The sequence below is a fragment of the Excalfactoria chinensis genome, chromosome 2 (assembly GCF_039878825.1).
Source record: "Excalfactoria chinensis isolate bCotChi1 chromosome 2, bCotChi1.hap2, whole genome shotgun sequence".
Classification (NCBI taxonomy): Eukaryota; Metazoa; Chordata; class Aves; order Galliformes; family Phasianidae; genus Excalfactoria; species Excalfactoria chinensis.
In genome coordinates, this window is record NC_092826.1 from 77507671 (window position 1) to 77650786 (window position 143116).

General features: G+C 41.9%; 7 protein-coding genes and 1 long non-coding RNA gene across 9 annotated transcripts; 6 read left to right on the forward strand and 2 right to left on the reverse strand.

The window, feature by feature from the left end:
• The first annotated feature begins 7716 nt into the window (after positions 1–7716).
• LOC140247732 (ovalbumin-related protein Y-like) lies at positions 7717–11159 on the forward strand. Its single transcript, XM_072327609.1, is given in 10 exon segments — positions 7717–7884; positions 8414–8464; positions 8824–8921; positions 8923–8950; positions 9770–9839; positions 9842–9886; positions 10104–10246; positions 10328–10483; positions 10762–10951; positions 10954–11159. Coding segments are annotated over 10 exon segments (1155 nt in total).
• Positions 11160–21904: 10745 nt separating this feature from the next.
• On the forward strand, positions 21905–28498 carry LOC140247726 (ovalbumin). The gene is made up of 8 exons (XM_072327603.1): positions 21905–21947; positions 23631–23815; positions 24067–24117; positions 24697–24825; positions 25235–25352; positions 26493–26635; positions 26977–27132; positions 27450–28498. The coding sequence occupies exons 2-8, from the start codon at positions 23648–23650 to the stop codon at positions 27843–27845; spliced, it is 1161 nt and encodes a 386-aa protein (XP_072183704.1). The 5' UTR covers positions 21905–21947; positions 23631–23647; the 3' UTR covers positions 27846–28498.
• Positions 27739–68166, reverse strand: LOC140247734 (uncharacterized). The gene is made up of 3 exons (XR_011902758.1): positions 68047–68166; positions 49630–49739; positions 27739–27840 (listed from the first exon to the last, which is right to left on the reverse strand). It is a non-coding gene; the product is annotated as an uncharacterized lncRNA (long non-coding RNA).
• On the forward strand, positions 37302–45212 carry LOC140247724 (serpin B10-like). The gene is made up of 8 exons (XM_072327601.1): positions 37302–37349; positions 38798–38975; positions 40098–40211; positions 42006–42140; positions 42549–42666; positions 43034–43176; positions 43714–43869; positions 44634–45212. The coding sequence occupies exons 2-8, from the start codon at positions 38808–38810 to the stop codon at positions 45036–45038; spliced, it is 1239 nt and encodes a 412-aa protein (XP_072183702.1). The 5' UTR covers positions 37302–37349; positions 38798–38807; the 3' UTR covers positions 45039–45212.
• Positions 47788–53477, forward strand: LOC140247725 (heterochromatin-associated protein MENT). The gene is made up of 9 exons (XM_072327602.1): positions 47788–47800; positions 48387–48429; positions 49088–49264; positions 49649–49726; positions 50115–50252; positions 51114–51231; positions 51595–51737; positions 52563–52730; positions 53064–53477. The coding sequence occupies exons 3-9, from the start codon at positions 49097–49099 to the stop codon at positions 53475–53477; spliced, it is 1227 nt and encodes a 408-aa protein (XP_072183703.1). The 5' UTR covers positions 47788–47800; positions 48387–48429; positions 49088–49096.
• A 198-nt stretch (positions 68167–68364) lies between the features above and the next one.
• LOC140247727 (serpin B6-like) lies at positions 68365–78535 on the forward strand. Of its 2 annotated transcripts, none has more exons than XM_072327605.1 (8): positions 68365–69781; positions 70015–70115; positions 70704–70881; positions 72115–72252; positions 73487–73604; positions 73835–73977; positions 76208–76375; positions 77296–78535. In XM_072327605.1, the coding sequence occupies exons 3-8, from the start codon at positions 70714–70716 to the stop codon at positions 77698–77700; spliced, it is 1140 nt and encodes a 379-aa protein (XP_072183706.1). In that variant the 5' UTR covers positions 68365–69781; positions 70015–70115; positions 70704–70713; the 3' UTR covers positions 77701–78535. The 2 variants fall into 2 exon arrangements, with proteins under 2 accessions (XP_072183706.1, XP_072183705.1); XM_072327604.1 differs by having other exon boundaries at positions 68365–69117.
• Positions 78536–79451: 916 nt separating this feature from the next.
• On the forward strand, positions 79452–86516 carry LOC140247728 (leukocyte elastase inhibitor-like). The gene is made up of 7 exons (XM_072327606.1): positions 79452–79947; positions 80074–80249; positions 81990–82127; positions 82578–82695; positions 83706–83848; positions 84417–84584; positions 84946–86516. The coding sequence occupies exons 2-7, from the start codon at positions 80082–80084 to the stop codon at positions 85345–85347; spliced, it is 1137 nt and encodes a 378-aa protein (XP_072183707.1). The 5' UTR covers positions 79452–79947; positions 80074–80081; the 3' UTR covers positions 85348–86516.
• An 8770-nt stretch (positions 86517–95286) lies between these two features.
• Positions 95287–117018, reverse strand: WRNIP1 (WRN helicase interacting protein 1). Its single transcript, XM_072328808.1, has 7 exons — positions 116424–117018; positions 108443–108634; positions 107126–107370; positions 98728–98957; positions 97412–97567; positions 96524–96603; positions 95287–96073 (listed from the first exon to the last, which is right to left on the reverse strand). The coding sequence occupies exons 1-7, from the start codon at positions 116931–116933 to the stop codon at positions 95798–95800; spliced, it is 1689 nt and encodes a 562-aa protein (XP_072184909.1). The 5' UTR covers positions 116934–117018; the 3' UTR covers positions 95287–95797.
• Positions 117019–143116: the final 26098 nt, after the last annotated feature.

The following is a 143116-nucleotide window of genomic DNA, read 5'->3' on the forward strand; positions in this document are numbered from 1 at the left end:
TCTTCAAAGCCCTAAAGTCTCCCTTTCACTCCAGAGAAGGGAAATAGACTCAGTTTTGCATAGGTGCAGTTATGCCTTTTCTCAGGGTGCAGATTCAAAGCCTGAACCATGGAGATCCAGATGATTCTTATGATCCAGAACTCAGTGAGATCCACTGGGCAAAAGAACTGTCTAAATTTTTGTTTAAAACTTTGGAAGACACTTCAAATTTGAGAACATTCTGATACACCTTTTTGGTGAAAAATCCTGATAGTGTTGTAAAATACTTTTAAGAAATAGATTAGAATTCTGTTTTTTTTTTTTTTTCTGTCTTCTCTTCATATATATAGATTGTCAACTGCAAATACGGATCTACCGGCTTAATATTATATTCTGTTTTCCTTCTAATCACCCATTAATGATTTAGATGCATACAATTGATTTTGTTTTGGCTAACATAATAAATGAAAACAACAAACACTTGTCATGTGAATTATATTAGCTTTCTGAACCACACACTCTTAAAAATATCTTTACATTTTAACAACTGTGAGTAAAATGTGATTTAGCACGAAAAATGTATTCTTAGAATGAATAAAGCATGCAGACATGAAGTTTTTCAGGCATCTATGACATTTTTAGGAGTACCTGTTTTCAAGAACTTTGCCAAAGACCTACAACCAGACTTTGATTCTTCCTGTATTTCAGATGACAAGAAGTAGCACAATAAAATACAAACTATCCCTATGCATTTTTCTGTGCCATTCCATCAGGTATTAAAGATGACCTGGCATTTTTTTATGGTAAATGTTTCAAGGAACAGCTATTCTAACAGTTTTACCCTTTTATACAGAAGCTAAGATTCATAGAGGCTGTAAAAGACCCCAGGGGATCATCTAGTCCAACTCCAGATGATTTCATCATTTTAGATGATGAAATAAACTGAAAATCATATAACTTGAAAGGCATAAGAAAGGTTAAGTAGATCAATAGCTACTAGGCAAAGCATTTCCCTGACCAGAGTCTTGAGAGGAGGAACTCTAATGTTAACATTTCCCATTTCCACATTAGTGTTACCACTTCAGTGTCAATGATAAAAGGTGATCTGTAGAGTAAAAACAGCTGGTGCTGCAGGTCTAACATCCACATTTTTTTGTATATTTGTATATTTTTTGTATATTTTGTGTATTATCAGGATACTCAGCTGTTTTTCAATGGTAAAACCAAACATAAGAACACTTTCAAGACAAGAGAAATATCAGCATCTCAAGGTTTACCATCAGTAGTTCATTCACCTTTTGCATCTCCTATGTCCATAGAATCATAGAATCGTGGAACTGTTCAGGTTGGAGAAGACCTTAAGGATCATCAAGTCCAGCCGCAACCTAACCATACTACCCCAACAACCCTCTGCTAAATCAGAAGCAGTTGATCCAGTCTGATTAATTTAAAAGCCAGTTCACTTAAACAATATGAAGACTTGAGAAAGATTACATTTGCAAGTTGCCCTTTTATGATTATTAGTCTGGAAAGTGCTTGAAGTACAAAGATATGCTTCAATGACCTGAAAAACAGCAGAGGTCAAGATGGAGAAATGGGAAAAAAAGCAAAGGTTTCTTGCTTACAAGCAAATATAAAGCTTCCCCTTTCTCAAAAAGGAAAAAGAGTGGAAACTCAGTGATACTGAACAAAAATTGCAACAAAATACTGATGGTGGAGCCCTGGCCACCACTGACCAGACAGGGGGCAGAACAAACAAAAGTCTGGATAAAAGTGTTCACCATGAAGGGGGTAGTAGGCCTGGTGGGTGGGATGATGAGCAAAATAAATACATTTTTAAAACCTTCCTGTGGCTCCAGACAATTTTAGCCCAAGCCTACGAAAGGCTACTGGCATTTTTATTTTCTGGACTATTATGACCCCATTTCTTTGACGGACTGCTGTGCAGCAACTGACAGAAAGTTTAGTGGGTAAGTCATGGAGACAAAATGTCCAGCATAGACCAAAGCAAAAACATAATGTTCAGATGAGTGATCAATTGGCTGACAGGTTGGGCTCAAAGGATTCTAGTTAATGGGGTTACATCAGGCTGGCCGGTAGTCACTAGTGGGGTTCTGCAGGGCTCAATTTTAGGGCCACTTCTCTTCAGCGTTTTCATCAATGACTTGGATATAGGACTTGAAGGCATACTAAGCAAGTTCATGGATGACACAAATTGGGAAGTGCCATTGGCTCCTTTGTGGGTAAAGAGGCCTTACAGAAAGACCCTGACCAATCAGTGAGCTTGGCAATCACCAACTGCATGAAGTTTAACAAGAGCGGGTGCCATATGCTGTACCTGGGATGGGGCAGCCTTGACTGTGTGTATAGACTGGAGGACAAGAGGCTGAGAGCAGTCCTGCCCAAAAGGATCTGGGGTTCTGGCTGACAGCAAGTAGTACATGAGCCAGCAGCATGCCCTGGCAGCCCAAGGGCCAGCTGTACCCTGGGATGCACCAGGCCCAGAACTGCCACCGGGTGAGAGGAGAGGCTGTCCCATTGTGCTCTGTGCTGTGTGGCTGTACCTTCAGCACTGCATGCAGGGGTAAGCTTCACAATGTAAGAAGAACATAAAGCTATTAGAGAGCATCCAAAGAAGGGCTGAGAAGACGGTGAAGGGTCTGGAGAGCAAGGTGTGTGAGGAGCAGCTGAGGTTCCTGGGTTTGCTCAGCTCAGAGCAGAGGAGCTGAGGGGAGGCCTCATGGCAGCTGCAGCTTCATTTCTGTTCAGAATGGCACAGCACTGCTGCAGAAAGGTGTCTGGTACGCTGTGAGCTTCTGTCTGAAAAAGCCTGACCAGACACTGATTTGTTTTGGACTAAGGGAGCAACATAATCCCAGAGAACAACTGAGTGGGAAATCACCACTGATAACTACTGCATCAAGTTCTGCAACAGCAACGAAGAAATCACTAGCAGTCATTGTGGGCAAGACAAACACTAAATGATCAATTAGCTCCTTGCTACTAGAAAAACAGTGGAAACATAAATGAGAACAAAATCTCCTGTTGTGCATAGAATGAATGATAGAACGAGCAACTTTGTTCTATGAGCTGACCTGGACTTCATATTCTTTTGGAAAGGATCAGATGTCAAAGAGCCTGTTAGTTTAGGGACTAGCCCACAGTGAAATACCTGGTAGAGCAAAGAGCAGCTAAGCCTTAGCTGACCTCTTTCTTGGGACAAGCATTGTCAACAAAAGGACATGTCACAGCAACACATCCTTTTGTGTTTGTGCAGCATTACGCAGCCGTGCTGGACAGCGTAATCCATCAGCTAGCCCAGAAAGCATTTCACCTACAGGAAGGCTTGCTTAATCTTGCTAGACTTCACATCAGATCTAAACTAATTACTAACAGCATTAGTGCTCTGAATTAGCTGTTATGGCACAATTGTAGTATCTTTGTAGATCCTGAGTTATAGGCTGTCTATGGTGACCCAAACACATGATTCAGGCAGATGGTACACAAATGCCCAGGGGGCTCTTCTATAGCAAGCTGCAGCATGCTGCTAGACAGTTTGATAGTAAAAAGATTTAAGGCACACTCAAAAGGTACATGTGACACAGTACAACTTATTGAATAACCCTTTGACTTTTGAGTTGTCAGATATACAACAAGAGACCACTGCCGTGTGTATTAAAACCTGTCTGAACAGAAAACAAGCTGATTGCCAGCCTTAAGAAAGAAAGGGAGAAGGGGCAGCAGCCACAGAAACATCTCGCAGTGTGGGGAGTGATCTAAATTGTGTGATTAAAGATATTCACCATGAATAGACACATTCAGTCACTTGATATGTCTTTCCACCAGCACAGATATCATCTTCAGCAAAATGGAACTCACATCAGCGGTGACTAATTTAAGTACTGTTCAAGCAAGAGAATAGCTCACTCCCTTTATAATAGGTTATACGTGATGGGCTACCAATATGATTTAAGGGCTAATGATCTTTACTCAAAAGTATTGCTGCTGCATAGCAATGTCTGCACCAGACTGGACTGGGCTATAGATGATACCATGAAACATAATAGTTGTACTTAAGCATATCAGAAAGACAGAGATCTTCGTTACTAGTATTGCTTTAGCATCTTCAGCTGAACAAGACTAATGAGGACTCTATTAGGCAGAAATATATGGACTATTCAGAGGCTTTCCACTTGCGCAGACAACTAAAAGGGTTAAGGAGTCCAACCTCTTTTCTCCAAAAAGCGTAATTTGTTCTAGATAATTTCAGAGGCATTTTGTCTATTGACTTTGGAGTTCTGTCTTAAAATCACAGCCTACTGAGAGGTCAAAGTAGCTTGTTTGTTGCCCTTTCTTTTATTTCAATGGATTTATGCGATCGCTTTATGCTTGCTATTGTATATTATGACTGTCCTGCAGACCATGAATGTGTCACCTGATGTGCCACGAAGTTACTCGTGGACGATCTGTAAGAATGTTCTTTGAATGTGCAAAAGACACATTTCGAACCTCACATCTGGTGCTCTGACCTGTTCGAAAAGAACAACTCAAATCAACATCCAAAATTGTAGCAGTGGATTCGAACACTTTTCTTGTAGCTTCTAACTGGATTCTGAATATCCTAATATCTGAATTTAAAAAGCAACACAAGTCTCTTCTCTGCTCAACCTCTTTTGCCACAAGAATCTTTCTTCAGTTCTGCATTTTTTTGTTTATTTATCTTTTAAAATACAGACGTTCTGAATATTGCTTTCAAAACTGATTTGGATTCATACAATATGCTTATTGACAGTCTTCTACTGACAATCTGCAAAGACCCTGTTGGCACACAAGTGTCCTGAGTTAGACTGCTCTAGCAATGTTAGACTGCTCTGCAAAATGTTTTACGCAATTCAGGTTGTAAGTGGCACCAGGCAGAAGAACTAAACAATTACATATAAGTTTTCACTGCAGGTGTCCCTATTCATTGCAGAGGAGTTGGACTTGATGGTCTTTAAGGGTCCTTTCCAACTCAAATGACTCTTTGATTCTGTGACTTTATGAAAAGTTGCAGTAAGTACAGGGTTGGTATAGCACAGCAAGCAGTCCTGCATGTACTGCATTTTTTATGTTCTCAAAATGGTGACTGCTGGAGGGATCTGGGTTGTCAGTACTCACTATGGAAGTAAAAAAGGGAAATTAACTTTCCATTCCTTAGAGACACTGTGCATAACTTAATATCACACATTTTTTGCTTTGTTTTCACTATCTATGCCACACTATTTGCTTCTGTACTCAAATCATACTTAGTATTTAAATCTCAAAAAAAAAAAAAAAAGCTTTTATCATTTTTGTTTCAGTCTTTTCAGTATGCTCCATCTTTTTCTCCGAGGTGCCACATGACATCCTTCATTCTGGAACTTCCATTTCTTTCCCTCTTTCATTCTCTCTTTCTTTACCTTTTTCTTTTTCTCTTTTTTCTTTTTTTTTCTTCCCCTTTATCTTTCCTTTTTTTTCCCTTATCTCTTTCTTCCCCCTTTCCCTTTCCCTTTCCCTTTCCTTTCCTTTCCTTTCCTTTCCTTTCCTTTCCTTTCCTTTCCTTTCCTTTCCTTTCCTTTCCTTTCCTTTCCTTTCCTTTCCTTTCCTTTCCTTTCCTTTCCTTTCCTTTCCTTTCCTTTCCTTTCCTTGCCTTGCCTTGCCTTGCCTTGCCTTGCCTTGCCTTCCTGCCTTCCTGCCTCCTGCCTTCTTTCCTGCCTTCCTGCCTTCCTGCTTTCTTGTGAATAATGGACTTCAACCAAGTAAAAGTGTGTTTCTGACACTGAGTTCCATCCATCATTTGGTTTGGTAAACACAGAACAGGCAGCATGGGGCGTGTCATGACATTACACAGGATATATTTCAAGGAGTTCTGCAAGGCTGTACCATGTACAGCTGAGAAGCTGTACTCTTATCATCACAAGTGAAGCTGATAAGGTAAGAATTTCTTCTGGTTATGATTCATGTTCTAACCCCTCCCCCCCCCCCCCCCTTTTTTTTTTAAATGATTATAAAACTTACAACAATATTGATGGAACTTCATGTTTGTGGTTTGTGATCATCAAGAACAGTCAAGAAACAAATGATTAAAGGATGACTTCTTTAAAAATCCATTCTCACCTTTACACGTGTGTTCTGCATCACTGTACTGTTTCACAGCATGCCATGTATGAAGTAAAGCTTTGTGTACTAATTCTTTAACACTGAAAAGCTGGTGCTGTGCTAAGACGGCCTTTCTTCCTTTTTCCTTGATCCCTTTTGTTCCTGATTTAGAACTTATATACAGCACTGAATTCATTTAAATTCAAGAGGATGTAGTTTAAGCTCAGTTGCATGGCTCACCTGAATGAAATTAAAGAATGCAGCATGGTCTGGTGACAACAACATACTGCAAATTAATTTCTATGTATTCTAAAACAAGCAAACAAACAAACAAAAAAATACACACACATACGCATAAAGCATTTGCTTCAACAGTATGTTTTTTCAACAAGATCATAGATGGAGCTTAAAGCTTTGTGGAAGCAGTAAATAATCCAAAAGCTTGACATACATCATCTACATATGTGAGTCAATTAAGAGAGAGATGGAACACATGAATGTTCTGATTACACACAATGAAACATTTGGCAGAATATCTTGGATTTCCCCTGTGCTTGGGAAATTCCACCCTAGGAAGATTCTCTCTGCTTGTGACAAAATGGGAAGACATAGATGGTATAAGCACTTGGCTTTACAGCACTGTGTTGTCTATTCTATGTCATCTTTTCTACTAAAGAGCTTCTTTTTCATTCACTGTTAAATAAAATGCTACGTGCTAAAACTATAGGGAAAATTGCACAAGAATGTCAGGAAAAAAAAAAAGGCAGAAAAAAAATGTATAAATACTGAAGATGTGAAGTATCTGCAAATGAAACAAGACTAAACAATCTCTGCTTTATTAAAAGGTGGATTTTATGATAAAGGTGCCAATAAAATTAAAGACCAGTCTTTGAAAAGTGAAGCATAACTAAGTCAACCAAGAATGGAACATGTACTAGTTAACTGGCATTTGTCATAAAGCAGATGAGTTTGGTAAATCTTTATCTTTTTCTATCACAGTGCTTCCATTTCCCTAATCTATTTTTAAGAAGGAGGTAATGATGAGGTTTGAGACCCCTGATAAAGTGGTTGGTATAAGAACCCAGCTTCCATATACATGAAGGTGAAGTACTTCCAGAAAAAAACTTGTGGTGTTTTTCCAGACCTACCCACTGTATATTGTCAGTAACTGTAGTTTGCATCACAGAGGGCTGATCTGCTAACTGGTTTTAAAAGTGATGTTGACAACTATAGTGAAGAACCTGGTCTGGAGTTGCAGATGGATGAAGACCGAGAACAAATCAGTGTGTTTTCTATACAAGATGAGAAATGATTGTCAATGAGCTTCTTTCAAGGCAAGTCTTTGCAATATTTTCAACACAGTGCACGTGTACAGAGGATAACTCAAGTTTCAAATAAAACAGTCACCAGCCTACACATAACTGGTAGCTACACAGGGTTTTGATTGCTCACAAATCCAAGAACACAACTGCCTTTTAAATCCACACTACTGAATTCTATTTACTGAAATGTGAATACTGAAATACTTTGTGCATGTGTACAAAGATTCAAGTGCACTGACTTATCCTTGCAATACAACTAATACATTTTATGTTTGCTTTAGACAGCACTGATTTCAGAATGGATTCCATCAGTGTAACAAATACAAAATTTTGTTTCGATGTTTTCAACAAGATGAAAGATCATCATGTCAATGAGAACATCTTGTATTCCCCTCTGAGCCTTCTTACAGCCCTGGCCATGGTCTTTTTGGGGGCAAGAGGTAACACAGAATCTCAGATGAAGAAGGTAAGTTACTTACATTGGTGTAAAGTGGACAGTGGACTCTACTTCCTCTTGTTATTCCTTCTAAGCAATAACATAGTATCTACTCAAGAGGCACTCACGTTTCAATTCACCAGGTGGATAATGAGACAGGGAATTGTATTATTCTTTTCTAAATTCTGACATCTTCCAGATAATATGATCATATTTTTTCCATACTTTTTATTTTTGTATTAAAAAGATAAAACTCTGGAGGAAGGTAAGAGAGAGAATATTATCCACAGTGCATAATATGCAACTAAGTTAACTAACTGGAAAAAATATAATCTAAGCAAATAGTGCTACTTCCAGTTTCTCAGAACGTGATGTGAAGTATGAACCAGCTGCAAGCTCACTTATAGCCTTTTAGTTCATCTATTCTAGCATTTGTTGTGTGTTTTTTTGTTTCTGTTTTTGAGCCAACAGCTCTACCCCAAACACCACATGTAAATTTTAAATGCATAACATTTTTGGTAATGCTTGTGTTTTTTCTCACTGGCATTTTCTCTTGCAGGCTCTTCATTTTGATAGCATTACAGGAGCTGGAAGCACCACTGACTCTCAGGTAAAGATATAACTTCTCTCCATTTGTTCCTATTTTCTCTTCAGGACAAAACTAGAACTACTCTGCCTCTGCTCCAAGCAGTTTCAGAGTGTCAAACGTGATGGCAATGCTCTCAAACCAAGCACATATGTGGAGGATATAAAGAGGATAGAGGATATAACTCACGCTTGTTTAAAGCCGGGGAAACTGACTTGGAGATAGGTTTATTTGCCTGTTTAATGCACCATTATCAGCCCAGGTCTGTGGGTGAATTCCACCATGGCCTGACTTACTGATGGGGACAGCCCTTTGGGGTCTGATTTTCTGGATAAGGAGGAACTAACATGACATATCATCTTGTTTTCTTGTCATCACCTCAGTGTGGCTCTTCTGAACACATCCACAATTTGTTCAAGGAGTTCCTCTCAGAAATCACCAGGCCAAATGCTACATACTCACTCAAGATTGCTGACAAACTGTGTTGACAAAACATTCACAGTTCTTCCGGTGAGTTGAAGTGTGACTTTAACTCAGTGAGACTGCCCACTGGGCTTGACTGGGACTCAGCACTACTGTGAGCCACAGTTGGAATTGGTTTGGGCCACAGAATGAATCCAAACCTTTCTGTGGCTTTTAGGGGTCAGGAAATAGCATAGAGGCTCTGGAGATACCAAGACCCATCTGGATGCTTTCCTGAGCAACCTGTAGGGGCTTTGACTACATGACATCCAGAGATCTCTTCCAGTCCCTGTGATTCTGTGGCTCTCTAATATATGCCCATGCAGCAATAGCTAGAGGGAACAATCAAAATTGCTGTTCATTCACTAAAAATTGTCTTTTAATGAAAAAAGGTGATTTGTAAGGGAGGAAAATGACTTGAAAGCATGAGGACTGAAACTGATAAAAATATTTTGTTCCTCTTTTTTTTAAAGCTAGACACAAAATATCTCACTTAAAGAAAGTTTTGATTTTGAAATTAAAAGTAGGAATGCAGGAATACAGAATTCAAAAGAGATGGTGGGCATGAAGATGAGTATTTTCTGTCCTTAATTATGTTTGCAGAGCAGAAGGTTTTATGGTAAAATAAAGAAAGTATTTCAGAATTTTAACATAGAATCCTATCTAAAGACAAAAGGGTCAAATCTAAATATGTGAAGTAGCCTTGTCTAGCTTTAAGATTCAGTTGCAGCAAGAGAGCTGTTTGACTTGTTCAAGCATAGGGATAGAAGCTTCTTTTAACCATCACTCTCCATTTCATTAATTTTGCATTCCAAATTCTTCTATTTGAAAGTTCTGAACAGTCAAACACAATTCTTCTGCTTATAGGAATATTTAAATTGTGCAAGGAAGTTCTATACAGGAGGAGTGGAAGAAGTTAACTTCAAAACAGCTGCAGAAAAGCAAGGCAGCTCATAAACTCCTGGGTTGAAAAAGAGACAAATGGTAAGAAGTAAAAAAATAGCTGATATTTTCTCCTACCTACTGTAATCTATACCCTTGTCTTCCTCTCCTCAAAATGAAAAGGCACATCAAGGAACAGCACTTGATTATTGCTATGAAAGCAAACCCCTGCAAAACTCAACATGCCCTTTATTGCAGACATTCATGCTAACCAGTCAGGCTGTGTCTTAGCACTCACTGCTTTGCTTCCCTTTCATAGGACAGATCAAAGACTTGCTTGTATCAAGCTCCATCAATTTTGGTACAATTATGGTCTTTATTAACACCATTTACTTCAAAGGGATATGGAAGACAGCATTTAATAAAGAAGACACTCGGGAAATGCCCTTCAGCATGACAAAGGTAGGGACATGGGCACAACTACTGGAATAATTCAAGAAAAGCTGCTCCCTGATCACATTGCATCATGCTTCTGCTTTGCAGCAAGAAAGCAAACCTGTACAAATGATGTGTCTGAACAATACTTTTAATGTGGTTGTGCTGTCTGAGGAGAAAATGAAGATCCTGGAGCTCCCATAAGCTGGTGGAGAGATGAGCATGTTGGTTCTGTTGCCTGATGAGGTTTCTGGCCTGGAGCAGGTATGGCCCTGTCAGGGAAAGGCAACCAGTTCTGAGTTCAGTGAGAGCTGGCTGCCTTTGGCTGTCCTCTCACCCCCTGGCTGTGCTGATAGAGACAAATGATATGTAGGCTATAGTTAGGAGGAAGCATAAAGGATAAACAAATAGATATCAGTTTAAGTGTCACTTCTGTTGTGCACACAAATAAATGAAAAGAATAGTAACAAGTGGTATTAATGCAGTTGTTATGGCCACTGTACTCTTGCCTTATGTGTTTCAGTCTCTCCTTCTCTTTGCAGATTGAGAAGACAATTAACTTCGAAAAACTCAGAGAGTGGACTAGTGCCAATGCAATGGAAAAGAAGAGCATGCAAGTGTACCTGCCCCGAATAAAGACTGAGGAAAAATATAACCTCACATCTGTCTTAATGGCCTTGGGAATGACCGACCTGTTCAGCCATTCAGCCAATCTGACTGGCATCTCTTCAGTAACCTGATGATATCTGATGCTGTCCATGGGGCATTCATGGAAGTCAATGAAGAGGGCACTGAGGTGGCAGGTTCAACAGGGGCAATTGGAAACATCAAGCATTCCCTTGAGTTAGAAGTGTTTAGGGCTGACCATCCATTCCTCTTCTTGATCAGATACAACCCAGCCAATGTTATTCTATTCTTTGGTAGATATTGGTCTCCCTAAAAATAGAAAGAGTTGGAAATAATGCTTACCTTCCCCTCAGAAATCAAACCTCTTTACTGTAGCATTGTAGCATAATCTCAATTCAATATTTTATCCAAGTGGAAAGCCTTTAATTTCTAGGGAGATATTCTTGAAGAAGCATGTGAAATTTCAGATCCTTATGTGCAGGAATTCATTGTCAGCTTCAGTCAGGACTCATATCCAAGGTGAATATGATCCCAGTGTTCTTGAATAACTTGTGAAACAGGGCCAGTGCTTTGTTGTTGGTTTTGTTCCATGTGTGTATGTGAAATCCTGCCATTATTATTGAGAATCTGGTTTCTCTCTAGGAGTTCTCTGAAATAAACACAGCTTTCAGGAAAATCCTGGTCCTTTCCATTGAATTGGCTGGGCAGGCATCTTTGAACTGAAGCCTGGACAACTTGCAGATGAAATTTCAAACTTCAGCAGACCATTTGTCTTCCAGTGAACCATTTGGACTTACTTGTGTTGCAAATACTTTAAGGCTGTGTAACATTTATTTTTTCTGAGGGAGCATACAGAAAGTCTACCATTTCTTCTTAAATCATCTCCAAACAGAACATCTTCCCGACTGATATTAGTTTCCCATTTTCATCCCAGTGACATATCACTGATTTTGTGAATGTTAATTAATGGTCTTTCTATTTATTCTAATAAAAGCTTCGCAAACAAAACTTGTCATTATCTATGCTGGGTTACTGTACTACACAACCTAAAAAATATGATATAGTGGGTAATAATTACTGATAGAATTGATCAAGCTGGTATGTTGATCCTATTTTCAAAACCAGAATGTACCCATATATGAGGTCACTAGATATTTTAAGATATAAAAAAACAACAAAAACTGGGTTTAATCAAGGTAATATATATAGAATATACAGCCTATATTCTCCCATTGAGCTTCTCCCCATATAGCATAGGAAATAACAAAATTCTTTGAATTTACTGCAGTTCCAGAGAGCTTTTACTGAAATCCTCTAAGGGTCCTCAGTAAACATATCAAGGTGATGCCTACAAGATAGAACTTTAAAAATAAAAGTATTAAAAGGTACATTGCTTCAGCTTTCTCACACTGACAAGAATCACATGAAGAAACTTCCTATTGCCTCATGTGATATTCCTCTAGAGATGTCGCATGCTGTTTCAGTTTTTAGAGGAAAGATTCTTTAGGTTGTATTTTATCCAATTATAATGCTTACCAGTGTTAATGACAGAGTTTTCTGCCGGGACATATGTGCAGAATTGCAAATTACAGTATTAATACTGAAAAAGTACTTCAGAGCTGCCTCAAACATGTGCCATGTTAGCATTAACTGTAACTTGAAATGATGGCATTAGTAGCACTGAAGCGCATTTCATCCCCATTAAAAATGGGATAAATGCAATTACTGGTCTTCCCAAGAGGGTCAGAAAGGATTAGCTACAGTTTGTACAAGGATTCAAGTGAAAAAAAATATTTCAAGAACTATGACATTTCAAGTTTTACTGTGTACATTATGTTATTTCCCTCTTAGAGTTGAAAGCAGTCAATACAGTTTTGCTGCAACTAAAACCAAGCAAACTAACAAACAACAAAGGAAAAAAGGAAGGACTGGTAAAATATTGTCCTGAGCAGCAGAGTGTGTAAGGTTACTAAGTAGTTACAATATTGTTATGGAATTGAAATATGCAGGTATGTCACTCTTCACTTTCTAGGTACAAAAACAGTAAAAGTACCCGCATTTACTATGGAGGTATTTAATATATAGTGTGAACTAAAAAAAAAAAAACCAACAGCAATTCAATTGTTTGATCTTTTTAAAGCAAAAGATGAAGAAAATCAAGGCAGAAATAATAAATGAATTCCAAGAACTATACACAAGAGGGTATTCAAGGCACAGAGTCCACCTAATGTCTTAACTGTGAAATGGCAGCATTTGACTTGTTTTTAAAAGGCCATTAGGTGTCACTAAGGATAAAAAGTGATGTTTATCAGCTTTCAGAAAGAGGAGGGCATTACAAAAATGCCTATGGGCTCTGAAGCCCAGCAAGGGATAACAGAAATGAATCCCAAGTCCAGGTATTGTCCAAAAGTCCTTTTTATTCCCTGACACCATGACTGAAGTTGTGTCAAGATATTGCCTTCTGTCTGTTTACCTCACCTCATATTCTCCCAGTGCTGTGCTCTTAGAGATGCATTACTGCTAGTGGTCTGTGGAATGAAATAGCCAGGTGCAGTCACACTCTTGAATGCCTCACGAGAGGTGCTCTCTGGACTAAGTGTACCTTCCCTTCTCACATCACTTGAAGAAGGGACCATCACAGAACCATCTGGAGACCATCTGCATCTATTCTGCACTTCTCCTCATATTTGACTACCTTCTTTTAAGCAAACCAAATCTATGGCAGAAGTTACAAGACTCCCCATGTGGTGTCATAGTTACCAGAGGAAGAACACTCAAGAGAATATCCTAGTCCAGAGCTGCTCCGGGCTCTCAAAACTTACTTGGGAAAGCACAGTTTGTTGAACTAGACTTCGGTGTTTTTTTCCAACCTTTATGAGTCTATGAAATATTGATTGGATGTGGAGCAGTGGTTCACTTTGGTGTTTCCCGTGGCTCACGATCTAAGATTCTTCAGTCCGGAAAACAAACTGCAGAGATGATTGCTGAGGAACAGCAAGTGTCAATCTGCTCAGCAAGGGAAGCAGACTGAGGGCAAGGGAAGGAGACCGTGACAGTAAGGCTAGAAGGGCCCAACAAGGGATTAAATGCCTAATTTCCCAATATTACAGCCATGGTTCAGCAATTTCCAGAGAAATACGTAGTGATGAGGTAGGCCAAAAATCAAACCAGAAGATTAAGCCCATGTATATGGCCCCAGAATGGCAACATGTAATGATGCCTCTGGCACATTCTTTATCTTGAAGAGCGTGGATCCACATAAATACATTCTTGCTCAACAGTGTTGCTTACTTCTACAAATGTTCTAACAAAACATGTAGATTGCAATGCCAGTGAACCTCTGGATGGATGGGTTCTATACAATCTGCCATGACTAAAGCTCTGTCCAAAACTGCACAACTTAGGATTCCTAGCTTCTGAAGGGATGTGAAATTATCTGTGCTATCTCATTTTCTCTTCTTGTGTTAGCTCCAGTAAACTGTATTTTAACCAATACCTTACGGTTTCTGAGTGTCTTCTTTACTGATAGCCAAAGGAAGTCTTATGCATTACGGGGTTCTCCAGCACAGTGAGGTTCTTGGCCTGGTGCAGGCAGGCAAAGTAGCTTGGGCAAGGGTCACAATCAAGGTACTTAGTACTTTGGGGGGATAGTACCTATCCCCCCAAGTGAGGGGATGCTAAAATCTTACATGATTTTGAAAGGAAAGTGCACAAAACTGTGGAAGAGATATCCACTGACAAATAATAAATGTATAGAAAATGAAATTAGCTATAGAAGTCATGGAACAGGAAATAGTGTTAGAACTCTGAGGACAAGAGTAAGCTTTAACAGTAATGACAAGCCTCACTGGAGGAGCTCTCTCACTGTTCTCATGGGCCCAGGAGTCTGTACTGGAAACAGGCACAGTTTGGTGATCTTTGTCCGACAAAGCCCTGAACTGCCCAGGGTCAGCTGCAGGTGTCTCCGTAATGGATGTAAACAACTCATTGTGCACCAGATTTTCAGCTAATAAGAAAAGCAAGTGGTACCTCTGCTCCAGCATAGAATCATAGAATTGCTCAGGTTGGAAAAGACCTTAAAGATCATTGAGTCTAACCATACTACCCTAACTAACAACCCTCCACTAAATCATGCCCTTGAGCACCACATCCAAACAGTTTTTAAACACATCCAGGGACGGTGACTCAACCACTTCCCCAGGGAGCCTATTCCAGCGCTTAACAACGCCTTCTGTAAAGAAGTTTTTCCTGATATCAAACCTAAACTTACCCTGGTGCAACTTAAGGCCAACTTTAATCAAAAGTGTAGCAGCATTGCAATGTAGCAAATGTAATTAAGACAAGGTGGTAGCTGCTAGGGACAGAGGACATGCAAGTAGACCCAAAAAATAAAGACTTTAGAAACACAAAAAGGGGACATGAGCGGTATGTTTGGAGAAACAAAGCAGAGGAGATATTTGGAAGGGGATGTTGGTAACACAGGGAAAGACACACTCTTGGGAGGAGGTGCTCCATGCCAGAGGATATACCTCTAAGGCACTGCAGCCATGGGCAACCAACACAGGCCAGCATCATCCTGGTGAGATTGCATCCCGCAGGCAGCTAACACTGGAGTAGGGAGAGCCAGGAAGAACTGCAGCCCAGGGAGCACACTAAAGCAGAAGAATCTAGTAAGCAGCAACCACTGGCAGACAGAAATGATTATATAGATTATATACTTACACCAGCCTCTTACACTGCCTACTGCATCACTGAAAGGACTGGGAAGAGACTGCAACTAGGAAGCTGAAACTAGGAGGAAGAGAAGGAGAAGTGATTAACTGAAGCTGACTAGGGAAAAGGGGGGTTAAAGGTTTAAGCATTCCATATATTCCATAGTTTGCTTCATTGTTTTTTGTTAATTTCTGAATCAGCAATTTTTATGTTAATTAGCAACAAATTACATAACACTCCCCAAGACAAGACTGTTGCCTACAACAGAAGCCCAGTTCAGCTGAGCCTTAATCTTTCAGTCCCCCACTAAGGCACATCTGTATGTGTGTCTCTCTCCAGGCCTGCTCACAATTGACCTCAGACCCAAACTTTTGCTGAATCTCCAGTACTACCTCTTTTGCTCCTAACTAGGTAACAAAGCCCTGAGTTCTTTGCTTTAAGCAAAGCCTTCAAGTGCCATGACCAACCTCACCTGGAGCCGTAACCTACTCCAATGGATCCACATTCTACATTTAGGTCAGTCCTGAACCTTTACTTCTTTCCTATGCTATGTTAGATGTACTAGCATGGTGTGTACTAGTCTCCATTTCAAACACAGCTGTGCCCATACCTGGCCAAGGACTCCTAGTGTGACCTGGGCTGTGCCCTGCTGCTAAGTGACCTGCTGGGTGATTGCTGGACCTGATCCTAATCCTGACCTAAGAAATGATTTCTTGGCTTGACTATGGATGTGCCCCATGGTATAATACTTTCTAATGATTTGAACTCTTGTTTGCAGCTGTGGAAATCCCTAGGGAGCCCAGCCTCTGGCCACCCAGAACACTGTCACTACCAAACTGCCTGAGGAACTCACCTTGCTCTGGGTTCTGATCTCTGGACAGTACTCACCCTTTACTCAGACCAGGCTCCTGATTAAGCCCCTTTCCACTCTGCCAGGCTCTCCTCTCCATCTCTAGAAGGGCTCTTCACGATAGTGTGACTCCCTCCTTACATCAGGGCCACTTGTTACATGTTCCTTTTCTGTCTTCTGTCCCTGCCTTGGCACACTACCATCCACAACCACCGCATCTCTCTAAAGTAAGCTTCTCCTGAGCCCAGGTCTCTGTAAGAAGAAAGGATGCACTTTGCTCAGAAAGGTGGGAGGCTGCTTCTGAGCTCTAAGGGCACTGACCTTCCATGAGGTATCCCATACCCAGGAGCCTGCTAGAACCATCAACTCCTGCTGGAATGAGGCCATAGCAAGACCAGCATCTACCCCCTGCAGCCCTGCCCTGCCCAGATATTGGAAATGCTGATCTCAGCTTGCAGACTTGCTTCCCAGCTTGACCTCAGCCCTGCCCTGTCTCTATGGACCCACCTGGTCAGCAAGTTTTCGGTACAGCACAAGCTTCAAGGGTGGTCTTTATCCACATAATAGCTGGCATCAGAAAGTGGGCCTGTGCTGTGCCAAGCATAGAGTTTGGGTTCCAGTCCTGTTCTGCATGGCACATATGGCTGAGCAGCAGGGTAATCTCTGCATTCCAATTGGAAGGCAGGGGCCTGTAGGCAGCTCCCACATGGCATGGGTGACTGTACCACCCATGTCCTCATCTGTACTCTAAAGTGAAACATCATGTTTTCATGCAAATATCACAGAATCACAGAATCGTAGGGGTTGGAAGGGACCTCTAGAGATCATCGAGTCCAACCCCCCTGCCAAAGCAGGTCACACAGGTAGGAGTCCAAGTGGGACTTCAATATCTCCAGAGAAGGAGACTTCACAACCCCCTGGGCAGCCTGTTCCAGTGCTCCGTCACCCTCACTGTAAAGAAGTTCTTTCACACATTTGTGCAGAACTTCCTATGCTCCAGCTTATGTCCATTACCCCTAGTCCTGTCTCCACATACCACTGAAAAGAGACTGGCCTTGCCACTATGGCCCCCACACCTCAGATATTTATAAACCTGGATTAGATCCCCTCTCAGTCATCTTTTCTCAAGGCTAAACAGACCCAGCTTGCTTAGCCTTTCTTCATAGGGGAGATGCTCCATATATCCTTTTGTTTGACAATAGAAATGAACAGAACTGTTTTTTTTTCCTAAGAAATTTCTGCAAGAGCTCTGAAGAATACAGTGCCCGTGAACTTCTAGCTCCATGGATGGAGTTTCATCACATATCATGCCTTGACTGGAAGTTTGTCTGACACTGAACAGCTAGAGGTTCCCTGAGGGAATCTAAGATTACTGATACTACTCTCTCTTAATGTTAGGCACAACAAATGGTACATTAAGCAATAGATACAGAGTCTTAGTGCCTTTCTTACAAGCATCACAGTGAACAAATGCACTAGTGATCTACCTTTTCAATAACTACAGAGAATTGTAATCTCTTGGGTTCTCCTCCTTCCCCTTTCTGAAAACGTGTCCCTTTTTTTTTGTAATCAGAAACCTTCCTCAACCACCCTGACTATTCTTTGGACACTGTTTTGTTCTTCCTCCTAAATAGGCTTTATTTTCCTAAGTGAAAGGCTTTACATGTAGGTGAGGCTACAACTCATTCAGTAACAATGAGGAAGGCTGTCAGATTTTGAGGAAAATTCTCCCACCCAACCTTTTACTAGCCAGTAGGATGTAATCATTGAACGTCATGCCATGAAAACCACACCAACATCAAATCAAATATCCACAGGAAGGTTTACGAAATCATCAACTGTACAATAAAGGCTAAATCAAATTAAAGTGAATGTGAGGTCTGATACAAGATATCCTAATGAGAATTAAGAGCAAAGATGAATCGTTTTTTTCACAGTCTTGTCATAGTCTGTCGAAGACCAAGGCAGCAGAGCAGGCAATGATATTAGTCTCTTCAGAATGGCACAGCACTGCTTCAGAAAGATGCCAGGTGGACTATGAACTCACATCCAAAGGAGCTTGACCAGTCACCTGAGTTTCTTCAAACAGGGGAAATAACACAATGCAATAAAACAGCTGAGAGAGAAACCATCATTGATGGCTACAGCACCAAGGTATGCAATGGCAACCCATTAGACATTCATCTGTAACCTAAGCAAAATAATTTCTCTCTCCATGAACAACTGCTTCTTTCCCTCAGGAAAAGGCAATTTCCACACTTACAATGTGCAACAAAGACAAACAGAGAACAATTACTGTGCTCCTTCCAGATGTCAAAATTGAGGAGAACAAAATCTCAAGTTCTGAGTAGGTTTTAGTGATTGGATAGGAGGCTTTGACCTGTGAGCTCACCTGGACTTCATATCCTTTTGGATAAAAAGTGCTTTTATTACTTTCAGGTCTCCTAGACTTTATTCATGAGACTGTTGGTTTAGGGACAGGCCCACAATGAAATGCCTGGCATAGGAAAGGGCAGAAGAGCCTTAGCTGACCTTTTCTTTGGACAAGCATTGTCAAACAACGTGTGACAAAACTATTTGTACTTCTTTGCACAGCTGCGCTGGGCAGGGCAATCCATTGCCACCTATCCCAGGTAGCCTTCCAACTGCAAGAAGGTTGTTGCTTGCTCTCTCTAAGTCAAAACAACTATGCAGGTATGCTGACAGCCTGATCTGATCAAGACCTCATTGGTTCACGTTCAATTCTGGTTGCTTGCAGTTGGCCTTCCACTGGTAAAGAGAGTAGGATATCTTTCTTATCTAACAGAGAAGCAGAAATTCTCATCCTCCACACCTTATCTTCATTGTTTCAAACCACCAACTACTTCTTGTAGAGAAAAAAACGGCTTTTACAAGACTCATAAAACAAAGCTCTGCAAGTCAAATAGAAAACTGTTCTGTAGGTCTGGAATAAGGACACAGTGTGGAAGTCAAATAGAGCAGCTTTAAAAAAAACCTTTGGAATCATTCTTGTATTTGCAGCACAATACTATGACAGTGATAACTGACATAGCTGCATCGATTTCCTTGATATTTTGTATGTCTTAAAGTACAGGACACAAGTGAAAAGATGGACATATGACCCAGGTCTGGACAGGTATGTGGTCCATGTATGATAAAAGAGACTAAGGGAAGGAGAATTGAGACTGTCTAAGAAGGGCTTCAGGGATGTTCTGAAGGCAGATCTGACTAAATCAGATATACTGTCCAAGTCTCTTATGCAGTAACGGAAGACTGATATTGGAGAAATACAAAGAAACTGCCATGAACTCGAAGTGACCCTGAACAGAAAAGGAATAAGGAGTTAAAATAATGGCAGATAACTGAGGTTCATGTGATATACCATCGACTTCTGGGTTCTGTTTGCAGAGGCCATTCCTGAAGACCTTCACTACCATAACTCATAGTGTAAATCCACTACAACTTGCTGAGCTACAGAAATGAAATGGAAACCCTCTCTGCTATGGGATACAAAAGAGGGAATGTGGCATTCAGTGCTCTGACTCACTGGTACACCCAACCACTGGGTGAGAAACAGCCTGTTGTTATTCACTACTCTTAAGACAGATCATGGTGAATTGTTAATAAAAGTATTTCTTCATAACATCCAAAGGTGGAAATACACTAAATTATATTTTTTATTTATTAATTATACAAGCTTAACTATATATGGCATGATTGCTTTGAAAAAACCTTGTCCTTCCTGACCAGATCTGCTGTTTGCTGAGACAAAATGGCTGACAGTTTCAACCATGGTGGATACCTTCAACTGTTTCTATAGCATTAAGACAGAAGTTATTCTGGATCTTGTCTGTCAAGTCAGACTTGATACCTTCAAGTATTTGGAAGTGTGTTTTTCATGGTGGATGTCATCTCTAGAACTTCCCTGTCTAAGCAGTTCCTTGGCTTAGCAAGAGTCAAAACCGTCTCTCTTTTCCATGTTATTTCACCAGGATAAGTGTGATAGGACTAAAGGTCTGCAAATTCCAATTATATATGAAGTATATCTATGCAAAGATTATTAGTGTTTGATTGACACCGGATGATGGAGAAGTACATCTGAAGAGACTTATTCCCAGTCTCCTTTTTCTTTCTACAGACTAATATATATTTCATAGATAGAGATAACATCTACTGAGAAGCAGCACATCTATCATCACAAAAAGCAGGAAAGATTTTCAGACTATCTTAGTGGCTGAAATAGAAGCAGCAGACGTGATTAAAAACAAAATGAAACAAACAAACAAAAAAATCAGCTGATGCCTGTGGTGTAGACGTTCAGCAAAAAAAAGATACTATTTCCACTACCATCTTGTCTTGCTTTAGTCCTCAGACTTGGCAAGGAGAATGTCGATTTCTACAGTATATTTATTTTCACAAAAGGAAAGAGAGAAACAAAAAGAAAATGACGCTGACTAATCTTCAGCTAGTGATATAGGAAAGTAATTCATCTGCGTAACAGAGACTGCAGCAATGTATGTCCTGAAGAATTATGTTGTACTTTTTTTCCCCATTTTCAAATCAAACAGTGTTTTACAGAGGTCAGAATGGTTTCTTTACTGTTTGTCAATTCTATTATTTCAATACAGAACAATAGCTTCTATAACTGAAATATATTTGCTATTGTATATTATGATTGTCCCTCGAACCATGAACAGTCCTCCAGCTGAATTTCACAATTCCTCTGTCATCTGCCAGGCCATTAAGTTGGAAGATCATGGAAGATCTCTGCGGAACATTGCAAGTTCATACCATAAACACATTCAGAATTGAGTATTATTTTGCTTTGAATGGAGCTATGTTTTGCAGTTCCCTCAGAATAAAAGCTTGTTATAAAGTGTTTACACCAATCAAAAGACATATTTAAATATTCCAGCTATAGAAAGAAAGTGTGTCTGCTCTTCACTCTCATCTCAATTGGTTTCTTCACGTGCATGCTTCTTTATTTCCCCTATTTTGTCAAGAAAATAATAGGTCAAGTCCTGTTCACACTTATCTCCTGTCAGGCATGGCTCAGATGCATGTTGTACACTCAAGAAGGATCAACTGAAACAGACTTCTGGTCTGTTACTACAACCATAGTAATAAACAGACTAACTAATAATTGCTAATTATGTTTTACATCCCTAGAGTCTCACATTTTTCTGTTTTAAGATCTTGTTATCTGGTTGTAACTGAAGCTCAGTGGAACATGAGCACTATTTCTCAGTCTTTTCTCCCATCCAGCAATCCTGATGGATTAGCAGAACTGGCAGAAAACACTTTGTTACCCAGAATTAAAAACTAATATTTGCTCTCCCTTCAATCCAAAATGGATCTATTGAAACTAAAATCTGACCCAATCCCATTAAATTATTTCTATGGCATCAAAGGTCAAACTTCTGAAGGGAACCAACCTGTGGGTGGGTCCCAATTCAGGCTATATATTCCGCAGGGCTCAGCCAGTCTCTGTACATACAGCTGGAAAGCTGTATTGCCTTTACTGCTCAGGCTCAAAAGGTAAGCAACACTCTAAAATGACCTTTTCTCTATCTTAGTTCTTGCTTGTGCCTAAACTTATAAAAATGAATAATTATTGCGCTATGTGTTGTACCTCTAAGGATGAAGTATCTGCATAATACTCTCTATAAAAACTTCTCGCCTGTGTATGGATTTTGCACTATTTTATTATGCATAAAAGCTTTTTGCTTGTTGTCAGGAGGTTTATTCTTTGTGCTTAAAGTATGTTTTAATTTCAGAACATCTTATCCTGTCATTCTCTATCTGATATGCTTTGCAGTTTGCTTGATTAACCTCTAGCCCTCCAGAGTGCACTGAGAGCAAAATCATGTCGTTCAGTGAATTTTGGAGAGTTATTTTAATGTAAATATTCTCTAGAAGTTTAATTCCTGCAAAATGCAGCTGCTGATCACTACAAAAGATAAAAATCTGTGTGGGTGCATAAATAATAGATACATAATATATAATAATAATAAGTAATAGATACATGTGAACTTGTATATGAAAAGAAAATGAGCAAAATGTGTGTGTATATACTCAAACACATGGCCAGTAAAAATATTTGAGGGGTTTAATACACAAAAGCCAATCCTGAGGATCCAGCATTCAGTATCCATATAAGGGGCCAGGCTCTGAAGAACTTGTGACTTTCACAGGTTATATAAACCATAGGAAAGCAACTAGATTGGTGCTGACCCCAAAAGCCGTGCTTTATATAAGCACACTGGCTATAAAATACTTGTACAGTTCAGCTCCTTACAATAGAAACAGCCAGAACAAGTATAAAGCTTCTATGATCTATGTCCTGAATAAGAATTCATTTAATGGTTGCTTTATAGTAGACACTGCTATTTTATCATGTCTGCATTTCTCTTCTGCCTGAATGTCACCAATAAAATTTAACTCCTCAGAACGTTTATACTACAGTACACATGCATACCTTTGAGCAAAGCAAGCCATACCTGAAAGTGCAATAGAACAGAATATGAATTACGTGCATGCCTTTCTCCTAGACTACATGACCCCATACAAATTTCATTCCCTATTTATTCTTCCATCATTAAAACAAAGGTAAAAATTCTTTTGAATATCTACTGATAGCAACTAGTGTGCAACAAACAGGTATTTCTCTGTACTTACTTATTTTATTTCCCAAAAATAAGAAATAAAAGCAGTCAGGAGTCTGCTACTAAGTCCCCTGCTTTCTCATATATCTGTTCAAACCCAGAGTAAGCCTACTGAAATTTGCCCTTTGAATTTCCAGCTTTACAAGCCTATCAGATTGCATTTTCTTGTTTTGATTAGAGGTACTGAACGAAGTAGAATTCTGAACTAGCTTTCACTGAATGAAAATACGTAGAGGCAACTGTTTGTTTGGCTGCTTTAAAATGGTAAACAGAAATCACATGTAGATCTAAGGTTTCTGAGAAAGTTTGCTACCCAAAAAATAACCAAATGCAAATGCATGAAAAAATACATTTATGAATATGGTTCTGAACATGCATGAGAGTTGGGTATAGCAACAGACACATTACCACAGAATTACTTTAAAACTACCTGTTTACATTTAATTGCCTAAAAACTACTCGCAATTTACTGTTGTAGCCTACGATAGAGTACCCTGCATGGTACTGTGTACAGCATTCCATCCTTACATTTTCATTGTTCTTCTGTTTTTTTTAGACAACTCAGAGTTCACCATGGGCTCCATCGGTGCAGAAAGCATGGAATTTTGTTCTGATCTATACAGGGAGCTCAAAGTCCACCATGCCACTGAGAACATGTTCTTCTCCCCCTTCACCGTCCTTTCAGCTCTGGCCATGATCTACATAGGTGCAAAAGACAGCACCAGGGCCCAGATAAATAAGGTGAGCCTACGGTTAAAGATGAAAACATTTATCCTGCTCAATGGAGCCATGGCACTTAATTATATGATAGTGTCCCTTGGAAACTGCATAGCTCAGAGGCCGAAAATCTGGAACCAGAATTATCTAAAAGTGTGGCCACCTCCAACTCCCAGAGTGTTACACAAATGCACTAGCCAGAGATCTTGAAACTGCATTGCATAACTTCTTTTTGTCATAACCATTATTTCAGCTACTATTATTTTCAATTACAGGTTGTTCACTTTGATAAACTTCCAGGATTCGGAGACAGTATTGAAGCTCAGGTACAGAAACAATTTCACCTCCTTCTCTATGTCCCTTTCCTCTGGAAGTAAAATTCAGCAGATGAAGCAATCTCTTAGCAGTTCCAAGCTCTCTCTGATGAGCAGCTAGTTCTCTGAATCCAGCAGTTAGGAGAACACTTTGTTCATAAGAACAGAGAAAGGAAGTAACAGGGGATTCAGATCAAACAGAAGATAAAACTGAGGACAAAAATACTATGTGAATGAGGAAACTTGTGGATATTTGTGTGCTTAAGCAAGACAGCTAGATGATTCTGAATAAACAAATCTGGTTGGAAAAGAAGGAAAGCCTGCTTGATCTGCTGGAGCTAGATTATTGCAGCAGGGAGTCAGGAGTTCCCTAGAGAAAAGTATGAGGGAATTACAGAAGAAAAACAGCACAGAATTGTATATATTAGAAAAGGACCACATCGGTGTAGTTACTAGCAATAACACAGACAGGACAAACAATACTTTTGTAAACAGAAGTATCCTAACTACTTTACTCTGTTCATATACTATGTAAAATCTACTAAGTAATAAGAGGAGAATAACATCATCTTTCTTTCTCTTTGTATTCAGTGTGGCACATCTGTAAACGTCCACTCTTCACTTAGAGACGTACTCAACCAAATCACCAAACCAAATGATGCTTATTCATTCAACCTTGCCAGTAGACTTTATGCTGATGAGAAATACCCAATCCTGCCGGTAAGTAGCTCTAAAATCTGATCTGAGTGTGTATTTCCATGACAAAGTAATGCAAAAACAACCAGAGGTTTGTGTTCCACTAAGAAAATTTTGTTAGTGTTTGTTACTTGTGGTTGTTTTTGCATATGGAATTGAGGACAAAAACTGTTTCTCTATCACAGACCTGAAACTCTACAGTCTTCAGAGAATTCAAGGCTTGCTAAAAGAATGTAAAATCTTACAATGCGGCAATACAGCTATAGCATATTACACTACTAAATGCACTATAAGTCATAGCATGTAGTAATACAGTGTGAAATAGCCTTTTACACTACTATATTTTTTATATCTGTTAATTTCAGTCTTGCATTTCACATTTGCCAAATGTTTTAAAATTCCTATCTGAAAGCTGAATACTCTTGCCTTACAGGAATACTTGCAATGTGTGAAGGAACTGTATAGAGGAGGCTTAGAACCCATCAACTTCCAAACAGCTGCAGATCAAGCCAGAGGCATCATCAATTCCTGGGTAGAAAGTCAGACAAACGGTAAGGGCAAGCTGCCGTATTTTCCCTTCTGTCACCATATTTGACCAGCCTAGGAGAACACTTAATTCACAAGAGGAAAATACAAAATCACTCCTTTTGTTCCTGCTCCTAGATAACAGATCAGTTCGCAGATAAAGAATTATCAATTAACTCTTTTTATTTTTTTCTCTTCAGACACCTCCCTTTAAGATAACTATTTGCAAGAGGTTTGCAGGAATGTAATGCTTCCAGTCCTGATGAGAAGGACAGCATTAGAACATGCTTTATACATACTGACAACTGGTTCACCCTTATACTGAGACTCTGAGCTCAGCCTGTGTGCTTTGCCTTCAAGCTTCCCAGAGTTATTGTATGCCTGTTAAGCAGGGCATACAGTCATTACGCACTAGAAAAATCTTAACTGATAAAGAGCAACGGAAAACCAGAGTTAAGGAATGGTAGTGATAAAACACATAGAAAGTGGTACCACGATTTTGATTTTTGCCCTAGTGCCTCTCTGTGTGGTTCCTCAATTTTTCTACTTCCTTCCTCATCTTCTCACATCATTCCTTTCCCTCATGCTTGAAACACAGATGAAAGATTGTTATTTTTTACTGAGATGAAAACATCCACAACCACACAACCTCTGGTGTGGAGTCATGTTCTGAAGGCAAAAACTAGGCCATGTAATCTATGTGTGTAATCTATGTGCGTGACAGGACTATGTGAGGAGCATACTACATGCATGAGGACTGCAGAATAAACAGGAGCAAAGTTTTTGAAGAAAACAAAGAAAAATTCTATTTTCCTCTTTTGTTACACAGATCTCAAATTTCAGCTTTGGTTAGAAGCATATAGTATCTATGTTTCTTGGTACTGTTTGAGTTGGAGATTCTTCCCTTACTACAAAATACACAGGTTTAGTCTTTTTGTGACACATAAATCTCTTTTTCTTTTATCTTTTGTTGTGATTCTTTATAGAGGGAGATACAAGAGTTATTGAAAATAGCAACAAGAAAATTAACCTTGGAAGAACGAGATTACAGTTGCAAAAACAAACCAATGTTCTTGCCCCTACATCCCCTTCCCAAAAATTCTACACTATCTACCCTGTGCTTGCCAATGTGATATACAACTCTCTTTTCCTGTTCATTCTTAAAGGAATTATCAGAAATGTCCTTCAGCCAAGCTCCGTGGATTCTCAAACTGCAATGGTCCTGGTTAACGCTATTGCCTTCAAGGGATTGTGGGAGAAAGCATTTAAGGAGGAAGACACGCAAACAGTACCTTTCAGAGTGAATGAGGTATATGGGCATGCCTTAAAGATGTCATCTAGAATTTATGAAGAGTAGACATGTTATTATATAGAACTGCATCAGCGTATCTGCTCATTTGTCTGCATCTCTTTACGACACTATGTCAAAACCAGGGAATTTTCCTTATGTCTCTCTCTCCACACTACTCATGACATTACAAGGCTCCTGAGAAATAACTTGAGATTCCCACTTTTCCTAGGAAAGTCTTCCCGCATGAGAGCAATCAGTCATCTTAACCATAAGTAGACAACTAGACATTTCTGCAATCTAAGAATTATCTTTGTTAAAACTATATTCTTTTTTTTTTTTTTTTTTTTTGGGATCTCCAGCAAGAAAGCAAACCTGTGCAGATGATGCACCAGATTGGCACATTTAAAGTGGCATCACTGGCTTCTGAGAAAATGAAGATCCTGGAGCTTCCATTTGCCAGTGGAACAATGGCCATGTGGGTGCTGTTGCCTGATGAAGTCTCAGGCCTTGAGCAGGTATGGCCCTAGAAGTTGGCTTCAGATAATTAAAAACACACTGAAGTTTAGATGTTGCAAAGCTCTTTTCAACACAGTTGTCCTATAACATTTAACCAGCACAAATTTCATTATAATTCAATACGTGATTGTTGCATAAAAGCGTAGAGTTGTTCCAGTGGGTCCTGCAATAGCCTATGCTGAGCATGGCTTGACATGACAAGAGCAATCAGTTTAAAAGATGTACACAAAAAAAACACGTAATAGTAACTAGTACTGCGTTGCCATGAAAGAAGGCATGCCACCATCCCACGGATCTCATTGTCATTTCCTTGCAGCTTGAGGCTACACTCAGCTCGGCAAAACTGACTGAATGGACCAGTTATAATATTATGGAAGAGAGGAAGGTCAAAGTGTACTTACCTCGCATGAAGATGGAGGAGAAATACAACCTCACATCTGTCTTAATGCCTATGGGAATTACTGAGCTGTTCGGCTCTTCAGCCAATCTGTCTGGCATCTCCGAAGCAGTGAGCCTGAAGATATCTCAAGCCGTCCATGCAGCATATGCAGAAATCAATGAAGCGGGCAGAGATGTGGTAGTCTCAGCAGAGGCTGGAGTGGATGCTTCAAGTGGCTCTGAAGAATTTAGGGCTGACCATCCATTCCTCTTCTGTGTCAAGCACATTGAAACCAACAGCGTTTTCTTCTTTGGCAAATTTGCTTCCCCTTAAAAAGAAGAAAGTATAAAGATTCTGTCCCTTTCAGCAAGACCCAGAGCACTGTAGTATCAGGGGTAAAATGAAAAGCATGTTCTCTGCTGCATCTAGACTTTATAAAAGTTAGAGCTTTATCTAGAAAAAAAAGAAAAAAAAAGAAATTACACTATGAGAACAGGTGCACTTCACCCTTCCCTTGCGCAGAGTAATACTGTTAACTCATGGATGAATGGTTAAGGGAATGAAATCTGGACTTACAGTACTGAGTCATCATACTGAAAAGTGCAACCTGATACATCAGCAGAAGGCTTATGGGGAAAAAATGCAGCCTTCCAACTAAGCCAGGTATCTGTATGACCAAGTTCCTCCAGAATTAGTCACTGAAAATCTCTCAGATTTAACTATCAACTGTCACCAACCATTCCTACGCTGACAAGGCAAATGCTTTTTCTGTGTTCCTGATACTACAAGGCTCTTCCTCACTTTCTAAAGATGCATCATAAAAATCTTATAATTCACATTTCTCCCTAAACTTAGGCTCAATCATAATGACCAAATATTGTATGTTACTATTCAAATTGTTTTCCTTGTCTCCATATGTAATGGGTCTTGCGAATATGCTCTTTTGTTCCTTTAATCATAATAAAAACATGTTTAAGCAAACACATTTCACTTGTAGTATTTGAAGTACAGCAAGGTTGCGTATCAGGGAAAGAATGATGTGCAGAGGAATAAGCATGGACACACAGGCCAGCAGTAACTGCAGAACAAGTGCTAATGAGTGAGAAGTTGAACAAGAGTTCCCCACAGCAACTTAATCTAATATCTGAGTGGTCCACATTAGCGAAACGAGCATAGTGAGGGAAGAAATTCATTCTCCTTTCTAAGCACCACCTGGGACACCTCATCTGGAGCAGTGTGTCCAATTTGCTGCTGCCCTGGTCCTGGCTGGGGTGATGGGACAGACCTTGACTGTCACTGAGACACCCAGAGATCTGTCTCAGCTCAGATTTTCTCAAGAACAGCTCATTGCTGACAGAACAAAATAAACCTATAGCTAGCGGCGATAGCAGTCAGTTGTCCCATCTGCGACCCACCAGGGCAGGTATGCTGGATGAACAGGCTTTGGTGGCATATAACTACTGGGCAGCACCATTGGCTCGGACAGGGGAAGAACTGAGCATGGTGTAAATCACTGTCTCAAGGCCACTTCGCCTCTGTGCCTGTACCATGCCTGAAGAGCTCTTCTACAGGAGCTGGGTTTGTTCAAGAAAGTTTCCGTTTCTCCCACCTGCTGCTTGTACCTTCACAGAGACAGAGTGAGAAGGGTCCAGCCATGGCTGGAAGGGGCTGACTTTCAAATTTTTCTAATTCTCCTTCAGTTGCTGCTGCAGCTGCAGAACAAAGGGATCAGAAGCCAAGAGCTTTCAGATGAAGATGCCTAACCCATGTTGGAGACACTTGCGCTGACACCTCAAGCTATGGGATGGGACAACAGTTGGATTGTGGCTCATCCACTAGCTACAGAGACTGATTTGTATTACCAGATTAGGAAGAGCAAAAGAACATGTATTTATAACAGGAGGTTTTCTGTGCTTCTCTACCAAAAGGTGTAGCCTATGAAGGAGCCCACATTGCAGGAGTGGATGAGGCCTGAAGGAGGCCACAGCGCATGGAGAGCCCTTGCAGGAGCAGCACACAGTAGGGCAGGAGGGCTGGGTGGTAGTTATCCATGGGGACCTGTGTGAAGCAGTGCACTCCTGAAAGGTGGACTCCACGGGAAAGGAAAAGCAAGAAAACAGACCTGTGATGAACTGTCACACAGACTGCAGAGTGACAGAGGAGAGCTTGGGGCAGTGTGCCTACTGCAAAGAGTGGTGCTCCTTCCTCACAGCAGTGCAAACAGCTTGGCACCACTGCTGGGTGGTCTGCGGTGGTGTTTTTCCCAGTTTCATCGCACAGCATTTTGCTTGTTCTACTTGTTTTAGCTTTCCCCCTCCACAAGATAACACATACTTTGGCAGTAACTAGGGCCTTAGCTTACTGTTAGCAAACAGGATCTTGCAAAAGAAGGAAGATAACATGACAACACCTTCACTGGTGCATAAATAGCTCAAATACTTTCCTTCATTTTCCTGTAAATTAGTCAATTGCAGGTCAGGAGATAACAAGCAGGGAAACTTATTACAAGAATGATAATGATGTTTAATATCATCTCGGACTTTCTGTTGGTCTGGGCATGGAAACAGAGTATTTAAAGTCCTCAGGACATCTATTTTTCACCTGATTTATTCCCAAACTGCACTATTTCTAGGCCACTGAAGTTCTTATCAATTAAATTATACTTTTCCTGACACAAAAGATGCAAAAAAGTGTATCTGTTTGTGTGTATAGACAGATTCAATCCTGACATCTGATTTCTGTTGCATGCTGCCTTCACAACAGTAGGCAAATGTTTTTGTCTCCAGGAGCCACTTCCTTAACCGGCTGTGCAGTATGTCCATCCCTCATACACAAACAAGAAAAGATATGAGTTTGAATTCTCAGCCCCATGTTTTCAAAGTCTTAAAACTTTGGAACTGTTTTGGGACATGGCAAACCACATATCCACCAAGGAATGGACACTGGAGTCCTCTGATCTCAAACACTGAAATATTCATCTAGCAGTCAAGAGAATCAATAGCCTTCCACATCTGAAGTACAGCATGAGCTTCTCTGATAACCAGCATAGGAAGGACAGGCCTGGATGTAGCCCCAGGGCTAGTGACAGATATCTGACCTCCATCACCCAGCAAAGCAAAGTTTCCATCCCCACAGAAATGAAATAGTCAGCACTGCACCTTTGCTTCTCTGCTATCTCATGCCCTCTTATCTTCAGCATCACTTTCAGCACAATTACAGGAGAAGGCTCAAACTCACAGCTTTAGGACTCACCATAAGAGTCTTTCATTGCTCTGTCACCACACCCCACATAGATCTGTAGTAAATCACACATGCAAAGAAGCACGGTGGACTAGTGAGTTGCACAGAGACAAAACCACACCTATTTGCCTGCCTGCAGTCTTATATCAGCAGGAAGATAATTAACATAATGAATTTCTATAAAGATGAGAAAATGTGGCCCTTGAGTCCTACCATATGTTCTAGTCCTAATTCTCCAAATAGATAAGAATGTAAGTAAAATTACTCACTCGAACAAAGTCAGCAATCTGCAAGAATTGATATCCCGAAGTTCAGGTCATTACTGCGATTTCCAGTACCTTTGGCTGGAAAGGGTATCTGAAAATCACCTGGTCCAGCACCTTGCTCAAAGCAGAGCTAACTTCAAAGCCATATCAGATAGCTCAGAACGTTCCCTAATCAACTGTTGCCTATCTGCATGGCTGGAGAACCCAGAGCTTTCTGCTTAATTTGATTTTAAATATAAATTCAAATGTCACTAGCATAGCAGTAGTGGAAGCCATTTAACTGGCCTTACTTTCTCTTACCAAATGAGTTAGCTGCAGTGAGAATAAGCCCTACCAGTTCTTCATTTTATCTCCCACAGCCCACAAAGCTCTTGTTGTCTGTCCTCACTTTTAATACTTCTGAACCAACGCCTACAGATTATCGTTGTAAATCCCAAGCAGTGCCTAGTCACCATGTGAACAACAAATTCCTACAACATTTAACAATATTTAAGAGCAAAGGCCAGACAACACGGAGCTGCACACTACACATTTTTAGACCCAACAGCATAATTTATACTTTGGCTCCATGTTGCTGCCATGTGGATAACTATGTGCAATCGTTTGTACCTGGCCTCCTTTCCTAACTAGTATATTCTTAAATGTCATAGGATAAAGGCTCTAATTCTGTGTAGTCTAACTGCATTGTGACACAAGCAAACACTCACAGTTTCATGGTACCCCTGACGAAAAAAGGATCCCAAACTAATTTGGGGCTTTTACATATTTTTTTTTTCAACCCACAGAGCACCTTGCCACTTCTGCTAAATGTAAGCAATAGCAACCCACAGTCTGAAATCAATGCAATGAACTTCTACTATGGGTACCATACAGTCAACAGGAACGGTCCAAGTACTTACACTGGAAGGCTGACTCCTTAAGTCACATAAGTAAGATTTAGAAATTGTGGCTCTGATAAGAGGTCAGTATGAGAGAGGGAAAATAATGAAGTGCCAGATGAGTGCACCTTCCTGTAAGGAAGGCAGATATATGGGAATTAAAGGTGGACAAGGAATGCTGTGGATGTACCATTGACTTTCACAGGACTGTACGTAAGAGCCTATTTCCTATTGATTCTCTGCTGCCTCATTTCTTGTGGGCACAGTTTGTAACTCTCCAGTAATGCCCCTTCCCCAAGCTGCTAACAGTTCCTACCCTCACTGCATCCTCCTTTTTGCTCCCTGTCCTTCAGTAGTCTCTACCTGCTTCTTAAGGTAGTGAAGCAAGAGGGCAGATGTACTTAGTCCAAGCTGCTTCCAGATGTATCTGTAGAAGATAGGAAACGGAAGGAGATCAGTGCCATTTTTCTAGCCACAGAGCAAGGGCTTTGCCCCTCCTTGCACCAATAAGCTAGTCAAATGTTTTTTCCGTGCTGCAGAGTCCAAGGTAAAGAGGCTTTGTCTATAGCTAGGTCTATGTTCCTAGAGCAACAATTAGCAATTGCAAAATCAAGAGGTACTAAGAAAGCCTCTGAAGCTATACCCAGGGGGTCTGGAAAATGAAGGGGGACAGACCAAGAAGAAAGAAGAGCCTAGAGCAGTTTAAGGTAACAGTGCCACTAGTTTTAAGCCACACATCTGGAGTTAAGCTTTTATCTTTGAAAGAGACAGAAGTCTCAAAATACACCAGCCCAAAATATAATAGAGCCATAAAAGTCTGCACATAGCTGAATAACTGGAACGAACAGCTTCAAAGTGCTTGGAAGTGCTGAGGTGAAGTAGGGCATGTAATCATTAGAAGATTTCAAAAGAAAGCCCCCAGTACAATATCCAGAAAGTTCACCTTTCTGTGGGACAAAAGATGTATCCCTCACAAAGGCTGGAGGAACAAAATCTTTGCATCTCATTTTGCTTGAGAGCAGAAGGGAATACACAACCATCTTGTTTTACTTGGTGTATATCACATCATTAATTTCTATTTGGTTGCTACTACGCAGAACTTGCTAACTTGAACCATGTAAAAAGCACATCAGGTCTCAACAGACTAAAATGCTTTATGCAACAGGCAGAGAGTGTGAGAGGTGGAAGGGTGGGAAACTTTGCAATGATGAAGGCGCTGGTAAGAGATGTACAAATGATAACACTCAGATAACACTGAGTTAACAGATAACACTTCAGATAACACTCCGTGTTGCCCATCTTTGTCAGCATGAAGGGAAAAATCTATTCCAAGCTCCTCTTTAGGGGTTACTGCATTCCAGGACAAAGACTTGGTGCACTTAGTCAGGTAGCTCAGATCAGTCCCATCTTAAAAAGTGTGAAAATAGAAATACGAATAAGGGGCCAAGCTGATTAGTGAACAGCAAAGATTGCCAGTACATGTACACAAGTGAGAATTTGAATATTTCACTGCTGAAACTTCTGAAAATATCAACTCCCCTATGAAACAGTGGTTATGCCACCACACAGGAGTATTTGTGGTTGAACTGCATGAAGAAATAGCAAGTGTTTAAAACTGATTTCTTAAAAGAGAACCTTTCCTCTACATGCTGCTCTTGCACATCCATGTGTGGCTCCTCTTCAGAAGCAGGAATTGGTTTTCTGATTCAGCAGCTGTGTAGCTGACATAGTTACACCCTTTGAGAGATTACATGCTAAAGTGCATGTAATCTGCACATAAACCATTCCTCACAGTGAAGTACTGTGCAGCTATATGAAATTCAGGCTATTGTTCATATTTTTGGTTTTAACTCCTACCTTGGTTACTTAAGAAATGCTCATCATCTGATTGATTCAAAGGAAAACTGTACACTGGTAGATGTGAGAACAGCATGCATATTCCTTTCCAGATAAACTAATCTCTTTTCAGATATTGAGATCTTTGCTTCCCCAGAAGTGCTGCACTGGTCATCAGAACTGAATCTCTCAGGAAAAACACTACCTTTACTAATTACAGCATCTAAGCTAAAGCGCACAGCGGTAATAGTACAGTATGACAAATTATGCCAGTTCTCAATTCATGTGCCAAATCTCACCACACCTTTGCTTTCTGCAGGTGTGGAGCAAAATGCCTCAGTGATATTTAGACAGGAACACCACCACACCTCTTAACAACTCACAAATTCTAAATGCTATTGGAGTATGTCAGCAAAGATTGCTTGGCAAGGGAAGGCTTGCAAATGTACATGTAATATGTACACATTAGATCACTATCTACACTGTTTCAAAATAAAGATATGTGTGTTCTTACTCAAAGCTTTAAAGGAAAATGAGATACTCAAAGAAGTAATCTTCTTTGAACTTTAAAAGCTACTCGGGACTTCACGATGATACAAACTTATTCGACACAAAAATCTCTTAGGACATAAATCAAAATCCATTACAACCATTCCAGCTGAGACGTATACACTGTTTTTACACTTTAATTTGCAAGGTCAGGACAAGCTCTTGCTGCATTCTGTGACAAAAAGGCTCCTTTACACAACAAAATCCGCACACCCACTCCAAGTACCCGGTCAGTGATCACCATTACCATCACTTCAGCCTCTGTGCTCCTATTTCTTGTACTGTTCTGGCCCTTGTCAATTACAGGTTTGTGATGAAACTAAATGTTAAGCTGCCCTCCCACAGGATTTCAATATTCCCAGGTTTCAAAACCATCTTCCCCACCCCTCTTATCTCCTGAAGTCCTTATAATGGTTTGGGACATTTAAAATCCTTTCATGTTTAAAACTCTGGCTGAGCCAAAAACATGAGCAGAATGCTTTGGTGGCTGAACTAAAAACCATTCCCTCCCAAATAAATAAACAGCACTTTTTCTGGTTAAATAAAATAAAAGATATTAGAAGATGACAGAGACATGGAATAGCTTTTCTTCAAGCATTTTCTTTTCTTTTTTTTTTCTTTTCAAATACCAAACACCTTAGGTTTGCATTCAATCAGATTTTACAAAGGGTTGGTAGTTAAAACAGCACATGTACACAAAAAGCAGCCATGGCAAGTTGCATCTTAAAATACTGTGTGAAAGCAGAAGCTACCAGATCTTACTCTCAAAACTCTCAGATACTTTTAGATCACTTTATAAATGATGTATGTAGATTGCAAGTATCTAACCTACTCCTGATCCCAGGTACCAATGAACTGAGCAGCATACTATGTAAGAAAGTTGCATTGACTTGTGCTAAGTTGCATGGAAACTAAAGGAAAACGAAATGTGCTTATATAGCTGAGATCTGGTCAGGGTGTCTGATGTGCTGCCAATATTTGTCCTGCCAAAAATGGAAGCATGAATGACCACAGTGAATGAGCCACAGGCTTACTTCCCACAGGAAGGATACTACCAATATAAACGTAAGTCTTGGAGCATGTTGGAGTGTTGACTTAGTATAGAGTGGGAGTGAGGGAACCACTGCTCCTGAGTCAGCCTCAGCACCTCCCACTGAACTCTGTATTTTCTAGCATTGGTAGCTTCACAGGATGCTGGAAAATGATATCAAGTCATCACACTGATTTACTGTACATCTTCCTTTTAGATGAGTATAATTTTAGTTACTTTGTATGTATTTTTTTCACTAATAACCAGCCATGTTATTTAAAAGGCATTTTTAAAAGGCAACTTTAAGACCTTGTACAAAAAACATCCTCTCATTCATTCAAATCCCACATTTCTTCATATGTGGAACACGTCAGTCACTTCTTATAACAGAGCAAGCACTATGACTAATTAGCAAATTGAATTCATCCCTGCTTTAAAAACAGAAAATCCAAGTAACTGCTCCAAGGGATGAAGTTTATTTAGTGTGTCCCTCATTTGTTCTACAACACAGTTAAATTTGCAAAGATGACTCAAATCATTTAAAGCTTTGGAAATCATTTAAGGCCAATGTAAACAGATTACAACTTTCCCAGGCGCAATGGGAGCAATTAATTCTGCAGTGAACACCTCTCATACACTACTATGCTCTCTGGAAAACTTAACAGATACATCTAATTACAACCCACACTGAAACATGCTGTTTTTGTGTAGCTATGATTTCAAAACAGCCGGGGGGCAGGAAAGAACCATCCTATGAAAGCTATGTGGCTGCTCACCTATAGGAAGGCGACTTTAGCAAAGCTCTGAGTTCCCAAAATACACTAATACAGAACATTCACCACTGGCAAGGTGCCCTTTGTGTGAGCAACCTCTTCTGCCAGAGAAAACACTTGGCAGATAAACCCATAGCTCAGTCCTTAGCACAAAAGACTCTGTGCCAGCCACTTCCCTACAAAATAAACCCACGTGTATATTCAAAGACCTTGGAGCAGAAGAAAGGTTTCAGAATACAGTTTGTGCTGAGGAGATAGACCTTGGGGGTGAATCTTTCTCAATATTGAGGAGGAATGCCTCAAAGACAAGCAGCTCTTACCTAGGCATTCAAGGTGATGTTTTCAACAGAGAAGGGAGGTAAAGAATGAAATAAAGGGCAGAGTTGCATAGGATTTTTCAGTCAGAGGTGAGAGCTGAGATGGACAGGACAACGGAGGTAAGGACAGTGTGACCGTGAGGAGAATTAATGATGGAAACACTTCAGTAGCCACTGCAAGAAGAAAAAGAGTATTCATCAGAATATCAATTTCTGGGGAAAGTAAAGAATACATCTCTGAAGTGTTACATAGGGCAAGCAGCTGCTTTCAACTTAGAACAGGGAAACCGAGGCAGCATTAAAAGAAGTTTAATCTGGTTCTAGTGTCGTTGCAGTGATAAGAAAAGTAAGTGTCTGATGAGTGTTTCTCAACCTTTGTTATCTCACAGTAAAAACATTTCCCCGGTTATACAGTTTTAGAATCCCCCAAGATTAACAAAATTCATTTTACTAAAATAGAAACCCACCAGAAATGACTAACTTTTTATCAGTAGGAAACGGACAATAGAAAAACTCACAAATAGGATGTCACTGTCTTTTCTCTGTCTGTTCCTTGGAAATTGTTTCTATTAGGGGAATCATAAGTAGGTCAGGCCACTGCATTTTTTTTACCCTCCACATTGCAAAAGAAATGTTGTTTCAAGCAGTGATGGTTCAAGTTGTTACTAGCCTGTTGCCACAAAAACGTTTATAGAAATATTTCTGCAGTCAGTTTTGTAAGGTTCTTGTATGGTATCACTCTCACCGTCACTTCACATCCTACTCTGAGATGATTCAGTTCTTCCATAGGGATGTGGCCTTCAGGGCAAAATAAATTGCAGAGTCATGAGTCATAAGAACCTTTGAAGAACAGGTTGGGCAAACTATAAATTCAGCCTACCCATCATCTGTACCGCAGAAACCTTGGACAGACCCAGAGCAGCAGCCTTCCTCCCTGCACAAAACAAGGTACTGTAATTATTTCTAGAGATTATTTATTTCGTGTACTCTTGGATGATGTTGATCTGTTGACAAATGCATAGAAAAAAAGGCAGAAGCAATCTGAATAGAAAACAGCAAATACTTGAGGAAGAATTTTACTAAGGTGGCACAGGTCAGGTCTAGAATGGGCTAGTCTTGGAAATATGCAGGAAGACCTATTTATTCTACATAGTTCTCACTGGCAAACGTGTATGTTATAGCAGAGTAAGAACTGCTGTGTTCGCTTAAGTTATATCATTTGTTCCTGTGCTCTTCAGATATTGTGTACATCAAGACACAGTCAGTACATCTTTATTCTATGGCAATTCTGTATCAACCAGAATAGCTCCTACTACATACCTCGGGGTCTCAGCTGCAACTGGAATGCTAAGAACAAACAGCAGCACACCTGTGTTCTACTAAATCTCGTCTTGCAGAACTGGGAAGCTAAGATCTGGGCTAGCACTGTAAGAGAGTTTCAGGAAATTTTTAAAGTTAAAAATGGAATTCAGGATACTTAGCACAGAGCATTTAGAGAGCTGCTTGTCCAGTGCTTCAATATTTTCTTGTATCCTAAAGGAATGGAGTATTTGTTCACTACAGTTATGAGCACCAAAAGGCTCTTGCACCAGTAGTCACAAGAAACAATCTCTCAGCATTCTCTAGCCATGCACCAATGAGTAACATTATCATGTGTCACTCTAAGATGCTGTAAAGGACAGTGCAATAAGTGCCCTGATGGACACAAAATGGAATAGGAGGCTGCTTTTTCTATATCATTTGAGTTTGGTGAATGTCATTGGTGCAATGGGATACACTACACTTAATAAAACTTTTTAGTAGCTAATCCTCCTCATTTTTCATAGAGATGTCTCTCTTCTTTCCATCTGTAAGTTCTTTACCATATCATTATACTGCTTACACAGAACTCACCATATGGTTATAAATTGCATGCCTTTTCTTTATAGTACAACACTGTAACCATCCTGTTTCGATGAATTTTCATTTGTTCCTCCCGACTGTCCCTTGCATGGATATCTGTCTTTCCAAGTGAACTTCTGCTGAACCAAGGAGAGTTCACTCATAAGTTTATGAGTGTACTACAAACAACGCACATAGTTGGCAGAAATGAATACTGTACCAGTACTGACAGGTCAGAATGATTTCATTCAGTTTCCTGAGGTCAGAGGAGAGCTGAAGAAAATACTTGGCGCAGTCTAGATTTCGCCTCTGGACATACATTGCCAGTGTGTTTCAGTCATTCAAAGGATCACTGTGCTGTACTGGCAATCTTCCACAGTCAATAAGCGTTGAAAATAATTCTAGAAAGCTTACAAATCATAAAATAAACTTCAAATACTGAAAGGAAGCCTGCAGACATATAGCAAGCACAATTAATTCTTAGCTAATAACATCTGCTGTCCCTTTCTGTGCAGGTTCAGAACAATGGAAGCTTTAAATAAAGCCAACACAAGCTTTGCTCTCGACTTTTTCAAACATGAGTGTCAGGAAGATGACAACGAGAACATTTTGTTCTCCCCTGTCAATATTTCGTCTGCCCTGGCTACTGTGTATTTGGGAGCCAAAGGCAACACTGCAGATCAGATGGCAAAGGTAAGTCTGAGAAGAGTTGATCTACTGGAGTAACATTCTCTATGAAAGAAATTTACCATGATGCATCAAAAGAAAACCACATGCAGGTCAAAAGATATAGTCTACAGCAGCTTCTGCAAACAGAAGCCCTCACCAAATGGGAGCAGTGGCACTGTCTCCTTCTAAATCTCACTGGAAGAAATATGGGCTCTTTATCCTGAAGCTCAATAACTTGACCACTCACCATTGAGAGGGAGACTTGGATTCTCCACCTGCCTTGCCCCCCAAAATTCTCATTTTTTGTCTCATCTCATTGGAAATGGCCCTATGGAGAAAGACCTTCTACTGTCTTCTTACTATCTCTAGTAAGTTTTGTGCTTTGCTAACATAAATCTACAAACCCACAAGGATGCAGAAGAAACAGTCACTGTGATAATACAACCCCTTCTTTTGAGTATGTGCTTTACAGGAAACCTAAACTTTATCTGTGCAAAATTCATAGCTTCAACAGGCAGCAGTGAGAACAGCCCCAATGCAAACATGGTTACCTATCCTGTACTGTAGGAGAGGCTGGTGAATTGGCATCTGCTAAGGCAGAAGAAGCTGCTCCACGTGCTAAGGCAGCAATCCAACTACTGAGCTACATGAAAAATGAGGGCCAGCAGGGTCACAAAGAAAGGAGAGATCCTCTGTCAGGAAGAAGGGAAAACAAAAGACTTCTGAAAAATGTTCCAAGGTTAGATATACACTTTTGTAGCCTGGATAAGGTGCATATGCCAAGGGGAAGGCATGTAGGGTATGAATCTTCTCCCAGTGTTTTCCTGCTTTCTGACATGTAGTAGGCTCTCCATTTACATTTATGCTTTGGTAGTTTCCACCTGGAGATAACTGGCCCTTCCCAGATATTATCTGCTGAGTACAAGGGCCAACTTGAAGCAGGCAAATTCCTCTAGAAACACCAGATAAATGAGAGTTCTGCTTGCAACCCTCATCTTAGTGTGCTCAAGACATCTTGTACACATGGGCTAAAAGTAAAATCTATCTTTGCCTCTCTTCAACACCAGTCCCATGGCATCACTGAAAGTTTTTACTGAAGCAGCACATTTTCTATCATTGCATTTATTACTGCAATTCCCACTATAGGTACTCTACTTCAATGAAGCTGAAGGAGCCAGAAACGTCACTACAACCATAAGAATGCAAGTCTATTCCAGAACAGATGAGCGTCTATCGAATCATCGTGCCTGTTTCCAGAAGGTATATTACCAAGTCTAATGATCATAGAATCAGAGAATCATAGAATGGCCTGGGTTGAAAAAGACCACAATGTTCATCTAGTTTCAACCCCCCTGCTATGTGCATGGTTGCCAGCCACCAGACCAGGCTGCCCAGAGCCACATCCTGACTCCAGGGATGGGGCATCCACAGCCTCCTTGGGCAACCTGTTCCAGTGCTTTATGATCAAGCTATGGTGATGGCAACACCTTCCCTTGCTTTTATTTCTCTCTGTGCTTGCCTTCCCCAAATGCAGCGTACACAGCTAATTGGTACAGCATCCTGTGATACCTTCACCTCATGCAATACTTAAGACATGCTTCCCATTTTTAGGTAAAATTGCAAAATTTAACCTCAAATTTGCAAAATCTGAAATGTAATGATGGGGCTGTTTTCTACCAATGGATCTCCATCTTTTCCCTACAGCTTTGAGATTCTGTTCTCTCTTTTTTGTTTCTTTATTTTCTTTTTCCTTTCCTTCTTTCTTCCTTTTCTTTTTCTTTCCTTCTTTCTTTCAATCCTTCATTTGTTTCTTCATTCTTTTTCTTTCTTTTCTTTTTAACTGTTACTGTTCGATAGCTAGTTATTTAGCAACAAGTTCTTTAAACAGGCACAGTCCCTATCTCAGAACAAATCAAAAGAGCAAAACTACTCTCCCACACATTTGACTGCAGCATCAATACAACAAAAACAAAACATAAACCAGAGAAGTAATTTTACAGGCTACCTGTGCTTGATACATTTTAGAAATTAGTTTCTATTTCATTTGAAAGTTTAGTGGAATAAATCTGCATGCTGGAATTTCCTAAGGTAGATCTTGCATTGAGTAAAGCAGTTTTTCTTCACTGACAATGCAGCCACTGTGATAAAAATGTTCCTCTCCCTACTCTTTCCCATCATTCTTTTTTTCTTTCTGTGAGTAAATCATTTCCCTGAAGTCTATCCACAAAACCCTCGTGGCAGCAAGTTCTGATAAATGGGAACTTGGGTCTACATTCCACAGCCACAGTGGGAAGACTAATTTTGGGCACTACGTCAACAATCCATTTACACTGCATGAACAGGAGATGGATTGTTTCTCATGAGTAATGCTTGTCTGAACTGTAAGAATTATGGAGCGCTTTAGGCAGGAAAAAGAAACTGTTCTAATAGCTTCGAAATTTAGATGGCTGTTCATGCTTCTGATACTCTTGAAATAACAAGATGAATACAACACAGGTCTTATTTTTTAGTTCAGTAATTCACAGCTTCATTTACTCAAGCTGGTTTGACAGTTTGAGTCCACACTCATTTAATCCTGTTACTTAAAATATAAAGAATTTACAGCAATTACTGTAAAAAAAAGCATTTGAAAAATATTAATATTTAGAAGTAGATTAAAAAAGCGGCAAACTTACCACGTAATTAACCATCATAAATCTCATCAGGAGTCACACAGCCAAGTCTCCACGTATAGTTTAGCAATTACATTCTGTCTCTCTGGATGTACTTCATTTTGCAACCTACGTTTAGAATCCCTTAAACATTCTACACAGTTCAAGCTCTTACTACTTACATACCGAGGCTCTTACAGAGTTCATAGCATACCTGAAACTCTTAGTAATTTCATGCCATTCTTTTAATATCTGAGTCAGTACATATCTTGCACTGCAGTACAGCCAACACCACCTAAATAGCAATACTTTACATGGAGCTGCACGTGGAAAGAATTTAGTAATTTCTAACTGTTTTACAGAAAGAAAAAAAATGTATAACCTTTATTTCCTTGTCTCCAAGACAGAAATAGGCAAGTCAGGTAATATCCATGCTGGGTTCAAAGCACTCGACTTGGAAATCAACCAACCCACTAAAAATTACCTGCTTAGAAGTGTCAACCAGTTATACGGAGAAAAGTCACTGCCTTTCAGTAAGGTAGGTGGGCCATTTATTCATGCTATACTGTGTGTGTCAAATTGTACGATCTATCTATGACAACAAACAATGATAATTTATATACTTTCAAATATTTTTATCACATCTGCTAATTGTGCAATTATCTTTAACATACATACTTCCTGTGAGGTTCTTCTCGAGAATAGAGATATTATGATTTTACTTTTAGAGGACGTGTATTTAATTTGTGTGATTCACAGCTGTGGCTAGGCAAAAACATCTAAATTACGTATTTCCAAATTTAAAAAGTACTGTGTTCTTTTGATGAAATGTTGTACTTGTAGCCTACATGATTTTTATGCGTTCTCTCCATTCGGCTATAGTTATTTATTGGCACTCACACTGGCAGGCAAGAAACATAAGACAGATGTCTCTCTTGAACTGCAGGAATATTTACAGTCAGCCAAGAAATACTACAATGCAGAACCACGATCAGTTGACTTTGTGGGAGCAGCAGATGAAATCAGAAATGACATCAATTCCAGGGTTGAACACCAGACTGAAGGTAAGCTCTAGCATCTCCACTCCCGGTTCTGTAGGAAGCAATTTTAGTCTTGAACAAATTCTCTGTGCCCAAAAGGCCTAAGGCAGGTAAACTATTTAACTCAGAAAGGGAAATCAGAAGACTTTTGCTGAAGTAATCATCTGCTGGCAAGGCCTTTCTAAAATTATCTTTCTCCATTTGAAAGGGAGAGGAATGTGGTTTCCTCTATAAATCAAGGGTGTCATGTATTTGTGAATAACCTCAAGCTAAAAGCATGCCAAATCAGCACTCTAATTTTCCCTGTCTTATGACTTCAGAAACTACGGCAACATTTATCATGAAACAGTAAAGCTGCACAAATATGTTAATGTTCTTTGATTTTCTCTAGGTAAAATAAAAAGTCTGCTGCCTCCTGGGTCCATAGATTCACTCACCAGGCTAGTCCTGGTAAATGCACTCTACTTCAAAGGAAACTGGGCAACAAAGTTCGATGTTGAAGATACCAGGCAAAGGCCTTTCAGAATAAATACGGTATGATAACATACTGCCTCATATACCAGACTGCAGGTTGAAAAAGCAATGAAGAAGATGGAGGAGATAAATTCCTGTCATTCTTTAAATCCATTATCTAAATCCAGATAGCACTAAAATTAGTATATTTAAAACATATGTTATATCCTTCTTAGCACATCTTCAGTACAAAGACTGCACACGTTAGCACCCAAGGCACAATAAAATTATCAGAAGCCAGCTTGAAACAAACTTCCACACACCTCCTTAAGCAGGATCAACATAGATGTGAATAAAACTGTATGAACTAGTTCTACATATTTTCATTTTTAACTGTAGAATGAACTGGAGTGGAACAGAGCTTCCAGTAAACATGTGTCATCCTTGCTGGCTAAGATAGCCTCCTTAGCTTCCAAGTGCATTCCCAGAAGAGAGGGACCCTCTGTAGATCCTACAGCTTCTCTTAAAGTCTCGAGGATGTATCTCCACCATGCTACTTCAATGTAGTCTTTACTGTTCTGAGTATAAATAGCAGGCTTTTCATTTCATTTGTTGCAGCATACAACTAAACCAGTGCCAATGATGCACCTGAGTGATAAATTTAATTGGACCTATGTAGAATCAGTCCAGACTGATGTTCTTGAGCTTCCATACGTCAACAATGAACTCAGTATGCTCATCCTGCTACCACGGGATATCACTGGCCTACAAAAGGTAAAGGGTAACTGTAAGCTCAAATTGTGTGAGAAGTAAGAATGTTTTTATGCACATTCATGGTAGAACACTGGGTTACAATCTGGTTTCTAGGAAGGAAGGTACTGATGACGCTCAAGGAAAAACACAGCCCAAACTTGCCCAAATGTTATGAAACTGAACCTCTTGAATGTTTTGTTTGGTTTCTGTTTTAGCTCCTGGCAGGTGGCACTTCTGTGCTTCCTAATGTTGATCAGTGCTGGAAATAAGTAGCCCAAACCCAGCAAGACTGGCTCTAATTCCAGCTGAAGAACAATGAGGACAGAAAGACAGTTCTGTTGACTGTCTGTACTGATTGAGACAGATATTATTACATTAAAAAGAAAAGCAGAAACTGGACACCATCCACTACTTCCTGTGATGTTCAGAGCTAATATACATGTACACTGCCACCTTCTGTAAACACACTGAACTTGACTTCAGAGATTAAACTATTGTGAAATTCTCATTTACATTAGTGGGTAGGAAAGAAAAAAAAAGAAGTTATTTTCACTAAATTCTAAGACATATAGAAAACAGAAATGTGAGCAGCAAATCAAATAGACTATTGTTACTTAACAGTGATGTTGTTTTACAAGTATTTAACCCATCTATATTTCCTGATGCTACAGAATTTTTGTAGCTTTAAAAAAGTTCTTAAATAAGAATATGGAAGAAATAACCCTTAGGGAACAGTTTTTTTGAACACTGTATAATTTTCTGGTTCTCTTTTCAATTAACCGCAGTTAATAAATGAACTGACTTTTGAAAAACTGTCTGCATGGACCAGTCCAGAATTAATGGAGAAAATGAAAATGGAAGTGTATCTGCCCAGGTTCACAGTAGAAGTGAAATATGACCTGAAATCTACTTTGAGCAAGATGGGGATAGAAGACGCTTTCACAGAAGGTCAAGCTGATTTCAGGGGAATGTCAGAGAATGCTGACCTGTTTTTGTCCCAGGTTTTTCACAAGTGTTATGTGGAAGTCAATGAAGAAGGCACAGAGGCAGCGGCTGCCAGTTCAGCATCTCTAGCATCACGAAGCCTTGGCGCTACAGGTTTTTTTGTAGCAGATCACCCTTTTCTCTTCATTATCAGACACAACAAGACCAAGCACATCCTTTTCATGGGCAGGTTCTGCTCCCCCTAGAAATCAACTGTTAATAAACAAGCCCTCACAACGATGATGAACACAACGTATGCCATGAAGAACACCTTGACAGATTGTGCACTTTACCATTTTCCTGTACTATTGACAATCTCTGTTAGAAGAGAGCTCATACTAAAAATAACATGAATCCAAACCTCTGACTCATTTTCCTTTCCTAAGAATCCTAGCATTGTATACTGCACCATAAAACACCATACTGCATATTGAATAACACGGACGTGTCTTTTCAGTGCTTTCCAAACCAGAACTGCTACAATGCAGAACAACTAGTCTGATCTAAATCACTACTTCCCAGCATACTTCCTTTTGTACATAAGAAGAAAAAAAGCAGGAAAAACTAATTCCTGCATAATGCTGTTACATCTCTTCAAAGCCTGCTGTCCCTGTAATGCTAACTCCTTAAGTGCTGTCTGAAAGATTACACACAAATTCTTCTCTATGTATTCACTGCTTTCACAGCTCTCACTCCTGAAGAGGAGGAATTCCTAATCAGTCATGCATATCTAATAACACAGGTGGTGCTCCTATTTCCCTGAATTCAGAACAGGGAGGAAAAGGACTGGGCACACACTGACAGTATCTCACTACAGCTGAATTTGCTAGTGGGCCTGCTTCAGGCATAAGATGGACTATCAAAGTCCCTATAAACCAGCTGGTGTCTTGTTTCTGTCAACATCCATTCTACCTTACCACTCCAATTTCTCATCCTCTCCAGCACCCTTGCAGCTTGACTAGCAGAGGCAGTTAGCTTGCTTTCTTGTTCTCAGCATATTTCTTTGGGATTTGGAATCTCTTTAGCTTGGCCTTTCCCACCAACCAGTCATTCAGTGAACCTTTCTTCTACTCTGATTTTTCTTATAACCCTCCTCATTGTACTAAAGTCCCCACTTGTTTAATTTCTGGCATTTCTTCATTGCCTTGCATAACACTGATTTCTATAACTTTTCAGAAGGCGTGACCCACTCTGTTTCTGTAATCATGCTTACAGCAAAATGCTTGTCACACCATACAGTTTCCTTCCCCTCCTCCTCTTTCCTTCCCTGTCCCCCAGACTCTTACAGATGTTGCCACTACCTTCCCCTTCTCTTACCACCCAAAGCAGCTCTGCTGTCTTCTGGGACAGTAGAGTGACAAATACTGTGCCATATTTATCCCTGCTGCACTTTTTCACTCCACCCTTTTTCAAGCTCTGCCAGTGGAGCTGCTTCAGTTCTTGCACTCCTCCATGGCATGCAAGTACTGTGCACTAACTGGGTATTTTGCAGTGTTTCTTTGAAGTGTTTTCCAGCCATGGATGCAATGAGATTCTTTCACCAACACAAGAAGCAAGGTGTTCAGCCTTGCCTCTTCAATGGCTTTGCCTCTGCCTATGCTCCTAATAATCTTCACTCTGAATCTAATTCAGTCAGTAAGCTCTTGACATCTTATGCTGATGCATCTTATTCATATAATCACAGAATGGCTTGTGTTAGAAGAAGCCTCAAAGATCATCTAGTTCCAAGCCTCCTGCCAACCACTGAATCAGTCACTAGATCAGGTTGCCAAGGGTCCCATCCAACCTGGCCCTGAACATCTCCAGGGACAGGGCATCCACAGCTTCTGTGGGCAGCCCATTCCAGCACTTCACCATTTTTTCAATGAAAACTTTCCTCTACATCTAATCTAAGTCTACCTTCTTTTAGTTTAAAACCATTCCCCCTTATCCTATCACTATCTAACCATGCAAAAAATTGATTTCCCTTTTTATTTATAAACTTCTTTTAGGGACTTGAAGGCTGCTATCAAGTCTCCCCTGATCCTTCGCTTCTTCAAGCCCAGCTTCCTTAGCCAATCTTCATAGAAGAGGTTGTTCAGTTCTCTAATAATCTTCATGGCCCTGCTCTGGACTGGTTCCACAAAGTCCGCAGCTTTCCTATGCTGGGTGCCTCATGCCTGGACAAAGTACTCCAGATGGGGCCTCATAAGGGCAGAATAGAGGGAGACAATCACCTCCCTACTGGTCACCCCTCCCTTGATGCAGCCCAGGATACTGTTGGCCTTTCAGGCTGCAAGAGCACACTGCTGGCTCATGTTAAGTTCTTCATCTGCCAGAATCTGTAAGTCCTCCTCAGTAGGGCTACTCTCAATAAATTCTTATTCTAGTATGGACACGTATCTTGTATTGCCTCAACACAAGTGCATCACCTAGCACTTGGCGTTGTTGAACCTCTTTATGTTCATGTGGACCCAATCCTCAAGTCTGTCCAGGTCTCTATTGAAAAAAAGAGAGTCATGGCTTCACAAGGCTGGAAAGTTGGATCAGGCCTACAATACCTGCTTACATTCAGAAACCAAAACCATGCATTCTGGTTCTGTAATCATTTTACTAGATTGATTTTAAACAACAGGCTAGTTGTTTCACAACACCAGAAGATCAGTGAAATGAGTAAGTGAATTGTTATGCTGTCCTCTCAGTAGAAAACTATGGTATAACAGTTAAAATGAGATTATGATTCACTTTGTTCCTTTGAAACGCCTAAAACAAAAACATAACAAGATGAACAAGAAAGACAAAACTGTATGAGATCTTTCTGGCATTCATTAGTGAGAAGCTTTGAGTAGGCGGGAACACAGTTGACACAGGACTGAAGGAAAGGGAAGTGCAAACTGTACTCTATTTCTGAATTTATTCACTGCTTAACACACAGACACAGCACCTGACTGAGGACAAGACCCAGGTCTTCTCTCTCACAGGATCACAGGTAAACATTTGGACCAACTTAAATAACTTTTCTGATGTTTTTAAATGATTATCTATAGCTTGTATGACAGTGTAAGTATATTAAAACTTACCAGAGTTAACGCTGTAGTCATTCTTGATTTATGCTTTTCTAGATGTCACACCTTATAGAAAATGAATGTGTGAGCTAAGAAAAATAGTTGGGAACATAATTGATCACAAGAAGGAAAATCTTGTCAGGACAGCAGCTGTCTTACTAATTAAAATCTTCAGTTTGATAAAAGAGGCTCACTTCAGTTGAAGCAAAGGCCATTTTCATTCTGTCTTGTACATGATCAGGCCAGGGACTCAGATGAGTAGAGTAAAAGACAGATTTCTATCCTGATGCTCATTTGGTCAGGTTCGCCAAGGAGAGGAAGTCACTCTATGGTACAGATTTGGTATAAATTGGATAATGACTGCCAGAAGAACTAAAGTGGTTTGGTAACCAAAAGCTTGATAAATATCTGTGGACTTCAGAGACTGACCTGCAATTTCTGCAGTGCCATTCAAGAAATATAAATCTTTCTTTACATAATAATAATAACAATAACAACAATATTTTCTAGTCTATTTAACAGAAAACAACAGCAAGAAGTTACTACTGAACAGGTAAGTTAAAGTTTGGAATGCTAATAGCTCATACGCACAAACAGGTATTTGCCTGTTTCTGGGGAAAATGAAATTGCCAGAATACGAAGAGATTGTAGTTAGACTTTGTGAATAAAATGGTAACACTCTAAAAGCAAATAACTTTGCCATACATTATATTATCTGAAATGGGTGGCTATCCAAAAAAGCCCATAAGCACCTAAATACATTCTCAGTATCAGCTCCTAGTTCTATCCAGATCCAAAATGAGATAGTGAAAAGCTCAGATGTCCCATGTACGAAAACTACTTAAACATCCCTGGAAAAATTACTTTGACAATGAGTTAAAAATAAAAATGAACAAAACATGCAGCTTACAAATCTACACAGTTTTGAAAACCAAAGGCAGAAAGAAACACAAATAAAAGGGCTGATCTATAAAAGAGGACATATCTATAATCATAGGGAAATATGAGATGGATAACAAAAACCTAAAAGAAATTGATGCTCCCAGCAGGTGGCATGTGGCACGTGTAGAAGATAAAACATACAACTAGGCTTTTAGTTGCAAAAGGCACCTATGCACTGTGTTGCAAATGCAACATTTCTCACTAATATGTACTGAATACATCATTTTAGACACTCAAATACTACAATTCTGTCTGTTGCCTCTTTCCAGGCTCTAGCAATGGAACAGGTCTCAGCATCAATTGGTAATTTTACAGTTGATCTTTTCAACAAGCTGAATGAGACCAACAGGGACAAAAACATTTTCTTTTCACCTTGGAGTATATCAACTGCACTCGCCCTGACATACCTGGCTGCAAAAGGCAATACAGCAACTGAGATGGCAGAGGTAAGCAGCTCTGTGAAGCAATGATGCTCAACATTGCACAGCACTTGCTGTTGAGAAGCTCCCTTCCATTGTCATAGAGAAATACTACATTTGGGTTTGCACAAATGCATTGCTATTGCTGAATGCAATGGCTGTGGAAGGGAGTTCAGCCTTGTAGTACAGACCAAAGCAATGTGATAACACTCACAGAGATGAGTAATACAATTCCTTGTTACTGTATGGGTTTTACATGTACTAGAGCTCCCGTGTCCCCCTGGTTAGATCAGAAGACAGCACAGTGAGTTATCACAAGGAGTCAACCAAGACAACCATTTTATCTATATTAGGTTTCAGGTCATGCAGATTGTTCCACGCCAATTTCTTACCTTTGTAAACTGTTTGCAGGTTCTTCATTTCACTGTCGGAGCTGGAAGCTCTTCTGTGGCCAGACCTTCTCGGGGGAGACCAAAAAGAAGAAGAATGGTATCTATCAGACCTGAAATACCAAGATAAGAATTCAAATGCCTGGAAATAGTTTTAAGAGTGCACCATTTCTTGTTTGCAACTTTCTTTGTGTTTAAAGTATGAAACCCAATATACTTTGCAACACATCCAATTTCAGTTCCCTTCACTCATTTAGACTCAAAAGTATAGAATCACAAGTCCTGGGATAGTCTGGAAAGTTTGCAATATGGTAAATCAGTTAGTCAAGTCATAAATGGAGCCCTGCAAACTGCAGTGGTGGCAAATTTGGAAAGATAAAAAGTAAGTGAGAGGAACAGAAACCCCTTCCCCACATCTACTCCTTAGCATCTTTCAAAAACTTTATGCCAAAAATGCAACTGGTAAATATACAGTCTCTTTTTCCAAGGACCCTGAGCATGAGCAAGCTGAGAACATCCACTCTGGATTCAAAGAGCTCCTGGCAGCCTTTAACAAACCCAGAAACACCTACTCACTGAGAAGTGCCAACCGTATCTATGTGGAAAAAACCTACCCATTGCTGCCTGTAAGTTGAATGGTTTTTATTTCAAAGAGGATTAAGAAAAAATGGGGGGGGGGGGGGGGGGGGGGGGGGGAAAGAAAAAGAAAAAGAAAAAAGTTTTGCATTGTATTCACTGGATTCACTTGTCATTAATAGAACAGATTTGAAGCTGTCCATAAATGCTGCAAATGATAAGCCTTGGCTTCCAGTGATAAACATCACTGGAAAATACCATTTGGGCTTCTCCCAGTAATAAGAATAGATTTGGCTGTAATGTGGGACTCCTTCTCATGCAACACAGCTTTCACAAAAATCACAGAATTGTAGGGGTTGGAAGGAACCTCCAGAGATCATCGAGTCCAACCCCCAGCCAAAGCAAGTTCCCTACACCAGGTCGCACAGGTAGGCGTCCAGGAGGGTCCTGAATATCTCCAGAGAAGGAGACTCCACAACCCTCCTGGCCAGCCTGTTCCAGTGCTCCATCATCCTCACCGTAAAGAAGTTCTTGCGCACATTCGTGCAGAACTTCCTATGCTCCAGTTTCTGCCCATTATCCTAGCTTTATCACTAGGAACCTCAATACATACAATTGAAAATGAGATATTAAATTAAGCACAACCAGGGGATGTGCACAGCTTTCCTTCCTTCTCCAAATAAAAGTGGGAATGAGAGAATAAGAGTAAGTAAACAATTGTCCTTCGGTGATTTCCTAACCATTAACTTACTGCTCAATAGAGAGCAAAAGGCTAGATCCTTCTGTTGACTACATGCAAAAAGTTAACATGAAGTCCAACAGCTAACAAATTACTTTTTGGACTATAAAAATACTCTGCAGTACAGAATATTTCCTTCTTTCTTTCTTTCTTTTTGTATGCCATTTTCTAGACATATATACAGCTCAGTAAGGAATACTATAAGGCAGCGCCACAAAAGGTTAACTTTAAGACAGCACCGGAACAAACCAGAAAGGAAATCAACACCTGGGTGGAAAAGCAAACCGAGAGTAAGTTGAACTCGACCCCAACACCCTCCCTCTCCCTGCTGCTCCCTTTGGGACCCTGTTCACACACTTGTGACTGTGCCATCCAGGTCATGCTTTCTTTCATGGGCAGTAGACGGCTGTCTGCTCCCAGCTGCTTGCTGTGACACAGTGGCATTTTTTCAGACAGGAGACAATTGCTGTCAGCTAGCCAGGAGAGCTGGGCAGCAAACAGACTAACTGGTTTATGTCAGGGAAGTAATTCAGGTAGTGGGGCACTGAGGCTTGCACTTTTTCACTAAGGAGTTTAAATGAGTGGATAAAGAATCAAAACATTCCCTCACTGTGTTACAATGGAGTAAAGCCTGACTTTTCTGATTTCAAAAGGTAAAATCAAGAATCTGCTGAGTTCAAATGATGTGAAAAGCTTCACCAAGTTGATCTTGGTCAATGCCATTTACTTCAAGGCAGATTGGGAAGTGCAATTTCAGGCAGGACAAACATCTATGCAACCCTTCCGACTGAGCAAGGTAAGCTCCTCTGGTGTCCTCCTTACAGCAAGCAGACGGGAGACCACACCTACCACTACCATCTTTTATTTCATCCATCCTTTAGGCATTCCTTGGTAAGCAGACTCTCTGAAAAGTTCTTTACAGCAAAATGTGTCAGTGGTCAGCTCACCAACATTTATGGAACATTAAGATGCTGCTCAGGCAAAGAATAACTAGATCCAGATGGAACACGGTTTGCAAAAATGCTAGAGTCGCTTAAAGCCTTTTTGTAAAACTGAGGTATAAGGGCTAGATTGTAAAAATCAGATATTGAGAGTCCATGCTTCCTGTAAAGGAACTACACGCCATGCTATGCACATGCAGTTCCCATGCCTCTGTGCTGCACAATCCAGCTGTGAATACAGCCACTAAAGTACGGATGCAGCAGCACAGTTCCACTGGATGGGTGCATGGCTGAGTGAGACTAGAAGTAATGTTGCCAGAGAGAGGGGATCACAAAAGGCCTGCACAACATTTATCCTCTTACACCATACTTGTTTCACTGCTGTAGTGTTGGGTGGTTGTATGCCATGAATGCCATCCCCCTAATTCTTGCAGACATTTGACTCCCTTCCTCGCTCCTCTGTGGGCTGATGTGCATGTTCTGGGGAAAAAAGTAAATCAGTTAGCTCAGTCCCCAGCAAAATACTCTGGAACGAGAGCCAAGATAAGCAATATTGCCCAGTCAAGAAAAGCCTTGGAAAAAGTACCTCTGTTACAAAAGCTGCTTATGAAAGTTTCCTCTTCACAAGAAATTCCTTTTTTCAAGGAATAATTTCTAACCGATAAACAAACACCTTACAGAACAAGTCCAAGCCCGTGAAGATGATGTATATGAGAAATACATTTCCAGTTCTTATCATGGAAAAAATGAATTTCAAAATGATTGAGCTTCCATACGTGAAACGTGAACTCAGTATGTTCATCCTACTTCCTGATGACATCAAAGATGGCACTACGGGTCTTGAGCAGGTAAAAAGTTACGCTAAATCCATTCTGTATCACCACTCAGTCATCAGAACAAAAAGGACAGACTGATGACCATATGGCCCTTTCTTTCTTCTGCAATTAATCTGGCAGAAGTAGCACTCAAAAACTTGCAGCACTGTGTCTCACATTTGGTTTGCAGCCTGTTCTTTGATAGAGCTATTTACATTTCATGTTTACAGCCAAATGTTAAATATGCCTGTTAAAAATCTGTTTAAATAATTCGATTAGGAAAATAAATTTAAAAAAAAGCAATCATAATTAATTAATTGGTTTATCCTTGCAACTATCAAATTCCTCTTATTTCTTATACAATAGTTGGAAAGAGAACTCACCTACGAGAAGCTGTCAGAATGGGCTGATTCGAAGAAGATGACAGAAACTCTTGTGGATCTGCACCTGCCCAAGTTCTCACTGGAGGACAAATATGACCTCCATGATACTCTGAGGGATATGGGAATGAAAACTGCCTTCACCAGCCAGGCAGATTTCAGGGGTATGACTGATAAGAGGGATTTGACTATTTCCAAAGTCGTTCACCAGTCTTTTGTTGCAGTTGATGAGAAAGGCACTGAGGCAGCAGCTGCTACAGCTGTAATTGTAACATTCACATCTACGGCTATCAACATTGCTCTGAAATTTAAGGTTGATCACCCTTTCCACTTCTTCATCAGACACAACAAATCCAAAACGATCCTGTTTTTTGGCAGGTTCTGCTGCCCAGTAGAATGAATTATTTCTCTCTCCCAGAGGGATCCAAAGTTCACTTTTCAAACGAAAAATGTGAACTGTAGTGTAAAATGCTCAGCTATCAACCATACAGCCAAAAGTACTGGAAGTCTAGGTCTTTTTCTTAAGTAAGGCAGCACCCAGACACCAGGGTGTGCCTCCAAGACCATCTCTCTACTGCTTCTCTCCATTATGCTAATGAAATTGCCTTTCAGAAAAGCAAATGCTTGACGTATAATTGCTAACCTCTGTTCACCTTGCATATTGTCCTTGTTTCTCTCAACTCTCAAGACTGAGGTTGATTTGCGCCAGCAAAAAAAAGAGGTCAAGAAAATGACAGGGAACATGCCTTATTGCTACCTCTTAATGAAACATGATATAAACAATTCAAACCTGCTTCCCACTTTCAATTTAATGTAATTATATCCGTTTCCTGACTAGCATCTGCACAGTTTCTTTGCTACCTGGATCACTGATAAGTGTATGATTTGTTACTTATGAGCGCCTTTCAGCTAAGACTCTCCCAGTATTGTCAGAAACACCAGTAAGATTTTTACTCATGCTTCACTTCATTATTTTGCCATGATCTACAATTAAACAATAAATGAATTTGGAACTGTGTTTATGCTATGCAAGCTTCTGACTCACCTAACTCTTTTAGAGCATCCTGTACAATGGATGGCTGACACATATTTCTACTCTTGCTGTTTCAAACCAACCGTCACATCACTGCTAACGACAACTGCTGAGACACTCTCATAAACCAGTGTCTTATTCCCACTAGACTTCACACATCACTGAAAACAACATTCGTCATGTTATCCTAGGCATTTTCTAGACACACCAAATCAAATCAAAGCCTGTGATAACAGAGTTAAGGCATTTGCCCAGTCTTGTTCAACACCTTCACCAATAATCTAGATAAAGGGATAGAGTGTATCCTCAGCAAATTTGCTGATAATATGAAGCTGGAGGAGTGGCTGACATGCCAGGAGGCTGTGCTGCCGTTCAGTGAGACCTGGAGAGAAACCCTATGAAAGAACAAGTATAGGGCACTGGGGAGGAATAACTGCATGCACCAGTACAGATCAGGGTCTAGCCTGCTGGAAAAAATCTCTGAGGAGAAAAAGCTGGATGTCCTGGTAGACAACAAACTGGTCATGAGCCAACAGTGTGCCCTTGTGGCCCAGGTGGCCAACGGTATCCTGGGGTGATTAAGAAGAGTGTGGCCAGCAAGTTGAGTGAGGTAATCCTCCCCATTTACTCTGCCTTGGTAAGGCCACATCTGGAGTGCTGTGTCCAGTTCCAAGCTCCTCAGTTCAAGAAAGGCAGGGAACTGCTGAAGAGAGTCCAGTGGAGGGCTGCAAAGTTGATTAGGGGCCCGGAGCACCTCCCATAGGAAGCAAGGTTGAGAGACCACAGACTGTTCAGCCCAGAGAAGAAAAGACTGAGGGATGGATCTCATCATTGTTTCTAAACGTCTAAAGTGCAGGTGTCAAGTGAAAGGGCCCAGTCTCCCTTCAGAGGTTGCAGAGTCTCCTTCTCTAGAGATATCCAAGATGCTTTGCTGTGCAACCTACCTAAGAGAGCTACGTTAGCAGGGCATTGGACTGGATGACCTCCAAGAGGTCCCTTCTAGCTTCTACGATTTTGTGATCTGAACTTGCTTTCAGTGTAAGCAACTGGTTTTCTGTTTTTAACCACTGCTTACTGCACTACCAACCCCCCTTGGAAGGGGCTGAAATAAAAATCTGACCAGAACAAATAGCCTAGAAGAGCGGCTTCCAAACATCCAATACTGAATCAACAACATCAGTTTCTTCCATTAGCTTAGGAGGGCAGCAGCTGTGCTTTCCTTTGCCTGCAGGAATTGAGTAAGGTTTTGTAGTCATTATGATATCCAGCTACCACGTCACAAAATGTTATTGCAAGCAACAAGATCTGAATGCTGGAGGGAAGTACTGTAAAAACATATAGCAAAATTCCACCTGCAATTACAGCTCACTCTATCCCCCCCTCAACAAAAGGTAGTCTATTTGGAAATACGCTGGCTAAGCGTAACTTCACCTTCATGTATCAATCCTGACTACTCTCCTTCTTGTTGTTCAAGAGCTTCAAAGTGGTGTCCACCTCTGTGGTAGACTGAGCTCATGACAAGCAGAAATGGCAGACAGTACAGAATAATAAAGACAAGGAATGTTACAGTGTTGGTGTATTTTAGGCATGGATGCAGAAAAAAACAGCAATAAAACAACCTATTTTTTGAACTAAAATGCAAATGTACCAATATTTTTTAAGGTTTTCATTTCACCATCAGTAACTGGAACAAGAAAATTCCATTTAAAATATTATTTATACTCCAGTCCCTTACAGGTCAATTGCAACCACTGTGATGCTTATTCTCCTTTGCTCTCTTGTAGGACAAGCCTGAATGGGACTTCCCATAGAGCAAAAAACTGTAACTGGACTTAGCCTAGCACTGATTTTAAATTGTGCTGCTTTTTAACCAGGCATAGGTGTGAATGCCTAGATGTACCAAACTACAGGGTAAACCAATCACAGGTACAGGAGTACAACAACAGAATAGACAGAAAGATACAACCTCACATCCACACTGAAACAACTGGAGATGAAAGATGACTTCATCAAAAGGCCGGAGAAAAGTGACTTGTTTTATCAGAAAGCTTTTAATGACCATTCGTCAGAGACCAACCTATTTGTGACCAGCAGGTCAGGCAGGGGTTTTGATGTTGCAACGCATTGTTTCTACCATTCTGCCCGCAGTAAGCTACTATCTCTCCTCTCCTCCATGTGGCACAGCACAATCAAGAGCACCTTTTCTTTCCCATGTTTTCTCCCCTTTGAAACTCTACTCCCTGTTACTAAACAGGATCTTGCAGCAGATACCACAGAGTGTCCACACAGTTTGGGCACCCTTTTGTAATTTTCCTGTATTTTTGGCCAATCTTTGTAGTTTGTAGTACAGTAATTATCACTATTAACTGCTTTCTTACTTCTCCTAAATATTCAGCCAAACAGGTAACAGCAGCTTCAGATATGTAGCAAGAACATTTCTTAACCACATAACTAAACATAATGGTGTTCAATAGATTTCTAAAGAAAGAAAATGAAATGGATATTCCAGGTATGAAAAATGAGAACACTTAGAGAACATGAAAAAAAAATAGGTAGACATGTCACCCCTGAAACCTCGCACTGTGTATGTATCAGTCAGATTCAAAGTGAATAACAACATAAAAATTGAGTTCTAAATATGGTTTTGTACTCCTTCATACAAATGTTGTTCCACATAGGTTGACTGTATGCTGGTAACTGGTTTACTTTCCATGGTCAAAACTGTGGACAGAGGGCACTCCTATGGCACTCCTAAGTAACTTCACATGAAGTAGAAAATATATATGCAATGATTGCAAAGAAAACTGCTTAATCCAAGTCACACAGATAAAAACTGGAATTGCTAATTACATAGGTTAAAATAAAACGCCTGTGTACAGAAAACTGTCTTGCATTATATCTTTACTGATCTCTGATTACATATAATCTGCTTTCACATTATAACTCTTTACTACAAAACAACAAGCAGTTTCAGTAAATTAAATAATCACAAGCTTGGCAGCGTTTTGTGAGTGGCCCAAACTCCCTCTGTTCCTAGAAGATAATAATCTTGGCACAGTGCAGGGCCTGTAGATTATCTAAAGCATCTTCACCTCCTCTGCTAGGAGGAAATGCATTCTCTTAAAGCACCATCCAGCAGTTCAAATAAGCACTTAGACTTCTTCACTTACTTTAGGTGACTGCGGAAATACAGTCTGAGTTTCTCAGAGGATCTGACTGCTGAATAAAAGGATTAAGTGTAAAATATCACAAAAAAAAGGCCTTATGTGACCTGACAACCACAAGTATTCAAACATCTCCACTGAAATCTGACAACAGGATGAATGACGCTAACAGCCTACTTCAGTACTCCTTTTCAGCCAAATCTTTGAGATTAGTTTCTCTTAATTCCCGAGTTCATAGAGTAAAAAGATGAGGAAACTGTAATATTATTTTGATGTGTCCCTTGTCAATGCAATGCAACTCTATCCTTTCTGCAATTCCTACATACTTGCAGACAAAGGTTGTAGAGGGCACCACTGGGAACAAGGCACACTGGGCTTCATGTTTCAGGACACACATTAACTAACAGTGGCTTCTCTCCTCTCTGTAATTCTGAAAGCCAGTGATGGAGAAAAGAAATGGGAATACATGAGGGAACAGGCATATGAACACAAAAAGAGGATGTTGGGAAGAGAAGGGAGGTACAACCAGTTCTACATTTCCAAAAGTGCTCGTTGCCTCACAGACAGCCGCAGATCCCGACTGAAGAAACATCTTAACTCTTCCCTCTCTCGCAGGATTTCAGGTATTGTAAATATTCATATCTAAATAACCAGCTTTATTTTGACAGTCTTAAAAATTCATATAAATTCTCCAGAACGGAGTGGCTAAATAACTTTAATGTCATGCAGGGAAATGGAGCGTTCAAGTCTCCACACAAAACTGCAGCCTTTAGGAAAACACTGCACAGTTTTCCAGACTGGAAGTGCAAAAGTTTCCTCACTTGCAGGCAGGATGCCCTTAATCACCAGGCTACCAGCTGATATAGGATCAGAAGACTGAACACAGAATGCAGATGATAATGCACTCCTACTGATCCCAGAGTTAAACACACGTGACTGCGTGACTCCATAATGCGGTGTTTTAGACAATCAGCAATGTTCTAGCCTCTCTTTCATTCATGTTAAATAACTACTGGATCAGCATCCAGCCTTTTCCTTTCCTAGATGACCAAAGCAGCTATTAGAGAGGCGATGTTCATACACAATGCTCTCTCTCAAGCCCTAGAAATGCTTGATTGCTGTGTAGATTCAGTTCTGACATGCTCTGGCAATAGTGGAGATACTGCTTTGAAATTCTTTTAGCAAAAATACTCAGCTCAGCCCAATTCCTTAGATACTCTCTAGGAGTATCTAGCTGATCAGCTCCTCCAGGCACAGCAGTAAGAAATACCAGGCTTAAGGTGAAGTGCTTAAGGTATGAGCTAGGCTGCAGGGCATTCATCTCTAAAGCACACCTGAGAATAATTCAAAGCTGTTTTGGAGCACTGGGAAGCTTTGAAATCCAAATGTAAGAATCCCAAAAGCTCCAGCTATCTCTAAGACTGAACAGCAGCTGATTTGTGGGATTGCTGCTTTGATTTAAGCACACGAACTGTGAGTGAACCTGGACTGAAACTTCCAGTTGTTTTCATTGGCCTAATACTTTCACTTGATGCAGTCCCGCACTGCCAATGGACATTTCTCAATTTATCCTAATGTTTGTCAACAGTACTAAAAAATGTTAGTTAGAACCACGAGTCTGTTCTGGATCCAGGTATAAAAACTTACTTTAACCCTGGGGTTTCTCTGTTTTTGTTATTATCTTTGATTTTGTCCCATAAAGACAGGAGCAGAAAGAGAATGGGAAATCTGCAGGTTCTGATAAACCAGCATGAACCCAGAGCAAAGCTGTTGCTTAAAACAGGAACTGTTTGGAGTTGTATGTAAGACAAAAGAGTTCACTTGAAAAACAGTCACCCAGCTACAGTTGACAAATGTAGGCCTATGTTCACAAAGGTCAAATAACAAACTACAGATCTCCATCAGCCTTCTAAAGCATGTGACAAATGGCACGAACTCACATTAGTTCTTTCAGCAGAAGATAACGAAGTTTAAGGAAACAGGAATAAGAGCTCAGAGCAGCACAGTGGGAAATATTCCTATTTCACTTCCTCAGAATGGAAGAATAATTCTATGAAACTTAAGCAAACACTTTTTAAAAACAATTTTGGTTTGTGAAAACATTCCTAGCTAGAACAGTGTTTATCTGATGATGAGTAAGTAAAAGAACTGAAACAAGAATATAAACATTTAAGAGCGATGGGAAAGGGAGATATTGCACAGGTTTCAAAAAGAGACTTGCAATCAGACTGTGCTTGGCATTTTGGCCATTACAGAGCCATCCCAACAGTGTGCTTTACAAAGGTGCAGGCAATCTCCCACCAGCAACTTCCCATTTTGTTATATATTGCAAAGATGCAGTCATCACCTCTCTCTGCTAATCATCTGTCTCAGGTTGTATTGATGGAGTCTCTCTCAGCATCAACCAACAGCTTCACCCTGGACCTTTACAGAAAGCTGGATGAAACCTCCAAAGGACAAAACATTTTCTTTGCTCCTTGGAGTATTGCAACTGCTCTTGCTATGGTGTATCTGGGTGCAAAAGGTGACACGGCAACCCAGATGGCTAAGGTAAGCTCTGAAATCAGCAGTGTATCACCTTAAAGCTGGCTCCCACATGACATGCATTATTCACTTGCCTATGTGGAACAAAAAGGAGCAACATAAGAAAACAGTGATTTGCCATCACGTTGGGTGCAAGAAATAACACTGCATGCAGTCCTGCAGGACACTGTTCTTCCAATTTAATTCCAAGAGCTCCCTTCTCTACTACTATATATTTATCTTACAGTTGCCAGAGCAATGCAACAGGCCTGGCAGAGTGAAGTTACTACTGACATTAGAGGCTGTCTTCTCATTCTCCACAACCAGTTAGTAAACTCTCTGAACCCAAACTTGGGCTGCACAGCAGCAGCATCTTCGCTTGTGACATGTTTAGTCCATAAATAAGGTAACACAACCATGAAGCAGGGGAAGTTTAGATTGGATGTCAGTGGGGAGTACTTCACAGAGTGTTGAGGTGCTGGCACAAGCTGCTCAGAGAGGCTGTGGATGCTCCGTCCCTGGAGGTGTCCAAGGACAAGTTGGATGGGACCCTGGGCAGCCTGGTCTAGTATTAGATGTGAAGGCTGACAACCCTGCACATAACAGGGGGGTTGGAGCTTCATGATGCTTGGGGTCCCTTCCAACCCAAGCCTTTCTATGATTCTATGAATAACAGGGATATAGTAGAAATGAAAATATGATACCACTTATGACCACTTTTGCAAAAGTGCCCCAATAGCAACACTACAAACCACACTATGTTGTTTGTTCTGATTGATAATGGTCTGAAAATAAATTCCACATTGCTAAGCATGAATTGACCATTTCTCCAAACAAACTCATGTCTGAGCAATCGTTGATCTGTTATTAAGTATTAAATATGACTAAAATTGATATAATTATGATACAGTTACAGAATCCAAATCTAGAGTAAGGCCTTGTTCCATATAACTTTAGTAGTCTAACATTGGGTATGATTGCTGAATTATCCCTACGTAGAAAACTAACATCGTTACATAACATGAAAGCACTTTTATCCTCACAAAACAAACTGTGCTTAGGAAAATTTATCGCTGCCACAGGTTCTGCATTTTAATCAGACTGCAAGAGAAGAAAGTCCTCCTGAGATGACAGCACCTTCCCTGGGGAGACGAAAGAAAACAGACGTGGTAATTATTTTGACAAAGACTCACATAAACAAATCTCAGAGACTGGGATAGCTGAGCACGACTGCTTTAACCTTCTAATATTTGTCTGTCGATACCTACTGTCCTACTTCAGTAAGAACTATACTTAAAAAAATGGGAACAAGCAGGTAATATTACTGTAAAACTCACTGACTTGTAACTTCAAAGCAGAGTAGGGACACTAGAAGCATTTTGATTGACTTTCACACTTTGTTACTTGCTTTTAGCTGGTCGATGGCAATAGGAAGAACTAATATTCTCATTAGCTTCAGGTTTGGGTTTTTTTTTCTGGATTGTAAAACAACCATTGACTTCACATCTGACTTCAGTCCTGCCCTCTTAAAACTCTGTTCCTCCTTTGCCAGGCATGGACACATCAGGCAAACAAAATTCCCCTCTAAGGTAACACACGCTGAATCACCTTTGCTCATCAGCTCCCCAAAGACTTGACAGCAGGGTGAACTGCACGGAACCTTTTCTTTCTTTCAAATGAACTCCTTACGCCTCAAAGATCTGTAAACTCAAGGTCCATTTCTTTAGCACCGAAACTAAAAGAGAGCTCAAAGAAACCAAGTTAGAAAAACTGGAAATAAAAAGGTTCTCCCTCTAGATGGCCAGGGATTAATATTCAAGATAAATCAGTATATCCATGTTCATTTTAGCTATTCACTGCCTTTGTAAGTTGTAGCAAATTCGGCCTGGTGTAGTCATCTCTTTCTATTACCTCTTCACTATGTCCCCATTGCCTTGCAAAACCTATCTGCTATCCTGTCCTCTGACTACCAGATTCTTCTCCATGTGTTCTTTCTGGAAGCCTGTAGCTCAGCATGCATGAAAAAAGACCAGAGCAAGGAATGCCCGCTCACCAATCTTATGACAAGTCCCCATGCATCAGCAACAAAGAATCTCAGTGTCTCACATGTGGTGCATGGTTTTGCCACGGAGCAGGAAGACATACTGAAGTGGCTCATGGGGGGCAGGGGGCAAGCAGCTTATCCCCACGCTACCAAAGCAACAGCTGACAAACAAGCTCCTGCTCCCTAAAACCATCAACACAGACATACTGGACAGGTTCCTTCCAAATTCCAAACAGCAACAGGAAAAATTCACATTGACAGAAAAACCAAATCAACTCCATTCCCTGACATTAGTATCTACCCGAACAGAGTAGCTCCACAAAAGCTTCAATGTTGCCTTAAGGATTTTTTGTGATCATCAAAATTAGGCTTGACTGCAAATGAAATGAGATGACCCAACATCGTGGGTTCACCATCTGAGGACAGCTGATGTCCTCAAAGGTGTAAGCAGCTCCACAGAATCAAATCATAGCCCCACAGACATAAAACAATTTATCCAGTTACACACAGTGCTGCAAAAGCGCCAGATACCCAAAGATCTTTTTAAATGAAAATGACCTGGGGATTTTAAATAAATGTAGAAGATGTAATGCTTCATTCAAAAAACATATAAATATATATTTCCACACTAATTGGTGCTTCTTTCCAAGGGTCCTGAGTACAAAGAAACTGAAAACATCCACTCTGGCTTCAAAGAACTCCTGGCTGCCATCAACAAACCTAGAAACACTTACTTGTTGAAAAGTGCTAACCAGCTGTTTGAGGACAAAACCTACCCATTGCTGCCTGTGAGTAGAACATTTCTGCTTAAGAATATTTTGATATAAAGACTATTTGACAATCACAATTTCCCAAATGTTCTACCTTTTAAATCTACTACAGCCTTTAGAACTGCAAGAGTTCTACAGCTGAACTACAGGAAGCTCCTTTCTCTTTTGAGCCTACTACTTGTTAGATCACTGGTGGCTCATTTTTCCTCTCAAAGAAGCTTCTCCATATCAGTGGTCATCCTTCTCCCCCTTCTCAGTATCAAACTGCAGGCATGCCATACCTTTACAAAGTGACGTATTAATGTTCTCCGTTTTATTACATTGCCATTTCTTTCAACCTTTCACATTATGCTGGCTTTTTTGACTGTTGCTGGACAGTTTTTTGTTGTTGTTTTCATGCAACTGTCCATTAGAACTCCAATACCTCACTTCCAAAGAGCAATAATCATCCTTAACATTACTCTTCACTGGATCATTTTTAGATGTTTCAGTACACATACTGTGATCTATTTCCCCCTTCTCTTAGTTTCCAGCCTTTTAAAAACAAGATCTTTCTCTGTAGTCCCACAGATACTCAGCTACTTCAAAAGCCTTTGTGAGAAGTCTTCCAAACTACCTTTTGGTAATCCAAACTGGCTGTAGCAGTTTGACCTTCCTGACTCCTTCAAAATCCTCCAAAAGATTTGTGACGTAGGACTTCCTATTACAAAACGCTGTTCCAATAATCATGCTTATCTACTTGCCCAGTAGGCCTGCTTATTCATTTGCCCTGTACAGACTCATGTGTTTGTAGTTCTCTGTATCCATGAAATCTTTTTAAGAAATGACATTGCATTAATCACCTTCCAGTTTCTTGGAAGGCGCTGTTATATGAGGCTACTGTTCTTTCATCTTCGAGTTAAGTTTCAGCCTCCTGAGTAATTACTCAGTCATTAAATTAAATCAGTCCTACTGAATGCTTGTTGCTCATGTTCTACATAATTTTGTGTAACTATGGTTTAAGACTAATCAAGGAATTTCCTGATGGGAATCTCCACAAACTGTTTCATAGAAGACAGCACTGTAAAAGTCAGCTCTGGTTTATTCTACCATAACATTCCCTTTATATCTGACCCTCTATTGACCTCACAAGCAGCTTCCTCGACACTGAAGCAAACCTTAAAACAGTTTCAACTGTATGTGAGGCTGTTCTTCCCTCTTGTACTGAACTCTATATCATAAAACATAAAAATGTACTTCAAGTCATTCTGAGGAATCAAAAATAATTTATAAAAATAATGTACAGAATGTTTATTTCATGGGATCTCAAAATAACAAATTTGCATGTTGGGTTTAAAATACAAAAATCTGAAGCATCATTTCCCATGAAACACAACTACTGAATTTTGATTAGTCCTTGCTTATTATTTAACCATAATAATAGAATCACAGAATGGCCTGGGTTGAAAAGGACTATAATATTCAACTAGTTTCAACCCCCCTGCTATGTGCAGGATCGCCAGCCACCAGACCAGGTTGCCCAGAGCCACATCCAGCCTGGCCTTGAATGCCTCCAGGGATGGGGCATCCACAGCCTCCTTGGGCAACCTGTGCCAGTGCGTCACCACCCTCTGTGTGAAAAACCTCCTCCTAATATCCAACCTAAACCTCCCCTGTCTGAGTTTAAAACCATTCCCCCTTGTCCTGTTGCTATCCACCCTCGTAAACAGCTGTTCCCCTCCTGTTTATATACTCCCTTCAAATACTGGAAGACCACAGTGAGGTCTCTCCAGAGCCTTCTCTTCTCCAAGCTAAACAAGCCCAGTTCCCTCAACCTGTCCTCAGAGAAGAAGTGCTCCAGCCCCCTGATCATCTTAGTGGCCCTCATCATAGAACACATCAGAACTTAAGGGTTATCTAGTTTCAAATGAATAACATTTTCTTCAAGTCTGTATTAGCAGACTGCAAAATCTGTTGAAATGATCTTTTTCTACTATTTTTGTGCTTAAATTTAACTATACAAGCATAAACTTTCCAATTCTATCTTCCAGAATTTTTTAGAACTCATCACAAGGTACTATCAAACAAAGCCACAAGCTGTAAATTTCAGGACAGATGCAGGACAAGGCAGAGCACAGATCAATTCCTGGGTTGAAAACGAAACTGAGAGTAAGTATCGCTCTGATGGCTTTTTCTTCTCCCACTTCAAAATCACTTGCGCTTCCACTTGAATTGCTCTTGCAGCAAAGGATCAATAAAGGATGGAAACTTGGGGGAAATGATGAACAAATTACAGTTAAATGTCTTGAAGAAAGTCTAGCACCAAAACTAATTGCTGCCCCTTGCAGTCTCTTTTCCTTGATTCTTCATGTCTTAGGCCCCTTCTGAATTATTTCTGTTCACAAGGAAGCAGAGTAGATACTAAATGGCTCCACTTTGATCAGTGAAGGTTTCACTTCTGCAAGCTTCAACTGGTTGTAGTTAACTTCACTTCCATGCTTTACACACTCTCTAACATCTTTTACTACTAAAACTGAAATAAATATGTTTTAAAAAGTGATACTTCAAAAGCCATTTTATATACGTACACCATGAAAAATACACAGGGAAAAAAAATCTGAGTGCAAACGCTTTTGCTAGGTAGCTAAGCACAAAGAAAGCATGTCTGAAATTGGTGAGTCGTGCAGTCGCACCAAATTAACAGCCCTATTTGTTTGATTTTTAAGGGAAGATCCAGAATCTGCTACCTGCAGGATCTCTCGATTCTCACACTGTATTGGTCTTAGTAAATGCTATTTACTTCAAAGGAAACTGGGCAAAGAGATTTCTGGAAAAAGATACATCTGAGATGCCCTTCAGATTAAGCAAGGTAAATTCTTCCAAGATGTCTATTATGGCAGAGCAAGAGTCCCCTAAGCATTTCACCTGCATTCCATATGCCAATGCAGCACTACTCACAATAGTAGCAGATGGTATAAACTCTGAGAACAGCAACAGTGAAAGTAAATCAGCAGTCTCATTTATACAGATGTATGAGAATAGGATTTTCAGTTAAGTTAGTGGCTTCTTGACACCAAAACCATTGAAAACACCATGGATAGATAAACAGCTTAAGGATAAGAGGAAATTTCTCTAAGTACTGAGCTACCATTTTCAGAAGGAATTGAGTTATTTCTGAGAGCAGTACTTAAACACCTATGTCTCTTTTCATGCTTTTCAGACACAGGCTGTACAATCTGAGCTCAAGTAATCTAATCTAAATGTTCTTTCCTAATACCCTGGCCATTGCGTAGAACCTCATGTGGAATTCACAGGAGGGCTTGTCATTTTAGCCAGGTGTGTGCGGATGATGTGTTCAGCACGCACTGTGGGCACGACCGAGCCTACAGTATTACAGTGATTGCGCATGGCCAATTTACAGTAGCTGACAGCACGCATACTTTTGGCTTGTGTCAAAGGTGAGCCAAAAGAATTTTCAACCGAAACACTTACCTTGTTTGACATAGATTACGAGTGCAAACACCTTTTGTATGCCTGGTGATGTAAAGCAATTGTGTCGATACTGTGGTTGTCTTACCTGAAACCTACTACGCTACATGCGCAGCTTTAGGGCCTGTAATAGTACACGATGCACAGAAAGGGTTTCATTCACAGGATGGCTGATAGCAAAGCCTGCAAACAGATAAGCTTCTGCACTTGTGTAACAATGGAAAAGAGAGAGTGGATATATCAGTGAAGCTCTCTGAATGTAATACAGCATAAGAGTTCAGAAGATTATCGTGTAATACAGTTTCATTTGGTAATCCAAACCTCTACAGTTTGGGGAAGAGAAAAAGCTAGCAAAGGTCACAGCAAATATGGTTCATAGGTAAATTCAATCAGTACTGGCTGAAGCATACAGAAGAGTTGGGGACATCCAGAGAATGAAAGTCAACATGTTTTTTTCATCCCAATCAACACATTCACTCAAGAAATGTAAGGTTTTGGGGAAAACTTGAAACACACAAAGCAGTCACTTGTCTACCAAAGCTAACTCATTCAAAAAAGAGTGAGAAACACATTGCATGTAATTATGTGATCTCCTTCTCTGGAGATATTCAAGACCTGCCTGGATGCCTACCTGTGTGACCTGGTGTAGGGAACCTGCTTTGGCAGGGGGGTTGGACTCAATGATCTCTGGAGGTCCCTTCCAACACCTGTGATTCTGTGATGTTATCAGATGGTGTCCATATTTATTTAAATATTAAGATCACTGTGACTTTTAAACAGGAGAAACAGCACTGGAAAAGTATTCAAACGATGCTGAGTCTAATACTTGTTGACAATTTTTTGCCTTTAGTTCAACAAAGCAAGGAATCTTTACCATTCACGTGAAGGAAAAAAATACTACTTAACTTTTTCTTTCTCTTTTTTTTCTTAACGTCTGAATCACTTCACAGACCGCGACTAAACCAGTGCAGATGATGTTTCTGAGAGATACATTTTTGATGCTCCACGAACAAACGATGAAATTCAAAATTATTGAGCTGCCATATGTGGGAAATGAACTCAGCATGTTGGTACTCCTACCAGACGACATCAGTGATAACACTACTGGTCTGGAGCTGGTAAAACTGACATACTACATCACATGCACTGCAAAGCACTAACAAAAATAGACGAAAACAGTGAGGAAGAATGAACTTCAAATGACATTCTGACTTCCCTGCCTAGGTTTCAGGGCATCTGTTAAGGATGCAAACATAATAATCTACCTGAGGATACACCTAAAAAACTACTCTACTCTCTTAGCCTATTTGGTGCCCCCTTTTCTACTTGCAGAATAATTCAAGCAAGAACCAAATCTAAACCCCCGTGCTCTACAATTAATCTTCTGAGAGCGCTCAACTAATCAGTTTGATGCGATCTGAAATCCAGATTTCCACCTATCTATTATAACAAGGCTTCTCAAACCTAGTGCTGACTACCTTGACCCATGTGGTATCAGCAGCCACTCATGACTGGTCAGGTCCCATGCATTCCACTTACTTACCACTACTAAAAGACATGCCTTACATATTCACACATACCAAGCACTTACTAATATGGTTAAGTTGGACACTGCATAAAAGCAATACTTTTCAAATCCACCTCCAAAATAATGAATTATTCTGAATGTTCACTCTACACCCTACTGCATTTGAGTAAACAGATAGGAGTATAGGTCACTCAGCACTATGCAGGATCACATCCTAAGAATATGTAGCATGTTTCAACTGTACCCACAGCTGGTAGTTGGACCTTTTAAATCGAGAGTATCAGACACCAATGTGTGCACGCCTTCTCTTTTCCTATTGCATTATGACTAGACTATATTCTTATAAAATTCATTGCAGGTAGAAAGAAAACTGACCCATGAAAAATTAGCTGAATGGTCCAACTCAGCCAGTATGATGAAAGTAGAAGTGGAACTGTACCTGCCCAAGTTGAAGATGGAAGAAAATTACGATCTTACATCCACTTTGCGCAACATGGGGATGCTAAATGCTTTTGACCCTGTTCAGGCTGATTTCACAAGGATGTCAGTGAAGAAGGGCCTCTTCATATCAAAAGTTATTCACAAAGCTTTCGCAGAGGTCAGTGAAGAAGGTACTGAGGCAGCAGCTGCTACAGGCGTCCTGGTGATGAGGTCAAGAACACCTAGAGTAACTTTCAAAGCCGACCACCCTTTTCTCTTCTTCATCAGACACAACAAATCCCAAACCATCCTCTTCTTTGGCAGATTCTGCTCACCTTAGTCAGAGTTACTCCCTGCTCTGCAGAGCAGGAGATGCTGGCTTGCCAGATCAGGGGCAGAGCTCGATACTCCTGCTGCAGCTGAGGGGACTGAGACCTGCACTCTTTCAGACTACACATTCCACAGCCTGGCCCAAAACTCCTACTACCCCAGACAGCCATAGCAGTGCCCGTGCGTGTGTTCCATCCCTTCTCCTTGCAGCAGTGCATACAGACTGAGGCACTATCTTTACTCTCACAAGAGCAACTGATTCAGATGCATCTTCACACTTCCACTTTGCCATAATTAGCCCCTGCTCCTCTTTAGCTTTTCACTGCTTCTTTGCATTACAGTTCACCTCCATTACACTGATTGCCCCGAAGAAATAACAAGCACACACTCCTATGCGGGCTGTTTCTTTGCACAGAGTTACAGGTGTGACAGAAGAGGCTGACCCATACCGCTGACTACACAAAACAGCACCTCCTTCAAAAATAGCCGCACTAATAATAAACAACCCTTCGCAGCTTGATGGTGCTTTCTGTCGGCTCTACCAGGAGGGGGAGGCAGAAGGAGAAATCAGACGGCGAGGCGAAACGAGGCCCGCGGAGGCAAGCTGGGCCTGGGGCCAAGATGGCCGCAGGGAGGACCCAGAACTGCTGTTCACAGCTGAGCTCCAACCCGCTCCGCCACGATGGGCGGCCCGCAGCTAGACAGAAACTTCCGGGAGGAAGGCGGGGCAGAGGCTGGTACAAGGTTGGTGCTGGGTTAGGTGAGTGCGGAGCGTGTGCGCTGTTTTCTGCGGGAAGCACGCATTGGTTTTTTTAAGGGGAGCCGGCAGCGTTTCCCTCGCGGCGGCGCTCCGAGCGCTTTCGGCGGGTGCGGCTGCCGGGCGTTGACCGGGTACTGGTGGCGGGAGGGGCCCCGCAGCGCTCCGCACCGCTGGAATACAGCCCTTTCATCCTGCCCTGTCTGTACGGGTTTTGTAGCAAACACTGCGGAAATCCATGGAGAGGTGCGAGCTTCAGCCTGTTCCTCAGCCGCAGGGAGAGCCTGGGCAAGTTCCGCTACGCCCCAACCTTATTGGCTCTGTAAAGTGCACGGGATTAAACCGCTCCTGCTTCAGGCAGGGTGGGAGGATTGTTTCAGCTGAGGGAAACACAGCTGCAGCTGTTGAACGTAGCGAAGCTCCTACCAAGAATTTGTCTTAAAGGAAACGTGCCTGCGGAAGCTTGCTGCTGCCTCTTGTTTGAGATGATGAATCATTAATACGAAGCAGGCGTTGGCTCTGTATTTTGTAGCAACGTACCAACAGCAGGCACTGCCTTAGGGGGAAGAAACAAACCGCCTTTACTACTAGTTGATACCCTGCCGTGTCTGCTGGCGCTTATCTGTGATTTACTCCGCGTTCTGGCACTCGTTGCTTCTTTCTGTAGGTATGTAATATAACTTCAGGTTAGTTGGCTACCTGCTTGGCTGACGTACGTGAAGGCTGACAAGCGCTGAGCTACGTACATGCCACGAAGTTCCCAATAAACAGTTTATTGCGTCTGTTTGCATGATGTGGATAATAAAAAGCGAACTGCAGTGGACTTTGATTTTGTGCCACAGCAGGAAACTGCCACTAATCTGCTCTGCTGACCAGATAAATTTCATTTGAATCTCGTAGATCCCGTCATTCAGTTGGCTTCTGGCAGACCGGCTGCTAGGTCTAGACCACGAGCGAAGTAAGCTTGAAGGGAATACTGAAGATACACAGACTTTGGGAAGGTGAGTTCCTAATTCTGCCGTTCTGATACCTTTCTGCTTTGGGTCGTAGGGAGGTTGTAGGGTTGGCCTCTTCTCTCGGGTAACAGCAATAGGATGAGAGGAGATGTGCCAAAGGAGGTTCAGATGGGATATTATGAATGATTTCTTTTCAGAGTAGCGAGGCAGTGGCACAGGCTGCCTAGGAGAGTGGTGGAGTCACATCTCTGGAGGCACTCAGGGTACGTGTAGATGTGGCACTGAGGGACGTGGGTTAGTGGACATGGTGGGGACGGGCTGACAGTTGGACTAGATGATCCTAGTGGTCTTTTTCTTACCCTAATAATAATCTCTTTCTGTGCCACTGGGAATTGCTGTTGCTACACGTATATGATTAAAACATAAAAAAAGGTAATTCCCTCAAGCACACTGTATAGACTTTAAAATGTTTATACCACCAAACCAGTTTTTCATTATTTTCTACCCAAATCAAGATATTTGCTGTATGGTTTATACTGGGAAATGTAAAAGACAGAAATAGTTTGTTAGTTTTGTGATCAAAGAAATTTAAGCCAATTTTGTTTTATTTATTTATTTATTTTTCCCTCCTAGGCTTTGAACCATGGATAGCCTCAGTACAGCAAATTCCACTTTTGCTCTGGACCTCCTAAGAGAGCTGCGTGAGAAAAACAGCACAAAGAATCTATTCTTTTCTCCTTTTAGTATTTCTTCTGCTTTGTCTATGATTTTGCTGGGTTCAAAAGGGAACACTGAAGCTCAAATAGCAAAGGTATGTATCCAAACGTAATGGATTGGATTTGATGCATGTAGCATCTACTTAATGATATATGAACTACAGATCTGAGATCTGCATTACAGTCTATGACCTCTAATTGCTGAGTTGTTACAGTCATTCTGGCCTCAGAAGTCTTCCTTAGGTATGTACATAAGCAGAACTTGTTTCTATTGAGTTTATATATAGGAGGGCTTCCTGTAGCGTGGAATATATACAGTCCCAGATTTTAAGAAACAAAGGAAAATACGATCAGTTGCTCGTTCGGTATCTTAGCTTTTGTTGTCACAGCCTGTAATCTGAATCCTGAACCATCCCGAAGAAAGAAGTGAAACTGGGCTAAGAACATAGCTCTTAAGTTCCCCAGTAAAGCTTCAAAACAAGGCAAAGCTGCATGGCCAATGAAAAGTAAAATACATAATGTCGACTTGCAATTAAATCACCAGGAGAGCAGTTAGGGAGTGCTGTGGTGGGCCTGTTGCATAACAGTAGGGTCAAAGCTATCATTAACTGCAGTGCTGCCTGCCTGTCTTTCTGGCATTGTAATTTGGAGTAGATCATCCATACTTTTTCATTTGTAGCTATGGTAGTAGTGATGAGGAAGAATGAGGATGAAGCTGAGATGTTGTTCTAATGGGAATTTAAATCTTTGCCTGTGTTAACAGCAGCTCCAGCAGCCTATTTTCTGTTATCACTTGAAGGATCAGGTTTGCATTTAAGGTGTTAAATAAGATCCTTTGGTGCTATTATAATCAATGTGAAAACTTATGGGAAGTTTTGTTTTGGTTTTTAAGTTTAGGCTCCTTTGTTTTTGGATTGTAACAGTTTTGCTAGGTTTTATGGGGTGGAGATTATAAATCCTCAATTCTCTAATAAGTATCATGTGCAGCTTTAAGAAAAGGGCAAAATGTGGCTGCACTCAGGCTTCTTTGGGGGCTGGATGGAGGTAAACCAGGTAACCTCCATAGCTTCCTTCCAACCTCAACCATTCTGTGATCCTATAATGCTTGGATAGAATGAAGATAAATACCGCTCACTTTTCAGCAACATAACTTCTTACTTACTCAACATCTGTCTGGGTACGTTGTATGTGATTTGTGTAATGAAAAATCTGCTTGCTTCAAATCTCAGCTTTTAAGCCCAAAACTCATTTAAAAACAAAACAGATGTGCTGAAGCAAGTGCCTCAGAGTTGATGTGGACTCCACAGAAGGTATTTGTCTCTCTGCAGGTGCTTTCTTTGAACAAAGCTGAGGATGCTCACAATGGGTATCAATCGCTTCTCTCTGAAATTAACAACCCTGACACCAAGTATATCCTCAGAACTGCTAACCGACTTTATGGAGAAAAGACATTTGAGTTTCTCTCAGTAAGTAAACGTTCAATTTGGGTGTTGTGAAGTGTAATGGTACTTGCTAGCTATTCCCCTTGTGAAGGGGCTTTTTGATAAAGGCTTTGGGTTTTACTACCCAAAATTTCCTAGGCTGAGACCTACCAGCCTGACAGCCTATGCAAAAGGCAGGATATGAACTGAAGGAAGGAGCTACTTTTAGATTATATGAATGCACAACCGGTGCAAAACCATGAAATTCATCAGACTCTAAATCTTCGGGGCTTCATGATCCATTTTTGGTGGGTTCTATGGGCAAATGATTGACAAATCTCCTTGCCTTTGATAACCTGTAACTGTGATGAACAGCAACTGTTAGTGCTGTCCAGTATTTCTTTTCTGTTGATAAAGTAATTCAGAAAACATGCTGGGAGGAGTACGCTACTCTTTCTAGTTTCCATATAAGTATATATACACAAGAGGGTCATAGGTACTGTTATTCATGTTACCTTAGATGCTTCCCTGGATATAGAGGTATGGATCTAATTCTTTTTATTTCTTTGAGAGTGATACAGAGTTGTATGTCTAAGAAGTCCTGCAGGAAAACAAATGCTGTTACGTTGTCACTATGGTGCTCTCTTGTTATTCTTGCTAAGTTATAGTCTGTTTTTAATGAAAAATGCTGGTTTCATTCCTCTGTTAGATTAAAATTACGTGGATTATACTCTGAAGGTTTCATCTGTGAAAAGTGTCACTATATTAAATCAGAGAGAATATGTATATATATATATATTCTATACATATATATTCTCTCTGATATCTATATATAGAGATATATTTCTTCTCACTATAATAAAACTGGCTGTTTCCCCTTCAATCTAAAATACTATTCTGTTAGCCTGTGAGGTTTAGCAATGAAGTTTATAGAGGGACAGGCTTAAAACATTGTATGTTCTCTCACTCAAGCAAAAAGAACAAACAGAAGAAACAAAAAGAAACAACCCAGACAGTAATTTTTCAGTCGAATACTGTAGAATGTTCTGGTATATTAAAGGAGACATTTGACTTAATAACATAAAGAGGAAGATAATTGCTAGCTCAAATAGGTGATAAAACAACTGATAAGAACATGTCAGACAAAACCTGAATGACTGTATATTAAGCTGGGGGAAGAGAGGAGATGGATTTTTTTTCTCAGTGTACTTATAAAACACCTGCAGCTGAATGTTAGTAAAGTATGTATCTAAGAAGCTGTTTTAAATGTTCATGGCAGTCATTTATAGAATCGAGTCAGAAATTCTACCATGCTGGGCTAGAACAGACCGACTTCAAAAATGCTCCAGAGGATTCCAGAAAGCAAATAAATGGCTGGGTGGAAGAAAAGACTGAAGGTGAGTGTTCTGCAGAACTCCCTGCTGTATTCAGTGTCAGTCAGGGCTTGCATGAACAGCTCTGTCAAGGTGTAATACTGTCGTTTTTAAATCAAACAGAAACCTCAGCCATTGAGCTCTGTCTCTGGTTGGGACATAATTCCCTTATCAGTTCTATTGTTAATATGTGTTAGATACTCTGTATTGTAATAGTTGCTTATGTAACACTGTTTGGTTTGTGTTTTCTAAAGGTAAAATTCAGAAACTGTTGGCAGAGGGAATTATTGACTCAATGACCAGGCTTGTGTTGGTGAATGCCATCTATTTCAAAGGCAACTGGGAAGCGAAGTTTGACAAAGAGTGCACAAAAGAAATGCCATTTAAAATTAACAAGGTATGATATGTTAATATGCCGACAATACAAACGTCTTTGTAATAGAGAAGAAAAAGATTGTTCAAGCAGATTTACCTAAGGTAGACTGCATGGAGCTCCCTATGCCTCATTCCTTTAGTATGCGCACTGCCTGCTTAGTTTCTGTTAAGTTTCACGTAATTACTAAAAACGTTAATATCATATATCTGTTTTATACTCTCTCCTTTTTTCCTTTACATCCTTTCATTTGTGTTTGAGAAAGGAGGCGTGAGACATGAACTTAGAACTGTAGAACATGCCTGTATGAAGCTGTTAGGCTATTTGAGAGTCATGACCAGTCTCTCATAAGTTGGTGAACTCGATTATTTCAGTGTAAAATTTGCATGGGCAAAAAATGCTCACAGGTTCTTGGCAGAAAAGAACTTGCACATGTGCAGCAATGTCTGAACGTAGCAATCGCCTTCAGTCAGAATGCTTTTCTTTTTGCTGTGTTTCTACCACTAAATCGATAGAAATGAAACAAGGGGAAGAAAAATACCTTTCTCCTTTGAAGACCTCCATGCTTGACTTTCTTTTGCTTCTAAAAGTGCAGCAGGACAACTGAGGAGGACCTGTTTACTGTCATTAATAGGCTACGGCTGCCCCTTAGAGGTCACTTTCAAACTCTGGATATCCACCCAGGTGTCATGAGAGTGAACTGCTAATGGGAATTGCTTAAGAACTCACCTGCTTAAAATAACCACTATGCAAAACTGAAGCTCTTATGCCTAATTTCAAACTTCAGCGTTGAAATATATCCAAGAATGCTTGAAACTGCTAATACTACTTGTCAGGCAGGGAATAATAATATTGTTCTCAGCATGCTGTATGCTATAGCACTTCAGAAACCACTGGACTGACTTGGTTCCTGTTAGTAAGGGGGGGTTGTTATCAGTTTCCCACAGAGATGTCACACAAAGCCCAAGCTTACATTCTTAGCTGGTGCTTTTTCCTTTCCCTCCTCAGGAGGCAAATTCACTGCTGTTTCTCTGGGTATGAGGCTCAGCCTAGTTCTGAGATTACTTGTTCCTTTGGAGACACACATTTAGTTTTGAAGGCTGCAGTTTTTGGGATGCTTTTTGGGACCTTACAGCTTTTCCCAATAGCTATGAGACTGGGGGAATGTTGCCTTGGCTCGTCAAGTAACACATTTCTAGATGTGCAAACAACCACAAACCTCTTTCCTTAGAAAATTAAGCAGCTTAAATTTCTTTTTTTCATCCTATAAATGACAAGTCACTGATGAGCTACAGAGTCAGTGATTAGGCTCAAATAAGCAATTAGAAATCCAAAGTGCAAACCTTAAGCTTCAAGCTAGTTATTTTACAGTCTGTCCAGGTGTAGTTACTTGAACATAGCAATAGTCTTCTGAGCATTCTGTGACATCTGTTTTATCTGTGACTTTTGCACTTTGTTGTGACTCACTGGATGACTCTGGCATGCTGTGTGGCCTTTTCGTTGCTTATCCATCATTTTCATGTGTCACTGATTGCTGTTGCAAAATCATTTCTGATAGATTGTGTTTCTGATAGATTCATGGCAGTCATTTATAGAATTGAGTCAGAAATTCATTGTCTCAATGGTCTTTCCTTTAAAAACAAAGAACGGTGAAGGTAAGGGGAAGAAGAGACGATTCCACTGAAAAGGAGGAAAATAATGTAGATGAAAGCAACTGATGCTCCATGCAAAAATGGAGAGATGGGGGAGAAACTGACAGTAAGAAGCTGAAAGATTTATCCCTCTGTGTGCCTTTTAACAATTCAAAGTGATGGCAGCACTTTCATTGCATTTTTAGTGGTGCAGTAAAATATGTTCATTGTTTTAGGTCAGAGTAGTTAGAGCCGCATGGAGTGAAATGAAAACATCAAAGTTGAGGTGATTTCGTATTCATTTAAAGCAAGGAACACATGCTTATTACCAACTCTGTTCAGATCTTGTCACTACTTTTAACGTGAGCAAATATGTATTCTTGCTTCTTTACCCTAAATCAAATCTCAGAGATATTTCCACATTAGCAATTAACAATTAAATCTCAGGGATCTTCTTATCTCTTGCTTTACAAGAGAGTGACTGTGCTATACTATGTTATGCGGTGTACTGAGTTCTCTATGCAGTGAAATAGTAAAAAGCCCTAAGTAACTGGATGCCTGCTTCCTGTATTACAACTGTCATGCCAGCCCAGTAGTAACTCTTGGTGTCTGTCTGCTTCTAGAATGAGACCAAACCTGTGCAGATGATGTTCAGGAAAGGTAAATATAACATGAGCTATATTGGAGACTTGGAGACCAAAGTCTTTGAGATCCCTTATGTTGGTAATGAGCTCAGTATGATCATTCTACTCCCCGATGCAATCCAGGATGAATCTACTGGCTTGGAAAAGGTAAGCTGTTGAGCTCAGTGCAAAGGCATTTTGTATCCTGCCTTGGAAGAGAGTTTAGTACTACACATGGGTTTACAGTTCAGTTTCAGAGCTATTGTATCACTGATGCTCAAGACTGGCTGAAATGCTCCTTGTTTCTTTGCTCCTAAAATGGCATGCCTTTGATCACTACTGGCCGAGCTGTGTGCTGCCCCAGTACTAGAAGGCTCTGAAAGAGGCCTCTTACTCCTCAGAAGCAGGGGTTAGATGTATTTATGGTGAAGCCATAGTATGATGAGCACCAAATGAGAGGGAATTTGGGGCAGCTCTTATGAAGTCCTTCTCCGAAGGTTCTACAGTTTGTCCCATAGGTCTTCTTATTGAAGACCTGGTAGACTGTCAACTGCCCCTCTTATTTGGAAACATGCTAACAGAATAGTCCAGGTTCCCTTCTGTTGTGATGATAAGATACAGATCATGCTCTGGCCAATGAATTAATAAGTTTTGGTTTTGTTTTTCCTAATGCTGACTTTAAAGGGTGTTGTAAGCAGGCTTTGTCACCAGCCTTGTCAGCTGAAAGATCCAAAAAAGCTGAAGAGCTGGGTTCAGTTTGTTTGAGATGTTGTCATCAGTTCTTCTGTGCATTTACTTCCCATGTGCAAAATAAGGTTTTTACAATCTGATAATGTCTTATAAACTGAACTTTACTGTATCTACCACAAAAAAGGAACACAAAAACACCATACAGAATTGACCTCGGCTGAAGCTGTAGTCTCTAGTAAGAAATAATACTTGTGCTTTTGGCTTCAGACCTTGTAAGCTCCTGAAAAAGATGCGTATTATGTGTTATGTAAACACATACACAGGCAAAAGTAGAGACTGGTGTGAAACTGATTATTAATTACCTAAGATTGAGTTATGTTTCTTTTTTTTTTCTTAAGCTGGAAAGAGAACTTACACATGAGAAGCTGATGGAGTGGATTAATCCTGAAATGATGGACAGTACAGAGATGAGGTTGTCTTTACCCAGGTTTAAACTAGAAGAAAGTTATGATCTGAAACCCATCCTGAGCAACATGGGAATGCGTGATGCATTTGACTTACGGATGGCGAACTTCTCGGGAATCTCCTCTGGTAAAGAGCTTGTGCTCTCTGAAGTGGTTCACAAGTCCTTTGTGGAGGTCAACGAAGAAGGCACTGAAGCAGCAGCTGCCACAGCAGGAGTGATGATGCTCCGCTGTGCTATGATCGTTCCCGACATCGTTGCCGATCATCCCTTCCTCTTCTTCATCCGGCACAACAAAACTTCCAGTATTTTGTTCTGTGGCAGATTTTGCTCTCCATAAAAAGAGATAGAAGAGCTGCCATTAACACAGCCATGTGATTTCTTTTAGGATAAAACTGCTCTTTTGCACTAACCGCTTCTTTCCAGTGTGCCTGAATCCCCTTATCTGGTTGTCATTTTGGGTTTGTGTAGAGTAACGAAGCCGCTTACACATACACAACAGCTATTACCTAAAACAGCTGCCTTACACTTTGCACCTAAGCAGAGCTGTTTTCTTGCTGGCACAAGAAATATGGACATCCCATTTGCTCAGTGAACTTCCACCTGTCTTGCACTCTGCTTTTTTGGGTCTACCACATAGCAAGGTGACATAGAAAAAGAAGTCAATTTTGTTTCTGACTATAGTGGAAGATACCTCATGCTCTGCTCCCCGTTTTTCTTCCTATCCTCACTAATTTTTAACTTTTTTCTTCTTTAATATTTTGATAATGGAGAGAAATGAAGCTTTGGCAACCCGTTTGTAAGAGTTACTAAGCATCTGCACTAGACAGAGGTTTTACTCTAACTGGATAGCACTTATGCAAGAATGAGAATAAAAGTTTGTCTGTAACAAAGGATCTTAAGAGGATTCTTACCTTAACACCACATGTGTCACCTGGGAATATTGGATATTGCCTCGTTCATTAGTCTTTTAAAAAAGAATGTTTAAAAAGAAGAAAGCATAGATGCCTATGCAATATTTAAGTGACCAAGCTTTATTTTTATTTTCCAATCTTTATATGTTTTTTTTCCTATCCTGGGTTTGTTAAGCATCTTTATTAAACTGAATGCCAAGGGTTTCTTAACACAGTGATTTGTTTTGCTGTTTGAAAGAATAAACAAACTTGTTGTGAGTCTGTTCTTTCTTTGTCCATAAATCTTACAGGTTTTTTTCACATCTAGTGTGAAGAAAACAAGCACTTGGTGGTGGGAGGCAATCAGCTTTCATGTAGCTTATTCTGAATTCAGTGCTTAATCACACACAGAATCACAGAATGACCCGGGTTGGAAGGGACTTCAAGGATCATGTAGTTCCAACCCCCCTGCCTAGCAGGGCCACCAAACATACACATTTACTAGATCAGGTTGCCCAGGGCCCCATCCAACCTGGCCTTGAACACCTCCAAGGACGGGGCACTGGGTATGTTAACCAGTGCTTAACATTTGGCTTTTCTGTATGCTGCAAGACCAAGGTGTGCTTACCTGGATTACGATGAACTTCAGGATTTTTACCTTTGAAGGGTTCATAGCAAGGAGCCTTTGAGGCAAAGGTTCCGAGTTACAGAATCATGGCTTGGGTTGGGAGGGATGTTAACGATTATAGTTCCAACCCCCTGCTGTGGGCAGGGCTCCCTTCACCCTGGCCTTCAGCACCTCCAAGGATGGGGCACCCACAGCTTCTCTGGGCAGCTGTGCAAGTACATCACCAACCTCCAAGTGAAAAAGATCCCCCTGACATCTAATTAAAGTTCTTCTCATTTATTTTAAAACCATTCCCTCTTATTCTGTCACCATTAGGCCACAGAAAAAAATCACCCTCCTTATTTACGAGCTGCCTTTACGTACTGGAAGGCCACAACCTGGTCTCCCTGGAGGCTTCTCCAGGCTGAACAAGCTAAGTGCTTGTTTCCAAGTGGGATACTGCTGCTGTGGATACAGCTCCTTGGCCACATGCGCAGATCAGGGAGTGTGCCATGCCTCAGATGCAGTGAATAGTCACCATTTGGGGTGGGGAAGCTGCCAATACGCTGCCTGTCAGACCAATGCTCAGTCAGGGCTGAGAGTGGGTGGAGGGAAGTGGGCAGCCTCTGCTCCCGGTGCCTTGTCTGGGAACGGGGTGGCAGCAGGGTGAAAAGTAGAATACTTTCTACTTCTTCCTTCCTGTAGAGGCTGCTGCTGGAGTGCATTAGTGGTGCTACGCTGTAAGTGAAAGCAAAAGTACGCTCCATGTTGCTTTTCTAAACAGAAAAAAAAAGTAACTGCGTTAACATCTGCCGTAAAGCAAAGCCTCGAGAAGGGAGAAGCTAGAGGCAGCCCTATCTACAAATCCTAGTGCAAACAAAAAGGAGGGATCCCAGCTGCACAAGCAGGAAGATTTTACAACATTGCCTGTCGCCAGCCTTTGCGTAACCATCTGCCCGCCCCAGCGCTGCACCTTTCACCCCACTCCCAGACACCTCACAGCTCCCAGTGGCCTTAACCCCATCTTACTGCTGAGTTCTCTCCTGCTGGTTTGGTCTTCCCCAGCAGCTGCAAAGCATCACAGGAGGTAAGTGCATGCATGCTTGTTGTGCCTCTGCTTTTTGCAGCCTGAGATGAATCCAGCCCTTGGAACTTGCACTGGGGCGTTGAGGAGTGCTTTCCAGAAGCCTTCATTGAAACCTTTATTTTTCAGCTGCAGCCATGGAGAGCCTGAGCAACGCCAACGGCAGGTTTGCACTCGAGCTCTTCAGAAGGGTGAATGAAACCACCCCATCGGGAAACGTCTTCTTCTCTCCCCTCAGTATTTCTGCTGCTCTGGCCATGGTCCTTCTCGGGTCCAGAGGCAATACAGAGGCACAGGTCCTGAAGGTCAGCAGCATTTTCTCTTGTTTTATTAAAATTAAAAGTCATTAAGTTTTAGAGATGGGACAATGAGAGCAGAGCATTATTTGTGATGATTTGGGGTGAGGTTTCTGTCACTCTTGCTGACTCTTCCCTACTGCTGCCACCTGGCTGCTATGCCCCACAGCCCTCCTCTTGTGTGCACTAACAGCTCTTTTCCTCTCACTTCATTTGGGTTAATTGACATATTTGGAAACTAATGTCATTGATTTAGCAGTCTTAATTTAAATTGATTAGCATTTCCAGCAGCAAGTCTTTACCAGAGTTTGCGATAGGACAAGGGGGAACAGTTTAAAGCAAGAAGAGGGAAGATTTAGGTGAGATATTTGGGAAATTTTCACTTGGAAAGTGGTGATGCAGTGGCACAGCTGCCCAGAGAGGCTGTGGGTGCCCCATCTGTGGTGGTGTTCAAGACCAGATTGGTTGGAGCCCTGGGAGGACAGAGATAGTGGGTGTCAGCCCTGCCCACATCAGGGCGGTGGAACTGGGTGGGCTTTAAGTTGCATTCCAGCCCAACCCATTCTATGATTCTATGAGCCTTTTCCACAAAGAACTATTGTTTTGCAACATATATTTAGTAATGGCATGCATAATGATGCTAAGTATCTTATAAGTAAAAAAATAGAATGATACAGCTCTATATTTTAAGTGTGACAACTATTATCATACACGATGATGTTACCCAAGGCCCAGTGTTGTAGCAGCCAAGCACCCAGTATTTCTGAGGAGCAGAACTCACATGTCCATCCTCATGGTATCCTTAGGTTGAGCAACAGAGGTTAAAAGAAAATGGTGTGGCTCCTTTACTGGGGGCTCTGTTGTGGACCATCAATCCTTTCACACTCCCCAGCCTGGTTGAAAGCTGGAGTAAGTAGTTTCTGTATGTAAGGTTAGCCTTATAGAGCTGGTGGTTTCACAACAGCAGTTGCAGACTGCAGATTCTTAGCATAGGTAGCAGTGTGCCAACTTCCTCTCAGACTCCTGTTTAAAAAGGGACCCTGCCTCTTTTCTTTTTGCAAGGCAAACACCTGCTAGTGCAAAGGGAAGGAAGTAAGAACTATCACTGTAGTCCCTATGAATAAGTTCACCTTTGTATTCCGAACTTTAGGAAGAACTTGCTTAGACCATTAACTGCTGCTGTTCTTAGTAAAAAGACAATAAAACTGAATCACTGCTTGTAGAAACAGACTTTGAACATATATTCCTTATAACTCAAATGTCAGCCCCACCCAGGAAGAGTCTACTGAGAGCAGAAATAATACAAGAGGAGCATAGGGGAGTTGGAGATAGAAAGCACAGTAATCTTCTGTAATGCGTTTAAATTGATAGTTGTCTATGAAAGCACTTATATTTTCATAAGACCACCAAACGATTATAGCTCTCAAGTTCTCTTAATACCTCATCTTCCCCAAGTGCTCAGACAAGCTCAGTGGTCCATGGAGGAGAAACGCACTGACAGCGCTTCAAGTAAGAGTCTGGATCACAATCAACAGCTTCAGCTGTGGCTAAATGTAAAGCAGGAACTTAATACAAGTGACATGGCTGGCACAACACTAAGGGACAGTTTCACTTGTTCTTTGAGGTTTACATCTTCCAGCTTTTTTCTACTATCTTTTTTCAACTTAACTACCAAAGGCACCGTATAGATATGCTGCATGTTCTTTAAGTACAGCGCTAGCAGCAGTTGGCTCATCTCTTTCATTTCAGACATTGCATTTTGATGAAGTTGAAAATCTACACTCAAGATTCCAGGCTCTGACCACAGACATAAACAGAAGGGATTCTTCCTGTCTCCTACGGATTGCCAATAGGCTTTTTGGAGAGAAGTCCTACAGCTTTCTGCAGGTATGGGTACACAGAACATAGCCGCATGGTGGAACCTGGGGGGAGGCTTCGAAACTTCATTTGTTGCTCTCCTGTCTCCAGAATGTGCCCCGTAGCAAAAATACCACATTAGCAAGGTACTGCTGTTTTTACTCCTCCCCAGATCTTCCTGGGAGTTTTCATTTTCTTAGACATGTTTGAGACTGCTTCAAAAGAATGACAGAGAAGTGCTGGAGCACCTGCAGTAAGCACTGCCTCAGATGCGTACGTGGCAGATGTACAGCTAGGCTTACTTATAGGTGTTTCAAAGAGAAACAGCAAAAAACCCTACCACCCAAACAGACAATGCACTGCTAGAGCCCCACCTCAGAGCAGGTGATAGCGATAATCTGTTTCATTTGTTATCTACAGTGTAAAGATGTTTTCTTATCTGTGTGCAGTGACGGCTGTTCTTAATGTTCCAAAATCTAGGACTTCCTGACTAATACTCAGAAGTTATATGGAGCTGATTTGGCTGCAGTTGATTTTCTTCAGGCTTGTGGTGAAGCCCGAAAGGAAATTAACCAGTGGGTAGAAGAGAAAACTGAAGGTGAGCTATTTTTCTTTAATGAAGTAACTGGCAGTGTTTGCATATTTTAGAAGCAGGAACAGCCTCTGTTTCTGTCAATTTCTGTCAAATGATTGGTGGACAGAACCAGAGAATACCCAAGCAAGACATTTCAACACTACATAAATTGTAGAATGACCTGGGTTAAAAAGGACCACAATGTTCATCTAGTTTCAGCCCCCCTGCTATGTGCAGGGTCATCAACCACCAGACCAGGCTGCTCAGAGCCACATCCAGCCTGGCCTTGAATGCCTCCAGGGATGGGGCATCCACAACCTCCTTGGGCAACCTGTCCTAGTCTGTCACCACCCTCTGTGTGAAAAACTTCCTTCTAATATCCAACCTAAACCTCCCCTGTCTGAGTTTAAAACCATTCCCCCTTGTCCTATCACTATCAACCCATGTAAACAGTCATTCCCCCTCATGTTTAAACCCATTGCTTGTGTTCAGGCCAACCCGTACAGGCTAGGCACACAGGAATAGATTTATACTCATGAATTGGAGACCTTGTCTGTCTAAATTTGACCTAAAATGACAGCCTGGTCTATGTTTTATATGTTTCTTAATCCAATAATCCTAAACCTGGGTATTTTCTAGTATTTTTTGTTTGCATAGCTGGCTGCAGGAGCGGCAGGGAGATGCCACCCTGAAGTGATGTGCTGCAGCTTGGGCTGTCCTGCGTCCCTTTTATCTGGGTAGCTAGATTCAAATCACTGGAGATGACAAGTCATCTGTGATAGTCGTAGCTACAAATATCACATTCCCAACAAGTTCCTGTATATCAAAAATTGTCATAGCAGGTACTGTTAACAAGTAAGATGAAATAAAGCAACAGGTACTGGAAAAAAACAAAACACATTTTCATCAGAAGAATGGACTAGAACTTCATATTTCTGTGGTATCAGTATTTTTGGGGATAATTCACATGCAATCAACATATTATAAGGTTTTGTTGTGACCTCCTTTTTCTTTTCCTCCCATGCCCTCTGAAGGTAAAATCCCTGATGTGCTCTCTGAAGGCTCAGTTAATAGCATGACCAAGCTGGTACTGGTCAACGCTATTTATTTCAAAGGGAACTGGGCAGAGAAATTTGAAGAAGCCAACACTGCTGACATGCCATTTCGATTGAATAAGGTACAACAGATACATTTTGCTAGTATATACCAAACAAAAAAGGTTTTATATATGTATATATATTTTATATATATGCATCAGAGGCGATCCTAACATACAGCCTTGGACCCTGACTGTGCCTGGCTGCGTTTCTGCCCTTAGGCGGGTATGAACTGTATTAAGATGACTGCACATTTCGTTTGAGCCCCATTTCTCTTGTTCTACATTTTGTGGAACAGCTCTACAAGTTACATATTCAGTCATCTGATTGACACTGAACAGGGCTGATCTTTGGTTCCTAACACTGGTTATTGCTGCTGTCAGAGAAATATAAAGGTACAGCAACTCAAATCCTGTTTCAGTCTCCACAGAGACTGTGCTATAAAAGACTAGGAAGAATGAGCTTTAATATTTCATTCTGTCTTTAGAAAGATCCATTATTAAGCTGCCAGTCAGTAATCTGATGGAGGCAGTTTTCTAATCACCTGATACAGAGCAGTAGGGGTTTCTGCAAGAACACAGTTCTTACATTTACCATCAGTCCTTTAAATAGGTATTTTGACATCTTCTGTACCTTTTAACTACTCAGAATGAAAGAAAGACAGTGAAAATGATGTATCAGAAGAAGAAGTTTCGTTTTGGGTACATCTCAGACATGAAAACCCGTGTTTTGGAGCTGCCCTACGATGAAGGGGAATTTAGCATGATCATCCTGTTGCCTGATGATATTGAAGATGACTCCACTGGACTGCAGCAGGTGACCCATCTAAGCTAATGCACTTATTTAACAGATACATTCAATCCCTCATAACTGAAGCCTTAATGAACCTGTGTTCCTAGAGTACCATAACAGGAAGAATGATTGGTTTTAGCTCTCAGTGCATGTTTCTGTATTGCCTATATAGCAAACAGCTGTTTTACTCCGTCAGCTGAAAACTGTGGTGACTTCACTTAAATTTAACAGCATTCATTAAATCTGTATGGAGCTACCAAAACCAGGATAGTCACTTTTGTATACTTGTAGTTGTATGGCATTCTATACAACTCTCTAAATGTTACTGAAAGTAATACACCTCTATTCTGATGACACGTAATGCTTTCTGTGTTTTTAATTCTAGCTGGAGAAGCAGCTCACCTTAGAGAAGCTCCATGAGTGGACGTGTCCAGAGCATCTATATTCCGCTGATGTCCGTGTGCATTTGCCTAAATTTAAGCTAGAAGAAAGCTATGATCTTAGATCAGATTTATCGGCTATGGGCTTGTTGGACATATTTGACAGTGCCAAGGCTGACTTGTCAGGAATGTCAGGTGCACGTGACCTTTTCCTCTCTAAAATTGTCCACAAGGCTTTTGTAGAAGTGAACGAGGAAGGCACAGAAGCTGCAGCTGCTACTGCTGGCATTGTGATGCTTTGCATGGCTATAGAAGAGGATTTCAATGCTGACCATCCTTTCCTTTTCTTTATTCGCCACAACCCAACACGGAGCATGCTTTTCTTGGGCAGATATGCTTCTCCATGAAAAATAACTCATCATTTGCAGAGCAGGTTCTGCCGCAATCAGCAAATGCTTTGCTTGTAAGTTCTATGTTGATATAGAAAGCTATGGTTCCTGCCTTGAGTTCTCAGTAACTGTCACTATGATTCTGCATTTCACATTAATACAATGAAAGAAAATGGATTAGTAACTTTTCTTTTCCCCCCTAGAGATTCAGAGTTACTAGGAAATAACAACAACAAAATCTTAACAGCAGGCAGAAGAATTCTTCTTTTGAAACCAGATTAGGAATACACATATTGGTGGAAGAAAACTGAACTTCCACCCTCTCTCTCTGTATGGATTTATCTGCATTTACAGTTAAGGCAGACAACCCCCGTTACAGTACAATCTAGTCATTTCATATATGTGTGAACTAGGCTGCAGTTGGAAAGCTGTTTCTTCCATAAAGTCTCACTCTTCAAATATTCACTAATATCAAAATAAATAAGCATATATTAATACTTTTAGGAACCAAGAGACTTCCTCCAAAACAGCTGAGTTTACCCAGTTCTGTCACGGAATAGAAGGTCAGATAACATTTGTTTGGAGACAGCTATTAATAGACAAAGGATTAAACTATTGAAACAAAAGTAACCCCTTCCGGACCTTAGCCAGGAAACTTACAATCCAACTTTTAGATGGGGAAGAAGACAAACTAATGTCTTCAGGTGATATGGCTAATGATTTTTCAAAGACGGAATTGGGGCCATTTTAGTTATGGGAAAGCATGAACACTTGTGCCAGTTCAGGTGTTTGCAATAGGGAATAGCTTATGGCTAGATCCTAAATGAGCCTCAAAAAAAGCCTCAGCTTCCCTGAAGATGACTGCCTATAACCTGCAACAAACACTGGCGTTTCTTTAGGTACGAAATTCAACATCTGTTGAGCTCTGATGTCCACTACCTGTTTATATGCAGCTCCTTACATTATATGACCACCTTAAGCCTGAAAGCCATTACATACTGTTAATATTCTGATATTTCTGAATGTTACTTCTCTGTGTTGTGTATATTCTGGGTACTGTTCCTTGTGTTTATCTGTACAGTCTCAGTTCTAAGTATGGCACAATCATTGATGCAATTGTAAACTGCATAGCAATTTTTTTTCAATAAGCACCAAATAAAATAAAATTATCTTCAACTCATATTCCAAACAGAAAACTCTGCATGTGATTTTATATTTCAGAGCACAAAAGTAACTGTTGCTGTGACTAGAAGGGTAGCTCCAAATAAAGCCACTGACCCAGTACACATGATCAGACATATGAAGTCCTTGGCCTGTTCATAGCAGGTGGACACAACTAAAACCAACCTTGTCTCTGGGGAAGGGATTATTATGTGAACGTAACACAATGGAAAGCTCAACAAGACAACAGAACATCAAGATCCCAGGCTGCAATGAGCAAGGATCCAAACAGACACAACAACAGCACATGCAAAAATAAGGGAAGGAGGGAGGGAGGGTGGAGAGAGAAAGCTGCTTACCTTCAGAAGGCCAACAACATCTTCAGACAGATAGGGATCTCCAGATAAGATACCTTAAATGAGGTCTGGGAAAGGATGCATCCTGGATCCACCCCTTCTGGTAATTCAACAGCATTGCTTGCACCTGAGCTCCCCTGGGCTGGCACTGCCTTCCCACCAAGTGCTCAATCACTGGCTCAAGCAATGACAGCATTTCCACTACAGCGAATCATGAGCTGCCCCTGCAGTGTAACGGCTCCATCTGCTAGCACAGGGAACAAGGACTGAGTAACAGCTTACACTTAATGAGTCAGTCAGTGAGCTGGCATATCGGTACGTGTTTCTGTATTATTGGAGCCCCAGTTTCAAAGGCTGCATTTAGTTTGTACCCAAGCAGCAGACCATACTTTATAACAATCCAAGATACGGAGCAATATACACTCACTGAGATGTGATTAGTAAGGCAGACATATTAGTGTTAAAAAAGAAACACCACCAACCCATACTCTGCCATTTGGCTGCTATCTATCTGAATCATACAATTGAATTGCTCTTCCTACAAAGTAAATATCATAGTAATATCATAGATAAGTAGGACGGCTATGTCTGGGTTTTGCATCCCCTTATCTTAGCGATAAACTTATACAGTGAGTTAACTCAGAGCATGTTTAGTAAGCTTTTCACTGTTGAATCTTTTTACATAATAATATGCATGTGACCACAAATCTAGTGAAGTACATAAGCCGGATGAAAAATCTCAAGTGTCCTAGAGGCAGGACACATGTCTTCATTTTTCAATATGTTCTGACTGGACAGGAGTATTGATGACATGGATGAATAGATAGAATGCACCCTTGGCAAGTTCACTGATGATACAAAGCTGTGAGGTGTGGCTGGTGATACACTAGAAGGCCATTCAACAAGACCTGGGCAGATTACGGAGCTGGGCAGACAGCAAACTGATGAGGTTTGTCAAGGACAGGGGCAGAGTCCTGTAAGTGAGGAGGAATAACTGCATGTGCGAGTACACGATAGAGGATAGGGCTCTGCTTCTCACAGCAAGCCCCGCTCCCCTCCAAACAGCACCAGGCTGAGAAAGACCTGGGCAGTTGGGACAGGGATAGTTAGAACATCCCAGGGCTGCAGGCACACAAGGTGATCAAGGGCAGGTCTCCCTGGCGCTGGGAGCCTATCGCTGTGCCCAGTGCTCCAGCTGTGGCCTCCCCAGAGCTGAACAGAGGGGCAGCATCTCTGCCCTTTGCACGCTGGCAGCACGCTGGCACCTCATGCAGCCCAGGACAGCAGTCAGGTTTGCGGGCAGCGCTCCTTGCCGGCTGAGCCGAGTGTCCGGCAGGACTCCTGGGTCCTGTCCAGCTGGGTGGCCCCGGCTGCGGTGTGGTCTGGAGGTGTTACAACACAGGTGCAGAAATTTGCCCTTCCCCGCACTGCTCCTGATGATGGGATTATTGGAGTAAGGTGTGCTCCATCCCTGACCATTACTGGGCCCTCACGTGTTTTCTTAATGCTGTTCTGAGTGCTGATCTATGGTGCTGGAAATAAAGCTGCATTTCTGTGCCCTCCCCCAGAACTTAAAAACTGAGAAAGCAGCATGGGTAGGGACAGCAATGCCAACAGACTTATCAATAACACAGAGACTCTTTCTTCTTAGTTGTAACCAATGTTTATTAAGAATTATAAGCAGCAGGCTGAGAGATAGATGTTGTGCTCCCAGCCTGCCGGAGCTGCGCTGTGACGGCAGTGTGGTGCCGGCCTAGCGCCGCCGCCGGGGCCGTCTTTTGGGAGGCGGGGATGAGTCCTGGGGGCTGCTGCGGGCCTTCCTCTTTGGGGGGCGCCGGGGCCCCCCAGACGAGCGGTCCCTGCTCTGGGACGAGGGGCCCACTGCTACCGCCTGCCCTGGCTCCGTGCTGGGCCCTGCGGGGCTGGTGGAGCGGCCTGGGCCCGAGGCAGGAGGCTCCTGATGGGAGGTGCTGGTGTTGGAGCTGGCTGCAGGGCTGTCCTCCCTCCTTCCAGCAGCATGGCTGACTTGGTGGTCCTGCTGATGGCGGATTGTGGGACCATACAGAGCTGCTGCAGTGCTGATAAGCCTTCTTACAAAGGGCAGCACGTCGCCGCTGGTCATCAGCTGCAGCGCCCGCACCAAGGCCTCCTGGTCCAGCCCGTGCTGGCACAGGAAGTTCACAGTGGTGCACTGTCCCACGTAGACTTCCCACCAGTCATCGCTGGACGTCTCCTGGATCTCCTCCTGCAGCCACTGTAGCAGGGGTCCGAGGTCTTCCGGGTGGTCTTGGAAAAAGGCAGCCCAGACCTCGGCTGGGAAGTTGTGCTCAGGTGGGATGAGCACCGGCTCTGCAGGCCCCTGCTCGTCCTGCAGGCCGTGATCCGAGTGCGCTGCGGGCTGCGGGACAGCACACTCGAGGTAATCCTGGTCCGACCTCACCGAGTATCGGATGGTGTCAACTTTGTGCCCACATACGGCACAACTCGGCTTCTTGCTTGCCCACCAGATGGCACAGCCGTAGCACAGCTGGTGCTGGCAGGGGGTCACGTAGGTGACATCCTCCCGAATTTGCCCGCAGATGGGGCAGGTCCAGTTGGATGGCACGTCCATGGCCCTGGGCTGTGCGGTGGGCTGGGGAGAGCTGAGGTCGGGAAGCTGCTCCCCTCACAGGTGCTGCAGCAGGCAGAAGGTGTTACGAACTGCAAGAGAGAGAGAGAGGCCCCGGTCACTCACTGCCCTGATCTCTCATCAGCAAACCCTCCCTGCCCCTTTTTCCCTCCTGCCTGTGTAGGAAGTGAACAAGAGACCCCATGGGCAAACGGGGATGGTCCCTCAAGAAGCACCCCCAGCTGCCAGCGTGAGGCATTGCCATGCTGCCCACCTGCTCTGCTGCACGCTCCTCTCCTTGATGTCCCGGCTGCCTGCTGCCAGCAGGGTCAGGGTACAGCTCCAATAGCTCTGAAACAGCGTCTGAGAGCTGCGCAAGCAGCACCCAGAGCACGTTCCAGCTCCGAGTTTCGCCCTGTCCACACTCCAGTCCTCGCACACTTGCTCGGTTGGAGGCCAGGCACGAACTGCTGGGCTGGGCTGCTGCGCCCGCATTAGAGCAGTGTGGGCCAAGCAGTCACAATCCATTGCACGGAGATGTCACAGACCAGGGCTTGGCCGTGTTGCCAGGCCTCACCTTCACTGGGGGACATCACCACCCGTCCCACAGTGATACCATCATTCATTGCTTGGTCATCACCATGCGCCGGCCTCCCCTTCTACACGTGTGCCAGCAGCACTGCAGCCCCAGCACTGAGCTTTCCCCAGCGTTGCTGCCTGCTCCATTCTCCCAACTTTTCTGGACCAGGGGTTACTTCTGTTGGTACCTTTTTTTTCTGAGACTCCCAGTCTGATAGTAGTCATACAAGGGTGTTCTCATTTGTAAAAAAACATGGAACTAAAGCCTAAGTGGATCAAATGCCTGTTTGTTGTTGCTCAGTTTGAGTTCAATTCTTTACACTTCTGTGTGCTCTCCATCCTCTGATAAGTTCCTGCTTTTCTCACAGTGATTGGTTTGGGACTGCATCTGCCTTTGTGAGTTTGTCTGTGCATTTTCTAGACATGTAGGAGGTGAGCAGAGGCAAAAATGCAGATGCACCATCCTGGGCCTCCATCACCCTCTGTCACTCCATGATTTTTGTTTGTAATTGTGGTACTTTGGGGGAAGTAAATCTGCATGTTTATACTATGCGTGTTTTCTCTCTTTTCAGTAATCCATCTTCCAGGAACTGTTTACACTTTCTGAAATGTGGAGTGATGCTTTTTTGCTTGTTCTGGATGTAGTACAAAGTAGTAACAGCCTCTATGCCGAGCTTGCTTTTTGTACCACGTGCTCACATCAGGGTGTTTGCTTACCCTTTCCAGTGCAACCTACACTATTCAACCTCCTCCAGCAGAAGGCTGACTTATGGTAAAAAATGGTGTTTCTTAGCTGAGAATTTGCTCTCTGAGTGTTACTGTGCTGTTTGTATCTATTGCAATTTCCATGGAAATGAGTAGGAAGCATTACTTTCAGACTGAGCTATGCATTGTTAAGAAGTAAGGATTTGTATGGGAACTTCATTGAACACATATAGGAACTTGTCTTTAGTTGGTGCCACGAGCTAGACAGGTTCAATATGATAAAGAATTACGAAAAGCCAATTCCTGTTTTCATTTACACCTTTTCATTTGTGCAGCCTTAAATTAATTGCAGTAGTTATATTAACAGTGTCAGAGAATTATGGAGGTTGGATGTAGCCTCTGGGAACTGCCCAATCCAACCAGCTGCTAAAGCAGTTCCCTGTTGTAAGTTGCATGGGAAAGAATCCAGGTATGTTTTGAATGTCTCCAGAGAAGGAAACTCCACAGCTGCTCTGGGCAGCCTGTTCCAGTGCTCTGTCATCCTGCAAGTATTTTTTGTGATCAGATGGAAAGTCCTATGTCCTAATTTGTGTTCAATTCCCCTTGCTCCGTCCCTGGGCACCATTGAAATGAGGCTGACCTTACCAAATTGATACACATCCTTTAAATATTTATTGTGTTAAGATCCCATCAGTCTCCTCTAGGATGAAGAGTCCCAGGTTTCTCAGCCTTTGCTCATAAGGATGCTCCAGGTTTCTGATCATCTTTGTGGCCACCTACTGGACCGTCCCTCTAGTAACTCCCAATCTTTTATCAACATGAAAATGCTTAACTGGACACAGTATTCTGAATGTGACCTCACCAGGGCAGAGTAGAGGGGGAGGATCACCTGCCTTGACCTGCTGGCTGCACTCTTTTTAATACACTCTAGGATCCCATTGACACTCTGGGCAACAAGGGCACGCTGCTGGCTCATGGCCAACCTGTTGCCCACCAGGACACACAGGTCCTTCTCTGCACAACTCCTCTCCAGGAGCTTGGTCCGGAAAAGTTGGGGGAATGGAGCAGGCAGCAACGCTGGGGAAAGCTCAGTGCTGGGGCTGCAGTGCTGCTGGCACATGTGCAGCAGGGGAGGCCGGCGCATGGTGATGACCAAGCAATGAATGATGGTATCACTGTGGGACGGGTGGTGATGTCCCCCAGTGAAGGGAAGGCCTGGCAACACGGCCAAGCCCTGGTCTGTGACATCTCCGTGCGATGGATTGTGACTGCTTGGCCCACGCTGCTCTAATGCGGGCGCAGCAGCCCAGCCCAGCAGTTCGTGCCTGGCCTCCAACCGAGCGTGTGTGCGAGGACTGGAGTGTGGACAGGGCGAAATTCGGAGCTGGAACGTGCTCTGGGTGCTGCTTGTGCAGCTCTCAGACGCTGTTTCAGAGCTATTTGAGCTGTACCCCGACCCTGCTGGCAGCAGGCAGCCGGGGCATCAAGGAGAGGAGCGTGCAGCAGAGCAGGTGGGCAGCGTGGCAATGCCTCATGCCAGCAGCTGGGGGTGCTTCTTGAGGGACCCTCCCCAGGTTGGCCTATGCCTGTAAAGCGTATTGTCCACTTCCTACAGAGGCAGGAGGGGAATAGGGACAGGGAGGGTTTGATGAAGAGAGACCAGGGCAGTGAGTGACCGGGGCCTTCTCTCTCTTGCAGTTCGTAACACCTTCTGCCTGCTGCAGCACCTGTGAGGGGAGCAGCTTCCCGACCTCAGCTCTCCCCAGCCCACCGCACAGCCCAGGGCCATGGACGTGCCATCCAACTGGACCTGCCCCATCTGCGGGCAAGTTCGGGAGGATGTCACCTACGTGACCCCCTGCCAGCACCAGCTGTGCTACGGCTGTGCCATCTGGTGGGCAAGCAAGAAGCCGAGTTGTGCCGTATGTGGGCACAAAATTGATACCATCCGATACTCGGTGAGGTCGGACCAGGATTACCTCGAGTGTGCTGTCCCGCAGCCCGCAGCGCACTCGGATCATGGCCTGCAGGACGAGCAGGGGCCTGCAGAGCCGGTGCTCATCCCACCTGAGCACAACTTCCCAGCCGAGGTCTGGGCTGCCTTCTTCCAAGACCACCCGGAAGACCTTGGACCCCTGCTACAGTGGCTGCAGGAGGAGATCCAGGAGACGTCCAGCGATGACTGGTGGGAAGTCTACGTGGGACAGTGCACCACTGTGAACTTCCTGTGCCAGCACGGGCTGGACCAGGAGGCCTTGGTGCAGGCGCTGCAGCTGATGACCAGCGGCGACGTGCTGCCCTTTGTAAGAAGGCTCATCAGCACTGCAGCAGCTCTGTATGGTCCCACAATCCGCCATCAGCAGGACTACCAAGTCAGCCATGCTGCTGGAAGGAGGGAGGACAGCCCTGCAGCCAGCTCTAACACCAGCACCTCCCATCAGTTGTCTTCTGCCTCGGGCCCAGGCCGCTCCACCAGCCCCGCAGGGCCCAGCACGGAGCCAGGGCAGGCGGCGGCAGCGGGCCCCTCTTCCCAGGGCAGGGACCGCTCGTCTGGGGGGCCCCGGCGCCCCCCGAAGAGGAAGGCCCGCAGCAGCCCCCAGGACTCATCCCCGCCTCCCAAAAGACGGCCCCGGCGGCGGCGCTAGGCCAGCACCGCACTGCCGTCACAGCACGGCTCCGGCGGGCTGGGAGCACAACATCTACCTCTCAGCCTGCTGCTTATAATAACTAATAAACATTGGTTACAAATAAGAAGAAAGAGTCTCTGTGTTATTTATACGTCTGTTGGCATTGCTGTCCCTACCCATGCTGCTTTCTCTGTTTTTAAGTTCTGGGGGAGGGCACAGAAATGCAGCTTATTTCCAGCACCATAGATCAGCACTCAGAACAGCATTAAGAAAACACGTGAGGGCCCAGTAATGGTCAGGGATGGAGCACACCTTACTCCAATAATCCCATCATCAGGAGCAGTGCGGGGAAGGGCAAATTTCTGCACCTGTGTTGTAACACCTCCAGGCCACACCGCAGCTGAGGCCACCCAGCTGGACAGGACCCAGGAATCCTGCCGGACACTCGGCTCAGCCGGCAAGGAGCGCTGCCCGCAAACCTGACTGCTGTCCTGGGTTGCATGAGGTGCCAGTGTGCAGAGATGCTGCCCCTCTGCTCAGCTCTGGGGAGGCCGCAGCTGGAGCGCTGGGCACAGCGATAGGCTCCCAGCGCCAGGGAGACCTGCCCTTGATCACCTTGTGTGCCTGCAGCCCCGGGATGTGCCAACTGTCCCTGTCCCAACTGCTCAGTTCTTCCTCAGCCTGGTGCTGAGTTTGTAGGATTGTGGGGCTTGCTGTGAGGAGCGAGGCTTGTCCCCAGCCTCAGAGAGGTTCCAGCATACCATGCAGGTGTGACACTCCCTCGTATGTCTTGAGTAGGAGCAAGAAGCCAATTTTTCTATTGTAAGAGCAGGCATTCAATTTGCGTGGCTCAGCTTTTCAATCCAAAGTTTATGCTAAAACACAACTCAAAATATAGAAGGGTACTTCACTGTCTGGAATCTCCTTTCCAAAAGCATTTACAAGAATGTTACACTAAATATTGGAAGTGATGCAACTTCAAAATCATAGGATCACAGAATGGCCTGGGTTGAAAAAGACCACAATGATCATCCAGTTTCACCACCCCCCCTGCTATGTGCACTGTTGCCAACCACCAGACCAGGCTGCCCAGAGCCACATCCAGCCTGGCCTTGAATGCCTCCAGGGATGGGGCATCCACAGCCTCCTTGGGCAACCTGTTCCATTGTGCCACCACAATCAGTGTGAAAAACTTCCTCCTAACATCCAACCTAAACCTCCACTGTCTCAGTTCAAGACCATTCCCCCTTGTCCTATCACTATCAACCCTCATAAGCAGCCATTCTCCCTCCTGTTCATATGCTCCCTTCAAGTACTGGAAGGCCATAATGAGGTCTCCCTGGAGCCTTCTCTTTCCCAAGGTAAACAAGCCCAGTTCCCTCAACCTTTCCTCAGAGGAGAGGTGCTCCAGCCCTCTGACCATCTTAGCAGCCCTTCTCTAAACCCACTCCAAGAGATCTATGTATTTCATGTACTGGGGCGCCCAGGCCTGGACACAGTACTCCAGTGAAGCCTCAGAAGAGCTGAGTAGAGGGGGACAATCATCTCCATCTCCCTGCTGGTCACTCCTCTTTTAACGCAGCCCAGAACACAGTTGGCCTTCCAGGCTGTAAGCGCATGCTGCTGGCTCATGTCCATCTTCTCATCCACCAGGACCCCCAAGACCTTCACTGTAGTGCTGCTCTCAATGAGTTCTTCCCTCCAGTTTGTGTAAGTAGTGCACCCTTTGATGCAACCAGCCAACCAATTCCCAATCCACTGAACAGACCATCTTTCAAATGCAAACCTCTCCAATTTAGAGAAAAAACAACAACCAATTCACTGTTTTTCATGACTGCCCTGCTTCCAAAAATAGTTTACATCTGCCATAGAAAGTAGACATGATAAAGTCAGAGGATCTTCAGACTTTCAAGACCACTCTGCTGTCTTAAGAGTACTCAAACAAATGCAAAAGCATTGATTTTATTAGTTGAATAAATGTTGTTGGAGAAAATCTGAGGCATCATAAAAAGAAGGATTACACTGTAATTGTATTTTGTTTCCTGTATTTTAGTGCAAGAGAGGAGAACAGTCTCTTATTTTTCTGAAAATAAACATTCTAAAAGCTCAAACTGGATTCCCATTTTGAAAAGCAGCGAGCCCATATTCCTCATCTCACTACAAGAGACAAAGTGGAAAACACTTTTTTTCCTCCACTTCCCTTGAAGCGGTGGGTGACAGAACTGTATTGCAAAGCTTTTGTGTTTCCATACCGCCTAACTGCAACGGTTTACAAAACTCCTTTGGAATGCCAGCAGAAAAACCAAGAGTATCTCAAGGGCCGAGTGACTTTGTACTCTCATCTCCAGAATTATGGGTCTGAAATCAGCAGGGAAATCTTCATCTCAGTACAAATGTACGCATAAAAACAGAAAGCATTCAGAGCAGGGCTGTCACGTTCTTCGTTCCTTAAAGAAATCTGTTCCTTTCAGCTCTTCTGGCAGATAGTCCTGCTCCACAGGTTCCTTGTACATGGGGTTATACTTATAGCCTTTACCGTAGCCCAAGTCCTTCATGAGCCTCGTCGGGGCATTTCTCAGGTGCAACGGAACAGGTGGTAGAGGCCCCGTGTGCATCCTCAGACATTCTTTGACGTTGCCATATGCCCTGTACACCTCTATGGACTTTGGTGCTCTTGCAAAATACACTACACATTGTGCTAGAATGACCTGGAAACAAGGAAGGGGAAAGTGTTAAATGATTTGTTTTAAGCTCTAATGTCTGTTATCCAGACGTTTTGAGTAGCGTTACAAGGCCTTTGTGTGTATACTGACCTCCTCCTGCTACCACTATATGAATATTATTTCACTACAATACAGTCCTTCATGACTTTGGCTACTAGAAAAGAAGAGTTACTTTACAACAGTATATATGACTATTTAGAACTGTAAGACAACAAGAGTCAGAGCAAAACAAAATTACTTGAAATACGACAACACATGCACAGGGAGATTTCAAGGACAGCTTCTATTGCTAGAGCAACAATGTTTTCTTACTTGAAGCCTTGGAATGGGCCAATACATTTATATATCCTTGCAATCTCTGTTTCCTTTTGGTAATTACAACTAGATCTTACAATTTACATCACTCTTAGATCAGTGAACTAATGAAGCCTTTACCTCGCACTCTGGCATCCCAATGAAGTGACAACCTTGATAAGCAGCAACTGCTTGTGTTAAAGCCAAAGGATCTGCCAGCCCTGTAAGAAGGGATGACATGAAAGCAGGTTAAAGTCAGTTCACTAGAATCACAATGTTTCTTGTTCTCTGCCATGGAAGGCTATCCATGCTCACTTCAAAGCTGCAGTCTCAGCTGGTGGATCACCTGCTACAATACTTGGCAAAACATGAGATACTTTCCACCCACAGTCTTCTCCCTTTTCCTTCTGAAAGCCTCAATCTGCTGCCACACAGTGGCTGCCTGAGCAGCAGCAGCAGGTAGCACAAGGTTCACTTTCTCTTTGTGAAAAAGAAACGAGGAGCTGTTGGTATACAGACATAGCTTCCTCAGACGTGCTAAGTCTCCACTCATCATGTATGTACTAAAAATCTTGCTGCTCCTGTTATTTAGGATAATCAAAATACCTTAAAACTACTGACCCACCCATCATGATGTTTGCACATCAAGGTAGGCTTTTGGCTTCCACAGTCACTAAAACAATGGAACAAACAAAAATAACCCAGACATCCCTGCCACACACACTCTCTGTGACACAAGGTGTCCCACAGTCATGGCTAGAAATGAAAGAACATTATCAAAACCTAACCTCTAAAATCTTTGTTCCTCCTGCAGCTGTCACCACAAGGACATCAAACGTAGGTTTCTGTCTGCATATGCTTAGATTTTGTTGGACATGAGGCATTTCACTACTTTGTACCTGTTGTGCACGGAGTATTTGTTTTGGTATTTATTTCACCCCTACCCCAAGTACTAAACTTTGAAGGTCAGAAGACTGACAGATCTTAGTTAACACAACTTCCCAACCAAGAAATACTGAAAGTACGTACCTATATCTTCGCTTGCAAACCTCACCAGTCTCCTTGCCACGTAGAGTGGATCTTCACCACCTTCAAGCATTCGAGCAAGCCAGTAGAGGGAGGCATTTTCATCTGAGCCTCTCATTGACTTATGCAGGGCTGAGATGCAATTGTAATGCTCTTCTCCTGTTTAGAATGGGGGAGCAGAGATACAGAGAGCTATTTGGTGGAAGAGAAGCAAAATACATTTAAGAGAACAGATTTCCTTAGATCACAGTAGGTAAACATAACCTGCTAAATGTGGATCATGCTGTTCATCAGTGTTTTCAGCACCTTCATGCTCTCATGTGTGGATCAACACACCAGCAGGTAATAGCAACAGCAGATGAAGAGAAAAGTGGTTTGTTCTGTGGCTTAAACATCACCGGGCAAACAATTTGCTTCTGGTACCACACAACCTTTCCTTCAGGAGAAGGAAAAGATGTTGGGAAGATGACCTTATACCTGTATCTCCTAATTCACACAAACGAAGGTATGAGAACATACCAGCCATGAAACATGGCTCTGGGATCTATACACAGAGCACTGAGAATGCAGCAAAGGAATAAAAGAAAAGCAATGATACACACAGGAGATATTTTAGAAAAAGAGATTTCACATCAAATAAAACTTGGCAACAAAGCATGTGGTAAAATCAGACATGAGTTTCTGTATTATACACAGGAAAAAAGGAAAACATCACTGTAGTGCCAGGATTTATGATTTCTTCCTTTTGGTATTGCACATCATGACATCAGGTAGTGCCCTGGGTGTTAGCACATCAGGAAGCCCTGAATGTGTTAGATTTAAGTGACCTGCCCTAAGCAAGTTACAAAGTTCACTACCTTAAAAAGCTAGTCTCAAAACAAAGCAGGACACTCAGGTTTTTGAGTAACATGGTTGTCAACATGATCACTACCAAGACTTTCAATGGAATAAAATGCAATGGAAACTTGCCAACCACCCCAAGAACAAGTCTCCTCACCAAAAATGCTTCTCCTTTGTCTTGCAATCCTCTCAGACCTCAATATCCCAAAAACATAAAGAAATACAAAACTTTTTACTACACAACTGTTAGCAAGGCTGCAACTTTGTCTCTCAGTCCACCCCCACTTCCAAAGCAGAGAGAACAGACAAGAAGGAAATTCTGACTGAGCCTGCTCTAGTGTGAAGAAAAAGCAGTTTTTAGACCAGATCTCACTGTATCTGCTTCTTCATCAGAGCAACTTCTAGCAAGGGGAAGAAGTAGTAGGAACTATAAAGGCTCTTCCAAATGCTACATCACAGAAACCATGTCAGGCACTCACCTGCTCGGTCATAGAGGATGTGCGACCGCTGCAGACCTTCCTTTATGTGTTCTTCTGTTATCAGAACTCCATCCACAGAACGACCTTCGGTAAAGCTCAGCAGAGTGGTCTTCCCTGCTGCCAGTCGAGCCTGAACTGCTAATTGAAGTCCATTCAATCCAGTCCTGGCATCACCATCACAAAGGTAGGCAAGAGTACTCAGAGCTTTCTCCTCTACATACACAGGTAACCTGCAACAAGAAGATCTCGTAGCATTATCCCCCCCTTATGCACCTCCCTCACTGTGCACCATGCAAGGTAAGGTGTTTCTTTATGGAGACTGTTGAGAGGCTACAGAGTTTAAGCTGGCTCTCCAAAATAACTGTACCTTCTTCAGTAAGTTTCAAACACCCTCTTGGTGTTTGAATGAGGGAACAGCATAACGGAGCAATACAGTCAAGCACTGCATGCATCAAATTATTTGGAAATCAAGGGACACAGACCAGCAAGCTGTTGGCACAGTGCACTGATGAGAGTCAATGATGTGACATAATGTAATGGCTCCCTATTCCGTGATCTCCACCCCAACACACTCAGAGCTTCAGAAAAACATCCTCTGCTCAGAGTAACTGAATCACGGTAGCTTTTCTGAGGAATTAAAACCTCAAATTTTAAGTCCTTGTATTCGACATTTTAACCCTGCACTGTTCTCAGCTCAGCTGCCCTACCCACTTTCAGTTTACCCTGACATCCCCACACCTTAGAGCAGGGAGGCTGAACAACTCACTTATGTTCTGATTTCTTCACAAGCTCCCAATCATCACATGGGTGGGCAGCCTTGTGCTTTTTTTCACCCTCCAAAATTAACTCAGAGTGCACACTGGATGCCATTGGGCAATGTTGGTACCTCGTAACTGATGATACTTGGAGACAAAAATATAAACAAGCCTACAGGATCCATCGCTCACTGAGCTGAAAGTGATATCCTAACTCAAGTAACAGAAAACTACTGCTGTGGGAAGAAAACAATCCTAATTCCCACTCCTCCTTAACTCTGTATTTTCAAGAAGGTTCGCACCAAGAACCAGTGCAAAACAAAGCATGAACTACCTCAACCTGTCCATTGGCAGAGCGGTTGTTCCAGGGACAAGACAGTAAAAGCAGACTCAGAGTAGATACAAGGAACTCCAAGCAAGAAGAGCTTCTATCATGGAAGATTTACAAACATTTCAATAGAATAGGAGACAAAGTACTCGCTGCTTCTTCCACATATAAATCTACTGTCCTGAATTCACAGGGCAGTTATTTTCACTATACTCACTCTAGAACAGAAAGCAACAATTTTACAGCTATGTGTAATTCCTGCTCTGAAGTGAAATACAAAGGCTGCTCCATAAGTAATGTCTCCTCCTTCATGATGTTGGCCCAGGAAGTTAGAAGTGGATGGCAGTGGCATGGCAGCAGAGGTTGAACCTTTCCACCAATACATTCCATTACATTTTGTTGCTGTGGGACAGCTGGCACGAGAGGAGCAGTCTGACCAAGTACATTTAAAGAGACCAAAGAGTGGATGTGAGCACAGCGAGATGGCAGGTAGTGTTACAGCAGTAGCAACAGAAGCACAAGAGATATGCCACATGTTCATTTCCAACAAAACCACACTGCTAATAGTGGTGACTGTTGAATCATAGTGTTTTGTAGCTGAGAAATTGTTCTATTAAATAACACTATTGTGCTTTTTGTACCTGTGCTAGCTTTCACGGAAATAAATAGGAGGCTTTATTTTTGGAGAAACCTACACACTACCATACGCATTTGTTTACTACCTCAAATCTTGTCTCAGAAGAAGGGCTCTATCCCAGCAACTCTGTTTTCAGTGAGAAAATTGGATGGATGTTCCAAAAGGGGAACAATTTTCCAGTGTTGCTCAACATGGCAGAACAAAAGGAAGCCCGTGTTAAACGCCGATTTGCAAACCAGCCAATTCATAACCTCTCAGTACTTGTAAAATGGACACTCAGAAGCTGAACTGCACGGAGCCTTGGCCTGCCAACAGGAAACCAGGAGTCTTTCATTTCATGGAGCTGCACTCCTACTGCATTACTAACTTCAAATACATCAACATACCATCTAGTTTACCATCCGAACTAAACCTGAGATACCACTCAGAGCTCAATGAAATGATAAAAGAAAAAACCCACAAACAAAAAGAATGTGATTTTCCAAAGCAGTGAGCAGTACGAGTGTAACAATGCAGGAGTTTATCAGAGGAAGCAAAACACACAGAAGAGTAAAGGATCAAACTCAAACCCAGTCAGAGCACACAGCCATCCCATCTCCTTAATTTTTGAAATGTTTAAGTTCCATCATCATCTTCGGCTTGAGTTCTGTGATATTTGAAAACAGAACAGCTTAATGTGAGGAGTTCAATGCAACGAAAGCCTTCATCAAATGCACCTGTAACAAACCTTCTGGCACCTCAGTAGTCAGCAGAGCCACCTCGTCCACTCAGTGCAGACGTGGCAACATCAGCTGAGCGGCAGCAGAGCAGAAGTTACACGTGAAGCACGTTAGGCTTTTGTTTCATCACGTTTCACAGACTAAGCAGGATCAGGATAGTGATCCCTGATGTGTGTCAGGTAACCACTGTAGCTCTGGAAATGGAAGTGTATGGGGTATGCAGCAAGCAAACCCTGTGTAGTGACTGAACAAAACCAGCTGGGGCTGCCCTGCGATCTTGCACAAATGGCCATATTCAGGCAAGGCACACACACACATCCTATTCACTGGTGGCCAGTTAATTCCACTGCACTTTGACAAGCACAGACAGTTGCCTCAGTGGCTACACAGCATCTCAGTAGTGGAAACGTATTAGTATTTCTAGTTCTCTATTCTCGTCTAATGTGGTCCCCTTTTGCTACCCTACCCCAGCAAATTAACAGTCCTATGCTTTTTCTGCAGGCTGGCTTTTCAGCACACCAGAGCACTGCGCTTAAGGTTGAACTGTAAAATAAATGCTTAAATAAAGGAACGCTGACAACGTTGAGGACAGTGACACGAGTTATGTTCCACTGAAGTGAAAGGTTCACTCTACAGCAATCTTGGGCAGCACAGAATCATAGAATAATGAAGGCTGGAAAAGATCTCCAAGATCACCTACACCAAGAGACAGAGGGAAGTATGAAATTTTATTGAACAATAAACCTTCTTGCTGTATGAGCCTGGGGCTGTGTGCCATGGCCATAGATACCAGATGGGGCATGTGGGAAGACACAACCCAGGCCTCGAATACTGATGTGAAACAAGGATGCCAAGCACACAAGAGCTGGGGGGTTAAATGGGGTGGGCAGCAGTGCAGGGGAAAGCCCAGAAATGTGTGCAGGGGCTGGAGTGCTGCTGGCACACGTGCAGCAGGTGAGGCTGGCGCATGGTGATGACCAAGAAATCAATGATGCCATCACTGTGGGACAGGTGGTGATGTCCCCCAGTGAAGGGAAGGCCTAGCAACACGGCCAAGCCCTGGTCTGTGACATCTCCGTGCAATGGATTGTGACTGCTTGGCCCACGCTGCTCTAATGCGGGCGCAGCAGCCCAGCCCAGCAGTTCGTGCCTGGCCTCCAACCAAGCGAGTGTGCGAGGACTGGAGTGTGGACAGGGCGAAATTCGGAGCTGGAACGTGCTCTGGGTGCTGCTTGCGCAGCTCTCAGACGCAGTTTCAGGGCCATTTGTGGTGTACCCCGACCCTGCTGGTAGCAGGCAGCCGGGACATCAAGGAGAGGAGCGTGCAGCAGAGCAGGTGGGCAGCGTGGAAATGCCTCATGCTGGCAGCTGGGGGTGCTTCTTGAGGGACCCTCCCCAGGCTGGCCTATGCCTGTACAGAGGCAGGAGGGGAACAGGGACAGGGAGGGTTTGATGATGAGAGATCGGGCCAGCGAGTGACCGTGGCCTCTCTCTCTCTCTTGCAGTTCGTAACACCTTCTGCCTGCTGCAGCACCTGTGAGGGGAGCAGCTTCCTGACCTCAGCTCTCCCCAGCCCACCGCACAGCCCAGGGCCATGGACGTGCCATCCAACTGGACCTGCCCCATCTGCGGGCAAATTCGGGAGGATGTCACCTACGTGACCCCCTGCCAGCACCAGCTGTGCTATGGCTGTGCCATCTGGTGGGCAAGCAAGAAGCCGAGTTGTGCCGTATGCGGGCACAAAATTACCACCATCCGATACTCGGTGAGGTCGGACCAGGATTACCTCGAGTGTGCTGTCCCGCAGCCCGCAGCGCACTCGGATCACGGCCTGCAGGACGAGCAGGGGCCTGCAGAGCCGGTGCTCATCCCACCTGAGCACAACTTCCCAGCCGAGGTCTGGGCTGCTTTCTTCCAAAACCACCCGGAAGACCTCGGACCCCTGCTACAGTGGCTGCAGGAGGAGATCCAGGAGACGTCCAGCGATGACTGGTGGGAAGTCTACGTGGGACAGTGCACCACTGTGAACTTCCTGTGCCAGCACGGGCTGGACCAGGAGGCCTTGGTGCAGGCGCTGCAGCTGATGACCAGCGGCGACGTGCTGCCCTTTGTAAGGAGGCTCATCAGCACTGCAGCAGCCCTGTATGGTCCCACAATCCGCCATCAGCAGGACCACCAAGTCAGCCATACTGCTGGAAGGAGGGAGGACAGCCCTGCAGCCAGCTCCATCACCAGCACCTCCCATCAGCTGTCTTCTGCCTCGGGTCCAGGCCACTCCACCAGCCACACTGGGCCCAGTACTGAGGAGCTGCCCAGCAGCTCTACTGAGGGACTGGGGCACCCCAGCACCAGCACAGTGCCCTCAGTGGAGGAGCAGCAGGAGGAGCCAGGGCAGGCGGCGGCAGCGGGCCCCTCTTCCCAGGGCAGGGACCGCTCATGTGGGGGGCCCCGGCGCCCCCCGAAGAGGAAGGCCCGCAGCAGCACCCAGGACTCATCCCCGCCTCCCAAAAGACGACCCCGGCGGCGGCACTAGGTCAGCACTGCTGCTGTCAGAGCATGGTTCCGGCAGGCTGGGAGCACAACATCTACCTCTCGGCCTGCTGCTTATAATAACTAATAAATATCAGTTAAAAAAATTTAATAAAGACATAGTCTGTGTGTTATTGACAAACTGCTGGCATTGCTGTCCCTACCCATCCTACCCATGCTGCTTTTTCCATATTTCCGTCCTGATGGAGGGTGTTACATTTCATCTTTTCTTCCATGACCATAAATCAGCACTCCTGATATTACTAATAACAAAGACCCCAAAGAGCAGAGGATGGACCAAATGTGAGGACATGTGATGACATTCTGTGATGACATCACAATATCAGACCCCGTCCCAAATAATCTCACTGTGAGTAATGCAGGAATGCATCAGAGGAAGGAAAACACACGGAAAAGTAAAGAATCAAACTCAAACCCAATAACAGCACGCAGCCATGACTGATCTCCTTCATTTTTGAAACGCTTCAGTTATATCATGATCTTTGGCTTGAATCCATTGATTGTTTTAATGGAGAACAGCTTCATATGTGGAACCTGATTTGATGATGAAAATCTGTCCAATGAAAAATTCCAAAGAACACGAGGCACCAGTGACTGGTCAGCGAACATAGGAAATATGAGAAACAATCCCAGATTATTCAATGCAATGAAAAGCTTCAGCAACCACACCTGTAATAAACTTTCTGCCCTATTCGGCAGCCTGACCAGCTCCAACTGGGATGAGGTGCCAACCATTGCAGAAGAGCTGTATCTGTCCCACCTCCATTGTGGATCTGGCAGTATCTGGTGAGGAACTGGCAGTGCCCTGTGGCACCAGCCCATCTGGGGGGACCCAGTGAGCCCCAAAGAGGAAGGCCAGTAACTACCTGAATCTGGCATCACCAAAGAAGAGGCCTCCCTGCCAGCAGCAATAGAACAGTGATCGAGCTGGACAGACTGGGGTTGTGTGGCAGCTGGGACACACATCAGCCCCCATGGACTCCTGTTATTGCTGTCCGCTTCCACCATGGATATAAAGCAGAAACAAAGAGTGCAGAAAATGCGTTGGTGCTGCTAACAGCACGGTGGTCACTGCCTCCCTATCCTGAATGCTTTCTCCCCTTTTTCCTGCTGCCTTGCCCCTGTTACATTTCAGTCAGGACCCCCATGGGCCTCAGCAAAGGGAAAGGCAAATTTCTGCACCTGAGGAGAAAAATCACCAGCTGGTGCCACCCATCTGGACAGGACCTCAGAGTTCTGTGGGACACTAGGGAGAACCAGCAGGGAGCCCAGGCCACTAAGGTGAATGGTGTCCTGGGCTACATGAGGCCAAGTGCTGCCAGCAATTGAAGGGTGGTGATCCTGCCCCTCTACTGAGCCCAAATGCTGGACCAGCACATGATGGGATAAAGATGCCAAATTCTGTAACGCCTCTTTGTGGATCTAGTTCAGCTTTACAGAAAGAAAGGGCCACAAGCGTAAAAAAGAATCAAGGTGGTCTAACTTCATTATGAACTTGCAGCAAGAGTGGGAGCAAGACAAGAAAAAGCCACCAAGAAAATGTAAGGAAATAGATTCTGGTAAAGTACATTTTTCTTTTTGATAATTGCTACATATGCATGTAGTGCAGAGCCAACGAAATCCATGAAATTCAACAATAGCTGCATTCTCACTGAGCACACATGGTACCAGTAGAAACTAAGGATGATTCACCACTGGGGTTAAAGACACCACAAAGAATCGTCATCCTTTTCAAAACCTGAGCAAGGTCACAGAAGTGGCAGGATACCAAGACCATCTCATAAACAGATTTCTAGTAGCATATGCAGAATTTCACACTGTACATGGTTGGAAACAGAAACTTGCACCTTAAGGAGACTAAAACCATAATTTAATGTTCACAGCCCTCTTCTGCCTTTTGGCTAGAAATCTGCCTCCCTTCTGAAGTGGACATACTTCACATCTGGGGACATTCAGTGTTACAGCACCTTTTCCAATTCCGGAAAGAGGTGAGCAAAGTGAACAACCAACTCAGCTGTAATTCATAACATCCCTTTCATTTGTTCCCTAGGATAGACTGAACACTGTCATCTACTTGTGTTCTAATGCTAGCCCTGCTCCCTTAATGTGGTGAGGTAAAAAAGGTGAAAGAAGACACAGCTGCTCCTGGAGAGTGGTAGGTGGAAAGGAAATGAAGGAGCAAAAATAGCATGGGGCGTGAAGCAAGGAGGAGTTAATAATGAGACCAAAACTGCAGCAGAGAAAGGGATGGAATGGCTTAAAATAAATAAAAATGCCAAATTCAATTGCAAGAGTACATCTACCATTTTCATCTTAAAGCATCTGGTTCCCACTTGGTCATTATAATGTGGGGCACTTTCTCTTCATGGAGATATTTTTGAAACTGTGTTAGTCTGACAGTCTGCCTGCCAGACTTCTTCAAGTTTGATTAAACACCGCATCGTGCTGTTTAAATCATCTATTGCTAACAGGAGGTTACAGATACAGGGAATCCAGTGAAACCCAAACCCAAACAACTGCAACTGAAACTATGCCTCGTACTTTAATCCTATACAGAAAGGAAAGTCTCTGAACCTCAGTCAGGGTGTGGCCACAGGCACAGCTGTGCCTTTATGTTAAAGATGACATGTTCTATTGCCCTCTCTTCTAAGATAAGTATCACCACAACATATAGATGCCTCCACAGTATCCCAGTTAGCTATCCTTATTGCTTACACTGTGATAATACTGAAAGGACTAGATATATTCTCTTTCACACATAAAGAGTGCCTACACTGTTGCCATCACATCAATACACTTTAACTGACTAGTAGTACACAAAAATAAAATCGATTAACATCTCACAGCAAATTCTCTCCCCAGCACACAACAGAACACAAGGTAGCACTTATGCTTAAGCTACAGAACAGCAGCATCCTCCCTGACCTTATTAAAAAAAAGAAAATCTCAGAAAACAACCAACTTTTGTCACACACTTCCAAGTTAATTTAATAGGGGATGCCCCATCTGCTACTAAGTGGAAATATGATGCGCCCACAACCCATAACAAGAAGTACTGCACATTAGGACACAAAAAAAGAGTCAGTTACAGGCTTCCACAGCAAATCCTCAGCAGAGGAATGGATTTAAATATCCTACGGGGTGAGCCAGGAGCTACAGATCCAAGTATAAAACTCCTTCCTAATCCAGACGGTAAGATTATGTTTTGGATGGAGAGAGCCAGTGCTCTGAATTCTCTCCCCTCCTGTCACCCTGCTGCCCCTGCCATATGCTGCCACTTCTTTTCTTTACTATCAGAAGAGGCTAGGGTTTCTCTTCCCACCCCCATAAGTGCTTCATCCTCTCCCTGGCAGGCAGTCAATTCCTCAGGCTGTGCATGTTAACACCCTGCAGCCCATAAAGTACTCACTCTGAGCTCTCGTTGCTGTCGCCAGTCGCAGAGCTGCTGTGCTGGTTACCTTGGCCCAAAACCTGAACCCCTAAGGACTTGACGGCCCGCAGCAAAATTGCCTCCATCGCCTCAACTGAGAGCTTCTCCAGAACGATCACTCGGCACCGGCTCAGAAGAGCGGCATTGACCTGGAAGGACGGATTTTCTGTCGTTGCTCCTATCAGAGTCACCGTCCCGCACTCAACGTGAGGAAGGAAAGTGTCCTGAGTATGGGAGGGAAGCAGAAACAACTGATTTCAATCAATGACAACCTGAAACACCCCATGTGAGTAGGCTACCTAGCGCTTTCAAATCCTTTTTTCCTTGTGCTGTGAGTCTTTGGGTTTCCTGTTGATGTGACAAATAACCTCACTGACAAGGCAGCTCATCTGCTCAGCTAGTTAAATGATTTAATTTCATGCACATGGTAGGCTGTTCGCCTTGATAATCCATACTTGCACTGAGAATAACTCTACCAGCTAAAAAGGAAATAGCAAAAGTCTGCAAATTTGCAGCTTACTTAGATAACCTTATTTTGTTGTTTGGCAAAAAAGGTAACATGAAAATGCCTTATCAAATGTTACAAATAATGACGCTACTTCCAACTCTTTGTACCAATGTTTAGGGCTACAATTCTCCACCTAATTTGATAGAACATCTCAGAAAACTACAGGAAGATCACAACACAGTTTTATAACCACGTCATAGTTCCACAACCCTGGATGTGTCCTTAACTGGCAGGACAGAATTTAAGCTTTCCATAGCATGACTAAAAAATATAATACTTAGGGAAAGAAATAGAAAACAAACACCCAAGTGATGGCTGCAGCAATATACTATCCCACAGTACCATGCTATGCCTTAAGTTTCTTTGTTACCACAGAGAGGTGAGCACAGCATTAAAACACTCTATGCACATCTACTTTCCAGACCTTTTTAAAAGGTAACGTAGAATGTTATTGCCACGGTGGAGGCTGAAATGAAGGTATGCACAGCAAACGTTACTGATATGACTTTGAAGGAATAAAATTCCAGGTAGATGTCACCTAAAGCCCAGTACACAAGTCAACTACAGGTACAGCTCAGCCTGTTCTTTAAATCTTTGCGACACAGGAACTGCACATTGATGTGCGGTATTTGGTTAGAGACATCAATACTGCATTCTGTAATTCATTTACCACAAGCATTAACATTAAAATCAAAAGCCCAAAGTAAGCTAACACCCAAAGGCAAAGTGGGGAATTTCACAGACGTTCTGACAAAGGCTTTTCCCCAAAAAGCTATACAGTACAATACCTGCTGAGATTTATTGAACCGATGGATCTCGTCGATAAAGAGAATAGTTTTTCTCTTGAAGAGTCTTTTTTCATTCTGGGCTTGGCTGATGACATCTCGAACATCATTTGTCTTGGCACTTGTGGCTGACAGCGTCACAAACCTCATGCCTTTCTTTTTGCTGCTGCTGGCGATTATATGTGCCAGGGTAGTCTGAAAAAGCAGGAGGAGATGACTTTGTTACAAAAATCATCAGTATATCAAGAACAAAGACATACTTTGGATGCAGGGACGGCACTGACAGTTCAGAGAATAGGGTATTTTAGTTCATGAGACTGTAGCCCGCAGAAGACTCCAAAACTTTCCGCTGGGAGTAGCTGCCAATTCCACACCACATTTCTAAGGCTTGAAGTTTTAAGTACCAGGCCTACTCGGTCTCAACACTGAAAATGCCAGCAATGACAGCTGTCTCTTTCACCATTGAAGAAAACCTCTTCTCCAAATACACAGTTGTCACAGGAGATGGGCTGCCTGCAGTTCATTGTACAGTTATTCCTTAGAGCATTTTAAAGGATAAATAGCCGGTCTATCCTGAGATACCTGCAGAAGAGCTTACAGTGCTATCTCATTTAAGAAAGAAGAATACAGCTTTTTGTATTTCCATCACACAGAAGAACTAATTTTTTTGTTGAAAAGCAGTTTTCTACAAAAGCATGAGAGCTCTGAAAAACTATACGCATACTTCAGAAAATGTAACTCAGCCTAAATAGCCAAGAGTAATCAAGCCCAGGGAAGTCAAGGGTAGCTGCCTGAACAAACCATTGGCTGGTCTCAGTAAGCAGCTCTGTTGTTTTTCTTTCCTTGTAGGCAGCTCGGTCACACTGTCATTTATTTATAGCACATTTCACTGCAGCCACTAAAGCACAGAGGTAGCCTCTGGCACTACCTTGCAAGCAGATTCACCACACCTAAACACAGGCACAGTCTTCAGACCTTCCGTCGCTCCTCTCAGGTGTATGTGCATGCCTTGAGCTGTATTACCTCAGCTTGAAAGTACTGCTCAAGAAAAACAGGTGTTTTCTCCATCAACCTCACTTCCATTAGAGGAGGAGGCGAGGACACTGGAGAGCCTCAGCAGCTGAGGAACAGGACAGGTGCTGACAAAACTGCTTCAGAAGACATTCTAAGTACTGAGGTTAAAGCGGCAGGTGCTTCAAACCTGATCCTCTCACACAGAGACTGCAGAAGACACCATCTATCAGATGCCACTGGTGCTGGCAGGACCTCTTTCGCTATCCCAACAGCGCTGCTCTGTCTCTTTAAAGGATCTCCACATCTCTGAAATGGCAACCAGCCTAAGATGGGAAAAGGGAAACTAAGGGGAAAGATATGTTATCGTTTATCCTTGCTTTCAGTTTACTAAGAGGTTCCTGTCTTCGGAAGAGGTATCATTTCACGTCTCAATGCAACACTTAAGTCAGATTCCCTCCTGTCCCCAGGAGCTCAAAGCAGCAGCCCTTTCCCTCCTGGGAATGTGGCAGAAGACAAGACTGACGTAAGCATTTTCCAGAGTGTTGTTCAAGCCTACAGATATCAGGGAGTCCTGGGAGACCAGAAAAAAAACAGAAAGAAGAAAAAAAACAACCCAAAAAGTGACACTTAAAACTATGCTAAGAAAACAAAACTGTAAAACTAAAGTTGGTGTTTCCCTACAAAAGGGACGAAAGAATGTATTCATGCCTCAGCACCATTGAAAGCACGAAAACCTCCAATATATCAAACTCGAATATGAAAAGTGTCCCTCTTCTTTCTCTAATACTGGCAGTGGAGAGAGGTAAAAGTAGAATTTAGTTTGCTATTCTTCTTACAGCTCCACTTAAACTGGTAAGTCGCACTTCATCGATATCAGGTGACACAGATGAAGAGATTTGTTATGGTCAACACAAGTCTAAATCAAGGTATTCGAGATTGCAGAGATCACTTTTTTTCCTGCACACGGCATGAATGGCTTTTTCCATTGTGTCAATCAGCAAGCCTTGCAGCGGGGTCAAAAGCCCAACATGTTTTGCAAGGTATCTCAGTACAAGCAAAGAAAACAATATTTGTAAGCCAAAACGAAACGGAACCCTTGCGTTTTTCAGTCAGTCAAATCGGACATACCATCTTCAGATTAAATGTTTCACTGTTTAAGAAAGGGACAGGATACACAGGAATGTGTCTTTCTGCCCTTACTTTAGGGAAAAAAACTATACAAAGAAATCAGTAGGGAAACGATGAAGAAACCTGTTTGAAAGTTACCATTAAAACAAGGATCTGCTTGACATCTGCTATGCAGTCCTCAGTCAGCATATAACCTCTCCCACTCTGCCAACTGCTGGGTCAGCGAAAGTTGCATTAATAATAACATACACTGTATTTCAAAAGCATTGCTTGATGCAGACAGACATATTCTTGGCTTCTTCCCTCTATTCTTCACAGTCAATCATTCAGCCCATCAAATAGAGGTCAATCCTACCCCATCCTTCTGTAAGCCGATTATTTCCCATGATTTCACTTTTTTTCCTGCTTCTTCCTCAAGCAGAAGTCTGTATCATGATACACCAAGAAAACTCCAGACCTCCTGCACACAGAATTTTTTCCACATCAACCTAAATGTTTCTTTTCCCAATGGCTGCAACAAACACAGATTAAAAAATACAAAAACAAAACAAAAGCAACAACAGACACGCATAGAAAGAAACAACCCAAAACCAAATAATATACCATATATATATAATAATATATAATATACCATGTCACATTCTGGGCAGTACAAATGATGCCTGTCCTACTGATGCTGACATACATCGACTCACCATTTACACAACTAGGAGTTGTTTATGTTTTAGTAGCTTTTTACCAGGACGTTAAACAACACCCAATGTGTTAGAAACCCCATCTGGGTATTAGGGTTCATACTGCCCAGCTTTCATCAGAAAAAGAAGCTGAAAAACTTGGAAAAGCAGTGCATACAGTCAGACCATAGCAAAGAATAATCCTGTCAAGAAGGTGTCTCTGAAACCTAATATAGCTCTTAAGTCACGTTACTGGAAGATCAGATAGACTTTGTTTAAGGACCTGCCTGTGGCTTCCTGTTCATGGAGTCCTTCCTTATCCATTCTTCATTCGCATGAATTTGGTAAGACAGCTGTTGCAGATGTCAGTCAAAGAAAACAGATTGTCTCTCAAGTGTCACAGCCCCACAGCCCTTTCATGTTTCTCAGCCTCTTCATGATGAGCCGCCATTCATTCTACACTACATGGAAACATGCTGTGGTGCAAGAGCCCTCCCTTGCAGATGGAGAGAGCCCACCCCAACAAGTCTGAAAGGGCAATACAGTCTGCTAAGCTATCTTCAAGTGACCAAAGCAGATGTGGTACTAGTGTACAGACTGCAGCGCAGCACAAACTATTCCTGAGCATGGATGAATCTAGCTGGCATCCCAACCAAGGGATTCTGCTGGTTTGTTCCACAGTGGAAATTACGTATGCAGCGCTGATGACAAAAGATGGAAAGAGCCTGGTACAAAACAGCACAACAGGCTAGATACGGGGCAGCGGGAGCCAAGGCCATACTGTGCTTGATGACCAGTCACAACAGGCCATGTGCAGGTTCACAGGCCTGAGATGGAACACCAACAGCATCAGCACCTGCAGGTGCCTGATGGGGAAGCAGCTCCCTGAGATACAGCTTAAAACTGTCCTATCCAGCACCACTGAGCTGAACCCACATTGTGTCACAAGAGACACAGGCAACATGTCAGGTTATGCCTAAAGGAAATCGTCAGGCCAGCAGATGAATGTGGCTCTGACACGCTGCCTATTGAGATAAATGCAATCAGAAGTGGCAGCAGCTGGCACTTACATAAGGGCAGATGCTATTCTTACTCAACTTGTTTGGTTCCTCACACCCCAAATAGCCTACTGTGAGACTGCTGGAGGAGTAAAGTGTCACCAAACAACAGCAACAGCATGTGGCTTAGAGCACTTCCAGAATCCAAGGCAGAGCAAGCATAAACAGAGGCAAGGTCATTGCACAGCATTTCCTGAAATGGAGCTGTGTCTCCTTTTGCTACATCCAGGTTTGTTTCAACATATTCCAACCACTTCCCAAATATGCTAACTCCACTTTTGTCCTCCCATAGTACTTCCCCAAGTTATTCCCGATTTCAACTGGCATAGGCAAATATCAGGCATTTGAAGACTTCTCCCAGGCAACTGCACAGATAAACTCGTTTTTCAGAGCTGTTCTGGACTCTATGCTTCTGTAAAAGATAATACACATTTCCAGATAAAAATCTCGTTTCCCATCTGCGCTGCATCCGACGCATCATGACAAATGTCCTGAATAAAAAGAAATCGAAGGGACTCCTAGAAATAATAGATAAGCTCCAAGGGCATTTGATGGAAACTTCAAGGACAACTTGTGGGTGGTTCTTCATGTTTTGCACTTGGACCAACATGGCATATTAACTCGGTACCAGCTTGCACATGCAGACCCCAGAAAATTCTGCATGAATGCTCTGTGTGCTATCATTCATAGGGAGCAAGTTCCAAACGTGCTGCCTACTTTTTTCCTTGTTAAATGGCATAAACAAGAGGCAATGTTTACCATATTTAAAACAGAACGTTCAGGTTTATAAGGCTTAAATCCTATCTGTGGCAGCAAAATGATTCTGTGCTCAAGTTACTCGTGTCCCCTCGCTAACTCTTTACTAAAATTGGTGCCCCATGGCAGACAAGCAAAAATCTAAATCCCTGCATTAAGGTGTCATAAATCACAGAGCAGCAGACTCAGATTACACCAGCATTCATGCGGGCTTATAAAAAATTGCATAGTCAGGATGAACAAGCTAACTGTTGAGAAGTTAAAAACCATGACATCTCTTTGAGGCAGCTTTTCCTCTTCTGGTCTGTGTCCGGACAGCTTCTTAAAGCAGAAGAAACATTCATTTGTTCAACACTAATAGTATCAAAAGCAAAAAGAGAAACAAAGAGACGTAGCAAGCTCTCTTAAAGCATTCTGAATTCATAAAAAACTAAGGTGTTAAATTAGAAGTGCAAAGATCCCTTAAAATAAGAAGGCTCATCACAAAAGAAAACTCAAACGAAAGTCACCTCACAACAGAAGTATCCTAATTTTCAATGTTTCTTTAACCAAACAAGTGTTCCAACAGCCAATAAGATCAAAGCACTATGTATTTTTAATTAGGTACCCAACTTCGATGTACTGCCTAATAAAAACTCTCAGAGAGCATTCTTGATCTTCAATGTCAACTACTGCATTTGCATCAGTTTAATGGCAAAGATTCTCTTCTAGCTCAGAAGAGAGCAAGCAGCCTCTCATAGAATGGCTTAGGTTGGAAAGGACCTTAAAGACCATCCAGTTCTATTTCTCCTTAATATTTTTAATATTTTTTCCCACTGTAAAGGACCGTGCTTAGTAGAAAAAGGTTTAGATATCAGTCCCATGAGGTCCTTAGACAGTGCTAGTACTTATTTTTCTCCTTCACAAGGTCATTTAAATTTCAAACATTAATTTACGTGGCTCTTCGTGTCAAAAGAAAACAGACTAGTTGTCAGTCAGTCCACACATTTCAGATTACTTCTCCATGAAACATCTTCTTAGCCATTTTATATATATTCGTCCAAAATGCTACATGAAAAGAGGTAGATGTTCCCATCTTCAAGGGGTTTACTTCAACTTGCATTTTATATCCCTATGGACAGGAATTACATCAAAAATACCCAAGAGAAGCACAGAACTTTAATATGGCACAGGAGGAAGAAGGCCCCAAGTGAAATTATACTCTGAATAGAAATACAAGCAAGCACTGGTAAGGGGACAGTTCATCTTTTTGCAGTAGGATTTTCTGCTTCAGCCAGAAATCACTGCTCTTGACCCTTCAAAGCTGGCTGAAAGAGGGAAGCCTCAAAACCACTTGCTGGGGTACAGCATCAATTCAACCACAACTCAAAAAAGAACAGTCCTTGTGCAAGTCGTAAGGCAAACCTGATCAGCAGCAGAATTTAAGCTCACCGAGTAGCACGTTTAGTAAATACAACAGCACTCAAGGTGTATGAATGAGGAAGATACGTCATGAGAGAGGGAAAGCGACGTGACATGAAACAGATCACCCATTATCCAAAACCAATCTCAGCAACACAGGAGGCTCCAAAAGTAGCACAACAGTGAGCTGTCAGCACCTCACCAACAAGCTTTTCCATAGCCATTCAAAAAATGTATAGTCTCAGCAGAACACAACTCCAAGTCCACTGAGCTCAGTTGCCATCCAGACACTGAATGTGACCAGCTTCTCCAGGCAGCTGTGTCAGCGCCTCACCACTCTCTGAATAAATTGTTTCCTTCCAACGTCTCATCTAAATCCTCTCTCTTTTAGTTTAAAACCATTCCTCCTTGTTGTACCACTACTAGACTATTCTAAAAGTTAATCCCCCCTGCTGTTTTAAGCTCTCTACAAGTAATGGAAGGCTGCAATGAGACTTTCCCAGCCTTTTCTTCTCCAAACTGAACAAGCCAAACTCCCTCCATCCTTCTTCATAGGAGAGGTGCTCCAGCCCTCTGATCATGGTTCTCCCCTGGACTCACTCCAATAGCTCCTTTACCTCATCTACTGGTTTCTTACCGACACTACCTTGCTGTTTTAAAGGAAGCAGCAACTGTGTACATTCAACAGCTGGTTCTTTTCAGGTGTGTGCTGTGTAGCGTGTACAACCTAGTACATCATTGCTAACAGTATTAACCCATTTATCATCCATTCTTATACCTGCTCCTTATTAATTGTGATTAACTGGTATTATTATACAAACATCACGCACATGAAGTCACTTTTTATCTTCAAAAATGACAAGGTAGCAACTTGTTCTTAACTCCTCTGCTGCCACTAATTCATTAGTCATTATTTCACATAACCCACATTTGCTTTTATGCATAGCCAAGACGCTCACGTGCGTGTAATACTTAAAGCTGAGCACACATTAGACTGACAGAGCATGTATTCTGCTTGCCTAGCTTCCCTCCTCGCCCCCCTCAACCCAATCTGAAATACAAGGAAAATGACAATTAAGCTGAGATCCTTGAGTGAACACACTCAAAGCATTTATTTGGTCCTTCAGTCCCTCCAGTTGTGGATCCCTTCACTGCCTTGCTACACTACAGCGCCTTTTGGGATTTTACCAGTATTTGTCCTGGGTATCTTAAGAGACACAGGACATGAGAGTGCAGCAGTCATAACCTGCAACTGGAAGATCCATTAATGGTGGTTCGTGTGTTTGAATGTGGATGGGTGCCTAGCAGAGCCACACTGCTTGCTGCCTTCTACACCGAAGTCTTTTTCTGTCAGGAGACAGAGCTTTTGGGCTAAAGCAAACCCGCATCTGCAAGCTATACTACTGTAAGCCTCCTTCATTTCAATGCCATTTGGATATAAGGAAAAAGTTTTTTATTACATGGGTGGTGAAACACTGGTATAGATTGAACAGAGAGGTGGTGGGTGTCCCATTCCTGGAGACACTCAAGGTCAGGATGGACAGGGCCCTGCACAACCTTATCTCACAGTAGATGCTGCTGTTCACTGCAGGGAAGTTGGACTAGATAGCCTTTAAGGGACCTTTCCAAATCAAATTCTATGATTCTATCCTGTTGCTGCTTTCAAGCTTTTTTGCTTCTGCATTTATTTAGCGGGTTAGAAGTTTACTAGAAGCCCATTGGCTGCAATGAACCTAATCTGGCCTGTGTAATCAAAGTCCAAACTGCAGGGAATAAGGACAATGGGTGCAGGTCATGTCTTATTCTAGAAGTAAGCTACAGTTTTGGTAATCTAGGTGCTCTGTGGATGGTCACCACAGAAAACAATGTAATAGACCGAGAAAAAAGGTGAGCACAGAAATGGAGCTCCTCCCTCGGAGTCCAGCTGCAGCCAGGCCAGGGGCAGGCACTCACCTTGCCGCAACCCGGCGGTCCCCAGAGGATGAGGGAGGGGATCTCGTGGGACTCCAGCAGGGACCGCAGCAGGGTGTGGGCGCCCAGCACTCGCTCCTGCCCCACGTAGTCCCGCAGCGTGTCCGGCCGCAGCCTGTCGGCCAGGGGCTGCCCCTCCAGCCGCTGCGCCACGTTCGCCCCGCGCAACGTAGGCCCGCCGCCCTCCTCCGGCCGCTCGGCGGCATCTCCCCGCCCGGTCCCGCTTCTCCCGCCGGGGGCTCCCGGGCTCTGGCCCTTGTGGAACAGGGAGAAAACGGGGGCGGCCGCCGGGCGGGCCTCCTCGGGCTGCTCCTCCGCCTCGCCGCCCTGCTCGGCGGAAGCGAAGCGCGGCTTCTTGGAAGGGGGTGAGCGGCCCCGCTGCGCTTCGCCATCCGCGGCCTGCAAGCAGCGGTCCAGGTGCGAGTTGATGAGCGCGCCCGGCAGCTCCCGCAGGCACACGGGGCACCGCACCTGCACCTCGGCGCCCTCCATCGGTTCCCGCGGCACCGTCGGGGCCGCGCCGGAGCGGGAAGCGAGACCACCCGCCCTCTGCGCCCGCAGCCCTTCGGGAGCTGTATCCCGCCCCTAGCGGCCGGAGGACGTGCTCACTGCTGCCTCGTTAGCCGGGCTGTCAGCCCTCTGCGCTTCCTGGCTGTCGGAGGTAGGACGTCGCCCGGGCGGTGTTGAGTGACCGGGACAGACTCGGTAGAGGTGGTTCTGCAAGTGCCGGGGGCCCGTTCTTAGAACCATAGAATCATTAAGATTGGAACGACCTCTAAGATCATAGAATCAAAGAATGGCCTGAGTTAAAAAGGACCGTAATGTTCATCTAGTTTCAACCCCCATGCCATGTGCAGGGTTGCCAACCATCAGACCAGGCTGCCCAGAGCCACATCCAGCCTGGCCTTGAATGCCTCCAGGGATGGGGCATCCACAGCCTCCTTGGGCAACCTGTTCCAGTGCATCACCACCTTTGGTGTGAACAACTTCCTCCTACTGTCTAACCTAAACCTCCCCTGTCTGAGTTTAAAACCATTCCCCCTTGTCCTTTCACCATCCACCCTCATAAGCAGCCATTCCCCTTCCTGTTGATATGCTCCTTTCACCTACTGAAAGACCACAGTGAGGCATCCCCGGAGCCTTGCCTTCTCCAAGATTATCTAGTCTACCCATCAGCCCATCCGCACCGTGTCCACTGGCCATGTCCCTCAGTGCCACATATCCATTTTGTATTTTAATTAAAAGCATAGAACGCTGTGCCATCAGTGTCCTGATTTACCATCTGAATTTGACCCTACGCTAATTCTTTCCACCATACGTCTTATTTTCTTTCCTAAATTATACATTTAGATTTAATTATATTCTATTACGTAACCATTCTCAGCTTGTAAATTTCAGGTCACTCTAATGTCAAGACGTGCTTTGCTGGGATCTATGAGGTAAACAAGTCCAGCTACTATGTAAAAGTAACTGTCTCTCGGCTTAAACATTGAGAATGTCTGCAAGAGACCAACTGGTAGGGAATGGTTTTCATTGGAACTCCAGATTGAGAGTGAAGGACAGAATTTTGAGTGAAGTGCTGTACAACCCATCATGTAAACCTAGTTCTAACTGACAGGATTCCAATCTAAAAACTGACTGAGAAAGAGAAAGGTGGGTTCTTTTTGACTGACACATATTTGAGCACTCATTTCTATTTTTGAGTCATTTTAAAATCATACCGTAGAATCACAGAATCAGAGAATGCCTTGGGTTGGGAAAGACCCCAAGGATCATCAAGTTCCAAGTCCCCTGCCACAGGAAGGGCCACCAACCTCCAGATCTGGTGCTAAACCAGGCTGCCCAAGGCCTCATCCAACCTGGCCTTGGACACCTCCAGGGATGGGGCATCCACAGCCTCTCTGAGCAGCCTGTGTGCCAGCACCGCACCACGCTCTCTGTGAAGAACTTCCCTCTTTGTCTTCCCTTTATATCTTATACTTTGATTGTACATTTGGTACATGTACGATATCTCTACATACAGCTGGGCATGTTTCCATGTTTCCATGTCATGTGTATGGTTACTGCACATGTAATTGAGGATACGGCACATGAAGCAAGCTGTTTTGCTTAAACTGAAAGATTGCCATGGGGAGAAGACCCAGAAGAAAGCATCTCTGAGGTCAAAGTTAGGGAATGTAAATGAAAGAAAGTTTATGCTCCTTGGAAAGAAGCAGAGCTCAACACCTAACCAAACACAGTTTTTCACTTTCAATAAGGTGGAGGGCCACAGTCTCACGTTGTTCTGTGACACATGATGAGGATGGGATTGAATCCCTGGGACTGTGCAGGTCTGTTTAGCTTTCTGTTTCAGGAATATATTAAGATAGTAATGGGGGAGAAGGCAGTAACATTTTGAATTTGATCCTAGTCCCTCATTGGTAATGGAGCACATTAGTGCCTTCAGGCTTGTCATCCCACTAATATTTTCCCAGATAACTGACCCATCGGTCAGGTTGAGGGAACAACATGCCCTTTCAGCAGGACATGTCATTCTCATTAGATGGATGGTCACATTTGTTTGTCACAACCTGCAAGATGATGTGCGCTTTGAGGAACTATGGAGAGTCTGAATCAACTTTCCCTGTTTGCAGTCACGTCAGGCCAAAAGTGGTCTTCACAGCCAAGTTGCTCTAAAACACGTGGACACTGAGTAGCTGGAGATATGGTGTTAGGGAGAGGAGATCTGTCAACCTCACTTGTTTTTTTCTGACAGCTTCAGGATATGCTCCATAACCCATTGGTGCTGAATAGACTGAATGAGGATGATAGCTCAAAGGTTAGACTGAGCCCTTGTGGTATGGAATCTGCAACTGTTGGTACATGTAGCAAAACTGATGAGCCTTGCTCTGATAACCTGGAGAAGAAATAGCTCTTAAAGGGTCGTTTCAATTGAAGGAGATGGAACGGGATGGTGGAGTCTTAGGAGCTAGTGATGACGGCTAGAGGCAGCAGAGCCAGCATTTTTACATACTGGGTGCAAAACTCATTCAGATGATGAATTTCTCACCATCCCATGCCGATATCTGTGCATATCACTTACTAACAGCATGCTCAGGGATGTCTCTCCCACTCTGAGCAGTCATCTGCTGGCAGATCTATGAGCATCTTGGTCACATATTACCACCAGCTTACAATAAATGAGTAGCAGAAATCTTTCTAGGAGACTCATTTGCAGGCTGCAAGCTTGCACTGTAAGTCCTTTACTGGTCTTGATCTATAAACATCACCACAAGCAAGCTACCTCCTGTGTTACTTGTGATAGCATAAGTCATCTCTCACATTTGGGAAGAGTTTGGAGGGATAAATAAGTGCAAAGTGAGTTGGTGTGGGTATACATCTAATCAGTTGCACCTGTACAGATGTGGGATTGAAATACAGTGAAGGATATTTTCTGTTGGAAAGTGTTTGGGTAAAAATAACGAATTTAATTGGGTGTCTGCTTCTCTGTGCTGCTAATGACTGTATACGTTCTTAATTATGCCATATAGTTTATGGTATTTATGCAAGTTAAAATAAAAAACATGAGCTGTGTAATGAGGTTGACCAGATCCAGCTTTCCAGAGCTAAGGCATTACCACAGTGCTTTTGTACCAGGGTTTCCAGTACAGTGAATGAGAATGTTTTTGTACCGTATTTCCTGGGCCTATTCTGAGTTGTTAAGTCCAGTTTAGGGTAGTTTCTTGTAGCCTTTTAAAATTAGTAGTGCAGAATGGAGTTGGACTTGATGATCCATGTGGATCCCTTTCAACTCAATATTCTATGATTTTCCAAGTGTAAACAAGTAATTACCTGGGGGAAGAAACCCACAACCTTGCTGTGGAATAAAAACTTTTCTATAGAAAATTGATCAGAAATATCAACCGGAGATCAGCTTGACCTGCAATAATTTTCTAGCCAACATTACCATTAGACAAGCCTTGATGTTTCTATGTCATGAAAGTACAAAACACACTGTGAGGATGTGCAGTGGGAAGGAACCCAGATGAGGAGTTTGGTATTCAACAGAAGGTCTGAGATCACAATTACTTTGGCAATGATGCATTTCTGTGGTATGGGGCAGTGAAAAGAAAAAGGTATTTGTTTAATATCTGAAAATGTAATGGACTTCATAGGATCATAGGATCGTCACTTGTCACTTTGTGGAATTTCAGTGGAGAGAAAGAGAACGCATCTCAGCAATGGAGAGCCACTGCAGTGGTTAAAAGTGGGTGGCGATCCATAAGTAAAGTCAACAAGCAACAGTAATGCATGATGATCTGGCAGATCTGAATTGTCTCTATGAATAAATTGAATTACATCCATCTTGTAGCCTGAATGAATTGCTTAGTTCATTGTAGACGTAGAGATGGAGAACCACGTGTTAACAGCTAGTGCTGCTAATTGTATTTCTGTACTGGTTCAGAATATATAAAAACATATATCTGACATAAAGATTTCCAACAATAGCAGTTTTCTATGCTTAAATTCATAAATAATGTTGATACTTCCAATTTGTCTTTCTTTTGTACAGACAAGAAAGAGGAGAAATCAGAAGCTATGAGTGTTCCCTGGTTTATGAATCTAAGGTGGAGAGGAAAACAGAAAGTAAATTAACTGGGCACAGTATGAAGCTACTTAAGATTAACAGGCTGGAGGAAATCAATACACGACACAACAGTAACAGACTAGAGAAAACGTCCTTTTTTCAGACCATGAAAAAAGTGGAGAGAACTGGAGGTTTTCATGAGGAAAAATGCAGTGGATCAGATCCTGGAACAGAAGATGCAAAGGTAACTTCCTGCATAATGAATTTTGTCTTTCCCAAGTACTTTCCTTTTCTTCTTCTTCCAGTTAGTTTAAGAGTTTATTATGTTTATTTCTCAGCAGTGTTGATTTGTTTCATTTCTGTTTGTGGAAGTATATTTCGACTGCGAGAGGCTGGTCACAATCTTCCATCTTTTGAATTTGTACAAGCAAGCGTGTGGTTTTTTATTATGTATTTTTTTGGGAGGGAGGTGGGGCAAGGGGGGTTATTTACAGCTGGACTTACATTCAGAAATTCTGAAGAGGTGGTGTAGTTCCGTGGCTCTTACAGAACAAAAAGTCGATATGGATTTCGTTGGATCCTTGCTTTGAAAGCATTGGTCACATCTAACAGCAGTAGAATTTGCGGAGGCTGAGTGAATCACAAGGCAAGAGCAGATTTCCCAAAGGAACTAAGGCAGTCTAGACATTAACATTGACATTGACGCGTCATTTAGGCTAGAACTAAGAACTATGTCTGCAGTAGGGCAATGGGTTAATCAGAAAAAATTGCTCTATAACTTACTGTGTACTGATTGTTTGTGCTGCTATGCAGTTTTTTAAATATTCTGAATATTTTCAAGTTCAGATGATGGCCCGGAGCATCAGTGTAAATACAGCGATGTTTCAATTTGTATTCACAACTTAAGGAAAGACCAAAACCTGTTTTTTTATGATATTTCCTCATCTGCTGGCTCTCTTTTGTACAAAATTCTGCCAATCTTCTATGAGCCACTGCAGTTCTTACTTTTTAAGAAAAGCAAATGTTCTGCATATGAAAATGAAGTATGTGAAGGCTGTTTTTCTTTTGGAGAGATTTATTTAGACTTACACTGAAAATGAGAATTAAATATATATATATATCTGGAGGGTTGAAGTTTGGATGTTGTTATTGCCTCTTTTAAGTTAGATTTCTTCCAGTGAAAATAACAACTTGCATAGGAGAGAAAATGGAAGTTGATCCTGCTGCTATATAGCTCTTTCTGTATCTCTTTACGGACAAGCCGAAGGTGGTAAACGTGATCCTTCATCCGTAGCTATGAGAGCTGATTTATGTACTTTTGTGTATCTTAGTTTGATGAAAAATTGTGGGTAGTAGCTGAGATGATGGGATCTTTCCTCATTTTCACACAGAAGTGAATAGGCTTAGAAGATGAACAGCTGGTTGCTAGTAGTAAGCTGGAGAAATAGTTATGCATTCCCATTTTAGATTCTCAGTTTCCTGGGGACTGGACTTAAAAGGTGAAAGGCAGTCCATCTGAACTTAGGTGAATTACCAGATCACTGGGGTGAGGTTTCCAGATATATAAATACTAGTTATATTTCTCCTAAGCTTTTAGAAGTTTGGAATTTAATTGCAAAGCTTAACTTTCACACAAAATATTTAGGAATTTCTCAGTGGGATACAGAATTGGACCATAGCTGCACTATGAGCTTTTATGAAAGGAAAACCAAGACCTTACTTAGAAGGATCTTAACTTTGACTGCTTGCCCGTCAAACAGTTTTATTATACTGATCAAGAAAGGAAAGAAAGAGGATTTTGCTGGCAGGAAGCAGAGTAAGCTTTGCTCAGATGTATGTATTCACACATGTATGCTTGTGGGCACACATACATAATTTCTGTGGATGCAGTCCTGCTCACTTTGAAAGCAGTAACAAAACATCCATTCACTTCTGTGGGAGCCGATTACAACTCAATGGACCATCTAGCAGAGAGTGGTCAAAGTGTGTTGGAAGAAATAAGTGCTGTACATGCGTAATTGAATGTAATTACAGAGGACAGTGATTGCTCTCCACAAAACACCTATTTTTCCAGAAATATATATATATATTTTTCTAATGTAGGCAAACACATTTTCCATCCTTTGGTATATTCTCATAAAAACAAAAACATATTCTAAAAAGACTGTCTAGAACCACTAACATACAAGTAGGGAAAATAAACCCACCAACTGCTGACCATCAGTTGTGAATGACTTTACAGAATTAAGTATGGCTTGGACTGTCGAGAAGCTGCGGTGTTACAGTCCTCTAGATGTCACTCTTTGCCACATCAGTTCACCAGGTCCATGTTTTGTTGGAGGTGACTCCAGCGACCCACAACAAAAGTGCTCTTTACTTTTTTTACGTGTGTTTTATTTAGAACGTCCTCTTTCCCCCTCCTTTGTACGGTTGGCAGAACACGTGTATATATCTTGGCTAAATTCTGTCCTCAGAAATCAACACGACGTTTTGCTTCAGGTGATGTATTAACCAGCGCAAAACTCTTCTATTTTTTAAGAGCAATTTTCTGTGTGTGGGGAAACCAGATGAAAAAAAAAAAATGTAAGTCCAAATCTGTCCTTGATTTTTGTGATCTGTCCATTGCACTGCACAGCCGCCCCAGGTGGTTGTGCTGGTCCATGGGAGGTGGTGGCACAGGGTAGAAACGAGCAGCTGTGAGTAGGTGCCATTTTCTACATGGTGCCAATGCAGCATTCATTTGGGCGATATTCTGTGGCAGTAGATATGCTCTCCACACGTGTGAAGGTGTAAGAATCATAAAGTACCTTTGTCTGGAGATCAGATACAGCTGAACTGTTGTTGGTAATGCACTACATTCTCTCTACTGAGTGCTGATAACTTGATGTATGCACATTTGACTTCTGTTTTGTATCTCTTGCAAAACAGAAAGAAAAGACATTGGTTAAAAGCAGTAACTCTTTTACCCTACAGTTTTGCCTGTTATGTTTTGCCTTCTATTTGCAGAGTTGTTTGTTAGTCACTGCAATTCAGTTCATAAGCCAAGATGTATTAAATTGGCTAAAGCACAGTCTTATGTACCAGAATAGAATTTATCCCCTTACTGATAAAAATTAGCATTTCCTAAAAAAAAAAAAGAAAAGAAGAAAAAAAAAAGAAAAAAAAAGAAAAAAAAAGAAAGAAAAAAGGTGTTTCTTTAATCTTGTATAATTCAAAACCATGTAACTTTCCTTTACACCAGAATACTGGTCAAGATATCCAACTAAATAGTTGGACAGAAAACTGTTTCTTATTTTACCTTCTTCAAACTACTCGTTAACCAAATCTTACAACAGATTTCATACATTGGCAGTGAAACTTCATTAACAAAGTTTTCCCTCAGCCTCTAAATCAGAGCACCATGTCTAATGGTCGGCTTATTATAGTCAGAAAAATTCAAGTGGACTTCAGCCAAGTTTGGGCCAAGTTTTATTCCCAGTCTCCTTTTTGATTTGCTTGATTTCTGTCATCAGGCATAGCATTGCTGTGCTCAGTCTGGCAGATCTTTATGCTTTTTGAAGTGTTTTCCTCAGTTCCCAAGTTCATGACAATCCATTGCTGTGACTCAAGGTGTATGATCCCGTGATTTCAGGCAGTCATATTTTACCTAACACTCTCAGTTCCCATTCTCGGAATATTTGTCTTTTTCAGAAGGAAAAAGAGTATCAAGATTACCTGACTAAAAAAAAACACAAACTCAAAAGCACTCTCTGCAAAATAATTGCATAACAACTCAAAATGCGATTTGAGAATGCTCTAAAGCCAAAAGACGAGTAAAGAAAGAATGTCACTTAGATTTTTCGAATCACTTGTTATTTAGAAATGATGCTAGGATTTTTATACTTTCATTTGTAGCTTTTTGTATTTGAGACTTCCAGTGCTCATATTTCTCTACTGGCAGATTGAGTGCGATAAATTCTTTGCTGTGGTAAGATAAATCACAAGCAGAAAAGAAATTCTTACTGTTTTATCTTCCATAATTAGTGTCTGAACTCTGTAATTATGGACACCTGTCATATATATTATTATACATAAGAATTATGGATGCTGTGTATCCATATACATGATGATAAACCATGACTTTATTCCTCAGACTTTGTTTTCTGACTCTATAAGAGTGTAAGGATTTATACTTGAAACTGCTTACTCTCTCTAATTTTAAGATGTCATTTTCAGTTTTTTTTGTTTTGTTTTGTTTTTTAAATCTTGCCATGTTTTGACTGCTTAAGACAATTTATTTTATTTTATTTTATTTTATTTTATTTTATTTTATTTTATTTTATTTTATTTTATTCAGTGTTTGCTGCAAATTGAATTGCTGGGCAAAATTCAGCAGCAGAAGTCTTAGTTGTTGCTTGAAATTTTAGGGGGAAGAACTTATGCTGATGATACTGAAAGTCTCACATCCATTTGGCTGAAATGACCCAGAACCTCCATCCATTAGATCAAAGGCTTGGTACCTGTAGATGAACAGATACTGAATATCAGATGAGGAGATGGCTTGTATAACTGATATGTACTTAATAGTGGTTTAGATATGAGAGCAACATGGATAGACTGTAAGTGTGATAAGAAAAGGAACTGTAATCAGTGCAGCATTTCAAAGTGACCTTTCTATGCACATGCAGTTTGATGCATTCTAAGTGAATCTCATGAATTTTATTGTTCAATAGGCTTTTTGCCTATTGGAAAAGGAAAAACACCCAGCAGATGGCTGGTGGTCTGCACTGCTAACTGCAGAAAGATTGCACTGTTTGCTTTCATTTGAGAAGTTCTGGGATGTCAGAGTAAACCTTTCAAGTCCATGCAATATATATCTCGTGTAGATCCCTGCACCTGTTTCGTGCTTGTCAGTAGGCCATCACTTCTTTTCCTTATAGGTTCAGGGAATGCACTGAAGTATGAGATGGGATCCTGCTGCGTCTCCAAGCCTTGTCTAGCTAGGTGATACTTATGGAGCTGGGGAGGGTTCTGAGGGCGCCTGCCAAATTGCATTTGCTAAACCAGGAGACTCAAGTTAATCATCTGATTAAAGTAAAAGTATGGATCTACTCCTGCAAAGAAATGTTGCCTGGATTGCAAGTAGTTTCTGCCTTTTGGCTTCTTATTTCTGGCATGTACTTTGGGCTCTGTTAAGCTGTAGAAGAAAGAGAAAGATTCCTCCACCTGGAAATACACAGGTAGTAGATATACTTTTAATAATTAAGATGTATTCCGCTGATCAGTATTGATATTGTTAACTGAGTGAATGTTGCTTGTGTTTAAGTGCAGCCAGTTAAACCTGTGTATTCTCTCCTAGAGTGGGGGGAAAAAAAATAATAAATACTTTTTTACCCTTGGAACATGTTCGTCTCTTTTACAAGAGCATATCTTGCAATAGACCTAGACAGTTGTTGATGTGCTTTTCAGGTAATTGCATCTCTCCCTTTGCTGTCAAAGTGCTTTGTCTGCCCGTTAAAACATAATGCATCCTCTAGTGACCTCTGCTGGGTGTTGGACAAGGGGTTGCCTCAAATTTACCCTCTTCGGCCACAGTGGGAGTGAGGTTGCCAAACCTTCTTGGTTTCACAGATCTCAAAGATTCCCAGTTAGGCTGCTGCCCATTATTTTCCTCTTTGTAGCACTATCTTCCTTCAGAACCAGCAGCTAAGCCTCTGGAGTGATCCGTTATTACATTATTAGAAGCTGCGATCATGTTTGTTGGGATTTTCCAGTGCAATCGTGTTTTAACACAAGATTTTAGAAGAATTCTTGATAAGAAACATTGCTTGAACATAGGAAATGTATGAGCTTAGAAAGACAAGAAGGAAGGCAATTTATCTGTAGTAGCTTGGAGAATGTAGATTAACAGAATATTTAAAATCTTAATTAATTTACTGCAAATTATTTTTTTTCTTAGAATCTCAAAACTGATTTGATGTAAAGGTTTTGCATTCTTAAACATCTGCAGCCTTACTCTGCATATTTGTCAGGCAGTGTTAGCCAGGGAAACATGACCTTGTGGGAATGTAATGGAGTTTTCCGCATGCTTTGTTGAAGAGCTCAAATGACAGTGATAAAGATAATAATTCAAATATTACTATGCATATCAGCGCTCAGTACGACATACTTCAAGAAAGAAAAGAAGGTCCTCTGTATCAAGGGGACTGGATCTATATGATCGGGCTTCCAACCCGAGCCATTTTATGATTCCATTCAATGCTATGAAAGTCAAGAAATTGTGTAGAATTCTTTGTATACGCTTCTATGATAAGAAACTCCTTATGTGAATGTTCTCTAATCTCTCTCTCTCAAAAAAATGTTCTTCCAGAAATCTGGACTGATGTTTTTCTAAGTAAAAGGAAAAAAAAAAACAAACAACTAAAGACTTTATTTAAGGTTTTTGATGCTGTTTCCATTTATATGGATTCCGCTCTATGGCATATAGATACATGAAGAAATAGAAAGAAAGGAAGAACTAAGGGGACACTCTGAAAATAAAAACTTGTTATTAATTGCTTTGTTAAAATGTCAGTGACTCAATGGTGATTTGTTTTTGAAACATTTACTCCCTTCCACCTCTGAGGATTCTGATTCGATGATCTTTCATCCTCCTAATAGAAGATGGAGAACTAGATTTTCAGTACCAGTCAAGGAAAATGCTGCTCCTCCAAACTTAAAATTCAGTTGCATTCAGTTACTAAGCCATTCATAGCATACAGTTATATATTTTATGCAACACATTCAGACTGGAGTGGTAAAGGGAAGAGAAACATTTAGTATACATGTCAAAACCAAACCAGCACCTTTTCCTTTATTGAAACTGGCTTCTGTAGATCTGGCAAAGAAAATAATGGAATATGTGGTTGGTGCCATGCATTTTATCACTGGAGCAGTCTTGAGTTATCATTTTGCTTGCAGATGAGCTTGAAAAAAGATTTGCTTTCTGTTTTTACCTAACTCAGTAAATTTTTTCATATTTTCTTGTGTGAATTGTAGAATGTAAGAAAAAAGCAGCTTACTTCATCCCACAGTTATATGTTCAGTGTGCTTCTACCACCTTGTTACTGTTACTACATAGGTCACTCTGAAAGTAAAGCCTCCCATTTATTTCCATGAAAACTATAACAGATACAAAGAACAATATTTTATAAAGCAAATTCTCAGCTACAAAACGCTATTTTTCAACACAGTCACCACCATTAACTTCACATTTTTGCCAGCGATGAATAAGAGTCTGCATGCCACACACCAACAGAGATGACCCACTGTTTTACAGCAGCTATACCAGCATCATTTCTAGGAAAATATATAGTTTCTATAAAGATTCTATGACTGTCCAGCCAGGACTGGCAATGTGCTCCAAGACTGCCACCATTGTTTCCAATGCGCTGAAGCTGATATTCAACTCCATAGACAGTTCCCTGGTCATAGTCTACCAGTTTGTGACTGAGTTGATGGAGACGCTTTTCATTTCATGGTGTGACCACTGTATGTAGCTGTCTGAAACATGACATGTCTTTCACATTACCATTGCTGAAACACACAATGCATCCATTGCCTCACTGTGCTCACATCTTCTGTTTGGTATCTATAAACATTCAGCAAGCATTGATGATTGTCAACGTGTGCCATTTTTTCTTTGCAGAGGAATTCCATTACATACCTTTGCTTTGTACGCACTTCCACGTCAGATGTAATTTTGCTCCCCTGCTGCCCGCTGTCACACAGCGACAAAGTGTAATGGAATATTACATGCTGGGAAGGTTCAGCCTCTACTTCCATACCACCACCATCTGCTTCTGATGTTGGAGTCCAACACAATAAAATAGGAGGCACTGTTTCCAGAGGAGCCCCTGTATTTTCCAGTTTTGAGTGTATTAATTGTCATTTCTTAGCAGGAGGACTATATCCATTGTATTTTGAATGAAAAAGATTTTAAAATGCAGTATGTTAAGACTGTTGAAGATTGTTTTCTAATCCTTATTTGTGCTAAGGCATCCTTTTCCTCAATTTTTGCATAATTTGGTGACTGTCAGTTTTGTTGCAGACATCACAAATCCACTTTTGAAATTCAGAGTGGTAGTACCTGTCAAACATCTGTCTTTTGATTGCTTCACATCTTATCTTACATTTGTTCTTTTGAGTTATAGGTCCATACAAAGTGCAAAGTTCCCAAGATACCTCCTAAGCCCTCGTGCATAGAAAGGTGACACCGACTCAGAAGTATTCCAATAGCAGGGCAAGCTTCCTTGCCTGAGTCTGTCAGTAGGGCTGTACTCATGCAGGGACTCCTGGATAATCCTTGGCTTTGGGAGGAAATGAGCAAACAGCATGCTGAGATCAAGACTGCTGTGTCATCTGAGGACCCTGTGGCATGTCCATTCCAGACTTATTCTTCCCCTTCTCTTTCTGGAGAAGAATTGTTGTCATCTGCAATTTAACCACCCCTAGATCTCCCTCGTTCCTTTGCATGTTGATATGTTTCTTGTGGCTCTCAGACCTGTGAAGACTTGGACATGTTGGTGTGATCAGAAAGGCTGGTGATCTCTAGTAGAGGTTGTATTTAAGAATGGTACTTTATGAACTTCCAAACTGGAGAGAGGAAGGGGTAGGGTCTAAGAATATCTAGGAGGATCTTGCTCACTTTTCTGTGATTCTGGAGAAAATGTGAGTTTGGCTTCCTAAGGGATTCTGATGGAAAGGTAATACCATTTGGTCATGATGCTTCTTCATCATAGTATTCATCATAGTATCATAGTATCATAGTATTGTGCGAGTTGGAAGGGACCTTAGAGATCATCGAGTCCAACTCCCGGGATTCGAGCCCTCTGTGTAGCAGAGCGGCACTTCTACCCCCTGCTCCACAGGGGGGATTCGAACCCGGGCCCCCTGGTGTTGCAGACGGGAATTCTACCGCTGCGCCACCGGGGCACACTTTCTTCCTCAAAGCAAAGTTAATTGAGAAAGAAAAATTAATGCTATAACAAATAAATTTTAGTGGATGTATTTTCTTTCTACATGTCCATCCAAAACATATTTCCAATGGCAGTTAACTATACTTTTGATAAGCCTTCAACCAGTAAAGAAATGAGGTTTGCATTACAGTAATTTATCCTATCCTATGAACATTATTGATCTCTTGAAGGCTGTGGATCCTACTGGTCTTTTGCCTGCTGGTACCTGTACTCTTGGACTTTTTTTCTTTTTCAAGTGCCAGGTTACACATAGCTTAAAAGAGTCTAGAAGAGAGATCTGTGAACAAGTCATGTGTTTGGGCACGATGCCATCACATCCCTGACATGTCATTTTGCCAGATGGATAACAGCTGTGACTGAAAGTAGACATCCACCTTGTGTCCAGTTCTGTGTCAGTGGGTCTCTGACTGACCCATTATTCCATTACTAAGCACTCAGTTTCCATAAAGATTATAAAGCAGCACTGGAAGACATGATGTGCAGAAGAATAAAATGAACTTTTAAATAGCTGTTCTTTCCCTTCTTAGTTTTGCCTTTTGTAACTGCTTAGTGGTCTGTAAAGAGCCCCTTATACTTACTGTATGTGTTATGAGCAAACAGAGGCCCTAAATGAGATTATGTGAGGCACTGTACAGATAGGACCTACTCTGAAGAATTCATTGTCTGAACAGCTGGATAAGGGATTAATAAAATGAAAGACAGAGTTGCTCGTCAGGTCATGCCCTCAGTCAGTGTCAGAGACATCTGTAACATGGAAATGAAATTGCTGACTCTCTGTCTAGGATCCTCTTTACATAACTATATGCTGAGATCTGCAGGGAGGCATGCCTCAGAACCCTCAGCCTGCTGGATCCCAGCCATTTGAATGCTTATTACTTTGCAAAGTTCCTTCATGCTATTTGATACAGAATCTCAAATGTCAGAAATCTGCAGCAGCTTCCTAGATGTTTTCATTATTTTTTGGATGTTCATTTACGTGCAACTTACTCTGTTCTCCCTGAGATCATTCTCCTTGGTTTTTATTTAGATTGTAAGTGCTGTGCTGGGAGGTTTATTTGTGGCTGTTAAAACATGACAAACAGATCAGTTTTGATACATCAAAGGCGCAGATGCTTATTTTAGTGTAAAAAATGATTAATCTCGGCTGGCTAGAAAAATGCCTCCTTCCCTTTAAAACTTATCTTTGCCCTTGGATGCATGGCTTAGCATGGGCTTCTTTCAGCCGTGATCATCCAAAGGTGTCTCATTACGGGTTATCTACCCAGCCAATTTGTAATACACACTGAGATGGAGGGAGATAAATCCAGACCGTCCCTGTGACCTTTATCTTCTGGCACTCTTGTGCGATGTCTAGTGGACACGTTTAGAAGTCACAGTGCAATAAAAATGACTTTCCAGTGCTGAGCACAGCGTGATCATTCCAAACAAGGGCCTTTGCACTGGAGAGGTCACATTTCTGTCATCTCAAACAGAAACCTTGTGTGTAACAAACATTTAGATGAGCTGGGGATCTTCCTTTTCCCCCTTACATGGACAATCCAATGTAGATTCTCATGTTTGGTTCTTAAATGTGTACTGAAAATATTTATTTTTCACACAATTCCCTTAGTTGCTTGTATAGAAAATCTAACTGTTAGGTACATACTGAATAGAATATTACGAAAGGTATTTTAGTCAAATGCGTTTAAGTGCTCGATTAGCATCTACAAATGAAATTCCTGGGAGAAATGAAAGTGTTGTTCTATAATACGTCGTTATGCTAAAGAAAGCACAGATGCTATTATTGTAATACACAGAAAGGAATTTGTGATACTAAAGAGAGAAGAGAGTATATTTCTGTAGTTCTCTGTCTTCAAGGCTAACTAAGACATGCTGGTACACAAGATCTCCCTTCTTCGTGCCTGGACTAAACATTGATTGAGGAGGTACGCGGACAGACAGGTTTAATTTCAGCTATGACTCTATCCAGTTATGAGCCTGTTTATTTGACCTCATACCTGAAATAGTGACTATAGTTGAAGATGGTAGGAGAAAATTACAGCCTTTTATCTTAACTATTGGCAGTGAGACAACAAGGTGCAGGATAATTTTCTGTTGACCTTTGATGATCCTAGAGCTCTTAATGTCATCATTGCATATGAAAGCACATGTTCACCAAGTGAGGTGTTGCTTTTGCCGAACCAAATATTTCCTGCTCTTTTTCTGAAATTCATGGTGTTTCATGAAAACATGGGAAAAAGGCCAAAAGCATCTTGCTCTTATCTATTTTAGACCATCCTACAGATAACCAAGGTTTCTTATTTATGCCTATGCTATACATTTTTTTTTTCCATTTCCACATTAATACGGAATTATTACAGTTATATAAAAATAAAAACAAATGGTATGGAAATACAGCTTGCTGGTGAGGGCATCTTAAAAGCTGGAGGGTCTAAAGTCCATATAGCACCACTGAGCTAGAAGAATGACCAGAATCTGGGCAATTAGGGCAAACGAATCAGAGAAATTTATTAAAACTGTTAGCTTAAGTTTCTATAAAGAAGTACTTTTACTTTAGTCACTTATAATCTTCTAAGCTGTTCTTCTTCCAAGGCAATATTCTAGCCACTGAAAGGCAGAAGATCTGTTTCTTTCTAGCACTACATCCACAGTCAGTATCTTTAAACTCTGCTGTCTAATAACTTTTAGTTATAGAAAAACCCTCTGTTAAAACTGAGACATACAGAAAAAGTATGGATATATGCAAACACTAAAATCACCTAGGTCTTTGAAGGTATTTTCACTTCGTTGTTATGCTTCCACATGGTGAAAGTGAAGTGCATACATACAAATCACCGCCTCTCCCATCAGCATTACTATGTTTGTTAAGCACAGTACCTGCAGCCCTCTCCTTGCTGTAAGGAGAACAGCTTCTACACAGGACAGTACATAACAAAATACTTATTAAAAGTCTTTATAGTAAAGTTCTACAGCAAACGTAAGTCATACGTTCAACAGTAAGACACTCAAATTTAAAACTTTTGTTTGCTTCTATCAGGCAGAGCAGCTGTGAATGACTTTGCTAGGAATTTACAGTTAGAATTCCTGACCAGTCAAGTGGATTTTATTTAGTGATCTTCTTAAATAATACAGATGAAATATTTTCTGACTAACAGTAAATGCCAGCAGAGTGATTCAGAATATTTATGAGGGCTAGTGTGGGATTTGTAAAGAAGGTTTGTGTGATGCCTGTTTGCACTATTCCTGGCCTACTTGGTCCTGCTGCTTCATTAGTGGTTATTTCATGCCTGGTTAGGTAATTCAGGGGGCCAGCTTAGGATGCACATTTGTTCCTTAATTTCCTCCTCAGGAAATGCAAACTGCATTACAGTTTATTATGCACCGTGTGAATGAGTGACAGCCGTCACTTCAGTGACCTTACAATGCAAACAGGCAGGTAATTATGGAGCTGCATAGAGAGGCAGAGGCAAAGGGGCATGGAAAGAAACATCCAAGGTCACACAGCAGATAATTGATACAAGCAGGGCTATCAGCCAGCCTTTCTGACTTCCAGGCCAAGACTTGAGGCATACTGCTACTGCTGCATGACTCACTTGTAATGAAAGAATTATCTTCCTCATCACACCTGTTTCTTATGTCTGGGAACGTATTCTCTCATGGAGGTTGTATGAAACCTTTTGTGTTTTTATCTAGCATTTGCCAAATATGTGGGAGATCTTTTTTTTCCCCTCCAAAAAAAAATTCTTCAGTCATGTCCATTTCAGTATCATGTGACCGTGCTAGAGAAAACTGGCCTAGGTTCCTGTCTAGGTTCCAAAACCAGAGGAATGCTTAATAGGAAGAATATGAGTTGGCGATAATTATTTGAGTTGTATTTCTAGATCTACCATTCTCCCTGAGTTCCCAGGATTTCCTGTATCTGGATTCATATGCTTAACGTAAGCAGAGTCTGGTACTATGAATGGTTTCCCAAAGTCTTCAGCAGACACCAAAGAAAAAAATAGACTATTTAAAGTTAAGAAAGGATATATATCGTTTGCATTTGACTTTAAAAAGTTAATTATGCAGCTTAGAAATCATGATGATTTATAGTAATTAAGCAATACATGGAAAGTTAAGAAGAAGTGCATATCTGTAGTGTTATATGGAAGTTTTATCATCGTGGAGTTGGAATGAGACTACATTTGTGTTTCAAATGAAACACTGAAGTTTATGCCAGTGAAGCATTTCGCATGGAGAAGAGTTAATGCAGATTTGGAGATCTGTTGACTCACTGTTCAATGTGTGTTCCAATTTTTTTCTTGTCAGCTTATAAAGGCATGTTTCCTTCAGTCTTTGTGGTACTCCACTGTAGTCCCAAAGAGTCATTAGTTATCTAAGAACGAGATGAAGCTAAAAGGTAGGCTTCTGAACTACATCAGGCATTGAAACGATTGCTATCTGTTAGTGAATTACAATTGCAAACAAGCAAGTACTGTTTGATCCAGTGGAAGGCTGAGATGTTTTACCTTCCTGTGGGCTAAAACCATATGCTAGAGGATATGACCAGAGATGCTTCAGCATGTGGGTGGTCCTGGACTAAACATTATTGACAGTGATGAAAGAATCACAGTGATCACATGCTTGAAGTTGCATGGGGTTTTTAGATATTATTAATAACATACGTATTTATTTGCACTGATGTTGAGAATGAGATCCTCAGTCCCACATACATCTAGTAAAAACACGATTATTCTTTCAAGGACATCATATTCCACGAGCAAATAGAAGCGAGAGGAGAACAACACAATGAAGCAATCAAGTTATCATGCAGTGAACTTGCCATTGTCCTTTTCTTTTTTTATCCTTTGCTTAACCGTGTAGTGCTTTAATCACTAATTTAATCACTTTAATTGTCAGGGATCCAGATTGCCTCTCTTCTACAAAAGTTCTCCATTTAGATCAAACCAGGCCAAATTCCTTTGGAGCTATTCTTGTTGACAGAATAATTGGTCTGGTGTGTTTTCATGAGCAGAAAATATAGAAACTTATGTGTGGACAATTCCCTTTCCTCACTAAACAGTTGAGCTCATTTGCCTTTTTTCATTTCCAGTATTCTCATTTTTATGTTACACAGGATCTCTGTTTTGTGAGCATCAGGTGTGTGTGTGGATGTGCGTTATCAGTGGCATTCCTTATGATATGGGAGACAGGAACTTGGACATTTCTCTCTACAACCTGAGTATCAGTTTAAAGTCCATAATTTATATAGTGTGTATGCTCCACTATCTGTTTTAATGGCTGGGCTAGGAACCATTTGAAAGGTTATTCCCAATAATAGCCGTCTGAATGCAACAAAAAGAGAAGAAAACTTGATGAACAGGATGCAAACCTTCAAACCTTACATGCTTATATTTTTATTGAAGAATATTGCCAAAAATTTGTCTTATATATATATATATATATATATATACACATACATATATATATATATACACATACATATATATATATATACATAGGAAATCCTACTAAAGTTAATCCTACATTCATTTTCTCGAAGAACTTTGATTTTATGGAGCTATTAGTTTTCACGCTGTGTCCCCATCACCCTACCTAGCATCAGCTTCCTAATGTTCAGGGAAAGTGTCTGCAACACTGGTAACAGAAGCAAACTGACAAAAAAAATGTAGAGCTGGTCACTGTGTTTGTGCAGGCATGCGTTGAATCTCTTAACAGACTGCCAAGTGCTTTGCATGTAGTTGGAACAGGAGGAAGTTTTCCTCCAGCAGTGAGAAGTCTTCAACAGTTAGCTACAGGTATTTTTCAAATACTCTGAGAGTGGTATTTCAGTTCTATCTCAGCTCAACACGTGGATCCTACATACCTTCTGTACAGTTCATTTATTTGGGGGCCTGATAAAGACCAACTAAAGTTTACAGTGACCTCCAGTGGTGAAAAAACCTTCTGGAAATATGACATAGCTAATATCTCAGTTCTGCTTGGAAATCTTTCACCAGAAGTTTCAGGTGGTGCAAGTTTCAGTCTCATAGAATGTTTTATATGTGTATTTATGTTTTTATCATGTTTTGTGCTCTGCTTCCGATGTTACTTTTTTATCTTGGATTTTTCTTATTTCAGCTCATTTTGCTTTTAAGGATTCTCTTGCTTTTTGAATGATAATAGTTGACAATGGAGCCACGTTGTATGGCAACTGCATGAGGCTTTGCTGATTATGTTTCCTAGGATTATAGCATGAGATCAGTTCTGTTTTTTCTCCCCTCATAAATCTTAAATTTCATCCTTATTTTTTGTAGTCTTCCCAGTGCACACAGTTTCTTTCGACTCCTTCCTCATTTGTCTTTCTAGATTTCCCATGTATTTACTAAATCTTCCATATGTTGCTCATTGAGAGGCCTTTTTCCATTTCATTTAAACTGGCTTCTTTGGTTTTCCTGGTTAAGGGTTGACTCTATAGTCTTTTAGCCATCTGGCTAGCCCAGAACCCACAAAAAATATGAAAGATTGGATTTCTGGAATTGGTGTTGCTGGAAGATAGCATTGGGGGTGGAGGAAGATATTTCGATGTTTTGCAAGACAATATATACCTTTATACTTTAATGTTTTTGTTTTTTTAATTTTTAAAGTGATATTTTTCATTGCCTACTGTGATGCCTGCGCTATGGGTACCACAGATTAGTCTGTCTGCCATCAAACGCATGATGTTCCTTACTTGCATTTGTTAGCATTACTGACCTTTCCCTATAGGAAATATGGAGCTATGGAGCTATCTTCAGGGATAAAAACAGAGCTGGATTCTGCAAAGAGTTTTCGAGATGTCAGATCATTTGTGGTTTTATAAGCAAGAGGATGAATTTTTTTTTACTAATATGATTCTGGAATCACTTGCCTTTCCTGGATGGTTTTCGTTCTTTTACACTTCATATACCACGTCAATATGCTCTGTGGTAGGCATGCAAAGGATCAGAAATTATGAGACCTTGACCAGCTGTTCTAGATGTAAATTCATGTGTGCGTGACTTGACTGGATGTATTCTGAGTTGCCAATGAGCTAATAATGGGAGTTGTCTTTTCCTAGGAAAATGGTATTTGAGAGATTATCAGAACGAAGTGCCTTTTTTTGCTTGAGACAGGCTAAATTTTGGCAAACAATCAAAGTAGTTAAACAGCACAGCAGAGAAGCCCACTGAAATAAAGCACAGAATGATTCTTATGTGAACTGTTGGCACTGACTCTGTCACAAATCCTTCCTAAGGAGATCAGTTGGGTTCTGCAGCATTTCCTTTAACAGGGCTTTCCACATCTCTGTTACCACCATGTTGCATGGAAGTTTTCCGTCTAAAAGAAAAGGAGATATTGCCCTTCTTCACCGAATTTCTGCCTTGCTTACTCTGGGTTTCAAAGGGGCAGCTATGCTTGTAAAAGAGAATATTCAAGTCCTAACCAATAGGTGAGAACTGGTGAGAAGACAATGTAATCTGCAGAATAATCAAGCCAAGAATTGTTCATCTTAATTTTGTCTGGGAATTAGTCTGTAGCTTGCTCCTTGTGAACCTTCCAAAGTCCTGGAAACAGAATGACTTCTCCTAATGTGCTGCGGAGCAAACATACCTAAGAATATCCTGTTCATTAGATTTTCAAGTAGTAGGAATGTAGAATTTTCAAGTAGTAGGAACCACGACTGATTCTGCAAGGACAGACATGTTGCTCACTCTTGAAGGGTTCGGCAGTGATCTCCAGGCACTGGAATACAGACATCAGGTTTCACACCCTTGGGAGAGGTTGTGGACCTCGGCAGAGATGGGGATGGTATCATGGCCATTTGAAAAGTTAGCATACTGTAGTTGTCAGCAGCACAGCAGGTGTTGGTGTGACAAAGGGTCAGACCTATGACATGAAATGTGATGATGCAGTGGCTGTTGCTCTATCCTCTGTCCTGACTTTTAAACTGTGAATACCAAAACTAGATGGGAACCAAAGGAACTAATCCCCAAAGTCTCCTAAGTTCGCTAATCATGATGTCCAGTGAAATGAATGTTAACTATAACAAGGCCACCTCTTTCCAATTGTTGCAGTTCCTTAAATGGCTCCAGGCATGTTCTTTTATCCCTGCCAATAATAGATAGGATTTACAGATGGCTCATATGCCAAGGATTTAATTCCAAGCTCTATAAAAATGTGACATAGCCTCAAACTGTAGTCTTGAATGTTCTCTGTGAACCTTCTTTTGTGAGTACTTTCCAGGAGTGCTTACTGAGGACAGCATTGTTTCCTTTTTTGGTTCAGCAGTTGGCTGTTTTCTGAAGGATCTTTGACAATCACAAGACAATATTAATGAATTATTGCAAGCTAATTAGAATATATGATTATAAACAGCTGACTGTATCCTAAGATCTACAGATATGTGAGTCTCTGTATTAATGCTAAAAAGATAAAGCTGTTTGCATCTAACAGTGTTATTTCCCTGCTCAAGATGAATCACGGAGTCACAATATTTGTTCATTCAGGCGATCGATATCTTTACAAGGAAGGCACCTCTGATGCTTTCCATAGGATTTATCATGAAGAAAGGCCAGAGCACAATCCACTGCAACAATTTCCAGTTTAAAGACATTTGCAGGGGCTCGTGTTTCAAATGATTACTGCTTCTGCCTCCAGATTGGTGAGGTGGGATAGCAAAAGGGGAAAGTGGAAGGTCTGGATTTGTTTTCACTTATTTTTCTTGCAGTCTAGAAGTCTCTCCTTCATATTTTGTGGGCTCACATCTTTTCTATGGCGTGTTTTCAAGGTTTTAAAGTAATTCTGCTCAAATAGTCTCTCCTGAACTTGAGCAGACGAACCTGTTAGTGTGAGGAGGACTGAAGCACGAGGGAGACAGATTGAAGCCTTCTAATTTGCAGTCAGTTTTAACTCTGTGCAGATTTTTATGATCCTGAAAACCCGAGAAACCGCAAAAAAAGCAAATTGCATTGTTTACTGATATTAAACTGCACCTCTGTGTTCCTGTTTGGGACATATAAATCACTGTCCCCCCAGTGGAATAAGGTCTCCAAGGCTCGTATAAATTACTGTGTGTAGCTGGTCTCTTGTTACAGCTTTCATATGTTGAGGCAGGTGAATGTGTGACTGCACACTGAAACAGTGAAATTGGAGCCCACCAGCAGCTTTCTACTTACTCTCCGCACACACGGTGTTTGTGTATGAGTTAAGTCAGTGATTCTTCCTTTAAAGCTTCTTCATAATTCCAAAGTCTAGGCAGCACTGTATGTGAAGTTAGTGTGGAGAGCGTGCTGGCAACAGGTACTCTGTAGTGTCTAAATGCCCAGGTTGTGAGGATCCACAGCTTTGCACAAAATGCTCCCGAACACTGTCCTGAGCACAGTGATATTTAGGTATTTAGGAAGAGTAGTGGGCTAACAGGTACTTCTTGCCTGTATTAATACAAGACCAAACCAGTGTTTGGCAGAGAGACTTTCTGCTCACCTAAGAGAACAACCATTTAATAACCACCTTTGCCTTTGCTGCATTAATTCTTGATGTCTGATGGTGAAGCTGTGGAGGGGCAGTTCCCCAGTGAGGTTCAGGGCTTTATCTGCTCCTCATTCTGTGACACGTGACATTTAATTCCTCACAGTTACAGTCCTGAGCCACGACACTTGATTCTGGGCTGTGGCAAGCCAGACATCTGATACTTCGTGCTTGATCTCTGACACTGGATCTCCATTAGGAAAATTACTGGTACCTGATCTGCCAGATCACAGCAGGTGATGATCCCCATTGTGGCATGTTTACCACTGAAAGTAAATTTGAAACAGCTCGTACATCAAAATCAAAGAATTGAAGGATCTGGCTTTACTCTGTGTATACTGTGTCTGAAACATGATGGTAAGAAACGATACCATGTAAAGAGAAGAGGAAGTGCAGGGATAAAAGATCAAAAATAAAGAAAAGAAGAAATATGAATAAAAACACGAACATTTATGCAAATCCCAATAGGTATATCTGTTGTCTGAGCTTCATGCTCTAATTTAACTCTGTATGTTGTACTTAACAAGGATCAGCATTTAAAACTAAACCTAAAATAACTTCCCCCCAGCTTCACACAAGATCATATTTTAATGTCAGTTTTAGTTGATTTGCTTCATAGTCATAACTCAGGTTCAGCCAGAAGCTTTACAGAAGCTATCAAATACTTTGACTAAGCAATCTGGTTGAAATTAGTTTGAAAAGAAATTGATAATCTGGTTCATTTCATAAGGTTTTCAGTTTCAGTACAATCATCTTGTGCTGTTGGAAGAGGGGAATGCTCTCCCTCTTCCATAAAGAGAACTGCACTGAAATAAAAAGTGAGTATGAAGCATTCCAGCAATGTTACAAGTACGGCTTTGATTGCCTTCTTCACCAATTAAGTTGGACACAGCATGTTCTCATGTGTCCACCAAAGTCTTCTGTTTTCATGAGCCATCATTTTCTGACACATTCTAGTGTTTTGTTTCAAAACTTTTTGATTAGCTCCAATGACAACTATTTCTAATTCTCGCATTGGATCATATGAATCACAGAGGGAGTAGAGACTTGTGCTCTCGATAATCTCAATTCATTTTACATGATGTCAGATGAAAAAATTAGGTAAAAAAGTAGGTCATGAAATTGAATCCCGCAGGCGGAAGGGTGAATGAGGTCATATAAAGACTTCAAATTCATTCCAGGCACAAGCAGGTCTAAAGTGCTTGAAATTGTCTGCACTGTTAGGGTAGAACAGACCCAGAGACAAGGAATATGTCAACTATATTCCAGTGGCAGAAAGGAAGGATTACGAGTAATTAGGGAGGGACTTTCATTTGAATAGTCTGAATTCAGATCTAGGCCAACATTCCAGCTCCAGATCTAGTAGGAGCATCTTAAATTAGGGAACATGAAGAGAGATTCTTCCCTGCTGAAACTCTTCTAGCTTCAGGCAGTCAGACAGCAGCCCAATGCCAGAAGTTACATCTTTGCTGTTGTCATGAATGAAAATATTCCTTGTTCTTTTGTCCAATGCTTTTTGTGTGCGTGTGTGTCTGCTCACTCCCAGTGCCCTCAGAATAGCAAGTAATTAGTGTGAGCATCTCTTGTTTCTCATTTTAAAGCTGTTGTGCAATAACTGTGTTGAGCATCTCCATCTTGTTCTGAGAGAAACAGCAGTCATTTCCCATCCATCTTCTCACAGTGACCATGATTTTGTAGACCCGCGATAGTACTTGCAGGCATATGCCTAACTTTTCAGTGAGTACTGAGAGTGAGGCAAAAGAACTCGTTAGAAATGGCAAATTTCTTTTAGAAATTAAAAGAAGAAAGAAAAAAAAAAAAAAAGAGCAAATGAAAGAAAGAGGAATGAACTGTTTTATGAGACTATAAAGCTAGCTAAGCAGGCTAACGAGAAAGCAAAGAGCAGCGCGTAATTGCAAAGTGAGATTGTTGTGTAAAATTGGCTTGCCTTTCCAAGGGCTGTGGACTTGTTCCAACTCATGAATATTGCCTTTCCAATGGCAATATCCAATGGAAGTTTTGCAAGGAATAATCCCTTTCAGAGTGCTCACCTGCATTATTTATGCAGTGTGAGGAAATAATCTGTGTTTTCTGATCTAAGCCTAATCCATCACTCCTGTGGATGCCATTCCTCCAAGCAACACATATGGCCAGTGTATGAAAAAGAGTAATGACAAAAACACAGTCTACTACATCTTCTCACAAAATCAAACCCCCACTACTTGATGTTTTGGGCTAAGACTGTTTTACTCTTGTCTCTCACTGGAGGTTACCCCACAGGTGCAGAAGAAGTAGAGATCGCCTGGATTGTCCTTGATAGAATTTAGATGACACCAAGAGTCATAATTCAAATTTCTGCAGCGTTGACAGTCTGTATTCTAAACATAGTTGCAAGCATTTTAGAACTGGGAACAAAAGGTGAGATTAGGCTTCTCTGTCCATTGCCCTTGGAAAATGAGATGTCTGGTCAAAGCTGGGCTCCCTCAAGTCAGAAGGGAGGGCGCTACCACCAGGGACATTTCCTGCTGTCTGCTCCTGTAGCAACTTTCCTGTAGTGATCTCTCTCTCTCTATTTCGACTATAGGGGGTGCTAAGCTTAGGCAAAACATCTTACAGGTGACTGAAGCTATGATTTATGAGCTCTGGAGGTTCAGTAACTTCATTCTTGTTATTCTTATGGCCAGCATTAAGCAGTGTAATGGTAACAGCTGCTGAAGGAGCAAAGGGTGAAAAAAAATTATAGCTTGTGCCTGTGATCCCAAAGATATCGCAGAGTTTAAAAGAAATAAAAGCAAAATAATCTTGTAATGTATGCTTCCACCGGCTGCATAGTGAGGTAGGGCCATTTTGATCCTCTGCTCTGCCCTTGCACGGGACAGAGGCTGTGGAATTTGGCCAGATGGTTTCTTTCTGGAGCCCAAAAACCCATGATCAAATTAAAGCAAGTAATCTTGATGGAGGTCTGTAAATAGAAGAGGTAAGCAGATGAGGATAGGTCAGGGGAAGAGAGGAGAGGGCCTCTGAGGTAAGAGGAGACTTTGTTTCATAACAAAACTGTTCTTCTCATGTTTCCCTGTCCCAGAAGTGGAGTCACTAGACACTCAGGAATCCAGAACTAATCTTTCATTAACAAAAATACTACAAACTTATTCTGAGCTATGTTATGCTTTGATTTTTTTTTTTTCTCTTTTTATTATTTGTTTACTATGGAAAAAGACAGCGGTGTCATCTGAAAGCATCATAAGCAAAAGATCAGATTCCTCAAAAATCACTGTCACATCTGCACATTGCATATGATATTCCTTAATCCCACTGGTTTCTCAAGTCAGTTTCTCATTGTGTTTATTAAATGTTATACTGCTACACAGGTGGTTTTCCATGATCAGCTGCACAGCGCAGCAGGAGTCATTTCTGTCTCGTTTTTGCTTCAACAGTGCAAACTTAGAGGCAACTTTTGGTCCCCTTCATGCAGAAGCACAGGCAAGATAGAGGCATGTTCAGACTGTGTTGGCTAGACATCAACACCATGTGTGTTCTCTGATAAGATAAGAAAACCCACTAGTGATCGAGTCAACTACGTGGGG

What these genes read in the sequence shown, in the direction of transcription:
- LOC140247727 (XM_072327605.1), top strand. Translation starts at nt 70,714, where the DNA reads ATGGATAGCCTCAGTACAGCAAATTCCACTTTTGCTCTGGACCTCCTA. An exon ending in AGACATTTGAGTTTCTCTCA is followed by an intron (nt 72,253 to 73,486) that starts GTAAGTAAACGT and finishes TGTTCATGGCAG; the next exon opens with TCATTTATAGAATCGAGTCA. An exon ending in TGCCATTTAAAATTAACAAG is followed by an intron (nt 73,978 to 76,207) that starts GTATGATATGTT and finishes GTCTGCTTCTAG; the next exon opens with AATGAGACCAAACCTGTGCA.
- LOC140247728 (XM_072327606.1), top strand. Translation starts at nt 80,082, where the DNA reads ATGGAGAGCCTGAGCAACGCCAACGGCAGGTTTGCACTCGAGCTCTTC. An exon ending in AGTCCTACAGCTTTCTGCAG is followed by an intron (nt 82,128 to 82,577) that starts GTATGGGTACAC and finishes TCCAAAATCTAG; the next exon opens with GACTTCCTGACTAATACTCA. An exon ending in ACTCCACTGGACTGCAGCAG is followed by an intron (nt 84,585 to 84,945) that starts GTGACCCATCTA and finishes TTTTAATTCTAG; the next exon opens with CTGGAGAAGCAGCTCACCTT.
- WRNIP1 (XM_072328808.1), bottom strand. Translation starts at nt 116,933, where the DNA reads ATGGAGGGCGCCGAGGTGCAGGTGCGGTGCCCCGTGTGCCTGCGGGAG. An exon ending in GACAGCAACGAGAGCTCAGA is followed by an intron (nt 98,958 to 107,125) that starts GTGAGTACTTTA and finishes TTCTTGTTGCAG; the next exon opens with GTTACCTGTGTATGTAGAGG. An exon ending in TTGGGATGCCAGAGTGCGAG is followed by an intron (nt 96,074 to 96,523) that starts GTAAAGGCTTCA and finishes CCTTGTTTCCAG; the next exon opens with GTCATTCTAGCACAATGTGT.
- LOC140247725 (XM_072327602.1), top strand. Translation starts at nt 49,097, where the DNA reads ATGGAACAGGTCTCAGCATCAATTGGTAATTTTACAGTTGATCTTTTC. An exon ending in GACCAAAAAGAAGAAGAATG is followed by an intron (nt 49,727 to 50,114) that starts GTATCTATCAGA and finishes TCTTTTTCCAAG; the next exon opens with GACCCTGAGCATGAGCAAGC. An exon ending in AAACCTACCCATTGCTGCCT is followed by an intron (nt 50,253 to 51,113) that starts GTAAGTTGAATG and finishes GCCATTTTCTAG; the next exon opens with ACATATATACAGCTCAGTAA.
- LOC140247726 (XM_072327603.1), top strand. Translation starts at nt 23,648, where the DNA reads ATGGGCTCCATCGGTGCAGAAAGCATGGAATTTTGTTCTGATCTATAC. An exon ending in GAGACAGTATTGAAGCTCAG is followed by an intron (nt 24,118 to 24,696) that starts GTACAGAAACAA and finishes CTTTGTATTCAG; the next exon opens with TGTGGCACATCTGTAAACGT. An exon ending in AAGTCTCAGGCCTTGAGCAG is followed by an intron (nt 27,133 to 27,449) that starts GTATGGCCCTAG and finishes ATTTCCTTGCAG; the next exon opens with CTTGAGGCTACACTCAGCTC.
- LOC140247724 (XM_072327601.1), top strand. Translation starts at nt 38,808, where the DNA reads ATGGAAGCTTTAAATAAAGCCAACACAAGCTTTGCTCTCGACTTTTTC. An exon ending in ATCGTGCCTGTTTCCAGAAG is followed by an intron (nt 40,212 to 42,005) that starts GTATATTACCAA and finishes CTTGTCTCCAAG; the next exon opens with ACAGAAATAGGCAAGTCAGG. An exon ending in ATATCACTGGCCTACAAAAG is followed by an intron (nt 43,870 to 44,633) that starts GTAAAGGGTAAC and finishes AATTAACCGCAG; the next exon opens with TTAATAAATGAACTGACTTT.